Source organism: Dendropsophus ebraccatus, chromosome 7, assembly GCF_027789765.1.
Source record: "Dendropsophus ebraccatus isolate aDenEbr1 chromosome 7, aDenEbr1.pat, whole genome shotgun sequence".
Lineage (NCBI taxonomy): Eukaryota > Metazoa > Chordata > Amphibia > Anura > Hylidae > Dendropsophus > Dendropsophus ebraccatus.
Genome location: NC_091460.1, coordinates 42243424 through 42360081, shown reverse-complemented (window position 1 = coordinate 42360081; position 116658 = coordinate 42243424). Strand labels below are relative to the sequence as shown.

General features: G+C 42.4%; 1 protein-coding gene across 1 annotated transcript; it reads right to left on the bottom strand.

The window, feature by feature from the left end:
- Window positions 1-4093: 4093 nt before the first annotated feature.
- Window positions 4094-116103, bottom strand: STX18 (syntaxin 18). The gene is made up of 11 exons (XM_069977400.1): window positions 115917-116103; window positions 55568-55635; window positions 43924-44036; window positions 40108-40185; window positions 39824-39890; window positions 34000-34118; window positions 31983-32071; window positions 21892-21950; window positions 13049-13118; window positions 9105-9185; window positions 4094-4583 (listed from the first exon to the last, which is right to left on the bottom strand). The coding sequence occupies exons 1-11, from the start codon at window positions 116061-116063 to the stop codon at window positions 4488-4490; spliced, it is 987 nt and encodes a 328-aa protein (XP_069833501.1). The 5' UTR covers window positions 116064-116103; the 3' UTR covers window positions 4094-4487.
- Between the last annotated feature and the right edge of the window lie 555 nt (window positions 116104-116658).

Sequence of the window (116658 nt, the reverse complement as noted above, 5' to 3'; positions counted from 1 at the left end):
GGTTCAGAGAAAGAGAGGACCTTGTCCGCGAAGGCTCACAGTCCATAAGGACTGGTAGAAGAGTCATTGTAGGTTTTCGGAAGATGTGCATTCCCTACACCAGGCAGATTTTGCCCTACACTTGGTAGTGGTTCGTCACAGAAGTTTGTCGAATGGTCAAGTAGAGTATTTCTTCAATCAAATATGCATAAACCCCTCAGTAATGGTCCTAAAATAATTCAGCCAAGTGCTGATACATCCATACAATATATATAAACAATACCAGGGTAGCTTCACACACACCATATCGCAGAGGATTTTATGCCGCAGATTTAATGTAAATAACTGAACCTCATTGTACACTCCTTTTGGGTTAGAGTTTTGTCGAATGGTCAAGTAGAGTATTTCTTCAGTCGAATATGCATAAACCCCTCAGTAACGGTCCTAGGCAAAACTTTTGTTTGAGTCCGGAAAATCCACTGTCAATGCTTTTCTCCCTTTAATTGGAGGAAGTGAGGTTCATCAGGGAATGTGTGAAACTATGGTCACATTGTTGTGCAGATAGTCTCTATGGAGTGTTGTCACTGTAAAGATAAAACCAAAGGTCTACTGGCCTAATATTGCAATACAAAGGCCCAGGTCCTGGTGGCTCTGGTCAAATGATGCTGGTGTGTCATCAGACGTCGATGTGCATCTCTTGTTGTGCGAATGGCACCGCTGATGCTCTTAGAAAGCGGGGAGGAACATTGTATTAATTTGACCCGGACATCCGTGCATCAATGGGCTCGGTCTTGAAGGGGTTAAGAGACATGCAAATACAGGGCTGGGCAGCGAGGATTGTCATAACGTTTTGGAGCCTCAGACAAACCAAAAATGTTTAGGAGCTCCAGATACCACCAAATAAAAGCCATTGGCAACATTGACAAGTTCCATGTATATAAATGTTCTTACCAGAGATAAGCGCAACTTAAGCATGTTGAATATTCGGCATTTGAATACCGGTGGCTGAAGTTGTTGTATGAAGCCCTAGGGAGTCCTAGAAAACATGCATACAGCTATAGGCTACTAGCTTGAGTTAGGCTAGTAGATGGGTGTCATAAGGTGACAGGGAAAGTTTTGTCACACAAGAGACTATTTCTCCATACAACACAGATTATCAGAAAATGTGGCTTCTAGAATCAACTGGAACATTATTAACCCTCTACTGTAAATTAAGACACCTGCCCCATTGTCTTGTATCAATACATCTCTCTTTATTGTAGAATGGTTGTAAAAAATACAGCATTAGAACCAGCCTGGATCTAACCATACTATACATTTACAATGATTTAGTATTCTATTACTCTGGATAAATTTCACCCTCTTAGAACAAAGACTGTAGTGGTTTTAGATGTCCCCCCTCACTATGAGAGGTGGACATCTAGAAGCAAACATATCTATATTAGAATAAGTAGTATTGCATTAGAATGACATAACTGTGAGCTTCAGCTCCTTAGAGAGAAGCTGTCAATGTGATCTGTAGGCAGCATGTTCTAGAGCAAGAAAAGACGGATATACAGTTCTGTGGGAGATATTTAGTATTTTATTTATTATAATCCTTGATCATTCTGGGCTTAGGAGTCCAGTGGGCAGAGTAGCTAGCCGCTATCTCTGTATTTACATTTATACAGGGAAGGCTGTCAATCCTGCTAAGGACCACCCCCTCTAAGCCTAGAAAGAGCAGAAATTTCTATGAATAAGTTCTACCAAGTCTTTTCCCACAAAACTACTGTTCCGCTCTGCTTGCTCTATGATAAGATGCTGGCACATTTATATTGACAAGTTCTTGTTAGTAGAACTTTTTATATTTTGCTGTTCGACCTTTATATATGACAAATATATTTGGTTTCCATTATGCCATTAATAGGGAAAGTCGCCCAGCTTTCCAGGTATGGTTGCACCATACAGTTTGCAAGTCGATAAGGTCTTTCAGCTTACAATGTTACCTGCTGTAAAAAAAAGGGTAGTTCTCTGTTCACTGGATGTTTTGCCTTAAATTAAAGACCTGAGACAAACTAATATGCTAACAACAATAACTTGTATTGAAAAGACTGGTTTCTATAGAGTGCACCCCTAGCATCCAGACGAGAATCCATCACTATTGGAGAGCTCTAGTAATAATTCAGTTGGAGGACCAGAAGCTTCATGTCCTACCTTTGGAATAGTTGACACCAGAACTATTATTATTAGGTATAGATAGATAAACGTGTAAAGGAAAATTTCCAGGATGTAATTATGGATGGTCTACCAGTATCAAATCCACTCACTCAAACAAGTGCTTCTTAGGGTGTGTTTACACAGAAAGATTTATCTGACAGATTTTGGAAGCCAAAGCCAGGAATGGATTTGAAAAGAGGATAGATCTCAGTCTTTCCTTTATTACCTGTTCTCTCTTTATAGTCTGTTCCTGGTTTTGGCTTCAAAGATGTCAGTAGAGATGAGCGAACCTGGAGCATGCTCGAGTCGATCCGAACCCGAACGTTCGGTATTTGATTAGCGGTGGCTGCTGAAGTTGGATAAAGCCCTAAGGCTATGTGGAAAATATGGATATAGTCATTGGTTGTATCCATGTTTTCCAGACAACCTTAGAGCTTTATCCAAGTTCTGCAGCCCCAGCTAATCAAATGCCGAAAGTTCGGGTTCAGATCGACTCGAACCCGATTCGCTCATCTCTATCTGTCAGATAAATCTGTCTGTGTAAATGCACCATTAGGGACAGCATCAAACATGTTGTTGTGGTTGTGCCTCGTATTGTGGCTTACAGCAGATCAGCCATATTCAGTTATAAACAACTAAGCAATATATAGTGCCAGAAATAGCACAAAGGTTTAACTATAAGCCATGGGTCTCCAAACTTCGGCCCTCCAGCTGTTGCAATACTACATTTCCCATCATGCCTGGACAGACAAATTCAAAGCTTTAGCTGTCCGGGCATAATGGGAATTGTGATTTTGCAACAGCTGGAGGGCTGCAGTTTGGAGACCCATGCTATAAGCTATAGCTGCCTTAGTAGATGCTTTGGGGCTAAGATGTTGAGGGGGACCATTAAGGTACCAGAACAAGTTAACTTCTTGTAGTTGGTTGGTGAATTTCTATTGCTATTACTTTTATGTCATTATTTATACCTTTATTACTGCTACCTATGCTGCTGATTGAAGGTCCTGATTTTAGGAGGTGGGACCCAACCTGCTAATATGTACCTGTTGCCGTAGAGCTACTTATTCCAGCACAAGTCTTATTTTTCTAGGTGGTGCCATTTAGGAGTAATTTGTTCTGTTTGGTGCACTGGGGGTGTTCCTCGACCCTCTCAGTGCACCGCCCCAACCGCTGGCTCGTATATCCTGTCCTACCTAGGCACAGGAGAGAGAAATGCCAACTTATGCATAGACAAATATGCATGAGTAGATGTGGATGTACGAGCCAGTGGGTCAGTGCACTGAGGGGCCAAGGACCTCCCCCAGTAACCAAATGGACTGATTAGCATATTTATTTCTGAACATATTACTCCTAAACAGGCAGAAAGAAAGATATGAAGACCGGCACTGAAATGAGGAACTGGTTTGTATATCTGAATCTGCTGATAGTTACCCTTTTATATTTCAGCTCTAGAAAATGTTTAAAAACTGGAATTCCTACATATGTACTGGACTTAGAGCGATGACCTCCAACTTACATCTCTACTGATGGCTTTGAGATGTTTAGGCGGGCAATTGTCCAGTGTGCAGGATAGAGTTGGTCATGTGCTACCATTAAAAGGCAACGGTCATTGGTATTACTAGTCAACATATACATTGATCATCTGTGGATTCTACCATTAGAGCTATGATCCACTGTGTATAGTGTTTTCGTCCCATGAATAAGATGGTGGTTGTCAGTGCAGGTAAATAGCCGTTTCTGCTACACTATAATGCTAGAACATGATGCATCTCATGCGTAGGCTTAGAAGGAGCTAAGATTATGTATGTTTGCTGAATGTTAGCTTTAAAGCCTTAGCTTTAAAGAATAGCGGATCAATATCCTTAGGGAACTGCCAGAAAGCATCAGCCCCGCTCATATCCTTTAGTGCTTCATAGTCTTCTCTTCAAAGAAATCACTTTATTAAAGATACAGATGTTGTACAAAGTATCATGGTTTTTATAGTCCCCGAAGAGTAGAGACGTGGACTGATAAAAATTCCATCTGCTGGATATCGACACATTAAAAAAAAAGCCCGGCTTCATTTGACATTAGCATTAGCGGCCATTGTGTAAACAGCGCCAACATGTCTGGCCTTTCTGCAGGTGATGTGCACAGCTCAATATCTTCCAGTTAATTGTAGAAACTTCCACAACCTCATTATCATAGGTGACATTTATTAACATACACAGGCGAACGTTCAAGAGGGAGACGTACGACGGGGAAGTGGCATTTTCTCGGAGATTTAACATTGTGCAATTATTACGTTATGGCTGTAACTTTCCACTCGATTATTAACTATCATACCAGTCCAGGAAGAGTAAAGAAAATGAACACATGACTAAGAAGAAGAGGATCCAGACCCGGAAACCGGCATTATTCTTAATAGCCTGCAATAAAACACAAGAAAAAGGAGATGAATGAAGAAGATGAATGACAGCAGGCCTATAAAACCAAATGTGAAGTGTATCTCCAGTGATCTATGTAAAATCCTCTAAGTGTAGGTATGTAAATCAATACTCCTAATGTGGAAAAACTGAGTTCTTTATGCTTTATTAGCTTCATTCACTTGCAGGCTGAACACTCCAATCGTTTTAATATGGTGACATTAATTAATAGAGCCCTTTACTCTCTCCCTGCTGATGTCAGCAGCACCAAAAATAGCCTGAATGTTTTACCTCAGTGTCTTCCAACCTGTGGACCTCCAGCTGTAGAGCCACAGCTGTGATGGGACACAGTCTTACCCCCAAACATGGAAGTGCAAGCGGTCTGTCTAACTTTCTAATCAAGTCCTGTGATTACTGCAGCCTCAACACTGATTCAAGCAATATTTGGGAGTGTACTCAGAAGAAGGAGGTGAGGAGTGGCAAGTGTAAGGGGCCTATTCAATGGAGCGATAATTGGCCGTTTAACATGGCTGTCCATGCAGCCCTTGTTAAACGATAATCAGGCTAAAGAATAGTTCGGCGTTCGTTTACAGTTATTATCGGGCCCCCATCAGCCCGTGTGATAAAACCCTAAGGGTCCATTTACACAGAAAGATTGTGTGACAGATTATCTGCCAAAGATTTGAAACCAAAGCCAGAAACAGACTATAAACAGATCAGGTCATAAAGGAAAGACTGAGATTTCTCCTCTTTTCAAATCCATTCCTGGCTTTGGCTTCAAATCTTTAGCAGACAATCTGTCAGATAATCTTTCTGTGTAAATGGACCCTATTGTGTGCTGGCAGGCCAGTAGAAACACTGACCATGACCAGGCTGCAGCTAAACTCCATGGGTTCCCAAATTTCTATTTCTCACACTGTCTCAAAACTACAATTCCCATATATTTTTTTTAAATCTTTCACAAACAAACACACACACACACACACAGACATACATACATACATAGTGCACTTAGTAAAATAAGCTACATTACTGCATCTTATACCGCTGCTTTGTTATATGCTTGGGTGGACAATGGGCATCCTAAGGCTGCGGAATCCAGCTGTGATATCTGCCTCTGCAACCTCCACAGCTACCCCATTTCCCTGCATGATTTTGGCCAAACACGTCTCCATCCTTTTTTTTTCTCCTCTGTTTATCTCACCCCTGCTCCAATGATATAAAATGTGCAGCCAAAGCCAATGTACACAATACCTGGTGCAGAAGTCAGGCCTGATAACAGTGATCCTATGCCTATGGCTGCTTTGTCTGGTCTTGTGGAATCAGCAGGTCAGATTTGCTGAGCTGCTTGTGATTTGCCCAGATATTACATAGCAGTGTGTCTTCATTTGAGCCCGTGGCTCCCGCAGAGCTGGGATTCTCCTATCTGAGCAAGCAGAGACTGGCAATGAAGTGCACAGTCAATGACAGTGACTGAGCGGGTTTTTCACGCTGGAGATATAAAGCATAGTGCTGTAGATTCACAGCCCTGATGGCTGGAGACAGCTGTCATCTTTATAGTCTACTCATCCATCACACTCGCCTCCTCGATCCATGCGCACCTTCGTTTATTCAGTAGAGGCTTTTAGGGAAAGTGGGATTTCATCCCCATAAATTAATAGCGGCGGATTTATTTCCGTCACACATTAAGGTGTTACTTTTAACCTCATTCATGGCTCTGCAGGAGTGAGATATGTCAGCTAGCCAGGAAATTACACTGAGAAGTGCTAATATGACCTTAGGGAGAAATCGGAAACCATCAGTAATAAGTAAACTGCTATTACACGTAGGCTGTCAGAGATAGAGCACAGGGGGTGAACAGAGAAGGAAGATGTGGTGAGATGTAAAAGAGGGTCCGACAATACCAACACAAATGGAAAATCAAGTCACGAGGCTCTGTATATATCACAGTGAACGAATAAAGACTGTTGGCAAGGGGCGCATATAGCTGCACAATATAGCGGATCATGAGCGGATTTCTGATAATCAGGCAGCAAGTAGACAGTTCTTTAAAGGGATTCTCCGGAGACACTTTTTTAATCATTATATTCTTTAATAAAGTTATATTTGTAATACAACTCATTAAAATAAATGTAAACTGTTTCTTAATGTATCCACTTTGCTCAGTGGCAGCAGTAAGGGACGACACGGGCCCCTCAGCCTGCCACTATTGCTGAGGCTCTAGCAAAGACTGTGGCTGTGGAGAGGCTGCGGCACTCTGCTATAGTGATGGGCAGCTTCCTCTTAGTACTGTATATTCTAATAAAATACACAGTGCCATAAGGGGAGGGGGGGTTCCTGCTCCAGTTCCTGACATTAATGTTGGTGACAGCAGAGGGTCCTGCATCATCCCTTACTGCTGCCACTCAACAGAAGTTGATATATAAAACACCAACAAAATAATATAACTTTATTAAAGTAACATTAAAAAAACAAAAACTACAAAAAAAAAAAAAAACAACACTCGAGTACCTTCCCTTTAAAGGGAACTAATCACCAGAATAATAGATGTAACGCTAACCAATTGTGCGAATACATCTCCTAACACACTTCCCAAAAATATATAGCTTGCCTGCGTCCCAGTATAACCCTCAGAAGTCCCACACTGTATGCAAATATGGGTCAATTTGGACGTTTCCCCTCTTCAAAGTAGTTACAGTCCCTGGGCAGGCCATCTCTGTAACCATGCCTCTTTGGGAGTGATTCACAGCGCTGTATCACCAATACGTCACAACAGAGGCGTACCTAGAAATGGCTGGGCCCCATAGCAACATTTTGATTGGGGCCCCCCCTCCGACTGACTACAAACCCATCAAGTGTAGTCATAACCTTTAACATTTAACTGCAAGTGCTCGTCGGGAGGGCTTGCAGTTAAATGGACATTTGCAGCACCATGAAGGCCAGTGTATTGCAGGAGTGGGTCACTGGGCCCCTGATGCGACGGGCCCCGTAGCAGTCGCTATGACTGCTACTCTGGTAGTTACACCCATGCGTCACAAAGTGGCAGGCCTGGATTGGAGCATGGAGGACATGCAGTACAGTGGCATACTATTCCCACTGTACTGCACAATCAGGGCTGGCCCCACCGAGGACATGGCTACATTGAAAAGTGGAAAAACCCAGATGACTAGTTGACCCACAGTGCATACAGTGTGCGTGTGTTTTTTTTCAAATACGTTTGCAGGTTATATTGGGCACATTGAAGCAGGAAAACTAGATAAAGCAATTTTTCTGATGACTGGTTTTTCTTTTAGTATATGTGTTGGAAGAAGGAATATGGGCAAGTAAAGGAATGTGAATTATTTTTGGGGGTACAGAAGCAATTGTCTGCATTTCTATGATTTCTTATAGGAAAATTTGCTTTGGTTTCAGGCTATGTTCACACTACTTATATGTCTGGCCGCGAAAATATTTTCGCGGCCGGACACATACGTGTTAAACTCCGGCCGGGGATTTACGTAAGTTGCAGCCGGCTACGTACGGTCCGCGAATTTACGCCAGTAGTCTACTTACGCTTCCCGAGCGCCGTACGTAGCGATCTGACAGCGCTCTTTTACTTGGAAATCTTCGGCTAGCCCCGGACACCCCACAGAACCTTTTGGATCGGCACAAAAAGCTGCAAAAATGAAGAAATCACCACTACGTACAGGACCGCATGAAACGCTACGGGCGTAAGTTACAGCATTTCCGTCCTCAAACAATGGTCTGGTTCATTTTTTACGGCGCCGCATACGATCCTGGCGTAAGTTCTTACGTAGTGTGAACTGTGCAGCCGTAGATCGTATACTTTCCATTGTACGCAAACTAGGTAAATCTCCGGCCGCTTATTCACAGAACGCGCTACGGCCGGAAACTTACGTAGTGTGAACATAGCCGCCGAGTGGATTTGGATTACAAGCACAATCCCGGAATGAATTATGCTCGTAATCCAAGGCACCACTGTGTATATTTATATTAGAGTTGGATGAAAGTAAGAATGAAGCTATGATGAATGAGACACAAACATAACAAAGTAGCTCCTATATTAATTGAGGCTTTCAGCAGTGCGTTGCTGGTTATGTTCCTGGGTGATAAGCTTCAGCAGGAAAACACAACGTTTGCGATAAAGGAAACATTCAGACATCTGTCTGTGGAGTGTCTCCAAGGTTATTGCTTATAATGGCAGTGTTCCAGTAGGTGCCAGCAATCACTGCTCGGGCAGGTATAGCTGGTGTGTAAAGTGCAGTATAATTGTATGTTCTGGGAATCGTGCAGCCTCCATGCACACACACAACATAATGCATTTCCAAGTAAGACGCGGTTCCGGCTGATTACCCTGAAATGTGCGAATCGAGGATTAATGGTTTATTATGCGGAGTGCAGAAGGCATTGGCTGCTGTGCGACAAGTGGGAGACGGCGACACTCAGAAACACACACGTATCACCTCACCCTCCCCGCCATGTAAACATGATTACAGCTCCGATGGCTTTAGCCAGGGATATTACCTCTCGTATATCTTCGTTTCCTTCTTTGATATTTTCTGTGGCGCCCACCACTAGCTGATGGATATTGTCAATCTCTGTTTCCTGCCAGATGAGAGGAAGAGAAATTATTATTAACCCCTGAGATGCCCACTGTGTTCTTCTTTCATTACTATGGCTATAATAACCTCCGTGCACAAAGGGTCAGAAGCATAAAGCGTACATTATATTATCAGCCATTATTTTATTATGCTTCTCGTATGTTGCTCACCCTGTTACTTTACCTAGATTCTACAGCTATGGTAGTAAAAGACCAGAGAGCACACAGTGTGAGCCCGGACAAGCTCCTCTGATCCTTCACTGCCTCCACTATGCCCATTCAGCTAAAAACTTAAAGGGGTTGTGTCACAAAGAGAACTAGGTGAATTATATAAAATAAAACATACCACTTAAAATGTACCATTTGATAGACATAGACTCTCTAATCCCCCATGTGCTGCTTTTTATTTATTTTTATTTTTTTTTAATTTTTCGTGCAGGATTCAATCCCATGTGCTGCTTTTTTGATAACCTGTTGCCCTTGGTTAAACCCCGTCAGGCATCCACTAGGCTGGATTCTCAGTTCAATTGCAGTCACCTGATCTGTCCCATTAGTACTGGCAGTTGGTTTTCACATCACATGGGAGCATGGGGGATTGTGGGAAAGTGTCTGCACTGTTGCATGGCACCCACAGGGTCACAGATTAGAACACATCCATCAGGAAGAAAAATGGAACCGTAAAAACAGCATATTCATGCTCCTTTACATATATGTATGTGAGCAAAATCAGATTTTACCTTCTTTGCTTCGTGACAGCACCCCCCTTTAAATAAAAAAGACACAAAATGGTTGCTAGGGAGGTGCTTCCTGGCAACCTCATGTTAAAGGCTGCAGTTGTTAGGCAGCATATCCCTGGCAACTAGTCTGAATGACAGGTGTTTAGCTGGATTGGATCCAAGCTTAAAAGGAATCTCTCAGCACCCGGACCCTACCCGAGGTGCTGACAGTGTGCTGTAGCTGGCACTGACTTAGTGAGTATTATACCTTTTGGTAATTTGTCTGTGCAGTACATTACGTGCAATCTTGGGTCTCCTACTGTAATAAAGAGTCAAAAAGGAGTTGTGGCTCAGCGTTTGTGCTGCACTCTGGCACACCTCACCACTGCTTCCTCCTCTCTCTTCTTCATGAATAATTTCTGCTGCCCAGCCTCCTGCTCGCTCAGCAGTCTGTCAGTGAGTGTTCATGTAAGACATAAATTGCCTACAGAGTACTGATCTGCAACCAGATAATGTTGAATCACCTAGCCTAACTGGGTCAGAGCTGTGGCCTAAGGAAAAATCACTTGCCAATAACCTTTTTTTCCCAGGTTTAATTCCTCTGATGGAAATGAAATATTTTTATTTTTCCCATCACTGTATTAACTCAAAAAAAAACAAACTAAATTTAAAAACTAATCTGAACTGGATTGGGAATTCTTTGCACTTTCTAGACAGGTAATTTACCCCTAGACCACATCTCCAACACAGGCTAGGAGACTCAACTATCTCTGATTGCAGATCAACCCTCAGTTGACAGATACTGACTGACAGTGAGAGTGAGCAGGTCGTCAGGCAGCATTGATTATTTATGAAGAAGAGGGAGGAGAAAGGAGTGGTGAGGTGTGCCAAGTGCTGCACAAACGCTGAGCCACAACCCTTCTTTGATTCTTCATTACAGTAGGAAACGAGATTGTGCATAATACACTCCACTCCGGACATATTAACAAAGAGTATCATGTTCACCAGGGGACTGCCAGCTACAGCACACTGTAAGCACCTGTGGTAGAGCCCAGGTGCTGACCGATTCCCCTTAACAGAATGAATAAAGTATCTTGGAAGCAGGTACATTGCAGTACTCACCATCTCAGGCTCTCCAAGTAATCTTTTGTAGACATAGCACCCGTTGCCTCAGTAAAAACGGTCGACGCATAGCGCCCCCTCCAATAACAGTTGTAGACACAGAACCCCGCCCCTCAGTAACAGGTCCAAATACAGGGTCACCAATAACCATGATAGACGCAAAGGCCCCCAATAACACTGATGGACGCAATAGTCCCCAATTAACAGTGACGGACACAATGGTCCCCAGTAGCAGCTAATGGTCGCAGCGCCCTCAATCAGTAGTAGTAATAGGTGCAGTGGCCCTTATTAACGGTAATGGACGCAGCTCCTTCCCATAAAAATAAAGGAGGCCAGATATCAGTGAACAATGTAGCCCCCCCCCTAAATAAAAATGATGGACACAGTACACTTCCCATAACAATTATGGACGCAGTGCCCCACAATAACAGTGAGGGACACAGCGTTCCCCCATAAGTTAGACAAGCACAGCATTCCCCCATAAGAGTAAGTACAGTTTCCTCATTGGGAGGTGACTTTAGGAATATTTAGGGAATTTTTTGTAATATAAAGGGGAAAAAGCTCCTTTAAAACAAGGCACACCGTTCGATGTTCTGCCACAAAGACACAGGAGGCCTAATTTCTCAGCCGACGAGCTGGAGGCACAGAAGATGTGACTAGAGGAACGGCCGCTCTCCGATAAGGCGGCAGCTTCATTAACTGCAAAGCTGAACATTACTTTACACGCTCAATCTGCTTGTGCTATACTTACTAGCAATGAGGGATTAATTTAGTACTAGTACAGATGAGACGCACTTCTAGCATTAAGAGGCACATAACTAGGTACCTCCAGCAGAGCCGGGAAATGGCTCGATGCAGTAATTATCAGAACGGTAATAGCCAGATGTCCACGTTCTGCCAAATCCACTGTTAACCATTTACCTGTCAAGCTGTTAAACTAGCATTTTCCAACCTGTGAGTCTTCAACCATTGCAAAACTACAACTCCCAACATGCCTTGACAGCCGAAGGCCCTCGGGGTGTGATGGGAGTTGTAGTTTTGTAACAGCTGGATAGCTGCAGGTTGGGCAATGCTGTGCTAGACAATGCTAATGGTTCTTAACAGATTTATTTCTCATGTAGCTAGTAATAACGACAGACGGGATTAACCGTTTAGGTAGAATCGTCCATTCTCCGTACTGTCTCCAATGTGGTGTTCAGCTGAATCTCTGAGACATAGAAAGGTTAAGACATGCTGCCTGGCAACCCCAAGGACGTAGCCATCAAGCAGTGAATCCCTAGCAACCAGACTGTTTCACGTGACCAGTGGATCATCGTGATTTTCACAAAATAAAAATCTTCTACCCCAGCATCCTCTACACCAATAATCCAGAGTATAATCTACAATATCTTAACATTGGCCAGTAATCCAGAATGGTTTTTTCAAAAGGCCAAAACCTTATCTGGAACCGAATTCGTGTGATGGGGTGGTGGATTTGCAGTCCACCATATGTTAAGCACAGTGGCCATTTCATGACCATCACCAAATCTTCTCAAACAGGTTTCACCTGTATCTGATAATACTCATTGATCCTGGAGCAGTCATTTACCGTTATATGGCGGCCATCCACTGAATTTCAACATTGTGTGAACAGAGCCTTTCTGTGTTTTTAATCCACTCCTGGTTTTGGTTGCTATGAGGACCTGACATGAGGACCAAATACAGCCTGAAATATACTGTGTGTGAATCCAGCCTTAAGCAGCACAGTTTCTACCTAAAACACCAATAAAATGGTATCTGAGGCTCCTGCAAGTAGAAGGCCCTTTTTCCTATCTAAACAAACAGAAAGAAGGAAGGCAAAACATTTAAATTGAGAATGATCCATAGTGTTAAAAAAATAAATAAATAAATAAATTGTTTGGCCATATCGCCCAGCCCTTTATAGAGGCATACAGTACAGTTTGCATGTGCAGTTATATGCTAAGGACCTATTTAGGTGGCAGAATTTTCCTTGATGAAGCTGGATGTTTTTTTGTTTTTTATTTTTTTACCTGGGTAAGCACCTTCTCTGTGAATATTTCTTGGAGTCTGGATATTTCAACCACCTTCCCTTCTATTTGCCTACAAAAACAAACAAAAAAGTCTTGAGTATAATAAAAGAGGATTACAGCCCAACAACAATTGTCAACGTACATTTCTCTCAATATAAAAGGCTTTAAACATGCATTGCCATAAAATTCCATGAAGATAAAAAAGTAAAACATAATAGAAGAAGCCAAAAGAATGAAGTGCTGGAGACGGAGGCTGAGCATTACTAGAATACCTGGGTGACTGTGTCAAAGGACAGATAATATGATGAACCCAAGTCCATTACTGGTCTGATTTGTGGACTGTAGGAACTGATTTGCCCTCGCTTAAAGCGACTCTGTACCCACAATGTGTCCCCCCGAACCACTTGTACCTTCGGATAGCTGCTTTTAATCCAAGATCTGTCCTGGGGTCCGTTCGGCAGGTGACGCAGTTATTGTCCTAAAAAACAAATTTTAAACTTGCAGCCCTGTGTCAAACGGCCGGGGCTTACAGTATCTGTGCCCTAACTTTGCACCACCCCTCCTCCCCACCCTCTTCATCATTAGGAATGCCCCTAGAACATTTTTGCCTGTCTGAACATTGCACAGGTGCTTTAATGATCCAGCATCACCTGCCGAAACGGACCCCAGGACAGATCTTGGATTAAAAGCAGCTATTTTAAGGTACAAGCGGTTTGGGGTGGGCAGATTGTGGGTACAGAGTCGCTTTAATTCCGCCCCCTAAAGTGCATGTATATGTTAACACAATGAGGGAGATTTATCAAAGGGTGTAAAATTTAGACTGGTGCAAACTGCCCACAGTAACCAATCACAGCTCCTCTTTTATTTTACCAGAGCTAAAAGCTGAGCTGTGATTGGTTGCTGTGGGCAGTTTGCACCAGTCTAAATTTTACACCCTTTGATAAATCTCCCCCTATGAGGCTATGTTCAGACGCTGTAAGAGACCAGCCGTTCCGTGACCTGGCCGGGTCATGGAACAGTTGGTCTCAGAAAAGATCATCCCGGCCGATACGATCTTTAGCGCCGCTGACTCCCCACTGCACACAATGGAACATGCGGCCGGAGTGACATGTCAGTTTCTCGCGCCGCCGCTAGGAATTCCGGCCGAAGTGTATACTATGTGTATACATTGCGGCCGGGATTCCCCCAGCCTTCAGCACAACATAAGTTCCGTACTAATCACGGCCGTGATTACTGCGGAACTTACCTTGTGTGAACACGGCCTTAGACTGTAAGCGTTGCTGAGACAGAGACAGCTATTTGTCTGCAAGACAAAGTGTAGGAATAAAGGAGAAATCTTTCCGAAGCTCCTATATGTATAGAGGAGGACAGGCTTGTAGATTTCCATGTGGAATTAATGCAACATATGGTGATAATGAGCAAATTTTGCATTAATTTACTGCCAAGTCTAATAAAAAAAAAAAAAGCTGTAAACCTGAAGTACAAGTGCATCCAATATGCTAATAAATCCATCAACCATTACAAATGTATTTATAGCTTTGCCGGAGTCTTCATCATCTGTGGAGCTATGAAGTATGCTACTTATCAGCACCTTAGTAGAATACATTAATATTAAGTAATAAAACAGGAAAACAATAAAAACAGAACTTACATGGAATAAAGCCACGTAGAGGAACTTTTTCTAGGTAGAACCAGCTAGCACTGTACTAGGACTCAGGAGTATAGCTGATGTTAACTCAGTCTAAAGCTGGCCATACACTTCTGAATGTGACACCCATCTCTCTTACGCCCTATTCACACATCCTGTTCCTGTCCGCAATTGCGGATCCGCAGAAAGATAGGACCAATGTATTTCAATGGACCCATACACACATCCGTGTTGTGTACTGGGCTGCAATCCGTTCCGCAAAAAAAAAAAAAAAAGGACAGGCCCTAGTACGGACAGTAACTGACACACCCAATACAACTCTATGGGGTCCTTTTTTTTTTACGGATGCAATACGGACTGAATTTGCGGATTGTTACTGACTGAAATTTGCGGATTGGAAAAATATACTGACGTGTGAATAAGGCATTACTCCTACATGCACATGCTCTGGTCAGTCGGGGCTATCTACTCTGCATGGGGAGTGAGCGGCTCCCAGACTCCTCTGACATCGGAGCATCTCTGCAGAGTGCAATAAGAATCAGCCATTTTGAACTCCAACATCACCCAACATACATTAGATCACAGGTGTCAAACTGCAACCTCCAGCTGTTACAAAACCACTATTCCCATCATGCCTAGACAACTAATACTTTGGCTGCCCATGCATGATGGAAATCATAGTTTTGCATTAGATGGTCAACATCCCATATCTTCGAGCACAGGTGGTAGGGTTTTTTCCAGCCATTTATTTTGTCATCCAGCAGCGCTTGTTACTGTCATCCGGGCGTATGACACCGCTCTGTTGTGTTTCGCACAGGATATAACTGTATATGGAGGTTACATCTGTGCTTGTATCTGATCTAGTCTACACTACAATGTATTTTATATGGACCTTTTTATGTAGCTTATTATATAAATACGGCTCAGTGATCGTAAACCCATCACCTTTAATGGCTGTGTGCGTCATAGTAACTATTTCTCTTCTTTGCTCTAAGGCATTGAAAATTGAAAAACCTCTAGCACCTCTGCAAATAGTCTTGATTCTGAATATTCTTCTACTTGGTGTATGCAGAGCTATGAGTCTTCATGGTTCTAGACTACAAACCAAAAACGTATATAATAAAGTGGTTTAACAGTTTAACAGATTAACTGGTTAGAACCCCCCTCCCCCACCCACTTTCAAACAGCAATGGAAGCCACACAGGGGACACCAGTTCTGGGTTGCCATTGCTTTTCTTGTACTGCACCACCACCCTGCTCTACTGAGTGCTGACTTTAAAATCATGTTTTTAATAGTCCCTTTAAATTGTATGGGTATCTGGGTTGAGGTGATGGCTAGGTGCCCACCTAGGGAACCACTGCCTACCCAACCTGAGGGGATGGCACTGCTGGTGACTGCAAGCAGTAGGGAACTTGGGCTGGCGAGTACCACTTTTATCTGTCTGTCCTTAGGATAAAGCAGCATTTGAAAGCTGTGGTAGAGCAAAGAGCCATTGGTTCCGTGCCCGATCCCTTACTCTTGTATGCTGGAGGCTGCAGAGCAATTTAGACCCTGGGACGGGCATGTGTGATGACGTTTCTGAACCAGAGTGGATGAAAAAGACGAGTTTGTTGCTTGGCGTAGGGACAGGGCGAAAGGGATTTTTTTTTTTTACTTTATATTTTTTATCATGTTGGCATGGGGAGGGGCTTAACTATCTACTGGCGAAAACTATATACCCAGTGGGAGAAACTACCAACCTACTGGATTGGTCTACTTCAAAATAGGAGTGGTAACAGTGAGCACCCCTAATGGTGTGTGCAAAGAAACACTACGGGCGGCATTTATTTAGTCTGGTGTTAAAAATGTCCCCGCAGATTTATGTAGAGGTGCACTGCCTCTACATAAATCCCATACCCATCAGTGTGCACACAGACTGAAACCTATGCCAGCTCAGATCTGGCATAGGTTTTCTTTTCATTTTTCAGTGTGAAAAATGATAAAATTTATCGGACCCAGAGCCCACGCCCCCATTCCGCCATGTTCTTGTGGCACAACGGGTGTAGAAGGGACAAAACAAATTACAACTTTTTTGGATAAATTGACTATCAGTAGCCTTGAGTAGGAATTGAGTGCTGGCACCCCTTAGAACACTTGTCCCATGGCAGCTGCAAGATCTTCCCAACAGATCATCCAGTGAAGAGGTTTGTGCATGTAGGTATTCATAGAGGATGGTAAACCTGTAACAGGAAGCCTGTATTGGGGAATGAATAAAAGGTCATCCTGTCTCCTTTCTTAAATGCAGCGGGGCCTGTGGTTCTGGAGGAAGGCTGAAAGAACAATCAATATTGGCAACAGAACGATCTATGAGTCAAGTTTTCAATGTTCCGCACTCCATGCACCAAGCAGCCGAGAAACACCGCCCACTCCATCCCTATTAATAGTCCTTAAGTCATATGTAGCTAATATTCATGTTCAGCTGTGTTTTCATTAATGGGAGCCATAAATTATCCTCCGTTTAGCAGACAATATAAATTGAATCCTGTTACGGGGTGAAGGAGTTTGGGTTCTGGAAATGAAATAGACGACATCTGATTTGTTCTCATGAATGAGTAGCTTATTGGAAGCCCCATAGCAGTAAGTACAGGGCAGTGCGCCGGTCACATTAACCTGTCTGTACATCGGCCTCATAAGCCAGGAATCATCTAATGATGACAGGAAATGAGCGGAAACTGTTATGAACGGGAAGCTGAGCACACGCTTCGAAGTCTGTTAAGTCATGAGGAACAAGTGATAGCTCAGTGGTTACCAGTCAGAAAGTTATACAGATTTGTAAATTACTCCTATAAAAAAACCTCAAGTCTTCCAGTACTTATCAGATGCTGTATGTCCTGCAGGAAGTGGTGTATTCTTTCCAGTCTGATACAGTGCTCTCTGCTGCCACCTCTGTCCATGTCAGGAACTGTCCAGAGCAGGAGAGGTTTTCTACAGGAATTTGCTACTGATCTGGACAGTTCCTGCCATGGACAGAGGTGGCAGCAGAGAGCACTGTGTCAGACTGGGAAGAATATATTACTTCCTTTATTTGCTTCAGATATTAACAGGAAGGTTTTCATGCCAATGGAACTGTTTAAATTAGAAGCCAATGGCAAATAACATTTGCTATAGGTAAAACCTACATTCTTCTTCTTATATAATAGTGATAAGAGCTTCAATCATCCAGATAAACCAAGCGAGGTGACGGGTATGACACATGAACATTAGTAATAGGTAGCGGAAGACCGCTATATCACCTATTACTCCAGCTTAGCCTCACACGGTGGTTACGTTAGTTGCTCGCAGCAATGTCACTGTGAAATGAATTATACGCTGGGTCCTGTGCACAAACAAGTATGATCAAAGCATCACAGAACAATGGCCTCTATGCTGGAGGTGTGCTTCATATACAAACCTCTAGTATGGCGCCTCATCTATTAACTATTGCACAGAAGACCATAAATCAGGTATAAGCAAGGATCTACCATAATGAGACACGAAAGAGGACGGGTAGTGTAGAACTGCAATCTGTACAGCCATAACTATGTATAGCAGGCACAGCGTTTTAAAGTGATTCTTTGATTTAGAGGGTCTCTCTGGGGTGTTCTTTGAATTTCCGAGTCATGGATAAATGTATGGGTAGGAACCAGGGATAACAGTGTACAAGTTTAGCTTGAAGCGTCCCTTTAAAATTATTACTATAATGTAAAAAAACTTTTGCCGTGTCACAGAGACATGTCTTGATTCATCATAGTCTGGGTGCACAGACCTCAACCAGCCAACAAAACAAGCAGGAAAAGTCCTCGGCTGAGCACTTCTCTCTTGTATCCTAACTGCTAGAGGTGCACTACATAAACTTGATATAGAATATTTCTCTTGATTAGAAACAGCAAGAAAAGCGATTAGCTGAGCTGCTCGTTTTAGCCATTGGTGGGGGTATAAACGCCCTGACTAGAGATGAGCGAACCGGGTTCGGGTTCGAGTCGATCCGAACCCGAACTTTCGGTATTTGATTAGCTGGGGCTGCTGAACTTGGATAAAGCTCTAAGGTTGTCTGGAAACATGGAGACAGCCAATGACTATATCCATGTTTTCCACATAGCCTTAGGGCTTTATCCAACTTCAGCAGCCACCGCTAATCAAATGCCGAAAGTTCGGGTTCGGATGGACTCGAGCATGCTCAAGGTTCGCTCATCTCTAGCCCTGACCGATCAAAACTTCTTACATGTCTCAGACGAATAAAAAATTTTTTCTTTAAATGATAGTAAGGCTATGTGTATACACAGTATTTTTGCTCAGTATCTTGCAGCCAAAACCAAAAGTGATTGAAAACACAGAAAGGCTATGTTTAGACACTGCTGAAATGTGGCCGCCATATAATTGCAAATAATTTCCGTTATTTCAAATCAACGGCCGTTGTATTGAAATAATGAAAGTTATTTGCCATTCAATGACGGCCAACCACTCAATAACAAAAGTGCGTGAACATAGACTTTGTGTTTTCAATCCACTCCTTGTTTTGGCTGCAAAATACTGAGCAAAAATACTGTGTGTGAACATAGCCTTACACTGTAACAGGACTAAATGCTGCAAAGACATCAGTTCTCACAAGGCCTAGCCAGACAGTGCTCGCCTTCCTAACCTATACTGTGTACACCGATCAAGTTGCAAAAGTTCCTCCAGTGCTTAGTGGGAAAAAAAGCTGTGCTGTTCCTTTAAGAGCTGAAGCAGCGGTGCTTATTAAGGCAGGCAGAATATCTAATGTAGGTATTAGGCATTCATATGCTAATCAGATTATTTGATGTCTGTGTTGGGGAGCGGAGCTGCAGGGTGTACTAAGGTAGAAAAGCTATAATTAGAACAAAAAACTAATTCCATAAACTCTATCAGGAGCTGTCAGCCCGCTTCTCCAATTTCTGCTCTAAAATTTTCTTTTTTTTCCCTGCGCAGGATTAAAAAAAAAAAAAAAAGCTGAAGATGATGTTAAAACAGGTAACGTAGAGATATAGATGTTAAAAATGACCTGTCAGCACTGCTGACACTATGTTTTAGCAAATACTTTTAGTCACCGTGTAGTAAAGGAGACTTCTTAGATGTCATTTTACTGGATGTAACGTTACTGGAGACAAGGCGATAAATGGGTTATCGTATTCTCAGACACCTATTGCCTCCATCCAACCCAGACTGTCTGATATACACTTCCCCAGTCTCTCCTTGGTATACGATTACCAGCTGACAGTGTGCAATGTATATGCCTGTGACCCCTCAAAACAGCCTTAAGCTTTTAAGGTTTCCTATAAAAAAAGTTGTCTTGAAAGTCCTCTTTCTCCCCGTACACAGAAATGTTCGGCATGGCTGAGCATTCCTGTGTTCTCCATGGGAAGTGGAGGGGTAAGGTGCAGCCAGACTTCTCTGGCTGCGGCTTATCTCGCCGAGAATAAACGGGTCGGGCAGTAATAAGTACATGCTAAAGGAACTATTACACCAAGTGATTACAGGCCGTATCTGGCTTATTATTGGCTGTTACGACCATGCAACATGAGTGGTGGCAGCAGACTATCTCCTATAGGCCCTGGACGAGCCCGTTCCGCAGCTCACCCGCTAGCTGTCGGCGTGTGTAATAGCACTGTCAGCGAGCAGGGAACGAGGAGCAAGCCAATGCCGATTTGACAGGTCAGCTCTCGCTTACCCCTCCTGATCGGCCCATGCAATAGGGGCTTAAAATGTCAGGACAGGTCCACATATATACATTTGATAACCTAAAGAAACAATGTCCTTTGTAAAAACATTTGACATGTCACCTCGACCGATCGGGAGAGCGAGCAAGGAGAAAACCTTGCTAAGCGCAATGCTATCCCGGCTCTGTCACATAAATCAGACTTACATAGGCAGTCAATTAGTCCAACTGATCACAAGACACACATCTTGCTGAAGATGTTTCTTGCCAGCCTTGACTATTTAGCAGCTGAGGATTGCCCCTATGCCTACATAGGTAGGAATTACAAACTGCATTTTCGGGCCATATAAGTAACACTCATAGCATTTACCTATATGCCTGGAAACAGTATTCTGGACATATAGCAATGTATTTATAGCAGCAGGGGTGCCTTTATAGTGATTGGTTCCCTTTAAGTCAATCCACCTTGTGCCACCAAAACAGCTGTGGCCTTTTAAGGCCTCTGTATTTGTCCTTTGGTACCAGGCACTAATACTGCAGCAGCTAATTTTTAAAGGGGTATTCTAGTTTCAGCAAAAAAAAAAAATAAAAAATCACGTTGATGCATTTAGATACAAAAAAACAAAAGGTGCAACAGCAACCCACTGGTGCAAGGGCCTACCGTATATACTCCTCCCAGCGTACACACGGTAAACACCTGCTCTGTAGGTATAATTTTTTTTATTTTTTTGTAGAAAAGTGAGGATCTTAGCAAACTATTTGATCAAACAGAGTGTACCATGTCGCCACGTTAAGGCGTCCTCGAGACATGGTCCCTACTCTAGCCTTTTCACACTAGCAATGGCCTCTCCTGGGCTGAATAAGCCTACAACTGGGCCCTTGCACCTGTTGGTTGCTGTTGCACCTTTTGTTTTTTGTCTGTACTTAAGCCACAAGCAGCGTGCAACCTGCAGTGTGAACAGAGTCATAGATGTGCTGCCAAAATTTCCCTTTTTTCTGTTGAATGTGGGGTGTGTGGCTACCTCCTGTTGGCTTGCACTCCACCCATGTCCCAAGGCTGCTATAAAAGGAGATCATTTGGTTCCAGTTCTGCCCAGTTGTAGGCTTTTTCAGCCTAGTAGAGGCCATTACTAGTGTGAAAATGCTAGAGTAGGGACCCTGTCTCGAGGACGCCTTAACATAGCGACATGGTACACTCTGTTTGATCAAATAGTTTGCTAAGATCCTCACTTTTCTAAAAAAAAAAAATTATATTTTAATTTTTAATATCTACAGAGCAGGTGTTTACCGTGTGTACGCTGGGAGGAGTATATACGGTAGGCCCTTGCACCTGTGGGTTGCTGTTGCACCATTTGTTTTTTGTCTGTACTTAAGACACAAGCAGCGTGCAACCTGCAGCGTGAACAGTCATAGATGTGCTGCCAAAATTTCCCTTTTTTTCTGATGCATTTAGATACCACATGATTTATTACATCAAAATAAAGATCATTGAACAATTTTACCTTACTTCATCGCACAGACTGTTCATCTCACTGACAAGTCTCTGGTTCTCCTGTTCAAACTGTAAGAAAACAGAAAATATGTGCATTATGGTTTAATATTGAACAATGAAAAAGCTGCAGTATTTGATAGGAGGGGACAGAATGTATGGTAACTTTATGGGGGGAAAAATGTGTCTCCATGGTAACAGACTACAAACGTATCCTAGCTGGCTAATCACAAAATCATACTTATTACCAAATTTCCATCTGATGAATTTGGAAGAAGCAAGAAATAATAACATGTTCAGACTACACAGTTTGTTTGTAGTCTGTTACCATGGGCACACAACAGCTGTAGACACAAAACTTTTTTCTAATGAGGACCATTTGCATTGAAGCAGATTTATTTTTATCCGATACTTTCTGTATTTACAAGTAAAACATCACTTGAAAAGCATTTCCCCCTGCCTGCGCTTGCATCAGAACAATCTCTCAGCACATTTTGGCCGTACAGCACTCATTCAGACAGCCGCACACTTGGTTAAAGTCTGGGTGGTAGAAAAGCAATCAACGCTGCCGACAGCAGCTGACATTAATCTTTAAAAATCAATTTAGCATGTAAGATTTGTCTTCGGGAATAAAAAAAGATATCCAAAAAGAGCAGATCCCTCATCTGAAAGGATTATGGAAAGTATATGAGAAAGATGTATCAGCCTGCGCTAAAACATATAATCTTTTACATATTCACTCTCTATGCTCCAACCAGGCGCGACAAATCATTGTTCTAGTATTAACTACAATGTGAACAAGGTCTGGATTCTTAGTATCCTTAAACCTATTGATTTTTATACACCGGCCTCCTGATTTATGCACACAAGTGTGGAGCAGATGTGACAAGAAACTGCGTAGAAAGGTTTAAACCGACAGGCGCAACCAAGGATATCCAAAAACTATATTAAAAACATAACTGCTACTGCTATGTGTGAATGAGCAGATACAGCGTTTAAGTAGTAAAACCACTAAAAATGTATTGTTAAAAAACACATGTAACGCATTTCAGCTCCTGGTTTTCATTCTATAGCCTACATCAGGCAAAAAAAAAAAACAGGTCTCATGAAAGCTCCAGAACAAAAAACAGGAGCCGAAACGCATTGCATGTTTTTTTTATTAATACATTTTTTAATGGTTTTACTACTTGAACGCTGTATTCGCTCATTCACACATAGCAGTAGCAGTTGTGTTTTTTACTTTTTGAATATCCTAGAGCTGGTTGCGCCTATCAGTTGGAGGAACTTCGTGGGCTAGGTCCAGGCTAAAGAAGTCTAGCCTTTACTGTTTCGGTGTAAGGGAGAGACATATCAAGTCCGATGGGGCAGGACAAGCCATCAGGGACCATCCCAATGACTCCTGGTTCAGGCATGACAGGGTCCCTTTAAAGTGTCTTACCTATATTGTGATCATATTATCACGATATGCCTTTAATTTATGATCAGTGGGGGTCTGACCTCCAAGACTCTTAGTAATCCAGAGACTAAAAGTGGTGTTGTAGCACTGCACTCTCATTGGTCTACCCAACGCTGTGCAAGAAACTGCAGTCATCCCCACTTATTTGTTCCCTGGGTGACCAGTGCACCTCTTTGTATCACCACGTAATCAGTGCTAACAGAGTGCTTCTACCTAGAGCCACAGAGAAAGATGATGAGGGTATGGATTTATGCAATACACTTTTGAGAGCCTTCAATGTATCCATATAAATAGATAAAAAAAGCTATATGTTTAATACAAGCTATATAAAGACCTACTGTATGTGGTAAGCTGCCCCTAGTGGGGTCTGTCAGCAGAGTTTGTGGACTATCTGCTGCTCTGCCAGGATAGCCTTTTTTCTGCAAGACTCCTAGACAACCCAAGAAAGTATACAGTTGCATGAAAAAAATTTAAAAAAGTAGATTTTTGTATTGTATAACATCAGAATGTGATGTATTATTGTAATACTGTCTGTATACATTTACAGAGTCCACAGGCAATTTTCTCCAAGCATCAGTGCTTACGGCTATAATGGCCACCATTAGTTACATGGTGTAATGATGTAATGGCGGCCATTTCTTACTGTTGCCTTTGCAAAAACAGAGAACAACAAAACAGATATCAGTAATTACTGGCTTAATAGAAGTTTTACTAACGTGACAGATGCTAGGGAGTATCAGGGCCCATACCTGGATGCTTACAATAAACTTACTCTTCTCTATATACAGTGGTTTACATGAGCACATACTCCCACCTACCCTAACATTCTGATGACCACTTACCTGACAATCTAACATGCAGACAGCAGCAGTGACCAGTTAAAGCAGTGTATGTATGGTTCCTGTATGTAGTTATGCTTTATGGTGCCACCACCTTTGCGGCTTTCCTGTTTTGTTGTATTAAAAAAAGTCTAGTAGGATGATGACTCTTAACAGAGACTGGGATAGAGGTTCACCGTCCAGCAGAGAAATATCCGTAAACAGAGACTGGGATGGAGGTTCTCCTTTCAGCAGGACAATGACCCTAAACAGAGACTGGGATGGAGGTTCACCTTTCAGCAGGACAATGACCCCCAAACAGAGACTGGGATGGAGGTTCACCTTTCAGCAGGACAATGACCCCCAAACAGAGACTGGGATGGAGGTTCACCTTTCAGCAGGACAATGACCCCCAAACAGAGACTGGGATGGAGGTTCACCGTCCAGCAGGGAAATATCCCTAAATAGAGACTGGGATGAGAGTTCACTGTCCAGGAGAGAAATATCCCTAAACAGAGACGGATGGGGGTTCACCCTTCAGCAGGACAATGACCCCCAGACAGACACTGGGATGAGAGTTCACCGTCCAGCAGGGCAATACCCTAAACAGAGACTGGGATGAGAGTTCACTGTCCAGCAGGGCAATACCCTAAACAGAGACTGGGATGAGAGTTCACCGTCCAGCAGGACAATGACCCTAAACAAATTGCCAAAGCTATACTGAAGGGGAAACACTTCAAGGCCTTGGGATGGCCTTGTCAAAGCTTACACCTTAATCCAGCTGAGAAAGCTGTGGTGTGACCTGAAGACTGCTGTACACCAAGGCAACTCACCTTGACGCAGTCTGAGCACTTTTACCAGGAAAAATGGGCAAAAATCCTATTGTATAGATGTGCTAAGCTAATAGCAACACACCCCAAAGACAGTATCCTGCATGACATAACTTCCAAGCTGCCGCACCGCTCCAATGATTCATTGTTCAGGCAGCATGAAAGATGACAGATTCCCTTTAAAGATCTCACTTCTTAAACAGTAAGAAAAAAAACAAAAAACCTTACATATTCATTCTTATGTGTCTGAATATATATTTGTTTATATCAGCATTGATCAATCTGGAAGTGCCACTTCAGATTTTGCTATAGAGTCCTGGATTAGTCATCATACTGCAGACCATCAATAACAGGTTATAATACATCTCAAAAAATGTTTGGTTAGTTTTTTTTTTTTTTTTTTTTTTTAACTGACTGAACTATTTGCAGAGGAGCTCTGCAGACTCCAGAACCGCCCGCTGTACGATACAGAGACACAATCCTATTTCCATGCTTTAACCTTGAAGGCAACTGCAGAGGACAAAGTACCAGATAGTCATAAAAAGGACAATTCACGGACTACAAATGTCATGAATAATCGTGTACACCAGTATGGTCAAAATATCTAGAGCCACTCCTGCAATAGCAGAATAATAGCTTCTTAAATGCCAGATAAGAGTTGTGTGAAGACAATCATTTTATTATATTATTATTGTAATATTATTCTATGCTGGTCATCAAAAGCAGGGAATGTCCGGGGCTGACCGAGGGGTCTCTGTGCCGCAGGATGAACAATTGTTCCTACACAGTGTTTTCTCTCAGAATGTTGGATATTAGGAGTGATCATAAAGCCAACCAGGGAAACTAGTGAGATTTAAAGGGACGGTCACCATTCATCTAACACGACGAATGTTTACAGCAAATCGCTGAGCATTCATCAAGGAGGGAAAGGACAAGGTGACAAAGCAACACTGTTCCTCACAGGAACTGTTCAAAGCAGGAGAAGTTTTCTATGGGGATTTGCTACTGCTTTGGTCAGTTCCGTTGTTGGACAGAGATGGCAGCAGAGAGCATTGTGTCAAAAACTACACCACTCCCTGCAGGACATACAGCAGCTGATGGGAAAACTTGAGATTTTTAAATAGAAGAAATGTATAATCTGTATAACTTTCTGGCAACAGTTGATTTATAAAAAATATTTTTTTCTGGAGTACCTCATTTATATTTTCAACAGACTATTAGCAGCCACAGTGCAAGATATTATCACATTTAATTGAATGGGACAATGTTGTAGTTCCTTGCACCAAACACTACAAATAGTATGGTAGTAGGAATGCTGGTACACAATCAGGAGGCTACGGTGCCCACAAAAGCACTGCAGTGGTTGAAAAACTGCTGATCAGAGGAAAAAGGCCATTTACTTTATATAGTTGAGCCTTTAGTTTTAAATAATGTTCCAGACAGTTAAGTTTGTAAACTATTTAATTAAAGGGGCTATCTTGTGAAAGAAAACTAACATAAATGGGGTCAAGGTGGCTGATGGCGATGTGACACAGGAAATACCTGCTCAGCCAATCAGAGGATGAGGCGGGCCACTGCTGTGGCCAGTGATTGGCTGAGCAGGCATTACCTGTGTGTCAGGATGTCACAAGAAATAAGTGACCTGCTCCATCAGAACAGCAGTGGAGTATCTGTTATTTTTATTTATTTACGTTAAGCCACCCTAATCACTTTAATGTATTGTTTTCACCATATAATCCCTCTAAAGGTTTTTTTTTTGTTTTAGGTAAACAACCTTAAAATGCCTCTGTCATTTTGAAAAATGTTTGCAGGTATAAAAAAAAAAAAAAAAATCGATCTGATTAGGCAGGGTCTAAGGTTAAGACTGCTAGAACAAGCCAGGAGAAGTCTGCAGCTAAGAGCTTCTCTCCTCTTCTCGCTGTAGGAGACACACTCCATAGACTTACTATTTTGTAGAATCCATCTCCTACAGCAAGCTATGGAGAGCAGCAAGCCAGGAAGAGAAGACCTGAGCCTAACGCTTCTCCCAGCTCATTCTAATGATAAGAATTTTTTTTTTGCAGGGTTACAATGCTCCCCAAAAGTTTTTTTTTATGACAATAAGTAAAATAACAATAAAATTCTTTGAACAAAAAGAAACTGTACAGCATTCAAATCTGCATGTACTAGAAAAAAAATGGGCCAACCTAGATGTGGTTAAAAAGTAGTACAAAAGTACCACAGCAACGATGCTCTGCATTATATACTGAGTGTGCAAAGTCGTTGGAGGATTCTGGCAGATACAACGGACAATAAATAAGTCAAATAAAACTGGACGGGATGGGTATTTCTATGTCAGCTGCTATAAGCTCCTCTTAGATACACAGGTGTCTGGCAGCCAGTTCTGTCTCCCATCACTATAGATTTTAATATCTATGTTCAGTTGTGCGGAATGTGTATGGATAGAATGTGATCATTTGTGTTAACTACTGGCAGAAGGAAGCTTTGGCCTGCTATTGTCCTATTTCTTTGGCCAAATTAATACTCCAATTACATCCACAGCTGCATTCAGAATTCTGCTAGGAATCCATGAGCACAAGGCTATGTGACATCATTCACCCTGTAGCTAAAGAGTTCCAAAATACCCAAGGCTGTGCGGCTGCTGTGTACAGAACTAGAACATTTCATGGAGGTCCGCTATCCTTGTACCAGCTGCAGTAATAGGCTGCCAGCAATCCGGAGTCAGTAGACAGGAGTGAAACTTGAGCATGCTTCCGATCATTCAGCACTTGAAGACCAGTGGCTGAAGAAGTTGGATGCATAGAAGTCAAGCCATAGACCATAGGCTGTATCCAAGTTTTCCCGTGCTCTGTAGGGCTGCATCCAGCTTCTTCAGCCATCGGTATTCAAATATCGAACAATGAGACTCGAGTTGCACTCATCTCTAGCAGTCGGCAAGGGAAAGGCATTAATTTGGTATTCTGAACCAGATATCTATATTGTTATTATATATTATTTTAACACACAAGGTATTGCAATACTGAGTATGGGGTTGCATAGCTGTAGACCAATCAGAGCTTCTATGCAAGTTAGGCCTGTGGAGTCAACATGGGTAGACTGCCATCTTGACTCCAGTTCCCCACTGATACAGTTTCTGATGTGGCCTACATTTCACTCTTCCCAATCTGCACACAGAAGAGACGGGCAGTGTGAGTCAGGGGGGGGTTGTATAAGTCTGCAGCTAAGTGTATTGGCTCACCTGTATTACTGCACCTCGTCTCTTAGGGCAGATATAAAATCAGCATCAGTATACACATGGAAGGGACATAAAGATAAACAAAGAGGGTGGAGCTGGGGAAAGTAGTAGTCCGAGCTGCCAGAGATCTACACATTAGAGTTTGTAAATTTCTGGTGGCCTGCTGCAATAATATAATATATGGAGGCAGCTGTGCCGGGATGAAACAGATAACACTGCAGTACTGCTGGTGGTTAGAATTATAGGGGCAAAAAACAAAGCCGCTCTTATTTAATTTTAGGCTATATTTAAGGTAGACATCACCAGTCTATTTTACCAAACCGTAGAGCAATACTTTTCCTAACTGATATTTAGGTTGCAACAGCTCTATGACCATTAGATTTAAAGGGGTATTCCCCCCAAGAGCTAAAAAAATGAAATGCTCCCAAACCTAGCTGGTCTTACTCACCAAGTCCCCCTGAGTATTTTGAGCCGTCTCCCATCTTTCTAGCTGCTGCCGTTCTCAAGTTACAAGTTTTTCTAAAAGCCGATCTATATCCAAGATAGAAAACTACATTTCCCATCATGCAATGCTTCTGCCTGATGATGGCGATGTAGCAGAGCTGAGTTGGCGGTGACGGCGTAGCAGAGCTGAGTTGGCGGTGACGGCGTAGCAGAGCTGAGTTGGCGGTGACGGCGTAGCAGAGCTGAGTTGGCGGTGACGGCGTAGCAGAGCTGAGTTGGCGGTGACGGCGTAGCAGAGCTGAGTTGGCGGTGACGACGGCGATTGCGGGGGGCGGAGCTAGCCGTGGGCGATTGCGGGGGCGGAGCTAGCCGCGGGCGATTGCGGGGGTGGAGCTAGCCGCGGGCGATTGCGGGATGGGCGGAGCTAGCCGCGGGCGATTGCGGGATGGGCGGAGCTAGCCGCGGGCGATTGCCGGGGGATGGGGGGGCGGAGATTGCCGCAGGGGGGGGGGGCGCCGAGCTGCGGGATGCCACGGGTGATGGGAGGGGGGGCGGTTGGATGTGGGCCGGGGGGCTGTGTGCTGCGGGTGAGTGCTGGACACAGGCCCTGAGGCTCTGGACACAGGGGGTGAGCTCTGGGCTGGGGGTGACCGGGTGGCTGCTGTTACTTAGCTGCGCTGATCACTGTCTCCCTCTCTAACAGCGGCCACCACATCAGTGTTCTCAGTCACTTCACTGTGCTGGGACTGAGGACACGTGATGCCGACACGGAGGGTCGGGGCAGGAGCAGGGAGCGTGTCGGTGTGGACTGAGGTCTGATGATTCTATGCAATCCATGGAGGTGAATGCAGCTGGATAACGGCAAAACTGTGCAGAATCCATAATAACTTTATATTGGAAAGATGGAAAGCTACGGGTGGGCAGCATATTAATGCAAAAATAATTTGGGGGGGAATACCCCTTTAAAGGGATTATCCAGGCTTAGAAAAAACATGGCCACTTTTTTTATTTTTTTACCCAAACATAACACCACTCTTGTCCTCAGTTTGGGTGTAGTTTTAAAGCTCAGTTCCATTAAAGTGAATGGTGCTGCATTGTAATACCACACACATTTACAGAATGTAAATACTTTGTTTTAGGAAGGCAATTCTGCGTTTCACCGATATATCTATGATTGAAATAATTGTCTAGGCATGAAGCCGTCCGGTGTCATTGTTCCTGCATCTATTTCAGGAAACCCATTTATAACCAAATGGAAAGTCTTATTCATGTATTACTCGATGTAGATCTGCAGCTGCCATATCTCGGGATGTTTGACATAAATCGCGGAGCAGCAGCAAACACCATGCACAGAGTGGCAAAGCAGATTACAATTCTAACTTTTTTTTTTTATATTAAAATCTGAGATAGTCATCTCCGGAGATGTATTGTCTGTGATCCAGCCTCGCAGATTACAAAGGACAATTAATTGGTCTTGTGCGCGGCAAACGTTTTCGGCTGTCGGTGCTGCGTTTATAAACTCTCTTTGTATTGTCATTTAACTATACAAAGGAAAACAGATAGCACTTAAAGGATTTGTGCAACTCTAAAAGATTAAAACTAGTCTTTAGGAAGTATGGGGGAGGTTTACTATTGTGTCTAAGGAGATGTACCAGAAAAAAAAAAAAAATTAACCCCTTAGAGTTGCAGCTTTAGGGCCTTGAGGCGACAGCAATTTTTTTACAAATGTTTGTCAGATGTAGTCATATGGAGGAATTTTTGTTTAGGCAGGAGGAGTTTTATGTATCCCAAAAATGTGGCATTAAAAAATTTTTGGGGGGGCTGGGTGGGGAAAAAAAATTAGCAGTTAGCTAGCAATTCTGCAATTTTTAAGGTTTAAAGAGTTCCTGTCATTGGAAAAAAACCTTTTCCCATGTCAAAGTCATGTCAAAAGTTTTGATAAGTCAGGGTCTGAGTGTTCATACCTGGACAGCTGCAAGATGGAAGTCTATGGGGCTGTCCAGGTTAGACAGACAAACAGCAGGGAGAGGAGCAAACAGCAGCATGGTCAACTCTCAACTGGTTCTCCTGATTGGTTGTGGGCCGAAAACACTCCCCAACCGATCAAAACGTTTGACATGTCTCTGTGACATATTGTAACAGACAGTGAGTGTGCTCCCAACGTGTTACTTAACCGGTTTGGCTTTGGGCCACACCAGGGAGCGGAGTCTAAGCGCCCTCTAGGCCTTAACCCTTTATTCCACTCCAGGGTGTGGAAGCTGGACATTTGTGGCTAGAGGGCATCAGGTTCACTCCACACGTGTGGTCCCACTGTGAGAGGCAACTGGTTCTCAAGAACCAGACAGTCAGTGCAAGGCATCGATCAACAGGTCCAGTCTAAGTGGTCAGCAAGGGAGGTTAGCAGGAGAGTCAGTGTAGTACCGGGGATCAGACATGTATCGTAGTCAGACAGGCGAAAGACCAGGCAGCTTCAGAGACAGATGAGTCAAACAATGAGTCCACAACAGGAGAGATACACAGTGCAGACAGGGATCAGCCAATAAGCATAAACAAAAGAATCGGCACAGGCAGAACACACAGTCATTAGAATAGCAGAACACACCTTCGCTTGGAATACAATAGTACAATAACACCTAATGCGCTAAGCAGATCTGACCACCTTCATCAGGCCTCCGGCTGCTCTAGAGAGCCATTGGAACCGCGCAATCTCATGGGGAGCCCAAAGGGGTGACATAGGGAGCCCCCCTCTTTCTAACCCCTTGAATATCAGGGTTAAATGACTGGGTTCGGATACAGGTCACTGTCTCAGAGCATTGGCTGTAATATACAGAGCTATGCTTCTGAGCTTCACATCCCTGTGCCAAAACCGAAAAAACACTCTGGCCAATCCAAACAAGAAATAAAGCTGCCTAGTTAGAGAAGTGTTGTCACCATAACATGTGACTGGCAGGCGGTAAACAGATTTGCCAGGACTGCTGCTCTAACTGGCGACAACGCCATGATCGCACAGGAGATAAATATCATACTTATATGCTGAAATAGGATTGCTTGAAGTTACAGGCCCAAAAGCCTGAGGCTGCACTACTGAGACTGATGACACTTCCTGTTGTCATGGAAACCTTGTGTCGATTCAAATACAACAATGGGTTGGAATTATCAAAGCAATGAAGTAAAATTATCTTTATTGTCCATAGCAACCAATCACAGTCCTAAGTATAGTTTTTTTTTTTTCCTACGTAACTATGCCCAGAGCAAAATTAAATTTAAAAAAAATCTCCAGAATACCCCTTTAAAATGTCATCTTTGGAAACAATGTCTTACCATCTGAATCTCCTCAGGTGATAACTCATCTTCACCCCGACCGTCATCCCAAAAACCCGATGTCCCATGTGTATCCGCCACTGTCCTGTCTGTGACATTGTGAAAGCAAAAGAGAACATTAGAAATTATTCTTCTCTATTTTATGAACAGACGATTGCTGTTTCCTGTTATATAATTAATAATTACATAACATAGATGTAGCAGAGCTGAATTTGTCAGCTGACTGACTCTTGGTTTGCAATGTGACAGACCAGTAAAGAGAATGTAGGATGGTTCGCCTGTAATCCTATGGCAAGTGTAAGAATTACTACCGATGACAAACTCAGCTCTGCAAAATCTGTGCGTAAGATGGCTCCATAAATACTCGTGTAAGTTCCTCATAAATGAAACATTTAGTTCAGCATGATTGGCTGAAAGCTTCGCTGCTGTCATTTTGCCAGCGGAGGTCGTGAATAAAATGCCTTCCCTAGCAACAGTATCTAAGGGAAGGATGCGATGAATATGAGCGAGTTAAAGTGCTCTTACACAGATGTCTCCTCGATGCCAACAGGCCTTAAGACAGGGGCCCCTCCGTGGGAGAAAAGCTATTCAAAAAGCTCTGTGCGCAATATCAAGTCATAGTAATAAAAGGACAAGGCTCCATCTCTTCTCCTTACATGGGACTGCTAAGGAGAGGGCAGGAATCATAAGAGCGTCTCTATTCACAACCCCTATTATATCTGTAGCCCATATTCAATATAAGCAGGATCGGGCGACCTCATATTATACACCCTGCTCCCCGCTCTACTGATCGGGAATAAGAATAAAGGGCATGTATAACCTACATGTATTCAGTATTAGTTTGTTTTATATAGTGGAAATAGACAATATAATTACCACAAGGCCTTAAAAAGGCATTTAAAATAAAACTTGACCAAAACAATAGGCAAATGTACCAATAATATGTTTGAAGTAAAGTAGTAAAAAGTGGCTAGCTGTAGCTACTACTGGGGGTGCTCAAGACCTTTCACATAGAAAAAATTTATATGGTGAATGCTTCAAAGTGTTTCTAACCTCCGATCTGGAGCAGGACGAGGAGACAAACATCATGTGAAAGATGCAGACTTTCTGACCAAAGAAAATACTGGATTCACATGAACTTCTTAAGGTTTGTTACAGTGAGGTAGGATTGCAGGATGTGCTTAGTGTGTATACAGTGTATAAGGGCCAGCACAGAGGCTAGTCTACATCCACAATCTAACCGAGCATAGGAAAAGCAGACACAGGGATGGAGTTTGCAGGGTGGTAACCGGGCAAAAATGGCATATACTACTGTGTTTCCCCAAAAATAAGACAGTGCCTTATATTTTTCTCTCAAAAACAGGCACTATGTCTCAACCCGGGACCAAGAGCGCATCATAGGCAGGACATGGATCAGGCATGCAACGGGGAGTGCATGAAGCGTGCGGTGGCAGGACATGCAGAGGATGTGAGGGCCATGGACAAGGCTTCCCGCTGAGCCGGCTTCAGAGGTCCACCAGGTGATTAGGATTAGGTGAGTCCTGGGTGGCAACGGACGGCCTTACTTTCGGGGGCGCCCTAGTTTAGAGTAGGGGGAGCCTTATTTTTGGGAGGATGCCTTACTTTAGGCTAGAGGGTAGAGTAGTTGACGTGTCTTATTTTAGGAGGGTGTTTTATTTTCAGGGAAAAACTGTAGTGATAGAATGGCCAGATATAGTCCTGCTCCTTAAATACATATACAGGACAGTGGATCCTGAAAAGTCACCTGAAATGCTACGTAGTTACACTTTAAATACAGAATTGTTACTGGGCTCAATTGGTAGTTTTGCAATCCTTTGCAGTGACTGCATTTTATCAATTAACCCAACAATGAGCGAGTGAATTACAAGTGATAACAAAATTAATCATTATAGAAGTTTACATTGAAAAACAAAATGATGACTACAAAATGGGGGTATGTCTGGCAAACCATGTCCACGCTGGCCTCCAAAAGCGGATTATACTGTAAGGATCTTACCAGGAGACTCTTCACCAGCTGACTTTCCATCTTCCTTTGCCTCCGGATTTGTCACAGTGATGGACTCTGCAGAGGGGGAATTCTTTACCTTTTGGACTTGTTCTGGTTCCAATCGGGATCTACTCCAACAAAGACAAGAACATGGTGGTCACTGAAAACCATAGTGGAGGTCATAAATGACTGCACAAACAACGAATATGTTTTTTTAAACATTATCACTGCACCAAAGATGTGAGAATTGTATCTTGCTTAGCAAAGGCAGCTTACAGGTCTTCTTAAAACTTCACACACGGCCTATTATGTACCTTATCAGCTTCATGCCATTTACCCTAATGACTCTCATATTTGTTTTCGGTGGTTGTGGCCTCCTAGTTTTGGTCCAGTATTATTATCAGTATTATTTATTAAAAGGTCACAGGTCATGCATACCCTAAAAGGCCATCAATATGTCTTTTGGATGAGAAGCCTCCTTGCATACTCCATTCAGTTCCATTGCCAGTCAACTGCAATCTAAGCTTTAAGCAGGGTCAGTTATGGGGAGTAGTAGTTAGGGAGCAATCCAGCTTGTAGCAGATCAGGGACATAGGAACGCATTTTTGATACTTTGCACTAAAGAATAAAAGTACTTTTCTAAATTATAGAAGCACAGACCGATATATGAAAAGGTACTATGTGTCTCCTTGACCTAGCTGCAATTTAAAGGGATACGGTCACCTGTGTTTTCCCAGCAGCACCTATAGTTTGTTTTTTTACATATGCCACAAACATATGATATCCGTTTGTCTCCCACAAAGAAATGTATGATACAATATTTTATTAATAAAGTTTTGAATTGAATAATGAAATTGGGAGTGGTTTTCTTCTCTTCTTCCTTCTTTCCATCAATGTACAGTATTGTAGTGATCTGTAGTGTGGTGCCTAAAACTAAAGTTGAGGGAGCTTCTAGCATGCTTTGGTTCATTCGAATCCGAGCGTGCGGCATTTGATTAGCAGTGGCTGCTGAAGCTGGATACAGCCATAGGCAGTCCTGGAAAACATGAATACAGCCATAGGCCATCTTCAATGTTCTTCCCTGCATGGCTGAGTGGCCAGGAGCGACTGTGCAGGGTAGGACAGCAGCACTCTGCAGAGAAACCTCACAAGGCGGCACATCGCTACACTACATCGAAACCCCATGAAAGTTAAAATCTTGCTTGTTTATTCAACATCGATTAAAATCTTCCAAGCAGAACAGCAGCAAGAGCAATAAATCCATGAATCAGATTAGCAGCAGGGAAAGCACATCTGGTCGACACATTACAGATTTAAAAAATTCTTTAGTCCAGAGCCCAAATTATAGTCATAGAGCTGTGCCTCCTCCATTCCTACGATCCGTGGGGGTCCCAAAAGTCAGACCCCCACTGATCATTAGGGGATAGCATATCCTAGTGATATGCCATTACTTTATATGAGAAAACCCCTATAAAAAGCGTACACATTGTTTCAAAAGATTTTTTAAAACCTGCATGGTTTTGTTAGATTAACCCTTCAGAGTGATAACAAGGTGATTTTAGTCATATCGCTGCTGTTTTTAAGTCTAGGAGAATTAAAGAATTTGACCAAGTTTTGAAAGCACAGACAGACGCATAAAAAGGAACCATGTGTCTCCTTGTTCTAACAGCTATCTAACGGTGTACAGACACAGCTAAGAGGTACTGTACATAGTCTCTCTTTCTCCTGAACTTAGCCCATGCTAAGCCCCACTCACAGGTTCTGTTTTTGATCTTGCTGTGTTGGTTACTAGAGACAAAACTCCCCTAACAACAGGCAGTGGACAGCAGTTTGCAGGAAAGTGAGCCACCTAGTGGCCAAGATTTTACTGCTGTACACTAATATTCACTAAACCTGAATCTTATTAAATAGACATAATTTTTTCTTGTAAAAATCATTAAGTGTTCAGATTCCCCTCAGAAGTCTGGAATGGGACAGTCCGGAGACTCATTCCCGACTTCTCCAGGGAATAAGAACACTTGCAAAGCGGAACAACTCTCACAAGACTAAATGAACTGACAGCGGATGCAATAGATGTGAGTTTGGCAAATCTTGCTGTAGATTCTCTCAAGTCTAGTAAAGACTCAGTGATTTTACATAAAGTGCTTGCCTTAAACCCGCCTACAAGTAAATAGATGCATTTTGTATTCTCGTCTGTAAAGTGTTGTACGGTAAAAGCAGCAATAATAAAGAATAATGGTCTATATTAAACACAACATGGTTATATTTTACAATGTTATTACACATTGGAGGCATTTTACATATATTATTGTAATCACCCGGCAGGTTGGCAGAGTCGTCCCCGACAATGACAGATTTACGTTACCACATCGATTTAGCTTTGGAAATAATTGACTTTCCCCATTCCGGCTCCAATCGCACATTCCTATTGTTATTATCTCACTTATGGCACATAATAGTTTTTAATTGAAAAAGAACAAACTGCCTGTGATCCACTAGCACAAAGGAAATCTATTACCGTGATAAAAGCCTTTCTAATTATCACATTAAGCCTTCTCTTATACCCTATGGGAAAATGGCACAGCACATATTTCTACGTTCTGCCGAGGGAATCTTTTTGATGTTGAAAATAGTCCATTTGTACAAAAAAAAATGATCTTTTTATGTTTTATTTTACTCCGTCATGGTCCGGTAAGAGTATTGTAGCGAGGCAGGATAATAGGTTTACTTCATTTCATCTGAAACATTATTAGGGAACCCAAAAAGCCATTATTGATAGCCGGAAGCATTCTACATCCTATAAGCGAGGGGAATAATATCACCTGGACTTCAGAGTCTCTGAGCGCTATCCAAATGGAGATGTCTGAAGGGGTCAGGGTTTCTCAAGACAATATAAATGGAGAACCAAAGTGTTGCATGAAGCAGTGATGTGAGGAATTTGGAGGCCAAGTAAACACCTTAAACTCTGTCGTGTTCCTCAGACTATTCCTAAACAATTTGTGCAGTGTGGCCGGGGCATTATCCTGCTGAAATACTATTAAAGCGTACCTGTCACTAATAAAAACTTTTGATATGTCCTAAGGACATGTTGAAAGTTTTTGTTTGTCAGGATTGGAATGTTCAGAACTTTATCATTCAGTAGAACAAGCGGGGAGACAACCGCGCTGCTGCACGCTCCTATGTGTCTATAAGATGTCCCCAGAGACTTTCACTAGGAGTCTGTCCAGGTCACTTGGAAGCCAGGAGTAAACTATCTAAACACATAATTTTTGTGACTTGTTTTCTTGATCGACTGTGGCCTGAACACTCAGACCCTGACCGATCAAAACTTTTTATATGTTCCTGTGACATAAGTTTTTTTTTTTTTTCTTTTAATGTTGCCATTAAGGGTTAAGGTATAATAGGCAGGTAGGTGGAACATGTCACAGTAACATCCGCATGATACTGGGACCCAAGGTCTCCCAGCAGACCACTGACTAGAGCATTGATGGACAATCTTTTGAGCTTGGTGTGTCAAAATTTGCCAAAAAAATTAGCATAACTCGGGTGGTGTGTCGAGAAAAACAAAACATAATTTTGCGATATTTATAGTTTAAATGACAGCATAGTACAGGCCCTCACCTCTCCCTCACTTATCTTAGTGATGGTGAATTAGAAATCCACAACACCCCAGAACAGTAGATTAGATGGTTGCTGTGGTCACGCAGTTGTGTGGTTGCGGGTAATGGTGATCACAGAGTCCTCAGAGATTTGCCCCCCACAGTATTCCACTGTTCCCTGCTGCAACAGGTGGAACTGAAGTCAAAGATCCCCAGCCTAACCAGTCTCAGATTGGACATTTCATCCCTGGTTCCTGCACAGCCAGGCCAAAACAACAAAACTCTGTCATAGAGCGTCTACCACATTACACTACAGCAAATGTTTTATCCTCTGTTACTGTTTTTGGCCGCACGTGTCATAGGTTTCCCACCACTGAACTAGAGAATCACCAGCTTCTCTTCTTTCCATAGTGCATCCTGATGCCATCTCTTTCCCACTCAGCTGTTCACAAGAACAGTTTACCAGCTACCACAGTACAAATTAATCAGTGGCAGAATGAATGCTTACAAAAAAAACTAATCTATATCTTGGTCTCAAAAACTTGCAAACAGCTTATGTGCAGGACATATGCATAAAAATGTAAAACACACACACAGAATATATATATATTTATTATATATTGCACCCAAGAACGGACCATGCCATTTTCTATACAGTCTCTACCATCTTCATTGCTCTATAGTCTTGTCCTGATGCTCATACACCTATTGTAGGCACTTTCTGTGGTAGACAGGGGTCAGCAGGGAAACCATTCACAAGTATACAACTATGGTCCCCATAAGTAGTGAGGCTTTTGGTTCACTAGTTGTCCTTCCTTGCATCACTTCTGGTAAGTACTAACCACTGCATACCAGGAACACCCCACAAGTAGTATTGAGAAAACTTCCTGAACGGTTCGAGTTCGTCAACATTCTCTGAACCTGAACGATTGGCATTTGACTCCTGGTGGCTGGAAAAGTTGGATACCGCCCTAGGGAGCCCTGGAAAACATGAATACAGCCATATGTTTTTCTTGCAGCCTCTGGGGGTCAAATGCCAAGTGAGCGGGTTCGAAAAACACTGCTGAACAAAAACAGGTAAGTTCGCTTGACACTACCCAGAATTCCTAACAGTTAAGAAATGCGGCGTGGACATGCACACTGCTTTTTTTTTTCATCACTGTGGGGAACGGCAAGTGATTGTTTCCCACCCTATGATAGGTGACAGTCTCTTATCTGTAGAGTCTCAGATGACCCAGGAGAACAGAGCCATAACTAAAGGCCCTATTCCACCAACAGATCTGACGACAGATTATCTGCCAAAGATTTGAAGCCAAACCCAGGAACAGACTATAATCAGAGAACAGGTCATAAAGGAAAGACTGGATTTCTCCTCTTTTCAAATCCACTCCTGGGTTTGGCTTCAAATCTTTGGCAGATAATCTGTCGTCAAATCTGTTGGTGGAATAGGGCCTTAAGGGCGAGTAAGCCCAAAACTAGTCAGCATTTTAAAAATTACACAAATAAAGAATTGAGAGCTTGAGGGAATCGTTTATGTCTATCTTAACATTTGGTTACCCTTGGGTCCAGGGAGAACTCTCACGTGCTCCTAGAGTAGCATACAGCCAGAAAACACTGCACTTCATATACAAACGGGATCTGATCCGAGTGCTGACCACCCACTGCTTTTTGGTACTAGGTTTATTCCGACATAAATGAGGGCAGCATAAACTAGTGACAGGAATGCTGAACAGATCGGTGTATTACTTACATCATTCTGTTCAGCCGTTCTCCTAATATGCAGGAGAATAGGATTCTTGCCACACCCCTCCCCCCGCCCTCCAGCTGCTTATTGACAATTGACTGCATATACACAGCATGGATAAATAACTGCCAATCAGCATCTGGTGGGCAGAGTTCTTTTGCTTCTCATGAATATCTAGGACTACTGGGCTCATGCACATAAAGGAGAGGAGTATTTATTGTCCATGTTATTCAGGAGGATATCTCTGGATCAGCTGCACAGAACAATGTAAGTGATACATCATTCTGTTCAGCTTCTCTGTCACTAGTCTATGCTACCCTTAGATAGGACAGCATAAACCTACTGGCAGAGTCTCTTTAAGAACTGACTGTTCCCTTGCTGCCTAATCTATACCATCCCTTAACAGGTGCCATTGTGACAAGGTAATTTTTATCTTGGTTTTAACATTACGGCTGATCACTGGTACGTCCTCCCAATCTACGATACTCACAATCTTTTCTTGTCTACCACGCGTTTCACTCGGATGGCTCGTTGCTCGGAGTACAGTTTACACACTCCTGCAGAAAAACAGGATGCCACAACTTCTATATTACTTCATCTAAACTTTAGGGAATACCAACAAATGAATATATAAGTTACATCAGCATATCTGGGAATCAGTAAGAACCCCAATTTCCATAGACAAAACTATCAATCCCACAAGCATTCAGCTGCTGACATGAATAAAATAAAGATGTCTGTCCAGTGAATGATGCTCATTAATAATACACCTACTTTTTAAATAGTCTTCAATGAAGTCCAAGACGACCAATCTGTGTGCTTTTACCTGGGTAGAGATGGTCTCCTTACATGCTGTGGAAAAAAAACACATATACATAGACTTACTGGACTGAATCTAGTAAGACATAAGGGAATGCAAAAAAGAATGATAGAAAGAATTATAGTATTATATCTTGAAATCTATCATTTGCTTTATCCTTCTGTCACCTATATGTCAGCAGCACGCAGAATGTCATCTACAGCCAAGAGATTTCCCTTAAAGACATTCTGCCCATTTGACAGACTATGAAAGGGGGCACCATTGGGATGGAGGGATGGTTGTTTTGTTGAACTGCTCAACATCCAGGCTGTTCTGACCTCTCTGTTAGGCTACGTTCGCACGTCTACAATTTTGCAGACCTTACAGACGGGGAAGGCAAGTAATGGACTGTTTCCCACCCGGCATGATGTGTCAGCGGGTAAACTCTTAGTGCCGGGGCGACTCAAAGTTGATTCCCCACTCCAGGCATGATATTGACACATTATGCCGGGTTGTGAACAAATCCATTACTTGCCCTCCCTGTCTGTAACGTCCGTGAAATTGTAGACGTGTGAATGTCCCCTTAGGGGGTGTTGGGAGCAGGGGTTAGATGAGGCCATGCACTCATGGCGAGCAGTCTCCCAATGGCCCACCAGTAGAGAGGATTGGTTGATATGCTGATAAGCACAAGCAGCTCCCTCAGTCTCCATGTCCACTATCCAGACACAGGTGGCCGCTTCATTACACCCCACGTCTCTGCCCGGACCATTTCATGCACTTAGCAGAGAGAGGGAAAGTTGGAGTCATGGTGCCCATTACATGTCATGCCGTAGACAGACAACCACTATCTTCTCTGTTTGCAATGGTGCTGCAAATGATAAACCCAGTCTTGTACCCAGACTAAAGGCTCAACAAGGTCCTAGAGCCTCCTTTCAGTTGTGCAGTTTTCCCAATAAATAAAATGTATTTGCATTCGGGGGAGATTGTCTTTCTATGACTGAATCAATATTTATAGGGATAAATCAGATTCTCCATTAAAGTAAAAGGTCTCCGAGGACCACGTCCTATGAAGTTGTATTATCGCCAGGTAACAGAGCAGCCTCTCCACATTACTAATCTGCATCAAAGATAGTGACTTCCAATGGCCCAAAATATTGAAATCATTTATGACATTGGTGATCCCCACCATGCTGCTTCAAGAAAAGTCTTAAGTTGTATTTCATAAAATGAATACTGGGACATATATACAAACTGCACAAATATCTGTCAAAAACCAGTGATTTCAGGTGATTGGTAGCTGCATAGAAGTACCAGCTTGTTGCTTCTTTCTTTGCAATTCTGCTCTGCAGCTCCCCTTAAAATTAATGGGGGCTTTAGGAAAGGACCCCTCAAGGTGACCACAAAGCCGTGGTGCAGCCCCACACATGGACCAAGTTACTGTCCATGTGAACAAGCCCTTAGAATAGGCGATCAGTATAGTATTAGTGGGGATCCAACCCACAGCACCTCTTATGGATCATTACTGGTTCTATCTGGTCTGTCCATTCACTTCAGTTGGATAAGCTGCCAAAGCAGTTGGGGGGCTACCAAATCTACGGGATTGGGCTACAGGATCCAACTTTTTCTTCCTGGTTCTTTGGTATACTGAATCTATTAGGCGGCTGCCCACTCTCCATTCAGATCACTATGCCGCTCACCTCCCCTGCACAACAAATGTACTAAGATATTCTAGCTCTTAATCTAAATGGAAACTTCCATTCATATCTTATAAACCTATTGAAAAGAATCAGAAAACTGCAAAAGTACAATAATTCTGCATGAATGAGGAAGACATTGGGCGTAAAAGTATCTTCTCATTACTATGTAATTCCATGAACAGATAGAGGAGAGAGGAGGGTTGCTGGTATGCCATCTACACTGTTTTCATCAAACTACTTATTACTATGGAGGACCATTCGTAAAGCACAATCCAAAATTGCTTTCTATGGCCCCGTGTGCCCAGACGCCCTCATTCTGCTCTGTGTAAAATTGTTTTCATTAAATCCACAGAGCTGGAATAGAAATACAAGTATAAAAAATGTAAGTGTATGTGGAGCCCTGGTTATTTCTGGGACAGTGCTGTGAAAATGTGCAGGGCTGTGTGCAGGATACGGAAGAAAAGCTAAATCAAGGAAGTTCAGATCATACTTAAAGGGCCAATGCATGTGATTCTGAGATTCACAATTTTCTGTCTTTCTTGGATAAGACCACTCCATTTTTCAACACAACTTTAGGTGACCTCAGAAGAGATGATCATGCCCAAGCAGGAGACGGCACAGGACCAGATGTTTTTTATGATAACAACAACATACATGTATAGTGACATGGAAAAGAGCTCTTGCTGATCAGTCAAGTTAAAGGTGTCCCAAAAGACCAGACATATCCATTCTGCTCTTTGCTGCCCTCTATCTTGCTGTAGACAAATGGCGGCAGCAGGAGCCTCCCCCACTGTCTGCATTAGAACACAACCTCTTATAGCCTTAAGTCTGCCTTCCTAAATGCCGATGATCGCATGTAGCCAAAAACCACACTCCATGTGATCAACAATGCCTACGTAAGATTGCCAGGATTACTGGAAACACTGTATGGCCACAGGTAGATTTTGGACTCATGTATTTATTGGTACTGAAAATAAGTTCTAAAAGATGTTGGCCAGCATATGTAACACCTGCAACAGTTCTGCTACATCCTATACAGGTCAATGTTTCATCGCCCCAAAATAGTTGGGTCTTTGACAAGGCTTGGCAAACACGTAACTATATCTGGGGGTTTAATCATTGCCATGTTTGTAAGTGGTTACCATAAGAGATGAGCAAACTTGTTAAAAGTTCGGGTTTGAACTTAAATGATCTGCATTTGATTCCCACTTCCTGGAGAAGGTGGATTCAGCCCAAGTACTGCTTGGAAAACATGGATACAGCCTCCCTCAAGCAGCAGGATTCAAATGCTGATCGTTCAGGTTTAAACGCGAACTTTTGGCAACTTTGCTCATCTATAGTTACACGCAATAAAGATAAGAAACTGGGTAACTTGTCAGTATATTTTGGGAGTGTAGGAGACCAGAGTAAACTCCCCCCAGTAAGATGTATTGGTCAATAATGTTCAGATAACCTTATATTACACTGCACTATACAAAGCTCTAATAATAATATATCCAATGCACATATAAAATGATCTAGTAACATTGCTTTACTTCCATAAATATTAAGGTTTGTGGCCGTTGCGGATCCTGGGTGTCATACTATCGGCAGATGAAGTCAGAAACATAAAGAGGACATACACACTGCTACATATGTAGACGATATAACTATAGACACTATGGGGGAGATTTATCAAACATGGAGTAAAGTGAAACTGGCTCAGTTGCCCCTAGCAACCAATCAGATTCCACCTTTCATTCCTCACAGACTCTTTGGAAAATGAAAGGTGGAATCTGATTGGTTGCTAGGGGCAACTGAGCCAGTTTCACTTTACACAATGTTTGATAAATCTTCCCCTATAACTATAAAACTATGTTCACACATAGTATTTCTGTCAATCTTTTGATCAGTCTTTTTTCAAACAAAACAAAGATTGGGTTAAAAACATAGAAACTGTGCAAATCTTTCCATTATAGTTTCGCCCTGTCACTTCCACTCCTGATTTTGGTTGAAAAAAAATAAGACTGATGGAAATACTATGGATATAGCCTTAAGATATAGAGCATATACAGCATACAGACAACCCGACTTATATGGGTGTTCAGAACTCACCTTCTGTCCTAAGTTGCTGAATAGCATCAGAACACGCTCTCATGAAGGTCTGCGCATCCTGATCAATCTGATCGCGCTCACTGTCTGTCATACGGGAATATTTTGACACATGACTAAAAAAGAAACAAAAAAATTTGCAGCATTAATGATCACAAAAGACTACATGTAAGTTTTCAATAAGACTGCTCCGATGCCTATTGCCTCGATACACAGTGGTACTGTATTTATGGTGCATATTCCAATCATTATATAACATGTATATGCCATTTTTCACCAGTTTTCCCCTCTGCAGTCTCCATCTCTAATTCTCAGTTCCCACTCTTAGTGGGTATAAACGATCTGCTATGATGTCTCTGATGTACTGCACACAAACAGAGGAGAGGATCCTGCTCCTGTAAATATTACAGTACAGCCCGAAACTGCAGCAGCCTGGAGGACATTATAGTGGAGTACTGAGCAGTTTAAGCTGTCAATTAAACACCAAAGTGACATATAAGGCTTAATACAATCTGCTCAAGCTGTGTCTGTCATTCTGCAGTTCCCTCCTCCTCTCTTCAAAGTATTCTACAAGTAACTATAACCTCAGTGAGCTCAGCCGTCTCAAGATCAATGTTCCACAGTTTTTAAAAGTTCCAAGTTAAAAAGGAAACTAACAGCAGGTTAGACACATCTAACATGCTGATATGTCCCTATACAACACAGGACACTGAGGATGAAGAGTTTCCTTACCTTGATCCTTAACACTCTATACTTGGTAGTTTAATTCCTATGCTAACAAGGCAGTTTGGTGCACTGGCGAGGGGGGACTACCACCCTGAGTGCACCAATCCGACCTGGCTACACCTCCCTACTAATGTATATTTATCCGTCATCCTGCAGTGATGAGCACCAGAGTGGTATCGCTGCACAGGGACACCACTATATATATTAGAAGGGGTAGATTGGCACACTGATGGCGGTAGTCCTGGCCACAGAGCACTAATCTCATTAGCATATGGTATTAAACTACAAATTTAATGAAAACAGCGCTGAGGATCAAGGTAAGGAAACTACCTCCATCTTCAGTGCCCTCTGCACTATAGGGACATAACAGCAGGTTAGATTCCCTTTAAGGGCATCTTCACATGGCCAAAAAAGTGCCTTTCCCAGGTGTTTAGAGCACATATACCAAGAGGGATGGAAAAGAGGAAAAAGGAGGAAAGGAGCCTTATAAGTGAAAACAATGGCATTTTTGTCTGATAAGCTATATTACGATGTTTCTTATATACACTTGTACTACCGCGTTTCCCTGAAAATAAGACTGTCTCATATTAATTTTTGCTCCCAAAGATACACTATGTCTTAATTTAAGAGGGATGGCCGGCGAAAATTTTTATTAAAGTATTATATTGCCCCCCAAAAGTTATACAAATCATCAATATACACCTATTACAGGAAATGTACAAAAAGACAAAGGGGGAGATTTATTAAACATGGTTTAAAGTGAAACTGTCTCAGTTGCCTCTAGTAACCAATCAGATTCCACCTTTTATTTTCCAAAGAGTCTGAGGAATGAAAGGTGGAATCTGATTGGTTGCTAGGGGCAACTGAGCCAGTTTCACTTTACACCATGTTTGATAAATCTCCCACATAAAGCCTTGATGTAGTAGTAAGTGCGGGGAAAAAAGCACTTATGTGCATTTCACGTAAGTGTATATTGGGGATTTGTGTAGCTTTTGGGGAGCAATACAATACTTTAATAAAAATGTTTGCTAGACTTCTCCTTTAAAGGGGTAGTGCGGCGGTAAAAAATTATTCACAGAACACACATTACAAAGTTTTTACAACTTTGTAATGTATGTTATGTCTGTGAATGGCCTCCTTCCCCGTGTCCCACCACCCCCACCCGTGTACCCGGAAGTGTAGTGCATTATACATACCTGATCCGTGTCAACACGCGTCCGCCATCTTGTGCCAAACGTCATCTTCGGCCGGCCGGCCCGAACACCTCCGATCTTCCCGAGTGCCGGCCGCGTCATCAGCCGCTGAACCGCGATTGGCCGAGCACAGTTATGCTCAGCCAATGGCGGCTGAGCAGCTGATGACGTGGCCGGCACTCGGGAAGATCGGAGGTGTTCGGGCCGGCCGGCCAAAGATGACGTTTGGCACAAGATGGCGGACGCGTGTCGGCACGGATCAGGTATGTATAATGCACTACACTTCCGGGTACACGGGTGGGGGTGGTGGGACACGGGGAAGGAGGCCATTCACAGACATAACATACATTACAAAGTTGTATAACTTTGTAATGTGTGTTATTCTGTGAATAATTTTTTACCGCCACACTACCCCTTTAAGCTATCCTGTAAATCCCCCACTATGCCTTATTTTCTGAAGATGTCTTATTTTCAGGGAAACAGAGTGTGTATATAATATATATATCTATATCAATATAATAAAAATGAAAGTCTGTCTGTCTGTCCCAAATAGACTTCAAACGCCTGAACCGTTTGACCCCAAATTTGGCACACAGATACATTGGGTGCCCGGGAAGGTTTTAGCGAAGATCCCGTCCCCGCCAGATGTACAGGAGAGGAGGGGGAGGGGAAAGAGCGGCGCCCCATAGAGATGAATGGGAAAATCTCCTCACTGCAAACACAGGTGATATAATTAGCTGCAGCAGACACGGCAGTTGGAGCCTTAGCAACCAATAGGATTACTGCTTTCATTTTCATAGGGAGCAATGGTTGCTAGGGCAGCTGCCTCACAACATCCACAGTAATAACTGGTAGACTCCCTACTCCATCTATACAGTACATGTATATACAGGACCCCCTACTCCATCTATACACTACATGTATATACAGGACCCCCTACTCCATCTATACAGTACATGTATATACAGGACCCCCTACTCCATCTATACAGTACATGTATATACAGGGCCCCCTACTCCATCTATACAGTACATGTATATACAGGACCCCCTACTCCATCTATACAGTACATGTATATACAGGACCCCCTACTCCATCTATACAGTACATGTATATACAGGGCCCCCTACTCCATCTATACAGTACATGTATATACAGGACCCCCTACTCCATCTATACAGTACATGTATAAACAGGGCACTACAGGTATACCAAACTGTGACTGGATAACACTGCCACACCAGAACTGACCAATACCTCCATACTGTGCTGGATAACACGGTCATACCAGACCTGACCAATACCGCCATACTGTGCTGGATAACACCGCTATATCAGACCTGACCAATACCACCATACCGTGACTGGATAACACCACCACACCAGACCTGACCAATACTACCATACTGTGACTGGATAACACCGCTATACCAGACCTGACCAATACTGCCATATTGTGACTGGATAACACTGCCATACCACACCTGACCAATACCACCATACTATGACTGAATAACATCACTATACCAGACCTGACCAATACCGCCATACTGTGACTGGATAACACCGCTATACCAGACCTGACCAATACCGCCATAACCCCCTCGAAAAGACACCAGATTTTCTGGCAAGTCTGAACGGGAGGGTACTGCCCCTCTGCAAGCTGCTACACTACGCACCAGACCATGGGTGTCTAATGGTAAATACGACCCTGCAGGTATACAGGACACTATAGATATACAGGACCCCAAAACTATACACTACAGGTGCACGGGACCTCCACCAACTATATATTACAGGTATACAGGACCCCAAACTTTACACTACAGGTATACAGGACCCCAAAACTATACACTACAGGTATACAGGACCTCCACCAACTATATACTTCAGGTATACAGGACTTCCACCAACTATATACTACAGGTATATAGGACCCCAAACTATACACTACAGGTATACAGGACCTCAAAACTATACACTACAGGTATACAGGACCTACACCAACTCTATACTACAGGTATACAGCACCTTCACCAACTCTATACTACAGGTATGCAGGACCCCAAAGCTATATACTACAGGTATACAGGAACTCTACCAAACTATATACTACAGGTATATAGGACCCCAAACTATACACTACAGATATACAGGACCTCCACCAACTCTATACTACAGTTATACAAGACCCTCAAACTATGCACTACAGGTATACAGGACCCCCGAACTATATAATACAGCTATACAAGATCTCCACCAATTATACACTACAGGTATCCAGGACCCTCAAACTATAAACTACAGGTATACAAGACCTCCACCAACTATACATTACAGGTATACAGCACCAACTATATACTACAGGTATACAGGACCCCCAAACTATAAAGTACAGGTATACAGGACCTTCACCAACTGTACACTGCAAGTATACAGGACCTCCCTCAACTATACACTACAGGTTTTCAGCCCCCCCCCCCCAACTACACACTACAGGTATACAGGACCCCCTAACTACACACTACAGGTATACAGATATGCAAGACCCCTAAAAACTGTACATTGTGGGTGTACAGAACCCCTCCAACTATGCAGTACAGGTATACACTAATTCCACTGATTAACTCAGATGAAACAATACCGTTAGCTTGGCCTCCTGGGCACCTTAGAACAAATCTAATTAACACACTGACACTTTATACCCGGGCAGCGCCGGGTACATTTTCTAGTATATATATATATATATATATATATATATTATATATATATATATATATATATATATATATATATATATATAGAAAATCCCACAGCACTCCGATGTAGCAAATCAAACGTGATTTATTGCATGGTGAAAAAACAGCAAAAAAAGTCAAGGCAACGTTTCAACGACCACTGTCGTCTTTTTCAAGCGTGACTATACATCAACAACAGATCCTTTTATACAGGTGTGCAAATCAGTGCTCAACAGTGATTAGTGCAAAAGTGTACGTGATTAGGGTTTGACCAACAAACAAAGATATACATAGCAATAATACAAGTGAATACAAAAAGTACAATTATTTATGTACAAGTGCTCCAGTGTAGTGCTAGCCGCTTGAATCGGGCGGCAAAGTATCGTAAAAATTCGTATGAAACAACTAAGTATAAAGTTCATTGTAGCGGCTCCGGTTCACCACCAATGAAGGAAGGACGTAAACCCAGGCAGTTGTGCGCATGTCAGCGCTCTGTGAATAGAAGTAACACCCATCATGCTCAGATCTATGACAGGGATGTTGGTTGTAGTAGTGGTAGAGCTCGGTGATTCAGGCAGCCTAGTGCAGAAAAACGGCATCACCCCGGACCTTCATGTTCTCCGGTACCGCCGCTACTGCAGTGATGGCTAGTTGTTCCCTTCTAAACCACATATGTATAATGTGAATAGTCACCATAGCTACAAAGCAATCATTACGGTACTTGGGACGGTGTTAGGAGTATCGCATCACCCCGGACCGTATCATCCGGTACCGCTTCCTCCTCCCGTCCTGTGGCCCCTCCAGGCCCCTTCCCATAGACTGCTTGTAATATACAACAGATCGAAAAACCGCTGTATGTGAATGGTGACTACAACTAAGCACAATATAACCATACCGATACTTGGGACGAGCAACAGGCAACAGACAATTGGCGTTACATAGACGTGAGTTGGAATGGATTTTTAAAACTAATGCCTTGAGTCCGGCAGGACTCAATGTAGAGTATAAAACCTCACGCCATATGATGGGTTAGGTTGTTGTTCCTCTGTACCCCCTGGGGTCTGTGTTTCATCGCCTAGTCTGTAGAAATTGTTTACATCAGATCTTTTTTTATATACTTACCAGTATTTGTTTTACAGATCATAGTACAAATTTTCTACTGGATCGCGGCAGACAGACTCACCACCCTCTGGAGCTGGGACAAACCAAGGCAGTAAAAATGATATTTTTCACCCGGATGCTCTTTTTCGGATAAGTACCAGGCACCATTCACACAAATTGGTCTTCTTTAAACCCGATGTAAACACTAGTAACCCAAGAGAAGGGGCCGACAATGGCTACAGGACGTTGGGAGCAGCAAGGCCGGATGACAAGCATTTAGTCCGACATGATGCGCTTCTCCCATGCTCGTCCCAAGTATCGGTATGGTTATTTTGTGCTTAGTTGTAGTCACCATTCACATACAGCGGTTTTTCGATCTGTTGTATATTACAAGCAGTCTATGGGAAGGGGCCTGGAGGGGCCACAGGACGGGAGGAGGAAGCGGTACCGGATGATACGGTCCGGGGTGATGCGATACTCCTAACACCGTCCCAAGTACCGTAATGATTGCTTTGTAGCTATGGTGACTATTCACATTATACATATGTGGTTTAGAAGGGAACAACTAGCCATCACTGCAGTAGCGGCGGTACCGGAGAACATGAAGGTCCGGGGTGATGCCGTTTTTCTGCACTAGGCTGCCTGAATCACCGAGCTCTACCACTACTACAACCAACATCCCTGTCATAGATCTGAGCATGATGGGTGTTACTTCTATTCACAGAGCGCTGACATGCGCACAACTGCCTGGGTTTACGTCCTTCCTTCATTGGTGGTGAACCGGAGCCGCTACAATGAACTTTATACTTAGTTGTTTCATACGAATTTTTACGATACTTTGCCGCCCGATTCAAGCGGCTAGCACTACACTGGAGCACTTGTACATAAATAATTGTACTTTTTGTATTCACTTGTATTATTGCTATGTATATCTTTGTTTGTTGGTCAAACCCTAATCACGTACACTTTTGCACTAATCACTGTTGAGCACTGATTTGCACACCTGTATAAAAGGATCTGTTGTTGATGTATAGTCACGCTTGAAAAAGACGACAGTGGTCGTTGAAACGTTGCCTTGACTTTTTTTGCTGTTTTTTCACCATGCAATAAATCACGTTTGATTTGCTACATCGGAGTGCTGTGGGATTTTCTATGCATAGCTAATTGGAAGCCGTGGTCGCGGCCACCCGCTGGCACCCACTTCAAACTTTCAAGTAGTGCTGCTCCAAGATACAAGCTTCTCTATATATATATATATATATATATATATATATATATATATATATATATATATACACACTCACCAGCCACTTTATTAGGTATACCTGTCCAACTGCACGTTACCACTTAATTTCTAATCAGCCAATCACATGGCGGCAACTCAGTGCATTTGGTCAAGACAATCTCCTGCAGTTCAAACCGAGCATCAGTATGGAGCACTCAAAAGGTGATTTGAGTGCCTTTGAACGTGGCATGGTTGTTGGTGCCAGAAGGGCTGGTCTGAGTATTTCAGAAACTGCTGATCTACTGGGATTTTCACGCACAACCATCTCTAGGGTTTACAGAGAATGGTCCGAAAAAGAAAAAACATCCAGTGAGCGGCAGTTCTGTGGGCGGAAATGCCTTGTTGATGCCAGAGGTCAGAGGAGAATGGGCAGACTGGTTCGAGCTGATAGAAAGGCAACAGTGACTCAAATAGCCAACCGTTACAACCAAGGTAGGCAAAAGAGCATCTCTGAACGCACAGTACGTGGAACTTTGAGGCAGATGGGCTACAGCAGCAGAAGACCACACCGGGTGCCACTCCTTTCAGCTAAGAACAGGAAACTGAGGCTACAATTTGCACAAGCTCATCGAAATTGGACAGTAGAAGATTGGAAAAACGTTGCCTGGTCTGATCAGTCTCGATTTCTGCTTGAACATGACAATGAGTTCACTGTACTCAAATGGCCTCCACAGTCACCAGATCTCAATCCAATAGAGCATCTTTGGGATGTGGTGGAACGGGAGATTCGTATCATGGATGTGCAACCGACAAATCTGCGGCAACTGTGTGATGCCATCATGTCAATATGGACCAAAATCTCTGAGGAAGCTTCCAGCACCTTGTTGAGTCTATGCCACCAAGAATTGAGGCAGTTCTGAAGGCAAAAGGGGGTCCAACCCGTTACTAGCATGGTGTACCTAATAAAGTGGCCGGTGAGTGTATAATATTATATATATATATATATATATATATATATATATATATATATATATATATATATACACACACATATATATACATACATATATATATATATACACACACACACACACACACAAACGGTGACATTCTAGGCTATGGGTACCTTCGCCCTGATTTTTTTAAATGTGCAAACGGCCCATTCACAGAAGTGCAAGCTCCACATTCTGAGTAGAAATCTGAGGGCCAGTATTGAATTGTTGGCATGGGAATACAGCATTATTTCATCCTTAGATGTAAGATAACTATGTCTTAAAGAAGTTTATACTTAAAATTGCCAGAAAAAAAAAGGAACGGGAAGTCATTAAAGCATTTGCACAAAAACAATATTGGTTCATAACATTATGTTCCTAAAAGTCGCTCACCCGTTGCAGGTACAGATTGTCTAACTCTGTTAGCTCCTTAGGATATAATCCTTCTCCGAGCAAGGAAATGATAAGGCTGCTATACATATATACACAAGACATAGCTCCTGGGCTGGCTCGTCCTGCCTACCAAAAAGCGAGTACGAATGGGAATTGCATACACTCATTTTATGCCAGGTTAGGCAGATAAAACCAGCTGAGAGATGAAATCTAGCTGGAGGGAGCCGCCGATACAGGACATTGATCCACAGTGGCATTTATATCCTGTATTCTGCTTTTACGCTGCTCTGCAGAGGATACACCAGCCGGCTGTAAAATTGAATGTGGTAGAGGAGAGGTTTATGGCGGTAACAGAAAGAGGAAGAAAAAGGTCTGAATGTGATAAAATCTGCAGAATACTGCAAACACCAGGAACATTCTAGATCAGGGGTCTCAAACTCGCGGCCCTCCAGCTGTTGCAAAACTACAATTCCCATCATGCCTGGACAGCCAAAGCTCCGCTTTGGCTGTCCAGGCATGATGGGAACTGTAGTTTTGCAACAGCTGGAGGGCCGCGAGTTTGAGACCCCTGTTCTAGATACATTCTATATAGATATACGCTATATGGAAAAACAGTATTGAGACACCTCTTAAAGGGATATTCCCCTCTCAAGTAACTAGAGATGAGTGAAATTACAGTACAAATGAAGTGAATCGCTTTGTAATCTCGGCAGTCTACTCATCAGCCGGCTGCCTTGTGGCTCCGTGCCACTCCACCCCAGGTGCCTGGAAAAGCTGGATCCAGTCCTGGGAAACTTCTCCCAGGACTGGATCCAACTTTTTCAGGCATCTGGGCAGAGCGGCAGAGAGTTCAAAGGCAGCCGGCTGATAAGCAGATTGCCAAGCTAACAAAACTATTCACTTCCTTTGTACTGTAAATTCACCCATCTCTACAAGTAATATAGTTATAGTTGTAGGGCTCGTAAAGTTAAATAATATTAAAATATTTTTGCAAATACATTTATTTAGCAAACTTGCTTCCTTCCCCTGATAGGCTGCTCCTTCCCTCCTATTGCCAATGGTTCGTTTGTCTAGGTTACCGACCACCACCCTGCTCTAAAAACAGTGGTCTGGCTGCTTGAATTCGTTCTGGGAACATGCTTGAATTCCAAAACACTCGTATATCAAAGCAAATTTTCCAAAAGGAAATAATTAACATGCAGCCAATTTGTTCCACAGCTAGTACAGTTTATCCCTTATGCATATGCACTAGAAACACCAGCAGGATTGTTTAGGATGTTACGATTAGGAAAGAGCAGAGAGAGTGTTACTGGGGTGCTTGCATAGATTGTCCGTGGGACCATGCAGGTTGTCCGATTCCTGGCCTTCTTCATGAACACCCTGGAGAATGCAAGCAGGGCCCATGTATGTCACCTCATTCCTGGCCTCCTCTAAGCACAGACTGGGCCCCTGATGTAAGCAGGGCCATGCAGTTCACCTGCTTACCCGGCCTCCTCCTCCATGCACAGCCAGGGCCCCTAATGCAAGCAGCACCCGATTCCAGCCTCAGCCTCCATCAGCTCATTGCGGCCAGTCCGCGTGGAACTGTGTGTCCCTTGATGGTAAATAAGACTTCAGTGAAGAGGTGAACCATTTCGGCTAAGCCCCCTCCACCCAGTTTAGCACCTGCAGTATCCTTATTTAGGCACAGAGGAGCTTGTATGGCAAAACACTGCTTGCTAACAGAGTCACACTTTCTTAAAAATCTCAGCTCGGCATGCAAATTGCTCGCCCACCAGGTTACTCGTAATCCGAGGTAACACTGTATAATTATTCATAGTGTACACCTTATTTTCTAAATAGTGCGCATAGGGCTTCGCAAACGCTCTTCACATGTAACAGTGAATCCTGGTTTTATTTCAGTTCCGATAGAATCCCCAAATGTCCCATTTACAGAGGAGAACATGCAGCGTGACTAATAAAGATCCAGATGTAATAATCTACAATGATATTTAATGACACCTTTAATAATAATAATAAACTACTGCTAACTGTAATAACAAAAAATATATATATCTTTACAGCCCCAGACCCACATATCCATGTATAATTAATATGTAAATAAATGCAAAACCAACCAGAACCCAGAAAAATATTTCAAGAGAGTCAAACTTAAAGCAGCAAAAAAATGGAAAAAGTTTACACACAAATAACCTTTATAGCCTGGCCAAATGTTATATAGCTGAGCATTAAGCAGTAATATAATAATGAGAACTGAACGGTCTAGAGAGGATGAGACGGTGAAGTGACCTAATCCAGTTACAATGTACAGTACCACAGCGCCATCTGCTGGACAGGAGACAAAATAACTAACACATTTGTAGTATTATGGAAAGAGGGATAGTTAGGGTGTTGACAATTCAATGTAGACCAGGCATGTCAAACCCGGGACTGTGGCGCAGGGATTTTTAGCCTTCTGAGGTGGGCCACAGGGTGTTGCCGTGGATTATAATAGGGGCAATCTAAATGGCCACAAGGACCACCCATATCATAATTTTTTGGGCAGCGTCCCGGCACAGCCTGCGTGGTGACACCATCACACGTCCTGCGTCAGTGCATCCCGCAGGCACAGGAGGAGCATCATGGGAGCCAGGATATGCAAGTTCAGCCCAGTCTCCCAGCGACGGTGGGGGGTGGGGTACTACTGGGGGAATTAACCGTGTGTGGGGGCACTATTGTGGTACTATCAACTAGGAGGGGCACTATAGTAGGATTTTGTGGGAAAGTGCGGTTCCTAAGGTGAATTATAGATATGGCATATGGGGCAAGATCTGTAAATAGCCCAGGGCCCATGGTACATGGGTACTTGTCTAACCTGCTGATAGTTCCCCTTTAACCCCTTAAGGTTTAATACTATATTAGGGGCATTAAAAAAAGCCATGTGTACAACATCTGGGAAAGCAGACTCTGATTGTAACCTTCACATTGTCAACCCTGTAATAGGAACATTATAGTAAATGGAAGGAAAGGTAAGCATAATGCAGAGGTAGTAAGAAGTAGCAATCTGTTGGTGTGGGAAAGACTACCCATGGACTATGGAGGCGATGATGGAATAGCAGATTCAGAAGCTTTTAATATGATACATAAGGCATCCTGTGCATTTTAACAGGGCCAGCTAAGGTGATGCAGAATGGAATAAAGGGCATGCTCTTTACTTTAGAGCATGCCCATATAAAAACTTGTATGTATTTACACATAAATCCTCCAGTATATAGACGGATAGGCATCATTCACACTCACCTGCAGGCATTGATGTAATCCTTCCTGTGCTCCAGGAGAAAATCCTTCAGCTTTCCAATGTTGTTGATCTAAACGGAAAAAAGCAACAGAAGATATGAGACATAAGGACTGGATGACCAATCAGTAATATACACGTGACTATGGGCTGCTGACTACTCTTCTCCACAATAAACTCTGGAGGTGGCAGTGCAGTCTTACTGCAGCAATGTTAGCACTAAGGGACCCCATAGAAGCAAGCGGATTCATGGATCCAGGCATGTCTGTCTCGTGAGGCCATGCTAAAACCTAATCCAAATACCATTCAGTGGGGATACAAATGGTAACCAGTACAGAAAACGCTCTGTGAGCCAAATAGCCTGGACGCCACATTGAAACATTGCAGCAAAATTTTTGTTTGATGCAGTTAGGTCACAGAGCATTGTCCAGACTGGATACAACTATACCCACTTCTGAGAGCAGGACTAGCTATATACAGGTTTGCAGCCAGGGGAAGCAAACAAGGGTGTGCTCTCTAGAGGAGTATAAAGCAGTCCAAAAGTGATGAGCGAATACTGTTCGATCGAACAGATATTCGATCGAATAGTAAGGTATTCGATCTTTTGAATACTATCGAATAGTTCGCAGAATATTCGATAAATATTCGATAAGCGTTCAAATCCCCCAGCTTCCGGTTTTTATCTCCAAGTGGTCGAATAGATGTTTTCCAATAATCGAATACTTGTTCCCATAGACTTTAATGGGATCGAATATTTGAATATTCGTGAGATAATCGTACAAATATCGAATATTCGAATATTTCACTATTCACTCATCACTACTGTCCAACCTTTCACTTTGACACTGAATATTTGTCATTAATGTTCTTTCTCACTGTGTACTATGGCGGTTTACACTATACACGGTAGAACTATTATATTATTCTTTGAACACAAACTGAAAAAAATAAAATAAAATACAGTATAAGGCTGGGTTCACACTATGTATATTTGAGGCTGTATTTGGTCCTCATGTCAGGTCCTCATAGCAACCAAAACCAGGAGTGGATTGAAAACACAGAAAGGATCTGTTCACACAATGTTGAAATTGAGTGGATGGCCGCCATATAACAGTAAATAACGGCCATTATTTCAATACCACAGCCGTTGTTTTAAAATAACAGCAAATATTTGCCATTAAATGATGGCCATCCACTCAATTACAACATTATGTGAACAGAGCCTTTCTGTGTTTTCAATCCACTCCTGGTTTTGGTTGCTATACAGCCTCACAAATACAGCCTCAAATATACATAGTGTGAACCCAGCCTTAGGGTATAAACCCACACACCGTATAAGCAGCGTATTTACTGCTGCGATACGCAGCAAATACGCAGCAAATACGCAGCAGATTAGATCTAAATAACTGAACACAGCATCAAATCTGTACCAACAAATCTGCTGCGTATTTGCTGCGTATTTGTTGCGTATCTGCTGTGTATACGGTGTGTGGGTTTGTACCCTTACTAACACTAACAAATTTCTTGAGATTGTGTAATGAATCTGACCACTAGATGGCAGCAGAGCATGAAGCATAAGACTGCCAGTAACAGTCGTAGTGTAATATAAACCTCTCCAACACATTCACAGCTTCATAACACGACTGTTATGAGACTCTAAAAACAGCAAAGTCCACCAAATGTGTGAGGATTATTAAGGCTAGTGTGGGGGAGCCGCTCATTGCATCCGGAAAACTCAATGGATTCACTTTATTCCTGCACCGCTTCTGGTAAACTTCCACAACCTCCTTTAAATTCCCTCTAAGTCATACTAAGAGGGGACTAAGAAGATAGAAGCACATCCAACCAAAACTAGCCATACACATTATATTATAGTCTGATAGACCCACCGATATCAGAGGGACAGACGCACCACCTATTGTGTATGGGGTCTCCTTGGCTTCCCCTAAGGGCAGGATTGGATACACTGGATTGTATCATAGTCAATCCTCTTGCTGCCTGTTCCTTCTATACAAAACATATATGTTTGGCTGAGTCATATGTATATATGTATGGGGGCAGGAGGAATAGCTGTCAGCTACCTGAGCATTTGGCCGAGTTACCTATAGTATCCAACCAAACTAAGGCTGGTGGAGGAAATGCTCTAATGCTCATCCTGTTATTTCTATATGTAGGAACATGCATTAGAGGAAAGAAAAGTATTGTACTATACAATGGCTATAATGGCAAATCTGGCACACCAGAAATAGTAAATAAAAGTACTTTATTGTAACAGGTCCACATACAAATATATAATAATAATAATAATAATAATCCTAAACTCAAGGCCGAGCAGTGCAGGAATACGGCATCCCCGATCCCAGCAGTGCAGGAATACGGCATCCCCGATCCCAGCAGTGCAGGAATACGGCATCCCAGGCGACATCAGTGCAGGAATACGGCATCCCCGATCCCAGCAGTGCAGGAATACGGCATCCCAGGCGACATCAGTGCAGGAATACGGCATCCCCGATCCCAGCAGTGCAGGAATACGGCATCCCTGATCACAGTGGTACAGTAAACCAGGACCCCCTAATCACAGCAGCTCCAGATCATTGCTTATTGTTTTTTAAAGCAAAGAGCTAATATCAAAGACCTCAGCTTTCCAGAAAATAATTATCACTGAATTCATCTCAGATAACTGTCCATAGAGTTAATTTAATAATGAAAATTTAAATATTATTTCTAGGGAAAATCCAAGCTCATCATTATCATCTTTGGTCCATCTGTAAAGGAGGAGTAAGCTGTACACAGGACAGGGATCTGGAAACTACATTGATCATACTATGAACTCCTGGATGAACAGGAGGCGCTCGGCCTGCTCCTCTATAGCGTTACATAATGCTGAATCACCTATAAAACGTATTCTTCAGAATGTAAACCACAACATGCTGTTCAGGAACACAGCGAAATAGATAATAGGAGCAGCAAATGTTTCCAGCGGGCACCTTTAATGTCAGGCCAGATCCCATCCTGCAGAGATCTCTTTCATCTTTCACTAGAAATTGAAGTGGACGTCTAGAAGATGGACTTTTTATTACCGCAATATTTCACCATCATCATTTATTCAAGATGTCTGATTTGGTGCTTGAGTAAAATCTAATAACAGGACTAAATCCTAACACCCCCCTGCAGCTTTAACTAGGAGCATGTGACCATAAAATCATTTAATATAAAGGAGAGAGGCCTGGAGAGTCCATACAAGTCCACACAGACATGGCTTGTACTTCATGAGAACTTATCAGGACGGTATACAGGGATCTTCCTTTAAAGGGGTTATCCACTGTTAAATAAACATGGCTGCACTTGTTCCTAGCACTATAACACAATTTAGCAAAAGTAGAGGGGTTAAATAAACAGAATATTCCTTCGGTTAAAGGGGGTTTTCTCACCTTTAAATATATTCATTTCAAAAGAAATTAACTTTTTTCATGTTAAAAATGACCCAGTGGAGAGTTATGGTTATTTTCTTACAACGTATGGCACCACCTGGTGTTCAGAGTGTATAGCAATGTACACGTCCACCTATTGAGCCAAGTGCTGTAGGACACACATGCTCAGTTTCTCTCCTTACAGCCAAGTCTCTGCACAGTAATCCTGCAGAGAAACCAATAGAAATTGCAACCAACAGCATTTTTCATTGGACCAAGCACCAAGAAATCTATTCTAAAGTAAAGTATGAAAACTGTCTGGCCTGATTTGACAGATTATTGCTCTGTGTAATTAGGCCCTTAGGGTAAATTCACACGGGCGGATCTGCCGGGAGTCTCACGCACAAAATCCGCAGCTAATCCGCAATACACGTATTAATAATAATAAGAATAATACGTGTATTGCGTATTAGCTGCAGATTTCGTGCACGAGACTCCTGGCGGATCCGCCAGTGTGAATTTAACCTAAGGGCCTAATTACACAGAGCAATAATCTGTCAAATCAGGCCAATTCGGCCTATTATTGCTCCGTGTAATAGAAATAATGATCAGCCGATGAAACTATCATAAGCTGATTATTTCTTTAGATCCAGACGTAAAATCATCAGTCGCCGACCATGCATTGCTACGTGTAATAGTGGTGTGGTCGACAATTAAACTGTTCATACATTACCTGTCCTTGCACCTGGTGTTCTCCTGCCTTCTTCTCTGAGCTGACTGGCCGAGACCACCGCGGCCGGGAAGAGAGCAGAAGGCAGGAGAAGACCGCGAGTAAGGGCAGGTAATGTATGAACAATTTAGGGCAAGGGCTGCAAGGACATCGTTAATGAGGTCCGTGCAGCCTCTGCTAAAACGATAATGGAGCCATGTGATGGGCCCAGTAAATGAGTGCAGATCTAGCAGATCACCGCTCGTTTACATTATTGATCAGGCCGCCATTGACCCATCAAATAGGACCTTAACTCTTTGAGAAAAGGGGTTGGAAAGTTATTTTCCATTAGAAGTCTCACTGATGGCCAAACATGCTATGTTTCTGACTGTCTTCTCATCTGGTCCTGTATCCCTATATCATAAATCACATAAAACATGAATGTCTTCTTCAGGTGTCACCTGTATACTCTCCTCAACATAAAGATTTCAGGGAAGTGTCAGGAAAGCGGCAGGTCCTTTTAGTGAACCACAGGCGATGATTTTTTTTCCGCCACTCTGAATGGACTTGAGCACGTGTCCTTTTGCAGTTGACAACCAATGACATTCTAGATGGGCTCGAGGAGAGACAAGTCCTGAGATGCTGCAGGCCATGATGGCATGTTTAGGACATGCAGGCTTCTCACACTAGCATGAGCAACATGTTTTCGTGGAGTTGTCAGGCTGAAAAATGGCTGATCTATTAGTGCACTTGGCTACGGTATAGTATACAAACCCACTCCACAATATTGGGAGAAGAGCTGGTGTGATGTTCCCTTGTGAAGGCCTCTTCGTGGAGTTGCACATGTGGTCTCCAGACAAATCTCCAGCTATCATTGCATCCGAGGCACAAGCAGGAAAGACTTCCGTTCCAGCCTCCATTGCTGTCTTGTTCTCCACTATTATTGCCTTTGACAGTGGCGGCATAAGGTTAATAGAACACCTGTAGCTTTATGTCTGGCATACAGCCCAATGTCGTGCAAGCACCTAGTTTGTGTAGACAATGTTTGATGTCCTAGGCTTGGTATGTGATGTCCAAATTCACTAATAGTACAGAATGGATCACTCTTAGAGCGGAGAGGGGGCTTTGGCCAGTCCCTGTCGGCCCGGGCAAAGAAATAACGTTGCTGACTGGATGACATGAAAGACACAAAAAAAAAAAAAAAAGATACTTCTTTATTTTGTATGTCAAAACTAAAAAAAAAAAATTCATATAAATTGACTGTCCTGGACAGAGGTGGCAGCAAAGAGCACTGTGTCAGATTGGAAAGAATACACCACTTCCTGCAGGACATACAGTAGCTGATAAGTAACGGAAGATAGAAGCAAGTTAACATAAGAAGGACGTTAATGCTGGCTCTGAAAATCTGTAATATCAATACGGAGCCCCGGCCTAAATGGGAAGATTTCCACCCAGCACCTAGAGGGTTAATAATTCCTTTACCAGCCAAGACATTATAGTTCATGGAAAAAATAAAATCAGGTTTTCTTCAATTCGGCCATAACTGAAATCCCACAGTTATGTAAGAGGCTCCAGTAAAAGAAAAAAAAAAATTAAGGTGGTGCGGAAGTGGTAATTGCAATGTGTTCTCTTGGTCAATTAGACTGTACTCTCTGTTAATTCACAAAAGAAAATCCAGTGTATCACAATGACAACTGTCTCATTTCCCAATGATTTGTCTCTGGGGGCTCAGGCACTGGGCTCACATTTCCCAGACAAAAGTTTAGTTTTTAAACCAGGGTTGCAGAAAGCAATTGATCCCGTAACCTAAAACTCGCCAGGTTGAGCAACATCTAAACAATGGGATAAGGGTGGCCATGTGCGGAGAGAGGTGTAGTTTAGAGTCAGGAGACAGCCAGCCGGGCTAGCTGTAATCTCATCATCAAAACTGCTACCTTGTTCAGTTTCTGTTTTGTGTCACTAAAATACCAGAGAAGGAAAAAAACAAGACATGAATGGGACCCGAGATAACATGCATTGTTGCACATCGTAAAGATCTCAAGGAGCGGAGAGCAGAGCCAAAACCTATTAGGAGGCAATGCTATGAGGGGAGCGAGGAGAGAAGACTCCAAAGACTGCGTCTGCTCCATCATAGGAAAAACTAACTATAAAAATATACACATAGAAAACATATATACGCATCATATACACACAGGACATATACGGCCATCTGATGGTTGAACCATTCTTATGGCTGACTACACAAAGAAAATGATGTCCCCAGTAGTGTGCTCTTATAAGATATAGAAAAATCCAATATCTTCAGCGACATCGTGAATGTGGACAGTTGGGGAGGGGGTTTCTTCCCACTGGGGGCAGGTTGGCTCACCCCCGGCCCGGTACCAGTGAAAATAAGTGTGCCAGATAAGGAAACCGGGCAGTGGTTCAAAAAAAGGACCGCGGCACTGGCTTCCCTGTGCCGCTCCATTCTATACATGAGTAATACATAAAGCGAATCTACCATCAGGTACATTTGCTTTAAGTCTTCCTATTCCCAATACTGCATCTTATCGAGACACATTGTCAAATGCTACAAGGAAAAGTTATAATTGTGGGTTCAAATGTACGCCAATGGTCCCCCTTGGGGTGACATATCAGATGTTGTCTTGTTTCCCTATAGTTCACTACAGCTTATGGTTACAACAATGTACTATAACTAGCAGTTTTTAGGCACATCGTCCATTAAGAAACAGAGTAGCATAAAATTCTAGTAACAAAAAACAAACGAAAACCCTGCCCATCAACTATGACATGTTTAAAGGATCACTGAAGAATGAGGGCTGAGACCTGAGACTTTAGGCTTCATGTACTGCCAGGATAGGTGACAGGCCTGGTAGTTACTGTGTGCCCCCTGGACATAGTTCTCATGAGGTTTACACGTCAACCTTGTCAGCGACACAGACCAAACACTTCCAAAGTACCAGTCGTCAATTTATCCTTTCTTTTTCTGAACAATCCCGTCAGGTGACGTTTCTTTTGCCGGTGATGGCATACAGGACCAATTCCAGAGTAATTAGCCCTCAGCAATTTACCAGCCACAACACTGAATGGGAGATGCCAATCACACCACCTCTATACATTTCTAACAATATTTAGGGGTGTAAAAAAAAAAAAAAAAAAACACAGCAGTCAAAAAAAAGTTAATAGTGTCTGAATGATTACTGACATAGTCAGATCTGTTCAATGGGGGGGGGGGGGGGGGAGAATATTTAGTTTTCTATGACTGAAAATTAGCACCAGTGGAAAAAAATGTAACGGCTGTCCTTTCTAAAAACAAACAAACAAACACTGATCTGGCACAGTTTTTGGTAAAAAGTGAACCCTTTATTGTAGGTCTGACCAACCCATCTACCACTACTAAACCTCATTGTCTTTTTTCAGCCCCATTAGTGTCCCTCCCTCCCTCCCTCCTTCCCCAAAACAGGTAACATTCCCTTGGTATGGTATTTTTGAAGACATCAATTTTACCCACTGAATGTGTCTATGAGACATGTATTTTGAACAGTTGTTTTTTTTTTTTTACATAGAAGATAGAATTTTGATGACCGCATGAGACCTAAAAACAGAGGTCCGCAAAGTCATTTCAGTTAACTTTACTTGAATCAATAGTGGATGTGCTTACATGTATAGTTGTAACAAATCTTATTTTGTTTATTATCAGGAGTCTCTATTACATACAACCACTAGGGGACTCTTCCTGATAAATTGAGGTCAAGTCTACAATGCTAATGCCATTCTGTCTCTAACAACCAATGCTGTGAGATGGAATAAAAAGATATGACTTCAGGCCTCCATGTGCAAAGTGTCTGCGCTGCTCGAAATTACTGTTGATTGACAGGCAGTTTAGAGCATGCACACTGCAGGAGGTAGGTCTCTGGGCGCATGGGTATAGCAGACCAGTTATGACCAGTGCAAGGACAGGTAGCTCCAGTAGCTCACAGAGTACAGCTGATTGGAGCTGGTATGTGGAGCAAAGAAATCCACTAACTGGTTGAGAGCAGTTTAGCACTCCTTCTCCAGAGTGCTCGTTTCTGACACAAATTAGATGATTGGTGGAGCGAACAGAGGTGAACAGGAGTTATATGGGATTAGTGACGGACCAGGGTAAGGAGAGAATGTTTTTCTTTATTTTTAGATCCCCGCCCCAGCAGCATATATCTCACTTTAACTATACAGTGGTGCCTTGTATTACAAGCATAATTTGTTCCGGGACTGTGCTTGTAACCCAAATCCACTCTTAAACCAAAGCAAATGGTAGCAAATTCTCAGGAAGTGAGAATCACAGCTGTGCAGGAGGACAGTGACAGAAACTTTTCTATACAGCAGTGTGGATGGCTGAGTGTAAGTGCAGGCGCATTATAGCAGCAGTGTGAATAGCTGAGTGTAAGTGCAGGCGCATTATAGCAGCAGTGTGAATAGCTGAGTGTGAGTGCTGGCACATTATATCAGGAATGGAGAGGATGGGAAACAAGGGATGACAGATACTGCAGGGAGGATTAAGGAATGAGCAGGACATATGTGGGCACATACATGCAGCACTCTCGGTCCGGGGAGAGAGGGGTTACAGCTATGAAGAGATTACCTTCACAGTTTCCTCCCCTGATGCAAGCCCCAGCCTGAAGTGGATCTGCTATGATTTGGAAGGTGAGGGAGACTTCCTGGGTCAGACTACAGTACTGTAGACCACACTATGCAGACTATGTCCCTCCCCGATTTTCCCTCCCACCCAGTACAGAGAGCTCTTAAACCAAAGCAATGCTCCTAATCCAAGTTAAAATTTTAAAATGATTTAAAGTTTAAAAACTGTGAGCTCTTCTGGCAAAACGCTCTTAATCCAAGTTACTCTTAAACCAAGGTACCACTGTAGTTGCATACCCCCACTCATTGAAGGCTCCTTTTTCTGATTGGATAGACAAGGTTGTGTCCCACTAAGATAGTTTACAGTAAAGTGTGATCATCATCTGTAAGCTATTCATGCCTGCTCTTCAAAAGGTTTCCCCAAGAAATATTTATTACAAGGAACCATCCACAGAAAGGCATTCACTTTGTGATTAGAAAATAAAAGGACGGACCTCTTCAGCTAGTAAGGCACCCTAAAGGATGTCAGATCCATCTTGCCAAGAAAAAAATATAAAAATCAAAGTTTGTAATTCCATGGGGGAGGCATGTTTCCTCCGTAATTGGCGCCTGTAATAGGAGCACAACATGGAATATTCAGCGTACACTGCAGCTAATGAAGTACATACCAACTGATTCCTATCACTTCTCTTACATTACATGGAAAAGTGAATTATATCCCTCTACAAACACTAATGTGGGAGGGGAGAAGCGGAAAGATAATATGTTCAGAGTGGACGCCTAATCTCTAATTTGATTGCTCAGCGTAAAACGGGTTATTCACAGTCTGGCATACAGAAAACCTGCAGTCATTAAACAAATACTAAGGAAAGTCAAGAAAGGTGTGGCCGCAAAGCAGCAGGAATTGCTCCGACATGTGGTTTTGCAGCAAATCGGTGCAGTTTTCGGACTCATTGTGTAAAGCGGCAGGTTTTGCAGTTTACCAGTAGTTTAATACGCATGTTGTTGTTAATAATTACTTTGTTGAGTTATGGTAAAATCGCAAGTCAGCGCATCATAACATGTTAACCCAGCCTGTTGAAAAACTGATATGGAGCCAATTTCCTAAGAGCAAAGGTGCCTGCACACCTTAGAGGAAGGGTGTCAATCTGGAGCACGGCACTCTAGATTTTGCAGTGATGATGGCTGCTGATGGGCCTAGCCCCTCCCACTTTAATGGGAATGAGATTCCAAAGAACTGCAGTGTCAGGGCAGCCAATACACAATGCTGTACCTGGTAAACAATAAAGAGAACGCCAGATCCCTTCGATCATCTGGTCGGTTAGAATGTCAGGAGTTAAGGTGCATTTACACAGAGATTTATCTAACAGATTTTTGAAGCAAAAGCCAGGAATGGATGTGAAAAGAGGAGAAATCTCAGTCTTTAAAGCGACTCTGTATCCACAATCTGACCCCCCCCCCCCCCCCCAAACCACTTGTACCTTCGGATAGCTGCTTTTAATCCAAGATCTGTCCTGGGGTCCGTTCGGCAGTTATTGTGCTAAAAATTTACTTTTAAACTGGCAGCCCCGTGCCCTACGGTAGTGGCCTGGATTGTGTATGCATTAGGCTTGCACACTCTCTCTGTCCCTCCTCCCCACCCTCATTATTAGGAATGCTCCAGGCAGATTGCCTCCTATTCCCCACCTGTATCAGCCCGGCACATGGGCTGGATCATTAAGGCACCTGTGCAATGTTCAGCATGGAGAAAATTTTCCAGTGGCATTCCTAATGATGAAGAGGGTGGGGAGGAGGGACCGAGGGGTGGTGCAAAGTTAGGGCACAGATACTCCCGTAGGGCACAGGGTTGTAAGTTTAAAAGTTGTTTTTTAGGACAATAACTGCATCACCTGCCAAATAAACCGCAGGACAGATCTTGGATTACAAGCAGCTATCCGAAGGTACAAGTGGTTTTGAAGGGGGGGGGGGGGTCAGATTGTGGGTACAGAGTCACTTTAATTTATGATCTGTTCTCTGTGTATAGTCTGTTCCCGGCTTTGGCTTCAAAAGATCTGTCAGATAAATCTCTCTGTGTAAACGCACAATTAAGGCCCTATTACACTAAACGATTATTGGCCTTACTTGGCCGATTACTAGAAAGGAGAATACAGCCTGGGGACTGCCTGAAAAATAGTGATACAGCTATGGCAGCGGCCCTTCCACTGCTCACTGTCTGTCTGTAATAGCACAGGCAGCAAGTGGGGAATAAGGGGGAAGCGAGCGCTGATCTGACAGGTCGGCGCTTGCTGCCCCCCAGATTCTTGTGCCACGTAATAGGGCCTTTAACCCCTTAGCGACCCATGACGTATCTGATACGTCATGGTGCCGCGGGGGGTGTTCAGAGCGGGGACCCCGCTCTGAACGGCGCTGATCCCGGCTGACACGTGCAGCCGGGCAGTGCCTCTATTAGCCGGCGCGGGTCCCGTTGCCGCGTCGGCTAATTAAGCCTCTAAGTGCAGCTGTCAAACCTGACAGCTGCACTTAGAGGCTTTGTACACACTATCCCTGGTGTCTAGTGGCTCGGATCTCCCCCCCGCGATGCGATCGCGGGGGGGAGATCCGTTCTTCTGCCCGTGCCGGGCCTCAGCGTCGGAATGACGCTGATCCCGGCTCGGCAATAGATTGCTATGGCCTGCAGCAGGCCATAGTAATCTATGACCGATCTAATCGATCTTTGCTGTGTATATACACAGCATTGATCTCTATGAGAGATCAGTGCTGTCTATATACAAGTCCCCCAGGGGGGCTTCTAGTTACAGTAAAAAAAAAAAAGTAAAAAAGTGTTTTTATTAATAAAAAATCCCCTCCCCTAATAAAAGTCCAAATCACCCCCCTTTTCCCATTTTATAAATATAAATTAATAAATAAATAAACATATTTAGTATCGCCGCGCGCGTAATCGCCCGAACTATTAATCACATTCCTGATCTCGCACGGTAAACGGCGTCAGCGCAAAAAAATTCCAAAGTGCAAAATTGCGCATTTTTGGTCGCATCAAATCCAGAAAAAATGTAATAAAAAAACGATCAAAAAGTCGTATATGCACAATCAAGGTACCGATAGAAAGAACGCATCATGGCGCAAAAAATGACACCTGACACAGCCCCATAGACCAAAGGATAAAAGCGCCATAAGCCTGGGAATGGAGCGATTTTAAGGAACGTATATTTGTTACCAATGGTTTGAATTTTTTAAAAGCCATCAGATACAATATAAGTTATACATGTTATATATCATAGTAACCGTAACGACTTGAGGAACATGCATAACAAGTCAGTTTTACCATAGGATGGACGGCGTAAATGCAAAACTCCCCGAAATCAAAACAAATTTGTTTTTTTTTCAATTTGACAGCACAAATGATTTTTTTCCGGTTTTGCAGCATATGTTATGGAAAAACAATGCCTGTCATTGCAAAGTACAATTAGTTTCGCAAAAAATAAGCGCTCATATACGTCTCTAGGTGAAAAAATGCAAGCGCTATGGACTTTTAAACTTAAAATGGAATAAGCAAAAGCGCAAAAACGAAAATAGGCTTTGACCTTAAGGGGTTAAACTCCCATTGTTTGATATTGATGGCTTAGGGCTCTATTCCATGGGATGATTATAGTTAAAAAAAATCATTGGGTCATTCAGAATTGAACGATAATCGTTTTGTTTAATAACAGACAACGATTAAATGACCAATGAGAAATCATGAATTTGGACCTATTTTTATCGTTGACTGCTTGCAAATCGTTTGCGCATCATTCGGTGTAATAAGACGCCATTCGCAGAGAGGAATGCAGTAGCGACGACAGGACGACCACAAGAATTTTTTCAACTGGTAACAATGGGGTTGGGCAGTGGAAAAAACACCACACACATTGTCTGTTGGTGAAGACCTAGGAAGTCCCTCATACACCAGCGGTGGGTTCGGCCTTCAGTTTTTCTAACGTGTGGTATGCTGGGGTTGTAAGTAGGGATGAGCGAACCAGCTGAGGTTCAGGTTCGTATGAACCTGAACTATCGGCTTCTGATTCCCGCTGTCTGTCCGCTCCTATGGCTATGGCTGTATCCCAGTTTTCCAGGCGGTCCTCAAAGTTGTATCCACCCTCTCCACAAAGCGGGCAGACAGCGGGAATCAGAAGCTGATAGTTCAGGTTCATACGAACCCGAACCTCAGCCGGTTCGCTCATCCCTAGTTGTAAGCAACTGAAGGGACAAATGTAAATAGGTTAATTGGTGTCTAATATGTAACACAACCTAAGTGAATGAATTTAGGATTGATATATTGAACATATTCACCTTGACTTTCCAATCACTGGATCTGTGAGCCATTTTCTAAAACGTTTTTCTTAAAGATTGCACGCATATGGACGCTGAGTGAACTACATGTGTTCTTAATGGCAAATGCTTTGAAGCAGCCATCTTTCAATTAGTTCAATGAGATATAAATAAAATAAGACTAAACTTAAGTGGTCATTCGGAGAAGATCACATGTGCTTAATACGGCAGATGGGAATTTTTTTGTTAAATGCTGTTGGTATCTATAAGATAGATCCGGTCTTGCGTGGACACCTTCAATGGTTTAAATGCTTACATGCGAAAAGGAAACTGCTCAATCATGTCAGACAAATTCTTCGAAATGGACAGACCTTATATCGTACAGGAGATTGAAGTCATCCAGGGGTCTAGTGTGCACATATGGCCGGGCAGTTTAGCAGAATATACGTTTTAGATATTTTTTACCCATCCGATATTAAAGCAATAAAGAAAATACAAAGGTGACGTTCAGCGCAAGAATGGGTTACCCAATGTATAATGCTGACAGTGGAAATATGAAAGTACGGTGGAAGTATGGTGAGTATGGTAGTAGTATGGTGAATATGGTAAATTAAAATGCAAGAGTAAATGGAGTCAACGGACTCTAATACCTGTTGGTTAGCAGTGAGCGTTCTTATCTGTAGCATTGTCCGTGATGCCGGTTGATTGTCCCAGTATGGTGAATCCAATCCTTTAAAGATGTACTTGAGTGCCTGTGTTATCGGCATACGATGAAACTAGAATGTAGCTCCCGTCAGAGGTGCCCCACAGTGAACTACGCTGACAGTTCAGTTCAAATTTTCCCGGGAGATTCAGTGACGTCACTCGTTGTACGGATGATTGGTGAAGCCAAAATAATCAACGCGTTTCAGCAACAGATGCGGTTGCACTCGTCAGGATTATGGCGCGGCCTGTATTCCTCCCTTATTTGTACAGTAGGTTGCTTGAACTGTTATCATCCTTTGGGAGTTATCCTCTATGCACAGGATACATGATAACAAGCATGTTGGCGGGATGACCATTCAGGGATTAGCAATGTTCGAAATGGCCTATAAAGAATGAATGGAGTGCTTACTGTACACACGCAGTGCACTCTGCTCATTCAAGTTGCCGATTTACCCACATTCGCTTGATAATGAAGGTCTCTGTGGTCAGACCCCCACAGATCAGCTTGTTATTCCCCTGTCCTGTGGTCAGGGGATTACTATGGAAGATGGGAATATCCCTTTAAGCTACTGGACTATTTATGTGGTCCTAAGTACTTTGTTACTTTAAAAGGAATTGAATTAACATCGACACCTATTAACTATTGATAGCGTATGATCACTATGGGTCCAATCGATATAACACCCAATAAACACAAAAATGGGCATTTTAAGTGACTTAAATAGTCATCAGCTCCATTTGTCATCTAGTTATTAATAGACAGCCAAGCTGTGCTGACCTATGGGATTGGAACGTCCATTGAGAGTGTTCAAAATACAGATGCATAAGGCTGCATAAAAGGTCAGCCTTACAAATTTCTGATTTCACCCTTAAGGACATTAAAAACCATCACTTTTCACAAACAACCAAAAAGAAAACCTGAATGATTAAAAGGTCTGACTGTTTTAATCCCCCTCCCCCCCCAAAAAAAAACAAAAACAAAAAAACGTTTCCTATAAATATGTAAAACATAAGACAATAGAAAAAAAACAAAGTTCCGTCATGGTCAGATGGATTTTCACAAAGAATGTGACAAAAAAAAGCCTATGATGTAAAGGTTACAGGTTACTGCTATTGACTAGAGACCACTTATTGCGTGAAGCCTTTAGGGTCATGGGTCTGTTGAAAGCCATAACCCTGGTGACCTTTAATATATATAAGTATTATTATCTTATTAACAATGACAGTGCATGTCAGAACCGCACAAAGGATATCAAACAAGGCTATACATATGTTGTTGGCACATAGAAAAGGAGCAGCACCCTCTAACCAGGCAGTCTACGTATCACGAGACGCCTAAATTCTACGTCAATGGTCTTGGATTGAACAGAAGAATTTTGTGATGTGGTTTACTCCCTACTTTTCTCTTCGGTTAGATAAATGAACATGTATGTTTTGTAAGTTACAAGCAAGCTTTCTTTCTCCAAAATAGGAAACCCGAGTAGTAAATTCAATCAAATAATTTGGTATATTGTATAAAATGTCCAATTTATTATCTCCATTTCCTGTGATGTAATAGGAACACTTTATTTCATTACTCTCAGCTTCCAGAAAGATTTAGTGTCCTCCACCCATAGCTTACAATGTTTTGAGATTTCCTTAGTATTTGACAGGTGATATAATACTACTCAGTAAATCGAGGGTGTTCTGTATGAAATATCCTCAAATTGTGACCTGTTTGGGTTGGGGGACTTTCAAACCAGAGTTGAGAAGCGCTGGTTTAGGGCAGCCAAGGCTTATTGATGCATGTAGGGAGCCAAGGTCAGCTTGTCTTGTCCAATCTCACATAGCAGCAAAGAATTACAACTAGTGTATAAGGAACCATGCATCTGTACACTGGTAAGACTGGCCTTGCCAACGTCAAGCCTTGTCTTCTTAAAAAAAAAAAATCTACAACTGGCATGTAAACATCACAACAGGACAAATGGAAGAAGGTGGCATGCCACTCACCTCCTTATAACCGGTAGAATTAATGTCACAAAAAAAATAAAATAAATAAAGGAAATAAACACAGGATACATCAGTGACAATAAGTGATGGTCACAACTCACCACCTCGCCCTCCCTGCACAGGTCTCAGGGCATGCTGAGAATATGTTCCTATAGAAATCAATAAGTCATCTTCAGTCCACAGCTTTATGCGAGTCCCTTAAGTACTCATTTCTGAGATAGATAGATATGTATACACAAAAATAAAAACGGAGTACGAGTACTATTGTATTAAAGGGGACCTGTCACCAAGGCAATGCTATCTAATCTATCAGCATCATGTTATAGAGCAAGAAGAACTGAGCAGATTGATATATATCTTTGTGGGAAAAGATTCAGTATAACTTGTAACATGTTGATTCCGTGTTAAGAAGTCCAGTGTGCGGTGTCACTCAATGGACTGGACTCCTTAGCATGGAAACATCAAAAATGTCAATTAATAAATTACAAGTTATACTGAAGCTTTTCCAATAAAGATGCATATCAATCTGCTCAAATCCTCCTGCTCTATAACATGATAGTGATAGCTTAAGTAGCATTTTCATGATGACAGGTTCTCTTTAAGCTATATTTTTTTAATCGCAATCCCATTGTACATCGAAGAGTCATCAAACTCATCATACAACAATTTGATAAACTGCATAGATCTTGAATTTTAATAAAGAAAAAAAAAAGTGCAAGCTTGGGAAAATAATGAAAATGGAAAAAGTCAAAATAAAATTCTCGGGGGGCGTGGCTTAGCGATGGCGCTCTGAGGACGCACAAGACGGGAGCTCCGTGTACCTCAGCGCCTTCCTCCTCTGTTCCTGGACTCCCCTTCTTCCCCTGGCATGCCCGGCGGCCGTAAGAGACCCCCGGTGAAGTCCCCGCACCCGTCGGCACGGCTATCTTCACTCCGCTCCCACTTTGAGAGGTACCGGCTGCCCCCGCACCCGACGGCAGCGGCACACGTGCACGGCAACATGGCGCCGACACGTGAGGAGCAGGCTAAGGACTCCTCTACATCTCCACCACCGTAGTTACCTCAGGGTGAGATACGGTCCTCGGGCTCCCCCAGTCCTAATCCCTCTCCTCTCTTCCCTTGGGACTGTGAACCGCTTCCCCAACGTCAGCCGGCAAGCCACTCTGCCTCCTTCTCCCTCACACACCCGCAGCAGCCATCTTCCCTGCAGGGAGAACTACATGCACTCAGGGAGCTCATTCAGGCTTTGCCCTCTAAAAGTTACTTGGATGCGGTGGTACAGCGCATTGAACTGTCCCAACAACAAGCTATTGAAACTGTGAGAGCTGAGGTGGATCAGCTAGCCAGCAGAGCCACAGCTAACGAATCTGCTACCTCAACATTGCATACACGGGTGGCAGTATTGGAGCAGGAGGCTGAGATGAACCGTCGCCATATGCAGAATTTGGCGCTGCATTTAGATGACCAAGAGAACAGGGGGCGCAGGAATAATATTCGGATTAAGGGGCTACCTGAAATACCTACTGATGATTATCTTCCTAACAGAGTTATTCGCCTTTTCAATCAACTCACCAACCGCCCTGCTGATGCTTCATTCACAATTGATAGGGTCCATAGGGTCTCGAGAGCTTTTACCGGAGAAAACATGGGCCCGAGAGATGTTCTGTGCAGGTTACATTATTTTGCTGATAAAGAAATGATCTTGAGAGCGGTCCGTGACCTGGGCAATGACAACTTTGATGGAGGCACAGTGCGTCTGTACCATGATGTTTCGGCCTGTACACTGTACATGCGGAGGCAGTTGCAACCCCTGTTAGCTAAGATCAGAGAATCGGAGGCCACATACAGATGGGGTCACCCCTTCCACATCATCATCATCAGAAAGAACTCCTCTTCCTTCATGCTGCACAGCCCTGAAGATGCTGGAGCACTCTTCCAATTCTTGGACATTCCTGCCTTCCCTCTGCCAAACTGGCTGGCCCTGGGGCGCCAAGACCCACAAAATGCATCAAACAGACGTAGACGATCAGCAGCGTCTGCATCCCACCCGGAACCGACAGTGGATGTCCCATGGTTGCCAGCACGAGATCGATCTCAGTTTTCCTCAGGAAGCATAAAGTGATTAACATTGGACTCCCTGCAGCGCCACATATGGAACTGTTCCAGATCCCTTTCCTCTGAAGCCTGGTGTTGGAGTTATGGAGTTTCGTCTTGTTTGGGGTCCTTCAGAGAGTTTCAATTGTGTCATTGGGTGCTGAGCTATACCGGCTGTCTGATACACTTCTGCCAGCTCATGGCAATATACGGTGATGGTGTGGAGTTGAGCTGAAAACAATGTATATTCGTTTACATAGTTGGTTCTGCTGGCTATAAGCTGGCCTATCCTGTCTTGACCCTTCCCCTGGGTTCTCTCTCCCCTCCCCTCTTCCCTCTACCCTTCCCCGGTTGTTTGGGTTTGTCCAGGAATCTCTAAGTTAATAGCAAGTGTGACACAGCATACGTTATTGCACTGTTTGATTTAATCTAATTATATTGTGTCTTGCTCCTCAAATGTATAGGTGCGATGGTGGCGGAGCTCCCAACCGTCGCTTTCTATTGCTCTCTACTTTCCTGTGGGCCACCTTGGTCCCACGTGCACTTTTGTGCCTGTTCTGTTATTTTACATTTCTCCCTCTTTCTGTTCCTCTCTTATCTCTATCTAGTTTCCCTCGTTGTTTCTTTCCCCCTACTCCCTCCCTTCCTTTTCCTCTGAGGTCTGACCGGGGCGGCCCAGGACTCTTCTGTCGACTTAGCCATCATGTCCACGTCCGCGTTATCTGACCTCCAGGTGGGAACCCTGAATGTGAAGAGACTGCATGATCCGGGTAAGAGATCTATTCTTCTGAACACTCTAAAAGCTAGACAGATCCATATAGCGCTTCTTCAAGAAACACATATCACGGCTGATGCCAAATTCAAACTCTCTAACAGATGGTTCCCCCATGTATATCATAGTCACACCTCTGACACTAAAGCCAGGGGAGTGAGTGTTCTGGTGTCCCGTGTGGTGCCATGGGAGTATGTTGATTCTCGCAGTGATGGAGAGGGGAGGCTGCTAATGGTCAAGGGTCGCATTGCTACATTAATGTACACTATAGTGGTACTCTACCTACCAAACACGGGTCAAGATACGGCTTTTAATAGATTTCTGGAGCTGATTGACGATTTTGCTGAGGGTATGCTGTTGCTGGGAGGTGATTTAAACGTTGCCTTAGACCCGAGAGTTGATACCTCTACAGGGGTGTCACATTTGTCCCATGCCACTCGTAGGCGGTTTAGTGTGGCCATGAGGAAGTTTCAACTGCTTGATGTGTGGAGAGTTTACATCCAACAGACAAAGATTTTTCATTTTACTCCCCTGCTAGAGATATGTACTCTAGACTCTACTATTTCCTTATCCGACATCGGGACCTTCACTTAATTTCTGCCTCCACCATAGACAGTATCACCTTTTCTGACCATGCCTTGGTGACAATGAGGTTCTCCTTACCTAGCCCTATCCCCCGTCAGTGGCAGTGGAAATTGAACTCCTCCCTTCTGTCAGACTTGGTTGTGGTTAATGACTTGAAAACGACACTGACGGACTACTTTAATACGAACGCCACGGATGACATATCCCCGGGGATTCTGTGGGAGGCTCATAAATGTGTGGCTAGAGGGATTTTGATCAAACATGGGGCCAGACTTAAAAAAGACAGGGCCATACAGATACTTAAACTGCTTGAGGAAATTAAAGGGTTGGAGACGCAACATAAGAATAACCCCTCCGCAGACCTTAAGATCACACTATTACAGGTTCGTGAGAGACTGAGGAAAGCACTGTCACATAAAGCTAAGGCTACTTTAGCCAGATGTAGACGCCATTTTTATGAACATGGCAATAAATGTGGCAGATCTCTGGCACGAGCACTCCGGACACAACAGCAGCAATCTTACATCCCTTACATTTACTCTTCCTCCCGCATTAAGGTGCAATCCTCTCTGGACATAGCAGAGGTGTTTCGTTCATTCTACTCTCGTCTATACACCACTGACACCACTAACCCTGCTACAGTAGACTCCGCATTCAGTGACAAAATTTGGCAATACGTGTCACAATCGGGTATGCCGTCACTTGGAGGTGAAGACATTGAAGCGCTTGAAGCCCCTATCACGGCTGGTGAATTGGCAGCAGCTATCAAAGAGACGCAGACCGGAAAGGCCCCGGGGCCTGACGGATTCGGTCTGATGTATTACAAAACCTTTTTGGAACAATTAAGCCCACATTTCTTGCGTGCCTTTAACTCTTTAGCTCAGGGGGCCTCTCTGCCGCTAGATGCCACCAGGGCCCATATAGCGGTTGTGCCCAAGCCATGGAAAGACGCCTCAGAATGTGCCAATTACAGGCCTATTTCTCTACTTAATGTAGATCTCAAATTATTCTCCAAAATTCTTGCCTCCCGTCTAGCACCGTTTCTGTCTGGGGTTGTTTATCCTGACCAAACAGGCTTTATGCCTGGTCGTGAGGCCAGGGATAACACCATGAAGGCCATTAACCTGATCCATAAGGTGACCATTAACAAATCCCCCTTACGACTACTCTCAACCAATGCAGAAAAAGAAGAGACCCTTCAATATCTGGGCCTGGGCCCATCTTTCCTGGCTTGGGTATTGTCCCTGTATGCCTCGCTCACCGCTAAGGTTAGGGCGAATGGTATCCTCTCTGGTGACCTAACCATACACAACGGCATGGGTGCCCCCTCTCCCCCCTGATTTTTATTTTGACCCTGGAGCCTTTCTTGTGCTACATCAGATCGAATCCAAATGTCTCGGGTATGTGTATCCGCGGGCAGCATTACAAAGTGGCGGCTTATGCCGATGATTTATTGTTCTTTGTTGCCAATCCCCTGATATCCCTGCCTAATCTCATGACGGAGTTTGAGAAATACGCGAGGCTGTCCAACTTTAAAATAAACTTTTCTAAATCAGAGGTCCTTAATATAACTTTGGATAGGGCTACGGTGGCTCAGCTTCAACCTAAATTCAGCTTTCAATGGTCAGAAGATGCTATTAAGTACCTAGGGATTATCCTGACCTCCAATGTCGCCGACTTATACCGACGTAACTATCCCCCACTTCTTTCCAAGATTGCTGCTGATTGTACGAAGTGGTCAAAAGGCCTGCACACGTGGTTTGGCCGGTGTGCAATATACAAAATGAACATCTTGCCACGTTTGCTCTTTCTATTTCAATGTGTGCCAGTGCATCTCCCTGCTGCTTTTCTCAGCTCTCTCACATCCACTCAAACCCGATTTGTCTGGGGTAATAAGCCTGCTAGAATTAAGAGGAAAACGTTATTTAGACCTAAAGATCAGGGGGGGATCGGACTACCAGACCTTAAACGCTATTATCTTGCCTCCCACTTGACACGTGCTAGACTGGTGCTGGAATTCAGAGAGGAAACCCTGGATCTGGATTGAGCAGGCCTCTTCTCAAATTCCCCTTCAGGTGATCCCATGGATTAATTGTTCGGCCATTTCTTCTCTTAAGACACACCCAACCATGGGACCCACTTTGAGAATTTGTGCAGATAAGGTGCTGCGAAAGCATTTCTTTGACGTGCAGTCCCCCCTGGCTCCCATCTTGGGACATCCTAACTTTCAACCTGGTCTTACTGATCCGATTTTCAGAAGGTGGGCGTCAGCAGGGAAATGCAGGATTAAGGACTTCCTATCTGGGAGTTCATGGGTTAAATGCAGATATGCTTTTGACATGGGAGGACCCCTGCCCTTTGGGTTATCTTCGAGTCGCGCAACTTCGTCACTATCTTTCCTCTCTCTCTACGCCCCCTCAGGTCACTAGGAAACTCACATCTTTCGAAAATCTATGTTTAGAAAAAGGGCCTCTTAGACATACCCTTTCTATTACGTACCAGGTTCTCCTGACCTCACCCGAGGAACCCATCCCTGATTTTATTGCTAAATGGGAGGCGGACTTACAGATTACCTTTACTGCGGAGCAGCGTTCGCGTATCTTTTGCTTGGCCCATAAGTCGTCAATCAGCTCCAGATTTCAGGAGGCGGGCTATAAACTTATCACGTTGGTACAGAGTTCCAGCTAAGCTTCATGCCCTGATACCGACAGTTGATCCGATGTGTTGGAGATGTGGGACTGCCGAAGGTACGTTGCTGCATATATTCAGGGACTGCCCGGTTCTCTCTTCATTCTGGAACACGGTAATCAGGGTGATACGAGAAGTGACTGAACTCTCATTGCCCATGGGCCCACCGCTTTTCCTCCTCCATCACTGCGAGATCCCTCTACGTGGATATAAGCGCTCCCTTCTTAAGTTCCTAGTGATGGCAGCGCGTTCCTGTATTCCCCTACTGTGGAAAAGGCGGGACCCCCCAACGCTTTCCCTCTGGCTGTCCAAAGTGAACGACCTGATGCACATGGAAGACCTGACTTCTAGTGTCCTACATTACGAGGACCGCTTTAAACGCATTTGGTTTACGCGGATGCAATTTCAAGATACTGACTCCTATAAAGACCTAATGAGAGACACCTCTTCGGCTTGAGGCCTTGCTCGCTGCTTGCTCTGATTGAATGCCCCTTACACCGCCGTGTTGGCGGCCCTCCCCGTTCTGACCTCTACCCCTCCCCTCCCTCTTGTCTCGGCCCTATTTTGCCTTATGTTAATTTTTTTTTTCTTAAATCCCCCCCCCTCCTTCCCCCCCCCTTTTCTTTTCTTTTTCTTTCTATTTCCGTTTTCTTATTTACCTATTACTTACTTCTCGCTTTTTCCTACCTTAATTTCCCTTTAATGGGAAGCCTATCTTTTCTTATTACTTTGGCTCTGGATCTTGATCCTAGGGCTTGTGGTGTGTGTGTTGTTTACAATATACTAAGAAATATTGTATGTTGGGCGGAAGGACTGGAACTTCTCCTCTAAGCAGCCTTATTTCAGTGGAATATACTTTTCACACTAGAATGTGCTTCTAATTTTGGTACATGTTGATGTATTCGCTCTATGGAAGTATTGTCACTTCTCCATGTCTACTGTTGGAGCTGTTTCCGATGTTTTTTGGCCTGACATCAATTTAAATAAAGAATTACAAAAAAAAAAACAAAAAAAAACATTTTCTCCAGGTATTGGTATCAGGATTTATTTATTTAAAATTAACAAAATTATAGGCGACTTGGCTCCATTTACAAGAATCTCATTATTTGGTTACATCCGTACAGCACTGCGTAGTATTTCTCTTTTTTAGCAGCGTGTTGGTGGCTTCTATTATATAGTGCTCTGGGTCGCCTTAGGTCTTTCTATATTTCTTTTATCATACCATCATTTTACATTCGATTTTGCCCAATTGTTGCCAAACTCATGGTGTCCATATTGTGATATGGATTTCTTATGTCAGACTAAAATTTAAATATTATATTTCTTTTTTTTATGGAAAATGGATTGAGAAAACAATAAAAAGTGAACATAAAAAAAAATCCCCAACATTATAGGCACTGAATATATTATAGCCATTATTCTTAGGCGCTCTCCTGATGAAGTGCTATGAAATTCTCCTCGCTCTCCAGGTATGGAGGCTTTTAGAGACCTGAGTGACACTGCAGTAATTGTAACATCAACATTAGCGCACCTCTTAGGACCGAGCCACCACAATCTCCTTTCTATGTCACCGAGCCTCTGATTACCACGTCACCTTGGCTTCATTTCTTAGATGGAGGAGATAAAAGAAATTAGAAATTCAAAGAGAAAAGTGCAGGAAATGGTGTCACTTTTTTCCAATCTGCTAGGAGTAAAGGAATGTAAGCTACAAGAAGTAACTGGGCCACTTTTTTAAAATGGAAACTCAAATCTATTCCAATATTCGGAATGGGATAAACAATTGAAAAACGTGAAAATGTTACCCGGACCAATGTAAACATACAGGGGAAGCTAAAAGCAAAAAAATCAGATGTCTTCACACTAAGTAGTCGAAGTAAAGGACGTACAGTACATAAACTGTAATTTAAGATGCTGGGACTTGTAATGGGATTTTGAGCTCTTGCTGCAGTTCCTGTGCGTAGAATCATTTATAGCCTATTATGGACAGCCGTGGGTCCCAAATAAAGTTTCCTGTCAAGTCGGTGGTCAGAGGTGCTGCCGTGCAAAGATATGGCACTAAATGAGTAGAGTACCCCTTCTTTCTTTAGGCTCCTATACACATAAGGGCCCTATCACACAGGGCTATTATCTGCCCAATCAGGCAGAATCTGGCAGATATCGCCCCATATAAGAAAGACAACAATTATTTGTGGAGCAGATCGGCTGATCATTGTCTTTCAGCAAGTCAGCAGCTGACTGTGCGTCGCTGCGTGTAATAGGCAGCTGATGAAAGGGTATAGAAAATAATAAAGTTATGCTTACCTTTGCAGACTCCCTCTGTCCGCCTGCCTTTTTCCCTGCTGCCATCGTTGACACTTACATCTGTGCAGCAACAGCCCACTCAGCCAATCACTGCTGTGGCAATGTCCCGTCTCGGGCAATGATTGGCTGAGCGGCCTGTCACTGCAAAGACGGATCCGTCAGCAACGGCTGCAGTTATTAGGGAAACGGCAGGAGGACACCGGGGGGGGGGGGGGGGAGCCTGGAGAGGTAGGTATTACTATTATTTTCTATATATGCCAGTCAAAGAGGTTGTGACTCTCCTTAAAAGGGAACCTGTCACCCCCCGTGCCCGGCAGACCCTCACTAGAGAGCCTTATACTTAGCCCGGAGAACGAAGTCCCGCTCCTGGAGCCGCTCCCACTGCCGTGATATCACTGTCGGATGTCGTGCGTGCGCGCATAAGAGATGAGTCCGATGCCCATAGAGAATGACGACTCCATTCATTCTCTATAAGCATCGGACTCATCACTGATGTGCGCACGCGCCGGGCTTACGACGGTGATATCTTGGCAGCGGGAGCGGCTCCAGGAGCGGGACTTCGTTCTCCGGGGTAAGTATAAGGGTCTCTAGCGGGGAGGGGGGGGGTGGGTTGGGAGATGATCCCGGCTCGGCACTTGGCTGCAGCAGCCGAAAGCAATCGAGTGCCTATCTCATCAATCTATGCTGTATTACTATATACAGCATAGATCAATGAGAGATCAGAGTGCTTATACTAGAAGTTCCCCAGGGGGGCTTCTAGTATAAGTGTAAAAGAAAAAAAAAAAAAAGTGTTAATATTAATAATAAAAAAAAAAACCTCCCCTAATAAAAGTTTGAATCAGCCCCCTTTTCCCATGTTATAAATAAAAATAAATAAATAAATAAATAAATGTTCGGTATCGCCGTGTGCGTAATCGCCCGAACTATTAATTAATCCCATTCCTGATCTTGCACGGTAAACTGCGAAAGCGCAAAAAATCCCAAAGTGCAAATTTGCGCATTTTGGGTCGCATCAAATCCAGAAAAATTGTAGTTAAAAGCGATCAAAAAGTTGCATATGCGCAATCAAGGGACTGATAGAAAGAACACATCATGGCGCAAAAAATGACACCTCCCACAGCCCCATAGACCAAAGGATAAAAGTGCTATAAGCCTGGGAATGGAGCGATTTTAAGAACATATATTTGTTAACACACGTAGAAAATATGCAGTGGCACTCACCGGATCCTTAAAATGATGCTTTATTTCAGGGCATATACAGAGCAACAAACAAGTGCATTCCACTGGGGAGGAGCGACGATCGTTTCGCGCTACCGCGCTTCGACTGGCTCACAGTGATTACGTCATCAGGCGCAGCTTAAGTAGCTCACTACAAGCTGTGCGTCTGAGACGTCATAATTGCAATATAAAACAAGTGTACAAAAATACAAAAGGTGTAAACAATGTATACCAATGATATATACACAAAACAATAATAATAATAAAATCTTAAGGACAAACTACAAAAAGGAGCTCATTTCCAATCTGTCATTAAGACCTGCAGGTCCCATGGCTCCCGTCCGTATAATCCAGGAGGTCTCGGTCCTGAGCAATGCTTTATGCCGATCACCTCCATTCTTATTGGGCGGTACCATCTCGAGACCTATAAATTTAAGGCAAGAAGTGTCACCATTATGCAGCTCTCTTACATGCGAGATTACTCTAGGGGAGCCGGACCCTGATCTAATGGAATGTACATGTTCTCTAAAACGGATATGTAAATTACGGATAGTTTTGCCTATGTAGAAGGCTCCACATACACATAACAAGGCATAAACCACGTATTTAGATTTACATGTCAAGAATTGTTTGATTTCCCATTCTACTCCTCCGAGACATACATATTTGAGACAAGCATTGAAAGAGCAGTGTGAACAATGACCACATTTATAATTACCGTAAAGGTGATTATTATGGAGCCATGTACCTTCCTTCTTTTGTCTATTGTGTCTGAGTCTATCTCCTATTGTGTGCGTGCGTCTATAGGAGAAGAGGGGCTGCCGTTTAGCTGTCTCTGCTAAGTCTAGATCATTTTCAATAAGATGCCAATGGCGTCTAATAACCTGCTGGATAATCCTATCCATCGGAGTATGTGTAAAGGTAAATACAAAGCGATTGGAATCCTCATTCACTTTCCCCTCGCAGGTATCCAGGAGGTTGTGTTGTGTTCTGATCTTAGCTCTATCCCAACCTTCTTGTACTATAGTCTGGGGGTATTTTCTAGCTATGAAGCGTTTAGAAAGCTCCGCTGCTTGTCTATCAAAGCTATCCTCACCACTATTCAGACGCGCGGTAGCGCGAAACGATCGTCGCTCCTCCCCAGTGGAATGCACTTGTTTGTTGCTCTGTATATGCCCTGAAATAAAGCATCATTTTAAGGATCCGGTGAGTGCCACTGCATATTTTCTACGTGTGTTCATCTATTTCTCGGATCTCAGTAGAGCACCACCATAATAGTGACTGTTGCCCGGACCTGGCTAAGGGTCTAGCTAGCCGTGTGTTTGCATGTCTGAGTGCCCACTCTCCACTTCTTATATTCTACATTGGATTTGTTGTTTCTTCGAGCGAGAGCACCAGACTAGCGGCTTTTTACCCTTTACATACCTGTCATGGACACTAATATGTCGGGACCGGATGATACAGGATCACTAGATGCGGGCAGATCAGATGCTAGTGCATTCTTTATGTCTTGCAATATAAAGGACGAACTACAACTCCTAAGTACTAAGGCATTGGAGTTACGGGTTACATCTTTGGCAGATAAAGAAGTCCGCTTGTTTTGGACGATTAACTCATTACACTCGTACAATGAGTGCCAAAGGGTCCCAAGAGGATTGCGTCAATTTAAAGAACCTGCACAGTATGGAGATGACGCCGATTTCCTAAGACTATGGAAAACAGCCCATATGGAACATTCGCTAAATCTCATGCGGATTGTACTCCAACGGAGTCAAATGGACTATGAGAATACTACCGTGGAATTATGTAGAGCTAAGAAAGAGCTCAAAAGTAGATTCTCCGAAGAACAAAATAAAAACTTTTGGTCTAAATTGGATAAAAAACTAATTGTGACCCAAGCCGAGATAAAGGAGAAAAAACGTGACAAATTTTTGAGGGATAAGATGGACTATGAGAACGACAAAGTTTTCAACTGGAGTAATAAATCCTTCAAAAATAAAAAACAACAATGGAACCGCAGGAAACAGAAAAAGAGGAGCCAAGACTTCTGGACCACGGATTCCGACTCCAGCCTTTCGGACGAAGCGTCAAGAGGTCCAATAGGAAACAGACCAGCTGTAACCCCTAGATCGGATGCGGCCCCTTTAGGAGGAGCACACGAAGGGGGAGAAGGAAGAAGAGCCCCAAGATGGAATCAGGGGCAGAAAAGGAAACAAGTATCGTGGCATTAGAGGACTCTTCCATTACCCAAGGTACATCATCTGTTATTAACCTCACTGATGTACCCCTGACTAATGACTGTGTGTCCCTACTCTCTAAGGGTTTGAATTTCTGTTTGGTTGAGAAATTTGATGCAGTTAAATTTGAGGTAGACCTATTTAAAGCTGTACGTAAAATGAGTCTAAAAAAATTCTTTGCTAAAAAACCTGTGAATATTGTGTCTAGATTACCGGGGGAAATACCAGCGCAAGTAGGTCCTCTTGGATTCAGTTCCTTGATGGACGTCCCGGTGGACATAGTAGAAGGTACTTTGTTATTGTCTAGCATTACAGATGGAGAGGTTGTTCCACCACTAGTGGAGCCGGACAGTGACTTCGTAGGGGGTCGGAAATCTACCTTCTGCCCCCCCATTCAACCAGGGGGTACGTTAGATTTATTTTCTACCATGGTAACTAAAGATGTTAAATCTCTTATTTATCCTACTGATAATCCTAACCTGACAGCAGGTGAATCTAGAGCACTGTCCTGGCTCCGCAACCGCACTGATTTGATCTGCAAGAGGGCAGACAAAGGAGGTAATATTGTTGTCATGCACATGGACTATTACCTCCATGAGGCTAATAGATTACTCCATGATTCCTCTGTCTACTTGCAGCTTAAAGAAGCCCCCACCACTAAATTTCTTGGCCAACTACAAACCTTGTTGAGAACCCAAGTAGAAAGGGGAGCTATTTCTAAACGTACGGCAGAAAAACTGTTACCTGAATTCCCCAAAGAGCCATCCTGGTACTTCCTCCCTAAAGTCCACAAATCACTTACCCACCCTCCCGGGCGTCCTATTGTGGCAGGGATAGGATCTGTTACCGAAAGTCTTTCGAAGTACCTGGATTGGCTCCTACGTCCCACCCTGCAGAGTATCCCCACGTACCTTAAAGATTCAGGTGATTTCTTGAGGGCTTTACGAGGTATTACATGGCAAGAAGGTTATGCCATGGCCTCCATTGATGTGGAGAGCCTGTATACCCGCATCCCTCAGGATGCGGGTGTGCAGGCAATCCAGGAGGTCCTGGCGGGATTAGGGAAACCGGAGTCCTGCATTAACTTTATTGGGGAATCCCTAGAATTTGTATTGAGCCATAATGCTTTTAAATTTAATAACACATGGTTTAAACAGATATCGGGGGTGGCAATGGGGACACCAGTGGCATGTTCAGTAGCCAATTTATTTCTGGCTATTTTTGAAAAACGCTACATATTTTCCATGACTAACCCTTTCATCCAATATGTTGTTACTTTTCTTAGATTCATGGACGATGTATTTATTATTTGGTCCGGTACTAGAGAACAGTTTTCCCTTTTTGTTGACGATCTCAACTCAGGTAACAAAATGAACATGGCCTTTACTTCTGTATATGGAGGAGATACCTTGGATTTTCTTGATGTGAGGGTAGAAATTAAAGATGGTAGTATCACCACATCAGGCTTTCGTAAAGCCACAGCTACTAACTCTCTTCTTCATTTTGATAGCTACCACCCCCCTCACATCAAGAGATCCATACCATATAGCCAGTTCTTGAGATTGAGACGTCTGAATAGTGGTGAGGATAGCTTTGATAGACAAGCAGCGGAGCTTTCTAAACGCTTCATAGCTAGAAAATACCCCCAGACTATAGTACAAGAAGGTTGGGATAGAGCTAAGATCAGAACACAACACAACCTCCTGGATACCTGCGAGGGGAAAGTGAATGAGGATTCCAATCGCTTTGTATTTACCTTTACACATACTCCGATGGATAGGATTATCCAGCAGGTTATTAGACGCCATTGGCATCTTATTGAAAATGATCTAGACTTAGCAGAGACAGCTAAACGGCAGCCCCTCTTCTCCTATAGACGCACGCACACAATAGGAGATAGACTCAGACACAATAGACAAAAGAAGGAAGGTACATGGCTCCATAATAATCACCTTTACGGTAATTATAAATGTGGTCATTGTTCACACTGCTCTTTCAATGCTTGTCTCAAATATGTATGTCTCGGAGGAGTAGAATGGGAAATCAAACAATTCTTGACATGTAAATCTAAATACGTGGTTTATGCCTTGTTATGTGTATGTGGAGCCTTCTACATAGGCAAAACTATCCGTAATTTACATATCCGTTTTAGAGAACATGTACATTCCATTAGATCAGGGTCCGGCTCCCCTAGAGTAATCTCGCATGTAAGAGAGCTGCATAATGGTGACACTTCTTGCCTTAAATTTATAGGTCTCGAGATGGTACCGCCCAATAAGAATGGAGGTGATCGGCATAAAGCATTGCTCAGGACCGAGACCTCCTGGATTATACGGACGGGAGCCATGGGACCTGCAGGTCTTAATGACAGATTGGAAATGAGCTCCTTTTTGTAGTTTGTCCTTAAGATTTTATTATTATTATTGTTTTGTGTATATATCATTGGTATACATTGTTTACACCTTTTGTATTTTTGTACACTTGTTTTATATTGCAATTATGACGTCTCAGACGCACAGCTTGTAGTGAGCTACTTAAGCTGCGCCTGATGACGTAATCACTGTGAGCCAGTCGAAGCGCGGTAGCGCGAAACGATCGTCGCTCCTCCCCAGTGGAATGCACTTGTTTGTTGCTCTGTATATGCCCTGAAATAAAGCATCATTTTAAGGATCCGGTGAGTGCCACTGCATATTTTCTACGTGTGTTCATCTATTTCTCGGATCTCAGTAGAGCACCACCATAATAGTGACTGTTGCCCGGACCTGGCTAAGGGTCTAGCTAGCCGTGTGTTTGCATGTCTGAGTGCCCACTCTCCACTTCTTATATTCTACATATATTTGTTAACAATGGTTTGGGTCAAAGGGGTAATGACTCTCCTTAAGGAGAGCCCGTCTCAAGGACGTGTGGAGACTTACAGACCATTGCTGCTCCACTAGGAATTCTGGGAAGAAAGAATATGCAAAGTAGCTCTCACACCTCTTAAGCAAAGAGATATCCCTTCAAGTCAAGTCTCGCTCAGTCAAGGAGCCTTAGAACATTGACTGGAGATTTTATGCCAAGCCAAACTATCTCTCCAATGGTTTGAATTTTTTTACAAGCCATCACATAATATAAAAGTTATACATGTTGCATATCGTTTTAATCGTAAGGACTTGAGGAACATATATAACAAGTCAGTTCTACCCCAGGAAAAATGGCGGAAAAACAAATACCCCCAAAATAAACAAAATGCAGTTGTTTTTTTTTTCCAATTTCACCACACATTGAATTTTTTTCTGGCTTCGCAGTGTACTTTATGAAAAAATTCAGTCTGTCATTGCAAAATACAATTAGTGGCGCAAAAAATAAGTGCTATGGCCTTTTAAGCACAAGGAGGAAAACCGGAAATGCAAAAATGCAAGTTGGGTTTGTCCTTAAGGCGTTAAGGAGAGCTCGTCATAAAGACGTGTGGAGATTGCTGCTCCACTGAGAATTCTGGGAAAAAAGGATATGCAAAATAGCTCTCACACCTCTTGAGCAAAGAAATGTCCCTTCACGTCAAGTCTGCACTGATGAGGGGCAAAAAAACTCAGAAACAGCTGTATGCAGATGGGAAGTTCTTCCTTTTTGAGAGATTGTTTGGCTTGGCATAAAATCCCCAGTCAATGTTCTAAGACTCCTAGATTGAGTGAGACTTGACTTGGACATCTCTTTGCTCAAGAGGTGTGAGAGCTATTTTGCATATTCTTTCTTTCTATATATGCCCAAATACAGCAAGGACTGCACAGACATCGGCAACATGTATTAGGCCTGGTAAGAAAGCGCTGATATAGCAGATCAGCGCTCGCTTACATAGCAAGTCGGGGTGTGTAATACGGCCCTTTTGCCGGTTGCACTCACTGTTTTTGGCATTATGGGCTGGCCAGCTAATGTATATGAATGTTATGGAAGGCAAGGCTCATACATGCTGAGTATTAACTCAGCCGCACATCCTCTATTTAGACAGAGATTTGGGGCGGATAATTTTTCAAGCCCCACAAAAGATTAAAGCAGCAGACGCTGGCTCCTTTACATTGGACGATTATTGGGTGAATGAGCGATCCTAGGAACACTCATTATTAATAATAATACTCCATCTGTGTAAAAGGACCTTTATATGTATACAGCCATCCGATTTGTAGATTGTAAGCCCTATAAAAAAAAAAAGATAGATAGATAGATAGATAAATGTGTTTAGCTACCTTTAGAATCAATGGCACTCCCAGAGGTCAGACGCCCACAAATCATAAAATGATATCCTGGCAATAAGCCATTTCATTATAACATGGGAATACCCCTTTAGATTTCTCTCTCTTCCCTTCAAATTTCATTTCATAGGGTAATAAAAAAGGGCCAACTAGTTCAATACTCTATTCAAGGAAAGCCCGATGAGTATGCAAAACTCAGCCCATCCTACTTACTACACTAAGCAAGGCCCTTGGGCAAAACCAATAAAACAAAGTAACCTAACAGCAGGAATGAAATGTTTCATGTTGATGTGCTGTCATGATTCATTTAATTTCATACAATAATAGTCTGAAGATTTACAGCCAAATAAAAAGAGAATTAATGTCTGTTAAAATTTCTCTTATAATTCCAGAAGTTTTGAAACACAGTTTTGAAATTTCAAATTAATCTTGTTCTATTTTTAGAAAAAAAAATATAAAAAAAAACAAAAAACACACTACAAATTAAAAACAAAAACAAAAAAAGAAATCATAAACTGAGCGGCTTTGATCATTAATGGCCAACGTAAAAAAGACCAGGAAGGAATATTGTTCATGAATCTTTTTTAATTAAAAGGTCTTTAGCACGAATAGCTCTCATTTAAAATGGTCAAATTGACAAAATAAAAAATAAATAAAAGTCTCATAGCCAGGAGGATTTTATTTAGCTTTATTACAAAATGTCAGTGCAGTCATTACATGCCCAATCGGTTTAATTTTCCTCTTTGATGAGAGCTGGGATTCAGATAATTTGGGTTTAAGGATAATATGTAACTGGAGACTTTTGAAGACATCATAATGGAATTCAATTGTCCAGACATAATAGGCAATATTTTCACATTTTACTGGCGCTCTCTAGAACATTAACTGTGTAGCAAAACAATCCTGCGGAGCTATACACGGCCTCCCGAGCCATACACGGGAACTTTTTACCTAATTTACAGGATTAACAACTTTTTTTTTTTAAACTTTATTCATTTTATTGCTTGCAGGGTTAAGCATAAGCAGAAATAAATACAGGATTATGCCTGTCGCTCCGACCAGTATTGCTTAGGTGGAGAGAAAACCCTGGGAGCACCCAGAACATACAAGCTCCATGCACATGTTGGTGTTTTTTGGGTGCAAATTTAAATTGAGACATAGTTTTTTCCCTGCATCTATACCGGGGATGTCAAACTTGCAGCCCTTCAGCTGTTGCAAAACTACAATTACCATCATGCCTGGAGACAGCCAAAGCTTTAGGTGTATTACTTGACTTACATAAACACCTTTTTACACAGCTGAAAGTGAGCACCGATCAGAGAGATCAGCTTTCGTTTGTAGTGCCTTCAGAATGCACAATTACTCTCAGGATTGGGGAAAGAAAAAAAAAATGAGCTGTGGATTCAAGTGGTCATTTAATTACGTTGCTGTCATTTAAATATTAAAACCGTCGTGCAGGTGTTTTTCCACTCGCGGACACTTTTCCACTGGCCGATTATCGTCTGAAGAAAAGTTTCTAGCAAAGCTCCTTGCCAATAATTGGGATGAGGGCTCCATCAGATTTCAACACTTGTTTATTTTTTTCTGAAATGGTCCCATAAAACAATAGAGCCACCCATACCTACCGGCAGGCTGGGGTTTTCTAAGAGGTGGACAAAAAGTGAACGCTTTAGCTTCAATGGTTAATACTGTGGCTAATGGGTTTGAATTTGACCAAGGACATCTGCATGGAGTTAGTATGTTCTTCCCGTGTGTAGGGGATTCTACCGGGTACTCTGGTTTCCTTCCACATGCCAAAAATATCCTGAAAGGTTAATTGGCTATCTATGAAAATTGACCCTAACATAAGTGTGTGTGGGAATGTCTGGAATAAGCCCCATTGAGAACAGGGAGCAGTCCGGTATGACTAAGGCCTCCTGGGGCTATATCCATTGGAGCGGATTTCTGCTACAAATTATAAGTAAAGGGATGCCCTTCTAACTAAGCTACAAACACTTTTTTTGAGAAAAAGTCAGTCAAATAAGCCTTAAAATACAGCAAATAACTGCACGTTATTGGTACATGGCAGAAAGCAGAAACTGAGGTTTTGCTGTCAAGGCGCAGCCTTAACTGCTGCTAATTTTAACTAGGTATAGATACATAGACCTGTAACCAAATCCCCTAAAATGAAAAGGGTTACCACCATTATAGGAGGTTATGCAGGAATAGAAAAACACATTCATCATCTTATAAAAATAGCTTCACTCCTGTCCTTAGGTTGTGTGTGGTATTACAATTTACCGCCATTCACTTCAATTGAACCAAGCTACAAAGCCCACACAAATGCGAGTAAATAATAATACCTTGGACAATTCAGTTAGTCAAATTGGCGTGAACTTAATTTAATTAATGGCATTTAATATCGGATAATGGCCATGGATACAGTGTCATGGGGCAACATGCCTCTCAATGTAAAAGGAGCTAGAAACGCTCCTTCAGCCCCTGTACAAGTGACAGCGAGGAGTGGGAAAATGCCTGAACGTATCTTTGGGGCTGGCCTTAAATTCATTGGCTTAAATTTCTGTGTGTCAATAACAATGTAGTTAAATGGCCACACGAATGATGTAGAGATCGATCGTGTGGCCCAGTCACTGGATTAGTTGCGCTGTCTAGGGGCATTGCAAATGAGTGCTGATCTTGCTGATCAACACTCGTTTGTGGCCACGGACAGGCAAAGATTGTTAAGTGTAGAAGAACCCTAAAGCAATAAAACTTCCAACTGTATAATCACACCTGATACCCGAAATTCACTCAAATCAATTAAATGAAATTAAATTCATGTCTGCCAAACTTTTCAAACTATAAACCCACACCTCTCATAAACAGAAGGGTATATCAAGAAACTGTAAAAGGGCACCCTACACTATTTAATGGTGTTAATACAGAAACAAGTAGCATGATATTTATACAACAGTGGTGTTGCATGTGAATGTTACTACAAAAATCTAAACAACATCCATGAGATGCAGGCTGTCATTAGTTTACGCCTTATTTAATCATGCTAAAATTCACACAAAATCTGCAATCGGAAGGAGGGCAATACCACAAAGAAAACAACCATTTTACATCATTGGAGTGATTCAAGTAAAAATCACCAAATTTTAAGTGGCAATTCTAAAAGACACCGCATGTATGGGAGGACGGCCACAATCGGTACAATGCCAAAAGGTAAGAAGAGAAGAAAAAAAAAAAAAAAGAAAGCCTTAGTGTGGGGAAAAGAGGCCTCCGAGATCAAACTAGGGAAGAAAATAAATAAATAAATAAAATTAGATACAAATTCAAGCTTTAGACTGTGGTCAATTGAGGTCTAGACAAAACCCTGTGTTTGTTCACGGAGGAGTCTCCAGGCTGCTCCAAGTTTGAAAAGGTAATTGAAGTCAGTCTATAATTACTGGATTAGACACAGATGGGCTCTGTACATTTCACCAAGGGGGGAGAGAACTGTTTTGATTCATTTTATGATTGCATGTAAGGTCAGACTTTTCAAAATGCACTTTCATCTGTTAAATGGTTTCCCAAGCTCCCTGGGGTCTCTCTGTAAAAACAGTGATGTTTTAAGCAATTTGGGTCTATCAGATCCTGTCTTTGAATGTAATACGCAGGCCGATTTTCTGGTATTAGGTAGGTTAATTGTTACATCTGACCAAAGTCCACTATGTTTGTAAACGTAATAAATAAATAATAATGATTTAAAAAAAACGCTTAGATTTAAAATTGTGGATCAATAAGATAATGTGTGATATAATTCATGACAAATGTTTTATTTTTTTCGATTGGGTGGGAAAGAATGAATATAATTTTTTTTTAAATAAGTAGATTTTAAAGAAAATTCTATAACACCAGATTAAGTTTCAGTTAAATTTAAAAGTGTGTAAAAAAAAAAAAAAAAGTCAAAATCATGCAATAAATAATATGATATAAATTAAACATTTTTGATTACATTTGATTCTACTAGATAAACCTGAAGACTACAAAGAGTAAAGCATGAAAATAAAATTATACAACTTAAACAGTGAAAAGAAACATCAAGCTACCACTAGAGGGCATATGAGGAGCTCAAACAACATCGAATATATTTGCTAAATGTTTTCTGCATAGACATTACCATACTGAAAAAAAAATGTTGCTATTTTAGTTTTTAAAAAACTGGAAATTTAAGAAAAAAAAATTAAACAAACTAAACTGATACAAATATATTTAAATAAAATGTATCACACAGAGTTCAAAGGAACATCATCACAAACGGAGATGAGGGAAACTACATTTAGTTCGGCTTTGTGAAACCCTGAACGTTCATTATTTGATTTTCAATGACTGGAGAAGATGATCCATCTTCTTAAGCCGTTAGAAGTCAAATGTGAAGTGTTCGGAGTTCGTGAAACTGAACTTACGGTAGTTTCGCTCCTCTCTAATCAGAAATTCTGCTAGTTAAAATATAAAAATCTATTATCAGTAAGATTTAAAATCTAATACACAACAGTGTCAATGCAAAGCTTTTACAGAAATAGTAAAAAGAATAAAAAGGCATGAAAAAAATACAAATACAAGTACAAATATATGATAAACAAAAATTTTATTTTATAATATTAAATAAAAAAAAATACTAATTTGACCAAAAAACTAAATAAATGGGAAAAAACAAGAAAACGCAAACAATTGTTTTGGCAGCACCAAGCAAACAGGGAATAATGGAACTTCATTTCTCAATAATTTTAGGTTGAAGACTTTTGATGTTACTACAAAGAGAACACTAATTCTAATTCCTCAAAAGAGATTGAAAATTTAGAAAAATATAAAATAAATAATAAGATTTTATAATTTGTTATATTATAAATGTCTTCATTTGCTCTTGATAAATGTTAAAATCTCAAAAAACATCACAGACTTACTTATCACTTAATAAAGAGGACAGAAGATGGGACAAGAGACTTAAAAAAACTTTACAAATGGCTTTGGGAAAAAGCCTTTAATGGATTAAAAAAAAAAACACAACTAAAAGGGCCTGAAGGTGCACATACTAATTAATGAAAAGTTGTAAAGTCAGGTTCTACTTCCACTTTTTCAGCCAATAAAAGGATTTACAGTTATTCTCCAGGGTAAGTCTCCATGGGAAACATCACAAGCAAAAAAAAAAAAAAAGCACACATATGAAAACCACGGAAATAATCAGTTTTTTTTTTTTAAATGTTCCATTACTATAAATAATAACAGGCTGTAAATTCAACCCCTTACTGAGGAGGAGAAATGGCATCTAATCCATTTATCATTGTGCCAGGGCATATTAGTGTCCTGGAGTCATAGTATCATATATGACATTTAAAAAAAAAAAAGTAGGTGGGTTCACATATCCACACACTGGGATCAGTGGTGAATCCCATGCTACGGGGAGGAAGTTCTGGTCTCCATGGCTAAGAACATGTATGAGAGTGTAATGTGCATGACTTCCTTCCTGATCCAATGGGAGTCGCTCACATTACGGTCTCATGCGTGTTCATAACCATAGAGACCCAATCTTCGGCCTGCACAGTGGTATTCACCGCCGATCTAGCAGCGGCCCTCATGACAGGTAAGCTATAATGGGTATTCCCACCTAGGAATAACGGTTCCTGATTAGAGATGAGCAAACGTTCGGTATTTGATTAGCGGTGGCTGTTGAACTTGGATAAAGCTCTAAGGTTGTCTGGAAAACATGGATACAGCCAATGACTATATCCATGTTTTCCACATAGCCTTAGGGCTTTATCCAACTTCAGCAGCCACCGCTAATCAAATGCCGAAAGTTCGGGTTCGGATGGACTCGCGCATGCTCCAGGTTCACTCATCTCTATTCCTGATCCCTGCTCGGCTGACAAAAATGGTCAGGAGGCTGAACACGGCAGAATCTTTTCCCACAAAGATATACATTAATCTGCTCAGCTACTAGAATCATATAGAGCAGAAAGATTAGATAGTATTTTATGGTGACAGGTTCCCTTTAACCCCGGCCTGGTTATTAGTACACTCCACAGACTGGTTATGATTGGACTACAATGGTCTTGACTAGCTGGATCTTTTTTGTGATCAGCATACTTGGACAGCTGGGAGGCAGCGAACATGGCTAGCCATTTTGGTACGGACTGGACCTGTGGGACTGGAATCTGTGGATTATATAGACAACTCCCGCACTATAGGACAGAATACCTATGGACTGACCATCCCTCCCATGACAATACAAATCAATGTTGGACTTTAAACGCATATGAAATAAAAGGTATATTTTAGGACTATTCTTTCTTCGATTTGTGGCCAGACACCAGGGGAGTAGAGATGAGCGACCCTCGAGCACGCTTGAGTTTTTCCGAACATGAGCATTCGGCATTTGATTAGCGGTGACTGTTAAAGTTAGATAAAGCCCTAGGGCTATGTGGAAAACATGGATAGTCATTGGCTGTATCCATGTTTTCCAGACAACCTTAGAGCTTTATCCAACTTCAGCAGCCACCATTAATCAAATACCAAACACTCGGGTTCAGATTAACTCGAGCATGCTCCAGGTTCGCTCATCTCTACAGGGGAGTTATTTGTCAAACTAGTGTAAAGTAGATCTGGCCCAGCAGCTTCCAGAGCATAATCTTTAGGCACCTTCTGAGGGACTAAGGAAAGACATAAAGCAGATTCTCCTGTGTGGGCAGTAGATGCAGCGAGTCTCCAGCCACCATCTACTGGAGTGCTGCAGCCTTTTTGAATATATATACGCCTTTGCCTGGCGGACCCACCCCCGGCATGCTTGCTGGCACCCGGTCTTTACTACTACTTTACTACTGATATATGGAGGAAATGCTTCACCCTTCACTAAATGTATGTGAGAAAGTGTTTTTTTTTCTAATTTTAGTAAATAAGGTCCTTAAATTGATAGAACATAAAATATATTGATGAGGAACATTTATAAAATTTAAATAAAAACTCAATTATAAAATTTTGAAAGATTTTTTTTTTAAAGCTGGAGTGGGTACATTTTTCTGGGACTCCAACTCCAGCCAAAACTAGCTCAGACTCCACAGCCCTGATTCGGGGAACAGTTATTGAAGGTGTATGGGGACCTTAGGACTCCTCTATTCTACAGATGGCCATACACATGCAGACACCGGGAACCCCTGAAGCAAACCGGAGCGCGGACCGGTAATGTATAAACCGGGCCACAGGGGGTTAAGGGGGCTGCCTTTTACATACAAGCAGCGGGATGACAGTTTCGCTGTATGTAATCTCATTGAAAGTGACAGTGAAGAGATCCGCAGCAGATTTCGCTGCAAACTCGCACCATGAAATCCGCTGTAGATACGTTATGTGTGAACCCACCTTAGCAGTAAAACAGATAAATAGTAGTGTTGAGTAAACTTGCCAAAGAGCATTTGACTCCCAGTGGCTGGAAAAGTTAGATGCCATCCTGGTGCTGCAAGGAAAACATGGATATGTTCTATTGTTCTATCCATGTTTTCCACAAATCCCTAGAGCATCACCCAACTTCTCTAGCCACCGGGAGTCAAATGCTGAGTGTTCGGGTTTGGCAAGTTCACTAAACACTCATAAATAGTTACCTAATATGATATTCTAAGGGACAACCATTCTGCAATGTTTTTTGAATGGTTACTTTACGATAGGTAAAAGGCTAGTTTTAGTGAAGTTTGAGATTTTTGTATATATATATATATATATATATATATATATATATATATATATATACACACACACACACACACACACAGTGGTACCTTGGTTTAAGAGTAACTTGGTTTAAGAGCTTTTTGGTTTAAGAGCTTACAGTTTTTCAAAATTGTGACTTGGTTTAAGAGCATTGTTTTGGTTTAAGAGCTCCCTGTACTAGCTGGGAGCGCGAGTTGGGGAGGGACATGGTCTATATAGCGGGGTATAAAGCACTGTACTCTGACCCAGGAAGTCTCCCTTGCCTTCCAAATCATAGCAGATCCACTTCAGGCTGGGGCTTACATCAGGAGACAGGACTGTGGAGGTAATCTCTCCATAGCTGTAACCCCTCTCTCCCCGGACAGTGAGTGCTGCATGTATGTACCCACATCTGTACTGCTCAGTCCTTCATGCTCCCTGCAGTCTCTGTCAGTCCTGATGAGTCCATGCTGAGCACACACCCCTTCTTCATTGCTGTCATGTGACCACACAGACCTCTGACAGCAGTCCTGCTTCTTTATTCTAGCATGTTGTACTACGCTACTGCATTATAGGGATCTGCAGTTCCATCCTGTATCTACAAACTGCTGCTGTGTTTCAGGTTTATGCACTTTTTATACATTTTACTCCACATGCTGATTGCTATACTGCACAGTAACCTATAATATCACATATTCAGCTGTTTATAAATGTTTGTTTCATTTGTCTTACATGTTATTCAAAATATAAAATAATTATTTTTGGGGAGTGGATCCAATTGTCTGCATATCAGTGATTTCTTATGGGAAAATTTGCTTTGGTTTAAGAGTGGATTTGGATTACAAGCAAAATCCAGTCCCAGAACGAATTATGCTCGTAATCCAAGGCACCACTGTATATATATATATATATATATATATATATATATATATATATATATATATACACACACACACACTATCTATGTGCAGCTATGATACGGTGTTCTCTTCAGGCTCTTTACACACACATTAGTGGCAGATTACAAGCCACGTTAATTGGCCGTTTTATTTTTGACTAAAAAGGGCTAAAAAAAAATAAAAAAAAAATTGGACTTTTTATGGAGGCAGATTTGCAGAAAACTAAAAATCACACAGCTGAGTAACCACGAGCCCCGCTTGGGTTTCCAGGGGTTTCATATATATACACAAGTTTCTTGACCATGTAAACGCTTTAATCCCTGCAAAGATCAATTTAATGAGTCTTGTGACCTGCGAGAATTAAAAGGGGAAAAATAAAAGCTGGATGCCATTATTTCAGTAGCAAAAACATGACCAGCTCCCAGATAACACGAGGCGTCCTGGCATTTCAAAGGCTCCACGAGGCCAAGAAAAATAATCTAATTGCTATAAAGAGGCTCAAATTACTGACAAATTAACTCATTCATTGCCAGGCACAAACAAGTAGAGCCCCAAGAATCTGGTTAATACTACTGTAATACACATTATGCTGACAGACTGCCATAACACAGAAGGGTTTATAAATCTACAAAAAAACTACATAAACTAAATTGAATGGTTCTGCAGGTGGGAAAGGATCGATCATTCTGGGAAGTATACAAGCTTAAGGGGGGTGAAAGTGAATTTCCAGATGAAAGACCAGCAATACATTGATTTAAAAATAAAATACAAACACAAACATAAATTCTAAGTAAAAAAAAAAAAAAAAAAAAAAAAAGATACATAGTCAAGCAGTATAGCACAAAAAATGTACGCAGCACTCAGAGAAGAAAATAAAGACTGGGTGCCAGCAAGCATGCCGGGGGTCCGCCAGGCAAAGGCGTATATATATTCAAAAAGGCTGCAGCACTCCAGTAGATTGTGGAAAATCTGTGCAGAAATAATGTATTAACATCCCAAAAATGTTGCTGCGGTCAGAATCGTCAGCTTTCTTTGTATTTTTGGGATGTGAATAAATTTCTGCACAGATTTTCCACAATCTACTGGAGTGCTGCAGCCTTTTTGAATATATAGACTTCTCACCAACTAGATATGAGCGCTCTGCATTTGAATACCGGTGGCTGTAGAAGTTGGATGCAGTCCTAGGGAGTCTGGGAAAACATGCCTAAGGCCTATGGCTGTATCCCTGTTTTCCCGTACACCTAAGGCTGCATCCAACTTTTACAGCCACTGGTAATCGAATGCCGAATACCCTTAAAGGAGATCATGGTGCATAGGAAGACGGCAATGGAGGTCTGTGCTCTTAAGGAAATAAAGTCTTGTATTTGTCTCCAATGCAATCATAGGCGGCGACTGGTCTAAAGACCATGGGGGAGATTTATCAAACATGGTGTAAAGTGAAACCGTCTCAGTTGCCCCTAGCAACCAATCAGATTCCACCTTTAATTTTCCAAAGAGTCTGTAAGGAATGAAAGGTGGAATCTGATTGGTTGCTAGGGGCAACTGAGCTAGTTTCACTTTACACCATGTTTGATAAATCGCCCCCCATGTGTACAACACCATGAAGAGGCCCCTAACACTAGGCCATCACACAAGTCCTGCTCCTGAGATTAGAGTATAGGATGGTACAATACAGCAATGGAGCCAAACCACTCTAGTCTTCATTCCACATACACTCACAGCTTGGTGTTACATTGGTTTGGTTGGGGAACCATTGGTACTGTTCATCACCATAACCACACCAGGCTGCATGTTGCTTATCCTACCGTAAGCAGCCTGCACGGCCAAAACGTGCTATCATGCCCTTCAATGACCACATCTGGGACATCACTTGCTTGTCAGTAATCGTAAATAGAGATGCCAGTGGCAGATCTTGAGGATTTGCAAACCAAAGTGCATTCAGTATGGCAGAATGTTTCTCAGACAACCAATATTATGCTAAGGCGTATAAGTATTAGTATTTTTGCATGTGGTACTTGAACATGATATTGAATATAGACTAAAGATCAGGGCGACCAAAGCATGGAGCATTTGATTACTGATAGCTGAAGTTAGATGCAGCCCTAGGGAGTGGTGGATATACAGTCATAGAGCTGTATCCATGTTTTTTTCAGCGACTGGTAATCAAATGCTGAACGCTCGAGTTTAGAAGGACCCAAGCATGCTCAAGGTGCCCTCATCTTTAATAAAGACGTTTGGAATATGTGTTCCCATTTTTTCCTCTTTTGCAGATTATTAAAATGTCTATCGATCATGTAATTTCCATAATTCCTTGACTTTTCCTTCTTGGTGTAACAATTTCTATGTTGAGGAGTGTATATTAAATTTAACTGTGGAGACAGACGACAATCTTAAAAAAAAAAAATGTACAATTTAGAACAATTTGTGGCACTGATTTAAAGTCGAAAGTCAAGTAGCTGATAATGTTCTAAAAAGGCAATAAACACAAAGCCAAATACCTACTATAATGTCTAACAAAATACATTAAAGGACCTACTTATACGCAGAGTAAAAAAGAGATTCAGTGCCCAGAAAGTGAGACCGACCTAACAGATGTAAAGACCTTAGAAAAGGTCAAGAAATGACATTGACAATTATTAAAAAGGACTCTCCAAAGGAATAGAACAAATAAAAAAGAGGTTCATGGGTTTTGAAGATTAGTTTTCACCATGTGTTTAGAATGCCACCCACCCAGAGTCTTTCTGATCTTCTTAACACTTGCGCCCAACAAAACATAACTGGTAGATTTCAGCGGTGCATCTTGGATATTGCCCTTACAAAGTGATTGACGGGTCAAGACAACGCAATAATGGTTTAGGTTCAGGGCTCCAATGCACATGGCATTAATTATTGGCTGACATTTAAAGAGGACACCCACTGGCACAGGGCACAGCAATGCTGGAATTCTAGTACCGTTGGACACACTTCATTTTTTAGCAGGATAATTTTAGTAGGACCTCAGTCAAATTATTGCACTTTTTTTTTTCAAATTGAGATTTTCTTTTAACACATTTTTTATCTATCTTTCCCAAGCTTAAACCTTGAAAAAGACATCATTGATGTGTCGAAACGTTGCATGTATGTTCTAATTTTTCAATAAACCCGAACCTTGGAGTGTTGCAAGACCTCTGTTGGATATCTATCTGTAACATAGGAAAGGTGAGGAGAGGCAGACAATAAGCCCCAATCTTGGTGAGAAGCGTTTCTAGGCTGAACCTCACACGGCTCAAACCATGGTGTGGCCATTTAAATTCATCATCAACCACATATCAAAATGCTGAATGTGCGCACAAAAGATCCAACTAGCCTACCAAAAAAGTGTTTAATATTTCATTACCTGATACCTGGCTATTTTATATGGGCCGATGGTGGGAAGAAGCATTGCTAGGATAACTCACTGCCCGATAATCTGCCCTTGTAAAAGGGTCCAAGTTTAATTGGAAATACAACCTCATCTCACATCCATATTTAAAAAAAAACATCAATACATGATTTAAAAAAAAAAAAAAAAAAAAAAAAAAAAAAAAAAAGAGTGCATTTTGGAAGTATCCCTTTATTAGGTAGCTAATGGATTTTTTAATATGGATGTTTCAAGGCATTGGATGAAAGTTCTAAAGACTTCCTTCAGGTTTACACACGTTCACTATACCTTAATTGCCTGCATGTCAACTGTGCATTAAAAGGGAAGTCCGCAGAAAAATATTTTCACCCATTTGTGCAGTACATCAAAACTTAAATAACATCCCCACATAGTGTAATGAGCAATGCAATGGCCTTGCCGTACTTCTCGTCCCCACTATGGTCACCGAGCTCTTGTAGTTCTTCTAATTACTTTTTCACCCAGACCCATTGTCTAATCATCGATGTAATCTTGGGTTCCGACGTTTCCTCCATCGCGTCACGGATCAGGGCGGGTCTTTTTCAGGGACGGCCAATGCCCCAGCTATGCCCACTAGCAATGAGCCGAAACAGAGCTACATTAATTACAAGATCCCACCCACACTGGTGACATGGGGGCAGTTACATGATCTTACAGGCAGCGCTAGTAACATGTATTACAACGCTTGTAGCCTGTAAAACAGTGTTACCGCTTCTACACCTATACCAACTATTTTCTACTATGGCAGGCTGAAAGGGAGACCTTTAAAGGCAGACACACAATTGAGGGGTAAGCAGTAGAGATGTCCAAACCACCGGTGAGCAAATGTGGCACGCAATACACATGGATGTGGGCTGATCCCAACAAAATAAAGCTTTAGTCCAAATCAAATGCTTTATGGGGGGGGGATAAAAACTTCTTAACCATTTTTAATACCACCGTAGGCCTGTGCCTGTGATAGTCTGTGCTCTTATACAGTAAGCCGCTATGTGAAAATACGCTAATGGTTATCATGAATATATTTAGCAGGACAGTGTTCACTTGGAAGATGTCAAAACAATATTTACAACCACACAAGCGACAGTAAATATTGTTCTATGGGTCACATAGAACCCAACTACTTGAATTGGATGTGAATGAGTAATGTTACATTGTTACGCCAATTTCCAGGGACACGGCCTGAGTCACGGGTAAAACATTTTAATGTACGTCAATGAGTAAAGCAGATTTATTAAATTCTGTTTCCAGCAGTATTATACAATTACATGGTAAAATAACTGCAGCCTTCAAGGTACTGGACAGAACTATAAATCTGATTACATGAAATCTAATAAAAAAAATTCCATTTTCAGAAAATTATTGCATTGTAAAAACTACTCAGAACTAAAGTTTATTACACAACAATTAACATATTTATTGAATTTAGAAGGATAATTTTCAGCCATTATCTCCAGTAATTAAAGAGGTTTTCATAAATGACAGGCCATCATAATGGAACTAGTGGGGCCCCAACACCGATCAGCTGACTGATAGGGCCTTATGCCAGACCTGCAGCCTCTTCATTACTACGAACATTTGGAAGTGGCGTTTAATCTGTCAACTGGCGGAGCTGCCGAAAGTTGGACCCTTTTGAGGACTTATCCTCAGGATAGGTTTTAAACTATTGGCCTCCACGTACTATGCCATACATTTTTTTTGACAAGATTCAAGTATGGAGAAAGCCATAAGCAGGCCATAATTCTTAAGTGGTCTGATACTTGTATCTGGTAGTAAGAGCGGCCAGTACTGTTGGATAGCGGGTAGGGTATAAAAGCCAACTGTACTTTCCCTGGAGATGTACAGAGCGCTATACATCAGTAAAAGAGGGGCTGAGAGGAGAGTACAAGCAAGGAGGCCCGCAAGGCTGTGGCACTTTAGCCTCGCCTCCTTAAGGGCCCTTATACACAGGACGATTATCATGCGAAAAATCGTTAAAAAGTTCGAATTTAAACGATAAGACGTTCTGTGTAATTGCAGGCAAAGATCTAAAAATCGTTCGTATGTCGTTGGTCATTGATTTAGATCTGAACCTAAAATTATCGTTAATCGTTCGCTGTAATTCCACATTTGTTTGCTTAAGTTTCGCATTTTTTCAACAATTGTTCAGTGTAATTGACACATTGTTCATTGTTTTGCTGGGATCAGAAGGAGTAAATGATCATAGTAACAATCGCAATAACGATTGTAGTAACGATCGTAACGAACGATTATCGTTCTGTGTAATATGGTGAACAGTTTCAGGTAAACGATAAACAATCTCGTTTGTGTCCGTTTATCGTTAGTCGTTAAAAATCGTTCCGTGTAATAGGATCCTAACACTTGGGTAATAAAAAAGTAACTTCATAAGTTTGGCCATGACCTTCAGGAAAGGTAAAGATTTCTTTTATACCTTCTTTTAACAGCTATCCAACAGTGTCTGGAGCTTTAGCACCAAATACAGCTGTCAGATTCACTTTAAAGTTATTCTGTACCCACAATCTGCCCCCTCCTATCTGCTTGCACCTTCTTATAGCTGCTTTTAATCCAAGATCTGTCCGGGAGTCCATTTGGTAGGTGACGCAGTTATGGTCCTAAAAAAATACTTTTAAACTTGCAGCCCTGTGTAACATTGGCGTGGCCTACAGTGTCTATGCCCTAGTCTTGCACCTCCCCTCCATTTCTCCTCCCCGCCCTATTCATCATTAGGAATGTCACTGGCAGGAATTTTCTTCATTTGTCTGAAAACTGAACAGGTGCCTTAACGATCCAGCACACGTGCAGTTTTAAGACAAGTGTTGATTAGGAGAAATGCTGCCTGGGGGCATTCCTAATGGTGAAGAGGGCGGGGAGGAGGGACAGAGGGGCGTCGCAGTCCTAGGGCATAGACACTCTAGGCCACGCCAATTTGACACAGGGTTGCAAGTTTAAAAGTTGTTTTTAGGACGATAACTGTATCACCTGCCAAACGGACCCCAGGACAGATCTTGGATTAAAAGCAGCTATCCGAAGGTACAAAAGGTTTGGGGGGAGTCAGATTGTGGGTACAGAGTCACTTTAATGTAGACCTGGTCCCCAATAGAAAAATACAAAAAACAGATATTTATCTAGCCTCAATCCCCTGCAACTTCCTCTTGCCTCCCCCTTCTGAGATGAGTATATATATTTTTTACAGTATATGCCCTGGGAACATACTGTTTTTTTGTTTTGTTTCACAATAGGGCTAGAATACCTCCTTTTTAAGAGTTTTTGTCACTGAGGTTTATTTACTATCCATGCTAGGATCTCCCAAGACCTTGAGAACAGGAATCCCGAAGCTCCTGTTTGAAAAAAGCAGCAGTACCACAAAGTCAAATGCCACTCTGTTCACAAACTATGGGAGTGCCGGCGATCACCATAGGCAACAAATAGAGTGACGGCCAAGTACATATGTGTAGTGCCACTGAATTCAGACAAAAGCTTCAGAAGCCAAATTCCAACGAATGTATAGGGTCTTATCTGTCAGCAGTCTATCCCCTCCCCCCTGCTTTTCTGTGGAACATTCTTCTTATCCTGTTCAAACAACCTTTAGGCTATACACCATTAGGATACATAGAAAAAGGTACGCCAATATACACTCACCGGCCACTTTATTAGGTACACCTGTCCAACTGCACGTTACCACGTAATTTCTAATCAGCCAATCACATGGCGGCAACTCAGTGCATTTAGGTATGTAGACATGGTCAAGACAATCTCCTGCAGTTTAAACCGAGCATCAGTATGGGGAAGAAAGGTGATTTGAGTGCCTTTGAATGTGGCATGGTTGTTGGTGCCAGAAGGGCTGGTCTGAGTATTTCAGAAACTGCTGATCTACTGGGATTTTCACGCACAACCATCTCTAGGGTTTACAGAGAATGGTCCAAAAAAGAAAAAACATCCAGTGAGCGGCAGTTCTCTGGGCGGAAATGCCTTGTTGATGCCAGAGATCAGAGGAGAATGGGCAGACTGGTTCGAGCTGATAGAAAGGCAACAGTGACTCAAATATCCAACCGTTACAACCAAGGTAGGCAGAAGAGCATCTCTGAACGCACAGTACGTCCAACTTTAAGGCAGATGGGCTACAGCAGCAGAAGACCACCCGTTACTAGCATGGTGTACCTAATAAAGTGGCCGGTGAGTGTATACTACAATGGGCTTCTTCGCTTTAATGGACTGCACGCAGTCTACTATTGACCAAGACCATTATATTTCCCCCCAATGCGTACCTTTTATTGTGCAGGGCAAAATTCACCATAAGCACTACAACACCATTCACACACGCTACATAATACTACATGTGCCACTGAAATGCTGGCCCTGTAAAAAGCATTGTCCCGTATTAGTCTTTCTTTAATACAATGGTTAGATGGAGAAGCAACAATAAAATTTATTAACCACGATTGCAGGAGGTGCAGTGTAGTGATGAAATGTACAGGATGGGGGGACGACTGCCTAAATGACATTTTCCAATTAGCTGTAATCAAAAATTTGTAGCTGTCACTTAAAAAACTTTGCAAGTTGTCTCGGAAAAGTAGATTATCTGATCATAGGCCACATCTGTTCTAGATTACGGCTCCGCTGTCAGCGTTCTAAGTGAAGTTTTAATTTAATCTTTTTTTTCGCTTACTTGTTGTTCTACCTTTAATCAATGCCTTGTGAGAGGATCAGCTTTCTATAAGAAACTGTTAAGTATAAAGAAATGTTATTCTAGCATGTTTAGAAAAAAAAATCATAGCTTTAGTTTTTTTTTTTTCTTACCCCCCTCAAATCCCAACCGCAAGTTAATTATGTACAGGACATTCCAAGTTTGCAATTGCCAGCTTGGTTCCCAAGCAATTTTCCAACTACACCGCCTGTAATGGACCCTGGTTACCGTGTACATTACACGATGGTTGTGTTCACCAAACCATTAGGCAATTTGGACAAAGGGTTAATTTTTGCTAAGCTGTGTTCTGCATGGAGGATAATAGCTTGGAGATCCCGAACATAAGCCGAATGGAACAGGAGCTATACAACTACTGGAAGGAGGAACTCTCGAATATCACAGCATTGGTTTTATGCCTTTTTAGAATACACCGAGTTCTTTGTTTGCGTTGATGTTTTAACCAAAACTTTAGTGACATCTGAAAAGAAATTTTGGTCATCATAAATGGATCATGTATGACATATGACAAAGGGGTTGTCCAAAAAACAGAGCGGGTGCTGGCTGACTATTACTCATTTTCCTACTGAAGGAGGAACGTATAACAGTTATTTGTCAGGCATGCGAGAAGCCGTCCCATCAGAGAAGTATTAAAGGGGTCTAGAGACAACAATTAAAAAAAAATAAATAAATAATAATATATATATATATATATATATATATATATATATATGGCTGTGGGTGGTGTAAAAATGAAAGAAGAGATACCTACTCTGGTCCGCTGCAGATACCATTCCAATACTCCAGATACCATTCCAATACTCCAGGTTCCCACCCCTTCCTGGTTCCTGTAATACACGGACCTTACAGGAATTACCCCACATATGCAACCACTGAGGTGGTCACCACTATGGCCAGTCATTGGCTAAGCCAGGCAGTTTTTGTTGGGACAACACAACTAATAAAGCAGTGACGAGTGAGAACCTGGAGCACCAGAACAACAGAGGAGCAAAGAAGGCATCTCTTCTTTTTATTTTTACACCACCCACAGTTGTACTTGTAATTTTTTTTATCCTTTTATTAGATACATGATTAGGCAGAATGCTTCACTAGTGTCCTGTGTGATCATTGTATTTAGTCTTGGATGCCTGTGAAGTCAGGTTCATTTGATGCAAGCGTGTGTCACTTCATACATGTACGTAAATGCAGCCAATATAACCAGAGCGTGCATGTTTACTAGCACAGGAACCGGATCGGTAGCTTACCCTATGGCTGCATATATGTTTTCCAGGACTCCCTAGGGCTGTATCCAACTTTGTCAGTCATCAGAATTCAAATGCCAAGTAAGCAGCGTTGAGAAAGCTTGAATTGTGCTTATCTCTAGTTGCCACCTAATTTTTGGGGTCGTTTTCTGTTCACGCCTTGAGAGGGTCTTTCTGGTTACAAAATATCCCTTAGGGTCCTACAAGACAACGATTAACCACTCACGATAAACAATAGCAAACGAGATTGTTTGTTACCCTGAAATTGTTCACCATATTACACAGAACGATAGTCGTTAGTTACGATCGCTGCTACGATTGTTTACTCCATCTGATCCCACCAAAAGAATGAATGTGTAATTACACTCAACGTATGCGGAATTACAGCAAACAAATGTGGATTTACATCGAACGATTAACAATGATTTTAGGGTCAGATCTAAATCAACGACGCACGAAGAAAACACTGGGAGATTTTTTTTTTCTTATTGGAACATGATCCAATCCTACAACACCCTACAAGTAAAGATGAGTCTCTAATGATACGGTCAGAGGAGAATCTAAGACTACTGCTTTAGGATTGTGTTCATACAAATTTGCTGCTAAATAAACACAAGCAGTAAAATATTTCTTTGTCAAACAGTCGGATCATTGTCTTGAAGACGCTGTAGCTCAAAAGACGGATGAAGGGCGGCTTATTGAGAACTCATGAATGGAGATCTTGGCCTCCGGCCTCTGAATCATATTCATGTGTTGAGAATATCTGTGCAAAACCAGGCAATTTTCTATGTCACAGATAACATGATTATATGAATAAGCCTGTTTCATTCCCGGAGTCATATGATGTCCTCGTAGTCTGTTTATGATGAAAGAAGATCTGTGTGGTAGTCAAGTGTCGCCAAACACCATCCAGCTCATTAAGTTTCATAACAACCTTTTATACCGTGTCAAAATTTGTCAAACCATTTCACATCGCATCTTATTCAATAGTATTAGGGGACAGGAAGCCCTCTGTCTTTGACATGAAGCATGCTACTGTGCTAGGGGTGAAGTAGGCCACCATTCATGTGTCCTCCAAAAACAAATTATCAGGCTAATCCTCACATTACAGGGATGTCAGCTCAGGATATATTCTGATTTTAGAAACGATCAGTGACTAAAAATATATATAAAACCAAGTCTAAAGCTGGCCATACCTATTAGATAATATCAGCCAAACCAGCAGGGCTGACAAACTATCTAGAGCAGGGGTGTCAAACTTGCAGCCCTCCAACTGTTGCAAAACTACAATTATCATCATGCCCAGACAGCCAAAGCTTTAGCTGTCCAGGCATGATTGTAATTTTAGTTTTGCAACAGTTGGAGGGTCAAAAGCTTGACACCTGTGATCCAGTGTATGGTGACCTGCCATCTCTGTCTCAATGACAGATGTCAAGAGAAAAGGATCCTGCATGGTGGATTGTTCATGTCTAATTCTGTTGTTCTTGTTGAGGTGAGTGACCACAAGAGGTGTCTGGAAGCAGCTTTCTCCCTTCTCCCCATGTAGAACGCATGCTCAGTGGAGTTGGGGGAAATCCCAAGACAACTTTGTTGGCAAAATGAGTGTTTGTTAGATATGAGCGAACCAGGTTCGGGTTTGAGTCGATCCGAACGTTCGGTACTTGATTAGCTGGGGCTGCTGAACTTGGAAAAAGCTTTAAGGTTGTCTGGAAAAAATGGATACAGCCAATGACTATATCCATGATTTCCACATAGCCTTAGGGCTTTATCCAACTTCAGCAGCCACAGCTAATCAAATGCCGAAAGTTCTGGTTTAGATCGACTCGAGCATGCTCCAGGTTCGCTCATCTCTAGTGTTTGTTCAACACCTATGGTATGTGTATGTCCCGTTTCATTCTACAATCTAATCTGCCATCAGCCCTAAAGGCAACTACTGGTTATTCTAGTAAAATATAATACACTTACGTGGCAACAACATTTTCTTCATCGCTATACAGAGATTGGCATCCCAATCTAAATTCTAAATCAGTCTACTAGTAGGTTGCAAAAATTTTGGTGGATATTGGAGCATCCATGCATGCAATGCACATTTGTAGGATTTGAACCAAGAACCCTTGTGCTGCAAGATAACTGCGCTAACCACCAAGCAATCACCCTGCCCAAAAGTAGATTTAATTGGAAATGTATACTTTAAATAATGCATTTGCCACCTACATTCTTAAATGGGTTATCCAGTGTTAGAAAAACATGGCCACTTTCTTCCAGAGAAAACACAACTCTTGTCTCCAGTTCAGGTGTGGTTGGCAATTAAGTTCCATTCACTTCAATGGAACAGAGTTATGCTGCGTTTACATGGAACGATTATCGTGCAAATTTGCCCGATAACAATCGAATTTGAACGGTAATCGTACGTGTAAACGCAGCGAACGATCAAACGACGAACGAGAAATCGTTCATTTTGATCTTACATGTTCTAAAATCGTGGTTCTCAAAAAATTTGCAGATCGTTCCGTGTAAACAGTCGTTGCGAAAGTCTGGCCGCCCGCAGCCCGGCCCCCCGCTCATCCGCAGCCCCCTGTGTCGGTTCGATCGCCACCCCGATCGCGACCCCACATCGCCACTCCGATCAGCACTGATTGGCTGAAAAGGAGCTGTTTAAAATTCCCAGCTCTCCTCTTCAGCCAATCAATGCACGGCAGCACTGATTGGCTGAAGAGGAGAGCCGGGAATTTCAAACAGCTCCTCTTCAGCCAATCAGTGCTGCCGGGTGAGCGGGGGGCCGGGCGATCTTAAAACGATTTTTCTGTACGATATATTGTACCGTCTAAACGCTGATCGTTATGAAAAAAAAATTGTTACTCCGACATCGTTAATCGTACAATCAGGCCAATTATCATTTCGTGTAAACCCAGCATTACAAAACCTTACCCAAGAGGCAAGAGTGGCGATGTCTCTGAAAGGAAGTGTATTGTAAGCAGACTGGCACCAAGGAACCAATCAGTAAACGAGTGCAAGTCCTAACAACCCTGAGTATACATGTGTTCCAAAGAAAAAAAAGGACTGAAAAAAATTGGACTGCACCTCACAAATAGCATAAATCAGGAAGTCCACGTGACAGAACGTGTGGGATGTTTTTTCCTAACCTACTGAAGTGATGGCCATGCTGGTTGTATTATACCAACCTCTTGCACTTTCTTGCACTTGCACTTTGACTGTTTGCATTGTTATTATGTACTGATTTACTTGACAGTGTGTTTCGGCACATAGGATTCGGCACAAATTTGTGTTTGGTTATTGTATACATTAACTTGTCTTATAGGATATATTGGTTTATTTATTCATTTATTTATTTATTTATTTTTGGATGGGGATCATGGTCATCACATAAGATATTGTTCAGTGGGTTGCGCTCCACTCGGCCGGATTCGGGCCAGTGGCTTGGTGGTATTTTAATTGCTTTTATGGTTTTTTGTTTGTCCCTGGCATTTATGTAAAATAAAATTTCTATTCATTTATGCTATTTGTGAGGTGCAGTCCAATTTTTTCAGTCCTTTTTTTCTTTGGAACATCTGAAAGAAAGTGGACATATTTTTTTAAATTCTGGATAACTCCTTTAAGGGCATTTACACGGGCTGATTATCGTGCAAAAAAAAAAAATGTTCAAAATAACGTGATAATCTCATGATCGAACTACGAACGAAAATTTGTTAGTATGTCATTAATCACTTCTTTTGAGCTGACTTCAAAAGCATCAATCATTCTGAAATCTTTCAGTGTAAACACTCGTCATTCGCAGTATATACACACACGAACACACCTGCGATCATTCACAGTATGTATATGAATGCAATTACCATCAGAATTGCGATTGCATTAACGACTTTTTATAATGATTTATCTTCTCATCTAAAACGGCTATTGTTCGCTAAACAATCGCTCAACTGATTTATCTGTACATGTGAAAGGACTCTAAAGCCCCTATTACACGGGCCGATTCAGAGGGGCAAGCAGACGCCAACCTGTCAGGTCAGCATTCGCTTGCTCCTCGTTCCGGCCAGCCCATAGGAGATAGCGGCGGTCTGCTGTCATCACTCCTACACGGAGCGCAACAGCAGATCATGGCTAGACTGATCATTTTCACGATTAGATAACATTGTGCATGTCGTCTGATCGCTGTTTTCTATTACACAAAACAATTATCGTCTGTGACGGCCGATAAAGGCTTTGTGTAATATGGCCTTTAGAATGCTTGTAAAAGTCATTTCTAAGCAGATATTTCAGAGCAGATGACAGTTTAGCAAGGAGGGGAGGAAATGTTTGATAACAGGAGAAAGCAGCACTTTTGTCAGATAAGATATATTACAACGTTTCTAATATTTGTTTGTACTACTGATCTACGTAATGTTTGTTGAAACAACAGCGCCTACTTAAGTGCCAGATCATGTCATATGACAGAAAGGCATGTTGCTTAAGGCTAGACAGCAGCATTTACATTATTATGGATCCAGATTAAAAGAACAACTAGTTTGTGAATGGTACAGAGTCAGATGCATCTTATTTCCATCGAAGGTCACATCAGGACATTAAGATCTTTGTTACATTAAGCCGTATGATAGAGCTGGAAAATTCACTAATAATCCTAAGGAAAGTCATAGAACTGTCTGTTTAACCCATAAGACCGGGAAGCCTCACCCAGTGTTGCATTGCATAGGACATCACTAAATGTTCCTCTTCTCCATATAAAGTTGCACACATCAAAAGGCAAACCTAAACATCTGGCAATTACATATACATTCATGCTTTAGTAACACAAGACAAAAAGCGTTCTCTCTACAAGTAACACAATTAGTCCTGACTACTCCATACTCCCCGGGGGAAGAAGGACTCCACAACTGGATAATGTCTGTGGGCACTATTAGTGGAAATGCTTGCTTACATGGCACAGAACATACATTCAAGTACATTATCGGAGGAATGCGGCCGTCCATAGGACTTGATGCGATTACATTTCCTTAGCACAAATGTGAGGTTTTGTTCTGTAGTGGAAAAACTGATGACACAGAGAATTTTATTTATTTGTGGAGTTCCAGTAATTTTCGGAATCTGGTGCCGGCATAGCCTCAAGTGTTCTCAGTCCTCATAACGTTAAAAGGGGTTATCCCAAGATTAAAAGGGATAGGCAGATAAGTACCAGTGGGGGCTGACCACTAGGACACCCAATGATCACAAGAACAGAAGTCAGTTGTAAATGGACTGGCTTGCTCAGCCTTAAACATGAGAGTTGTGGCATTTACCAAAGAGAAGAAAAAAAAACTGGAAAAGAAAAAACTTCCACTAGTCAAAAGTGACTATTTTAGGTTTTAAAAGTGTGTGTGTCCAGAATTAGAAGATTATGGCTGTCTTCTTCACCCTCCATTTACTCCAATGGAAATGAGTTGCAATATCACACCAAAACTGAGGACAAGAGTGGCACTGTTTTTGGACGAAAGTAGCCATGTTTTTGTATTCCTGGACAACCTTTTTAAAAGGTTATCATTACATCTAGCTCCATCTGAGAGACCCGAAGGTTTAGTTCACATCACGTTAAGAGCACTACACTGTAAGGATAGTCAGGAGGACAGTAGGCACATATGATACTGTGCAGGCATACAGTCAGATATATCTCTTAAAACAAAAAAAAATTATATATATTTATTTTCCTGTACCATATGTATACTTTTGGATTATATACACAGTGATGCCTTGGATTAAGAGCATAATTCGTTCCAGGACTGTGCTTGTAATCCAAATCCACTCTTAAACCAAAGCAAATTTTCCCATAAGAAATTATTGAAATGCAGACAATTGGTTCCACCCCCCCAAAATAATGATTTTATATTCTGAACAACATGTTAGACAAATGAAACATGAAACATTTATAAACAGCTGAATGTGTTAGAGTATAAGTTACTGTACAGTATAGCAATAAGCATGTGGAGTATAATGCATAGTAGGTGCATAAACAGCTGCAGTTTGTAGATACAGAATGGAGATGCAGATCCCCATAATGCAGTAGCGCAGTACAACAGGCTAGAATAGAGAAGCAGAACTGCTGTCAGAGGTCTGTGTGGTCACATGACAGCGATGGGGAAGGGGTGTCAGGACTGACAGAGAATGCAGGGAGCATGACATATGTGGGCACATACATGCAGCACTCTCTGTCCGGGGAGAGAGAGGTTACAGCTATGAAGAGATTACCTTCACAGTCCTGTCCCCTCATGCAAGCCCCAGCCTGAAGTGAATCTGCTATGATTTGAAAGGTGAGGGAGACTTCCTGGGTCAGAGTACAGTGCTGTAGACCTTAAAACCAAAATGCTCTTAAACTAAGTTACTCTTAAACCAAGGTACCACTAATATATATATATATATATATATATATATATATATATATACACACACTCACCGGCCACTTTATTAGGTATACCTGTCCAACTGCACGTTACCACTTAATTTCTAATCAGGCAATCACATGGCGGCAACTCAGTGCATTTAGGCATGTAGACATGGTCAACACAATCTCCTGCAGTTCAAACCGAGCATCAGTATGGGGAAGAAAGGTGATTTGAGGGCCTTTGAACGTGGCATGGTTGTTGGTGCCAGAAGGGCTGGTCTGAGTATTTCACAAACTGCTGATCTACTGGGATTTTCACACACAACCATCTCTAGGGTTTACAGAGAATGGTCCGAAAAAGAAAAAACATCCAGTGAGCGGCAGTTCTTGTTGATGCCAGAGGTCAGAGGAGAATTTATATTAATGGTGCCTTGGATTACGAGCATAATTAGTTCAGGGACCGTGCTTGTAATCCAAATCACTCTTAAACCAAAGCAAATTTTCCCATAAGAAATCATTGAAATGGGTGAGCACTGTACAGTAGCACTCTCTGTCTAGGGAGAGAGGGGTTACAGCTATGAAGAGATCACCTCCACAGTCCTGTCCCCTGATGCAAGTCCCAGCCTGAAAAGGATCTGCTATGATTTCCTGGGTCAGAGGGCAGTACTGTAGACCATACTATGCAGACCATGCCCCTCCCCACTTGCCCTCCCACCCAGTACAGGGAGCTCTTAAACCAAAGCAATGCTCTTAAACAAAGTTACAATTTTGAAAAACTGTGAGCTCTTCTTGCAAAAAGCTCTCAATCCAAGTTACTCTTAAATCAAGGTACCACTATATATGACTATCTAATGTGTACGTGGACAGAAGGATTGTGTTGGATTTCAACTACTAAATATTTTTATTCTAGGGGTGATAAGCCGCCACTAGGAGGTGTATAGCAGCGGCTTATAGGGAGAGATCAGCCGCACCTACATCACTTCTAGAATACAGAGATAGGGAGCTGAATTGAGACAAGTGCTAGCCAGTTTCAAATCTGTGTAGAGGACAGGGGACGCCTCAATGACATATTAGGGGATGTTGATTGTAGGGCAAACGCCGCAGGAAGCAGATAAACTACATAATCTGTATGACAACCATATAAAAGGGAGATCATGTGATAAATGTAATGAGAGAGAGAAAAGAAATCTGCCGACAGGATGTGTCTAGAAGAAGAAGTGTATTAGATCCGGCACATCAAAGCCGCACACTGGCCTATATCTAATCAAATCAATAGAAGACATTTAATAAGAAACATAAAGCCGTCCACATGGCTCTATTCACTGACAGGGTAATGGGATTGGTTACACGAGGACACTGAGGCCGACTGTCTCATCAGTTACATGACCCACCACCAGACTGATGAGAACATTACTTACCGGCTAGCCCTATGGACTACCGAGAGCGCTGCTCCTGAGGTCTGTAACTGCACACACACAGGAGTATTCAGACAGTGCTTTATCTATATTGACTTTGGAAACATACAGGGGAAGATTTATCAAAGAGTGTAAAATTTAGACTGGCGCAAACTGCCCACAGCAACCAATCACAGCTCAGCTTTCCTTTTACCAGAGCTGGAAGCTGAGCTGTGATTGGTTGCTGTGGCCAGTTTGCACCAGTCTAAATTTTACACCCTTTGATAAATCTTCCCCTGTATGTTTCCAAAGAGAAAAAGTCACATTTTTTTTGCACAAATCAATAGTCCAGGCAATTTTAAGAAAATTTGTAATTGGGTTTATTAGGCAAATATGGAATTATCTGCATTCAAAACGCCTTTTCCCAGCCCCCCCCCCCTCTCCTTTCTGTCATCCACTGCTCATTATCAGGAAATCACAACTCTTTTTCATCATTCGAGCCTTGTGTAACCTCTGGAGAGGGGAGGGGGGAGGAGGAAGGAGGGAGATTAGTCCAGAGAGCACAGAACAAAGGATTACACAGTGGGACCTGTGTGATAGCTGTATTCAGAGGTCAGAGAGGTCAGTGCTGACCTCAGAGGAGATAGCCCGGTGATGTAGCTGTAAATTAACTCTTTGTTGTCCTGTTTTGGTGCCTCATCTCCCTCAACCCATCCCCTCTTCATAAGAGAACCACGAAGACAGGGGAGAGAGCTTCTAACTGCTTTTTCATGATGCATTATGCATTTTTCGGCTAATAAAACCCAATTATGAAGTTTCTTAAAATGACCTGTACTCTGCAAAAAATAAATAAATAAATAAATAAACAACAGTGACACTTTAAAAACTTGATAGAGATGAATGGCCCTAAGGCTATGTCCACATTACAATAACACAATGAATTTGTCTGTGATCACGTAATTTTATAGCCTCTTGCTTTCTGTTGGGTTATTTACATGGTCCATCTTTTCACGGATCCGCAATCCGTTCCATGAAAGCGGTCGAACATGTCATAACTCAGAAAAGATCACGGCACACATTCCCCCCGGCTCCTGTCATCCCATCTGACAACTTCTCACTTACTCCTTGTACTGGCGGCCAGCCTACATGTTCACCAGAAGTGACGTGGACTATGCTGCCTTCTTCTCCCGCTGCCAGCACAAACCAGCGTAGTCCATGCCACTTATGGTAAACATCTCTGCGGTGGGGGGGGGGGCTGCACTGCTAGGAGATCCGTGCCCGATCTTCCTCAGTTCCTCGCGGTAAGGATCATGGCACGGATCATGTAAATGTGGCCTAAATAAAACCACAGACCCTCATTATCGGACAGAGACCAAAAGAGCGCCATGGAATGTGGTTTCTTTCTCTATGGCATAGTGCTTCAGCTGTGCTATTCCCTATTCCATACAGAGACTGGAGCTGAGTGTAACTGGCATCTGTAGGGGAGGTGAGAGTTTTTTTCTTTTTTTTTTTTTAAACCTTCCACCCCATTGAACACTATATAAAAAAACACCTGTGCCTGGACAAGCTCTCGAACATATCTGCCCACATATGACGGATGCTGCCAGGTTCCTGTATACCTCTGATGCCTCCGTATACCATTGCAGTGTGAAAACCCTGAGAATGTAGGGGTGCCATGCTGTTCTCTAGGTGTTCTGGCCATCACTGTATGAAGTGAAGCTACATTGTTAAAGTGAAGATTAATCAAAGACAATATGAAGGATATATATATATATTTTTTTTTTTTTTAAAGATTCAGATGAGTGGTAGCTATAAGGGACAACATGGGCCCTTCTGCCACCCAGCGCTATACAGAGCAGGGTTCCATCTTATATACAGTATCTGTGGGCTATCGCACAGCGCTATACAGAGTAAGGTCCTGTCTTATATTCTGTACCAGGGGCTATAGCACAGTGCTATACAGATCAGGGACCCTTCCTACCTTATATTCAGTGGGTATAGCCCCCTGGGCATATATACCAGGGGGATATAGCACAACATGGCAGCCTTTGCCCAGTGAGATACTGTATTAATGTACTTTCCAGTTCATAATTCTCAAAAAAAAAAACACACATCTCTGCTTGCTGTCAGTGAGCAGTACTGTTCCTATTCCTCCCCCAAGTAGCGGTCCTTCAGACTGCCTCTCATCACTGTCTTGTTTAGTCTTAGTTTTATAAACTTTTTTACAACTTAACAAGAACAACTTATGCCCCATAGCAGAGATCCCCAACCTGTGCCCCGCCAACTGAAGCAAGGGCATGCTGGGAGATGTAGTTTTGCAACAGCTGAAACACCACAAGTTAGGAATTACTACCCTATACAACAATTATTATAGGGACAGATGATGCCATATTGGTTTGGTATATACCACTGCCACCAGAGGTGAGTGGTAACATAACGTCATGTGAAGCCATGTAACAATCTGTCTTCAATTCTATAAAATGTAAATATTAACTTCTACTAAAGAATATACAAGTCATCAGCATAGACGTGTCATAGTGAGAGGAGGGGGCAACCACCAACTAGAATAACAGAGACCAGACCACACCAAGCTTCAGCACAACCTCCAGCTGCTACAGAACTACAACTCCCAGAACACCCCGGGAGCTGGAGATCACAGCAGATAGAAACCAACGGCTTATAGACCAGCGAACAATTCTTCTCAACCAAAGCGCGCAAAGCATCGCGGGATATGTAGTCCGCTAACAGCTGGAGAGAGGCAGGTTGTTGTGTCACTCACCACATCCCGGGCCTTCCCGCTAAATTCCCCCCGCGGCCGGCTCTTCTTCAGTATATCGGTCTCCGGTAGGGACACCCCGAGCGCTTTATTGCGGGTCTTTACTGTTTTCACGCTGGCTCTGAATAATAAAGTGATGTCAGCTGCCATCTTGACAGCGCCGCGTCATCATCTGTGCAGCTGGGAAATACTTCCGGCGAGAGGACAAGAATAGTTCCGCCTCATAGAGAGGACCTTACACGCATTCCATGTGCGCACATGTGAAGCTGCAATGGTAGGAATTGTGATGTAACTACTGTGAGAATCCTCATTTGTCATCATTACTTTAAATAATATAATATTTAACAAGTGACTAGCTGTGTACAGTGGGCTATCAGCCCCCTAAAAAACATGATGTGAACAGAGCCCAAAGGTTTTAAGGGACCCTGTGTATGGCATTAAAGGGAATCTGTCAGCACCCTGACCCAAGGTGCTGACAAAGTGCATTAAGTTGCAGCTCACTATTTAACGGTACTTTTGCCTTAGATGTCAGTGGGGAGGATGCTGTACAATTTTATTTCACTTTTGTACATTGTTATGGGGGTTGCCATCTTGCCCAAGCTGTTTTAACAGGAGCAGGTTTTTGTACAATGCCTGCGCCCTTCACAGAGCTGGCCAGCTGTAATGAGAGGCGTACACTACTTAGTAAACCCAGCCAGGGAAAAGGGGATGGGGCTTTTTTTAAGACTTGTATACTTGTACACCC

Bases quoted from the DNA above. Each gene is read 5' to 3' on its own strand.
- STX18 (XM_069977400.1), bottom strand. From the start codon at position 116,063: ATGGCAGCTGACATCACTTTATTATTCAGAGCCAGCGTGAAAACAGTA. The intron at 55,636-115,916 runs GTGAGTGACACA...TTTTCCGTTTAG, and splicing joins GCGGGAAGGCCCGGGATGTG to ATCAACAACATTGGAAAGCT. The intron at 13,119-21,891 runs GTAAAATTGTTC...TTGTTTTTGTAG, and splicing joins AGTCTGTGCGATGAAGTAAG to GCAAATAGAAGGGAAGGTGG.